This window comes from Coregonus lavaretus (genome assembly GCF_964263955.1).
Source record: "Coregonus lavaretus genome assembly, chromosome: 1".
In the NCBI taxonomy this organism is placed as follows: domain Eukaryota; kingdom Metazoa; phylum Chordata; class Actinopteri; order Salmoniformes; family Salmonidae; genus Coregonus; species Coregonus lavaretus.
Genome location: NC_139988.1, coordinates 17,486,268 through 17,608,163, shown reverse-complemented (window position 1 = coordinate 17,608,163; position 121,896 = coordinate 17,486,268). Strand labels below are relative to the sequence as shown.

General features: G+C 44.7%; 2 protein-coding genes across 2 annotated transcripts; one reads left to right on the top strand and one right to left on the bottom strand.

Moving 5' to 3' along the window:
• Positions 1-16,253: 16,253 nt before the first annotated feature.
• On the bottom strand, positions 16,254-20,451 carry tha1 (threonine aldolase 1). Its single transcript, XM_084161323.1, has 7 exons — positions 19,568-20,451; positions 19,172-19,255; positions 18,587-18,675; positions 18,321-18,506; positions 17,596-17,733; positions 16,954-17,146; positions 16,254-16,831 (listed from the first exon to the last, which is right to left on the bottom strand). The coding sequence occupies exons 1-7, from the start codon at positions 19,857-19,859 to the stop codon at positions 16,527-16,529; spliced, it is 1,287 nt and encodes a 428-aa protein (XP_084017449.1). The 5' UTR covers positions 19,860-20,451; the 3' UTR covers positions 16,254-16,526.
• On the top strand, positions 20,127-62,089 carry LOC311129050 (myocardin-related transcription factor A-like). The gene is made up of 17 exons (XM_084161310.1): positions 20,127-20,214; positions 21,069-21,136; positions 27,808-27,993; positions 48,169-48,234; positions 50,083-50,138; positions 50,447-50,522; positions 51,091-51,258; positions 52,343-52,500; positions 52,655-52,786; positions 52,918-53,165; positions 54,965-55,133; positions 55,697-57,277; positions 57,553-57,765; positions 57,927-58,043; positions 59,109-59,258; positions 60,774-60,834; positions 60,965-62,089. The coding sequence occupies exons 3-17, from the start codon at positions 27,870-27,872 to the stop codon at positions 61,474-61,476; spliced, it is 3,831 nt and encodes a 1,276-aa protein (XP_084017436.1). The 5' UTR covers positions 20,127-20,214; positions 21,069-21,136; positions 27,808-27,869; the 3' UTR covers positions 61,477-62,089.
• The last annotated feature ends 59,807 nt before the right edge of the window (positions 62,090-121,896 follow it).

Sequence of the window (121,896 nt, the reverse complement as noted above, 5' to 3'; positions counted from 1 at the left end):
GCTATTGCGCCATCCAGTGGACGCAATTGGAACAGCAGTTTATTTTATTGAAAAATTGCAGCGCATTTTCATACCTTACAAATGTTTTTTTTTTTTTTTTTTTTTTTTTTTAAATCATCTCGCGGGCCGGATTAAACCCGTTTGCGGGCCTGATCCGGCCCGCGGGCCGTACGTTTGACACCCCTGTTTTAGATTGTCTGACATTTGAGGAAGCATATGGCGTCTCAAAATGGACAAACAGTACTATTAACGCTTTTTTCTTCTTCTGCTTCTTCTTCTTCTTCTTCTTCTATGATATAATGGTGGTCCGCAAACCAACGTTAAAGGTGCATGCCGCCACCTACTGTGCTGGAGTGTGTGGTCAATCACGGTTTACAAAATGTTCGTTCTAACTCAGTACTTCTGAGAAAATAAAAAGAGCCTTACTAACTTCTAATAGACCCTCCCCCATCCCCCAAATCCCTTCCAAACCCCCCCCCAACCCCGTCCAACCTCAATGACCCTACACTTACATTTACGTTTACATTTTCGTCATTTAGCAGACGCTCTTATCCAGAGCGACTTACAAATTGGTGCATTCACCTTATGATAGCCAGTGGGACAACCACTTTACAATTTGTTGACTGGGCTGAGCGGGAACTGTGCTTCCGCAGAGGTAGGGGAGCCAGCAGGCCAGAGGTGGATGAACGCAATGCCCTCGTTTGGGTGTAGGGACTGATCAGAGCCTGAAGGTAGGCAGGTGCCGTTCCCCTCACAGCTCCGTAGGCAAGCACCATGGTCTTGTAGCAGATGCGAGCTTCAACTGGAAGCCAGTGGAGTGTGCGGAGGAGCGGGGTGACGTGAGAGTACTTGTGAAGGTTGAACACCAGTAATCCAGACGGGAGATGACAAGTGCCTGGATTAGGACCTGTGCCGCTTCCTGTTTAAGGCAGGGTCGTACTCTGCGAATGTTGTAGAGCATGAACCTACAGGATCGGGTCACCGCCTTGATGTTAGCGGAGAACGACAGGGTGTTGTCCAGGGTCACGCCAAGGCTCTTTGCACTCTGGGAGGAGGACACAACAGAGTTGTCAATGATGGCGAGATCCGTGATGGCGAGATCATGGAACGGGCAGTCCTTCCCCGGGAGGAAGAGCAGCTCCGTCTTGCCGAGGTTCAGCTTGAGGTGGTGATCCGTCATCCACACTGATATGTCTGCCAGACATGCAGAGATGCGATTCGCCACCTGGTTATCAGAAGGGGGAAAGGAGAAGATTAATTGTGTGTCGTCTGCGTAGCAATGATAGGAGAGGACATGTGAGGATATGACAGAGCCAAGTGACTTGGTGTATAGCGAGAATAGGAGAGGGCCTAGAACTGAGCCCTGGGGGACACCAGTGGTGAGAGCACGTGGTGCGGAGACAGATTCTCGCCACGCCACCTGGTAGGAGCGACCTGTCAGGTAGGATGCAATCCAAGAGTGAGCCGCACCGGAGATGCCCAACTCAGAGAGGGTGGAGAGGAGGATCTGATGGTTCACAGTATCAAAGGCAGCAGATAGGTCTAGAAGGACGAGAGCAGAGGAGAGAGAGTTAGCTTTAGCAGTGCGGAGAGCCTCCATGACACAGAGAAGAGCAGTCTCAGTTGAATGACCAGTCTTGAAACCTGACTGGTTTGGATCAAGAAGGTCATTCTGAGAGAGATAGCAAGAGAGTTGGCTAAAGACGGCGCGCTCAAGAGTTTTGGAGAGAAAAGAAAGAAGGGATACTGGTCTGTAGTTGTTGACATCGGAGTGTAGGTTTTTTGAGAAGGGGTGCTACTCTCGCTCTCTTGAAGACGGAAGGGACATAGCCAGCGGTCAAGGAAGAGTTGATGAGCGAGGTGAGGTAAGGGAGAAGGTCTCTGGAAATGGTCTGGAGAAGAGAGGAGGGGATAGGGTCAAGCGGGCAGGTTGTTGGGCGGCCGGCCGTCACAAGTCGCAAGATTTCATCTGGAGAGAGAGGGGAGAAAGAAGTCAAAGCATAGGGTAGGGCAGTGTGAGCAGGACCAGCGGTGTCATTTGACTTAACAAACGAGGATCGGATGTCGTCAACCTTCTTTTCAAAATGGTTAACGAAGTCATCCACAGAGAGGGAGGGGGGGGGGGGGGGGGGGGGGAGGAGGATTCAGCAGGGAGGAGAAGGTGGCAAAGAGCTTCCTAGGGTTAGAGGCAGATGCTTGGAATTTAGAGTGGTAGAAAGTGGCTTTAGCAGCAGAAACAGAGGAAGAAAATGTAGAGAGGAGGGAGTGAAAAGATGCCAGGTCCGCAGGGAGTCTAGTTTTCCTCCATTTCCGCTCGGCTGCCCGGAGCCCTGTTCTGTGAGCTCGCAATGAGTCGTGAAGCCACGGAGCAGGAGGGGAGGACCGAGCCGACCGGGAGGATAGGGGACATAGAGGGATGTAGCTCAGTTGGTAGAGCATGGCGTTTGCAACGCCAGGGTTGTGGGTTTGATTCCCACGGGGGGCCAGTATAAAAAAAACAAAAAAACAATTGTAAGTCGCTCTGGATAAGAGTGTCTGCTAAATGACTAAAATGTAAATGTAAAATGTAGAGTCAAAGGATGCAGAAAGGGAGGAGAGGAGGGTTGAGAAGGCAGAATCAGGAGATTGGAGGGAGAAGGATTGAGCAGAGGGAAGAGATGATAGGATGGAAGAGGAGAGAGTAGCGGGAGAGAGAGAGCGAATGTTGCGACGGTGCATTACCATCTGAGTAGGGGCAGAGTGAGTAGTGTTGGAGGAGAGCGAGAGAGAAAAGGATACAAAGTAGTGGTCGGAGACATGGAGGGGAGTTGCAGTGAGATTAGTAGAAGAACAGCATCTAGTAAAGATGAGGTCAAGCGTATTGCCTGCCTTGTGAGTAGGGGGGGACGGTGAGAGGGTGAGGTCAAAAGAGGAGAGGAGTGGAAAGAAGGAGGCAGAGAGAAATGAGTCAAAGGTAGACGTAGGGAGGTTAAAGTCACCCAGAACTGTGAGGGGTGAGCCATCCTCAGGAAAGGAACTTATCAAGGCATCAAGCTCATTGATGATCTCTCCAAGGGAACCTGGAGGGCGATAAATGATAAGTATGTTAAGCTTGAATGGGCTAGTGACTGTGACAGCATGGAATTCAAATGAGGAGATAGACAGATGGGTCAGGGGAGAAAGAGAGAATGTCCACTTGGGAGAGATGAGGATTCCTGTGCCACCACCCCGCTGACCAGATGCTCTCGGGGTGTGCGAGAACACATGGTCAGACGAGGAGAGAGCAGTAGGAGTAGCAGTGTTTTCTGTGGTAATCCATGTTTCCGTCAGCGCCAAGAAGTCGAAGGACTGGAGGGTAGCATAGGCTGAGATGAACTCTGCCTTGTTGGCCGCAGAACGGCAGTTCCAGAGGCTGCCGGAGACCTGGAACTCCACGTGGGTCGTGCGTGCAGGGACCACCAGGTTAGAGTGGCAGCAGCCACACGGTGTGAGGCGTTTGTATAGCCTGTGCGGAGAGGAGAGAACAGGGATAGACAGACACATAGTTGACAGGCTACAGAAAATGGCTACAATAATGCAAAGGAGATCAGAATGAAATGAACTAAACATCTGGGAAAGCGAGAGAGCGGGGCCTCCCTCACTTACGTTTCACTGAAACACCCAAATATAACTCTCCCGACTTCCACCTCAGAAACTATAATTGTTGTAAACTACAGTGGTTCAATGTTTTCTAGGAATAGACTAACTTAGTTTATTCAGCTAGCTAACTTGGTACAGTATTCTTCCGTGAAAAAAGTCCAGGGCACTGAATCCTATGACGCCACAGCCAATTAGCATGCCTGCCTCCAACAACACGGTTTAGCACCAATACTCGGCCACAACAAGCCACCAGTGTGTCAACACGCCAAGCAGATCATTCCCTCTCTTCAACATACTTACAACAATATAACAACACATGCTCCACCGTTTCATCGACCATTCACTCCAGACACAAACCATTCACATGCTTGCCAACCAGATGTAATGACGAGTTCAATGTACAATGTCCTAAGCGCAATCGAGCAAACACCACCTCTTCCTTCCTAATCTGACCTTTGAATCTTGGTCCACTGACCTTTCTTTGGAGGGCATATAAATGCCGGCCCTTGTGCTCAGAGTCCCATCTCTGCTGCCACACATCTTTCAAAATGGCTCTGATCTTACATTTGGCCTCACCTCTACCCAGTCGAACATTAATATCAAGTATATCTCGTTTCAAAGCTCTTTTGGTTAACTGGTCTACAATTTCATTCCCTTCCACACCCGAATGTGCTGGGACCCAGCAGAATCTCACTACTACACCCATTCTCTCAATTCTCCATAATAACATTAATACCTCCAATAGCAAGTCACTCCTATTAGAATTACCAGATGATAAACTATTCAATACAGACAGAGAATCTGAGCATACTATAATTCTAACAGGTTGTACGTCCTCAACCCACTGGAGGGCAACTATTATCGGCAACAGTTCATCTGTTAGTCTTCTACATATCTGCACATTAAATTCAGGAACGTAAATGCCTGCTCCTGTGCATCCACTATCTGGGTCCTTGGATCCATCTGTGAAAAGCGGTTAAAAAAAACAACATAAACACTTCTACAAATGTAATTGTCAACCAGTTTCCCTATATCACTGACTTCTGACCAATCTTTATTTTTCTCTACCAAGGTTAGATCAACAACAGGATCTGGGAGTAAACATGGAGGAACATCCCCTATCACCACAGAAGGGCCAACCTCTAACTCCCTCAAACCACTCTCATCAGCAAGCTTACCAACTGTCCAACCAAAACCACTGCCTTGTCTACTAGTATATTCCCAACAGTCATCTAGAACAGTAGCAGTGGGATGCTCAACCTCACAGCTTTTCAACCTACAATAAGCGAATGATATTTTTTTACGCCGTATATCCAAAGGCATCTCACCTGCCTCCACTAGTAAGGCACATACATATGTTAATTTAAATGCACCATTCAATACATATCCTTAAAGCTACATACTGGATTCTGTCCAGCTTCTGAAGCCAGGTCTTCGGCGCTGTTCCATAAACTATACACCCGTAATCAATTGTCGTCCTGATCAGAGCTCTATAAATATCCATCAATGATTGTCTGTCAGCACCCCATTCATAACCAGAGACGGAGCGCATAAGATTCACCACCTTCTTACACTTTGTTTCAACATTTATGACATTATCTTTCCATGTATATCGCTCATTGAACCATAGACCCACATTTTTGTACTTAGAAACCCTCCCCATAGGCTGTCCATACAGAAACAACTGTATTTTATCAGCAACTTTCTTCTTCGAGAAGAACATACAACAAGACTTCGCCACTGACAATTTAAAACCCCAGTCAATTGACCATCTTTCAACATCCACTATAGCTTGTTGAATAGATTTGATCACATTAGAGACATTCCTTCCCCTCTTCCAAATACAGTTGAAGTCGGAAGTTTACATACACTTAGGTTGGGGTCAATAAAACTTGTTTTTCAACCACTCCACACATTTCTTGTTAACAAACTATAGTTTTGGCAAGTCGGTTAGGACATCTACTTTGTGCATGACACAAGTAATTTTTCCAACAGTTGTTTACACAGATTATTTCACTTATAATTCACTGTATCACAATTCCAGTGGGTCAGAAGTTTACATACACTAAGTTCACTGTGCCTTTAAACAGCTTGGAAATTCCAGAAAATGATTGTCAATTGGAGGTGTACCTGTGGATGTATCTCAAGCAGGGACGGCATGTTCAATAGGGCGATATGGGCGACGCACTGCCAAACGGGAAAAGGAAGGGATTTTTTTTCTAATCAATTATATCACGGCAACAGTAGTTATCAGTGTTGTAATCTGATCTGACTGCCACTAAATGTCAAATCAGGCTAAAGTCGTGCTTCAAATGGCCCCGCCCGTTTTTGGGCGATTTCAGTCAGGTTGAAAATCGCCCAGAAGTCTCTCATAGCCTGTCATGTAAAATCTATTTTTTTCAAATTTCAAAGCTTTCAATACATTCTCTATGGGTGTCTGTGGGCTTGCACTTACGCGCTTTCGTCATACGTGACGTAACCATGAACGTAACTAAGCAAATAGCGGCTAGCAGCGTCTCTTTGCGACCTGCAGTGTGGCGTTATTTTATGTTTTTAATTTGTACACTTAGTGGCGTTATTTTATGTTTTTAATTTGTACACTTAGTTTACAAACATTCTGCCAACCATGGATTTCGAGTGGTGGGTTTTGGACTGATCTTGTTGATCGTGTACATACCCGCTACGAACGGACTAAATAATGAAAACGTTGCTGGCAGCGGAATCCAATACAGCTGGGAGACTTGGCTGGATGACAGAGTCCCGGACAGAGAAGTGGAGCCGGCCGGCTTCACCCTGGTCGGAGCGGACCTCGATCTGACAGTCACAGGGAAAATCGATCCTGGTAAGAGAGCGACTCTGTACCCCCGAGCCCCGACATTGAACTGCTTTCTGTGTCACTGTGACCTTACTATCTGCCCCGTGAGTTCCCCCAATTGTTTGTTACCGTTGTGTACTGTTGATAATCACAAGTTTACTGGAGAACTGAGACCAAGTAGAGACTTTGGACAGGGTGGATATGCACAAGATTTTAGTCAGACCAAGCTATAACATTATATATTTACTACGACAGTACATTCAACCAAAAGCTAATATAACAAAGGCATCAGAGATTATTTATAATCTGTCACAGAAACTGGAATCCATCTCCCCAGATCAGTCAATAAATGCTTCTGGTATTGACTTATATGCTGCCCCTGTCTTCATGTTGTTGCTGGACATATCTTTTTTAAAATGTGTGTAGGTCACCTAAATCATCAGAAAAATTGCCCCTCCTGAGAATTTTTTCAGGAGCCGCCACTGATCTCAAGGCCTACCTTCAAACTCAGTGCCTCTTTGCTTGACATAATGGGAAAATCAAAAGAAATCAGCCAAAACCTCAGAAAAATAATTGTAGACCTCCACAATTCTGGTTCATCCTTGGGAGCAATTTCCAAACGCCTGAACGTACCATGTTCTTCTGTACAAACAATAGTATGCAAGTATAAACACCATGGGACCACGCAGCCGTGGTCCTCTGTAGCTCAATCGGTAGAGCATGGCGCTTGTAACGCCAGGGTAGTGGGTTCGATCCCCGGGACCACCCATACACAAAAATGTATGCACGCATGACTGTAAGTCGCTTTGGATAAAAGCGTTTGCTAAATGGCATATTATTATTATATTATTATACCGCTCAGGAAGGAGACGCGTTGTGTCTCCTAGAGATGAACGTACTTTGGTGCGAAAAGTGCAAATCAATCCCAGAACAACAGCAAAGGACCTTGTGAAGATGCTGGAGGAAACAGGTACAAAAGTATCTATATCCACAGTAAAATGAGTCCTATATCGACATAACCTGAAAGGCCGCTCAGCAAGGAAGAAGCCACTGCTCCAAAACCGTGAGGAAGGAAAATTATGTGGATATATTGAAGCAACATCTCAAGACATCAGTCAGGAAGTTAAAGCTTGGTCGCAAATTGTTCTTCCAAATGGACAATGACCCCAAGCATACATCCAAAGTTGTGGCAAAATGGCTTAAGGACAACAAAGTCAAGGTATTGGAGTGGCCATCACAAAGCCCTGACCTCAATTCAATAGAAAATGTGTGGGCAGAACTGAAAAAGCGTGTGCGAGCAAAGAGTCCTACAAACCTGACTCAGTTACACCAGCTCTGTCAGGAGGAACGAGCCAAAATTCACCCAACTTATTGTGGGAAGCTTGTGGAAGGCTACCCGAAACATTTGACCCAAGTTAAACAATTTAAAGGCAATGCTACCAAATACTAATTGAGTGTATGTAAACTTCTGACCCACTGGGAATGTGATGAAAGAAATAAAAGCTGAAATAAATCATTCTCTCCACTATTATTCTGACATTTCACATTCTTAAAATAAAGTGGTGATCCTAACTGACCTAAGACAGGGAATGTTTACTAGGATTAAATGACAGGAATTGTGAATAACTTAGTTTAAATGTATTTGGCTAAGGTGTATGTAAACTTCCGACTTCAACTGTAGCTCCATCATCAGCATATAGGGAAGCCCCAATACCCCTACCTACATTTGAAAACACATCGTTAATCATAATGTTGAACAAAATAGGACTGATAGCACTGCCTTGAGGAATACTATTGTCAACTCCATAGGCATCAGATAAAATGGATCCTATTTTAACTCGAAAAGAGCGATTTAAATAAGAAGGTCAAAACCCAGTTATATAATCTCCCACCAATACCAAGTCTTTCCATCTTAATCAGTAGGCCTTCTCTCTACATAGTGTCATAAGCCTTTTCAATGTAAAAAAAAAAAAAAGACAGTAGCCATTCCTTCTTTCATGACCAGAGTTTTTTTAACTTCATTGCTCACCTTAACTAATGCATCCAAAGTAGATCTACCTTTAAGGAATCCACTTTGACATTGACTCAATAAACCTCTATGTTCCAGGAAATATGACAAACTATTGACTATAATATTTTCCATCAGTTTACACAAGTTAGAGGTCAGTGCTATTGGTCTATAACTATCAGCACATGAAGGGTCCTTACCAGGCTTTACAAAGGGTAATATTACTGCACGTTTCCAACCAGAAGGTATAACCCCCTCACTCCAAATCGTATTAAATAATCCCAGGAGAACATGTATGACCTCATCAGTTAGATGCTTAAACATTACATAGCACAACTGATCATGACCTGGGGCTGTATATCCACAGCCTATTAAGACTGAATGCATCTCATATATGGTCAAATCAGCATCCATAGAAGAGTCAACAGTATCCCTTTTCTTATACACATTAACATGAGCATTTAAAATCTCACACCTGCTTTGCTTATATACTTAATCCAAAGTAACCCCACTATGTACCGTAGCAAATGTCTTCCCCAACAAGTCAGCTTTTTCTTTATCAGTTACGGCCATTTTTTGACCCACAACCAAAACTGGAATTCGAGTAGACTTGCTTCTTCCAGTAATCTTCTTCAACATAGACCATACATCCCCCAGCTCAGTACCCCTGCCTATTGTAGAGCAGAACTGTCTCCATGCATTTCTCTTGACAGACTTAATGACCCTACATACTAAAGCTCTCTTCCTTTGGAAATCAACTAGATTCTCAGGAGTCATATTCCTACGCAACACTCTGTAAGCCCTATTTCTTTCTCGCATAGGCCGCAGTGCACTCTTCAGTCCACCAAGGAACCACCTTCCTTTTCTCACCCACTTCGCTCATTGGTATACATTCAAAGCACTCAAAATCAGATAGGTTACAGAGGCAGCACATACATCAACCGGCCTCTCTAAAGACAACTGTCCACCAGACTTTGAGCAATGATCACCAAACTTTTCCCAGTCTGCTTTATGAAAGCACCATCTTCTGAAGGGTACCCTATCTGGAATAGTAACATCAAAGTTCATGGTACATGAAATCGGGAAATGATCACTTCCAACAGTTAAATCATTCATTACATTACATTCACACATAGATGCAATAGCGATAGAAGCCATTGTGAGGTCCAGGCCGGATGTAACCCCTCTAACAACATCCACTCATGTACCACATCCATCGTTAAGACATACTAATGCTCTTCCTTCCATCATATCTTCCACAATAGTACCATTAGCATCTGTATGTGTGCTTCCCCATAAACTATTATGTGTATTAAAGTCGCCGCACCATATCTCTCTAGAGACCAATTCTCCTGATATTTCATCAAACATAGCTACAGATTGTTGACGACAAGGGTTGTAAAAATAGTGTAACTTAAAATTACTACCTGCACTGTAGATTTCCACCATCACACATTCATATTCAGATGGGCCAGTTATATTACAATGGTAATATATATATACAGTGAGGGAAAAAAGTATTTGATCCCCTGCTGATTTTGTACGTTTGCCCACTGACAAAGAAATGATCAGTCTATAATTCTAATGGTAGGTTTATTTGAACAGTGAGAGACAGAATAACAACAAAAAAATCCAGAAAAACGCATGTCAAAAATGTTATAAATTGATTTGCATTTTAATGAGGGAAATAAGTATTTGACCCCCTCTCAATCAGAAAGATTTCTGGCTCCCAGGTGTATTTTATACAGGTAACGAGCTGAGATTAGGAGCACACTCTTAAAGGGAGTGCTCCTAATCTCCGTTTGTTACCTGTATAAAAGACACCTGTCCACAGAAGCAATCAATCAATCATATTCCAAACTCTCCACCATGGCCAAGACCAAAGAGCTCTCCAAGGATGTCAGGGACAAGATTGTAGACCTACACAAGGCTGGAATGGGCTACAAGACCATCGCCAAGCAGCTTGGTGAGAAGGTGACAACAGTTGGTGCGATTATTCGCAAATGGAAGAAACACAAAAGACCTGTCAATCTCCCTCGGCCTGGGACTCCATGCAAGATCTCACCTCGTGGAGTTGCAATGATCATGAGAACGGTGAGGAATCAGCCCAGAACTAAACGGGAGGATCTTGTCAATGATCTCAAGGCAGCTGGGACCATAGTCACCAAGAAAACAATTGGTAACACACTACACCGTGAAGGACTGAAATCCTGCAGCGCCCGCAAGGTCCACCTGCTCAAGAAAGCACATATACAGGGCCGTCTGAAGTTTGCCAATGAACATCTGAATGATTCAGAGGAGAACTGGGTGAAAGTGTTGTGGTCAGATGAGACCAAAATGGAGCTCTTTGGCATCAACTCAACTCGCCGTGTTTGGAGGAGGAGGAATGCTGCCTATGACCCCAAGAACACCATCCCCACCGTCAAACATGGAGGTGGAAACATTATGCTTTGGGGGTGTTTTTCTGCTAAGGGGACAGGACAACTTCACCGCATCAAAGGGACGATGGACGGGGCCATGTACCGTCAGGTGGCTCAAGAAGAAGCACATTAAGGTCCTGGAGTGGCCTAGCCAATCTCCAGACCTTAATCCCATAGAAAATCTGTGGAGGGAGCTGAAGGTTCGAGTTGCCAAACGTCAGCCTCGAAACCTTAAAGACTTGGAGAAGATCTGCAAAGAGGAGTGGAACAAAATCCCTCCTGAGATGAGTGCAAACCTGGTGGCCAACTACAAGAAATGTCTGACCTCTGTGATTGCCAACAAGGGTTTTGCCACCAAGTACGAAGTCATGATTTGCAGAGGGGTCAAATACTTATTTCCCTCATTAAAATGCAAATCAATTTATAACATTTTTTACATGCGTTGTTCTGGATTTTTCTGTTGTTATTCTGTCTCTCACTGTTCAAATAAACCTACCATTAAAATTATAGACTGATCATGTCTTTGTCAGTGGGCAAACATACAAAATCAGCAGGGGATCAAATACTTTTTACCCTCACTGTAAGTATATAATACTTACCTTATGAATGTAGCCCAACCACCATCCTGTGCAATTGATCCATCAGATCTGATTGAACAATAACCAGGAATAATAAAATCAAGATGTGGTCTAGGCCATGTTTGATCTCTAAATCTATTACATATTTCTTAAACTCCTGACCGTTAGCAATAAAGCTTCTGGCCTTCCACTGAAGGATAACAAAAAACATAACTCTATTTATCATCATACTGAGACATTCCATCATTAGTATTATTAGGAGTCAACATATCAACAATCATGGCGGCAGTAACATCTGTTACTTCTAAAAACTATGTTGCTGCTTCCACAATGATCTTCAACTTGGCAGTTCTTCTTTCCACAAACGCAGTCATGTTGATAACCTTTCCAATGAAGGCTATAAAGTCAATCTGATTAACTATTAAGGTATCCTTTGAAATGACACATTTGTGAGAGCAAGATTACTGAGCAGGTCTCGTATCCATGTCTGGACCAACTTAAGCAACATTTCCTACAGTAGGTATACTTACTCCAGGAGTAACCCTATTAACTCCATCATTCTGCCTAATAGTTCCACCAATCTGCATTGCAGCCTCTGCATAAGAGACATTATGAGTGATTTTATATCTTTGGGCCTCTCTAGCCTCTTTCTGCACCTGGCATCCACCAAATGCTGCACTGTGTTCCCCCCCACAATTACAACATTTAACTTTGACATTGCTTCCACATAATAATCATGTTCCTCTCCACACTTGGCACATCTTTTCTTTCCTTTGCATAGAGCCGCTACATGTCCCATTCTTTGGCATTTAAAACACCTTAATGGAGGTGGGACAAACTCTCTAACAGTGAAAGGCAGGAAGCCCATCTGTAATTTCTTAGGTACAACCTTCTCACACATTAATAATAAAAACAGGCTTTCACTTCTCTGCCCCTCTCTCTTACTGAACAGCCTTTTGGCTTCAACCACTATGCCCCCTCTACATTTTATTTTATATCATCTATGGACATAGATAGTGGAACCCCAAATATTACCCCCCTCAGCCTAGCCGAAGCTCCAGGGACATGACTTGTGATTTTCTTCCCCATGAGAGTTTTCATTTTCAGCATCTTCCCTTGCTGAACATGGTCAGCACAGAATATTAATAGTCTACCATTACCAATGAACCGGGATAATGTGACTTCCCCTATCTCTTTCTTAACAGCATTGGTTAATCGAATAGGGTGTAGATGAGACCACGTGGTCGCATCAAAGATGATTACAACTTTCCACTCCGACACGTCATTACTTTTGTTTTTCACCACCTTCACGGTCTCAACACTAGAAGTGCAACTGCTGTCAGCAGCGCTTAGGCGCTAGGACTGCGTCCATGCACTTTGTGAATGTACGCAGCGCCAGTGAGAGGCCGAACGGGAGGACTTTGAATTCGTAAACCACTCCTTTAAAGGCAAACCGGAGGTACTTACAGTGATCTCGATGAACAGGAACGTGGAAGTACGCATCCTTCAGGTCGAGCGTGGTGAACCATTGGCTGCTCGAAACTGCCTGCAACACCCGCGCTGGTGAGAGCATCTTGAACTTGAGCTCTTTTAAACATTTGTTGAGGCCACACAGGTCCAGGATCGGCCGAAATCTGCCGTCCTTTTTCAGAACTATGAAATATGTGGAGTAGAACCTACTTAGCCGTTCTAGCGGCTCTACCTTCCTGATTGTGTCCTTGCTCAGGAGCGAGGCTATCTCCAACCAGAGCGCCTCCTTCTTTCCCCCATCTGCCACCGAGGTAACCCAGATTCCCCTGTAGGACGGCGGTCTGCATCGGAACTGGAGTTTGTATCCTTCCAGGACTGTGTCCAGTACCCAAGGAGACTCCACCTGCCTCTCCCAGTTTGCCCTTTGGTCCTGGGAGAGACAGCCGAGGCCAACTGCCAGCTCCTCAGGAGGACTGCCGGGCTTCATCCTTCTTAGCCGCGTGCCGCTGCTTGTAAGGGTGATCACGTCACCTGTCCTTCTGCTGTCGGGGTGTAAAACGCTGTTCCCATTTCCCTGCCCCTGCTGTCTCGGCGGGGGAGGAGGGGGGCCAATATGTTGCTTGAGCTCCCTCGAGACATCCTGCCCTGCCTTCCAGCTCCTCCGAGGGGCGGCGGTAGGGCACGCAGTTGCCAAGAACTCCTGCAAAGTCTCTCTGTCTTTGCGCAATGTTGTAGTCTGCTGTATGATGTTGTCGATCCCTGGCCCAAAGGTGGAACCTGTCGTGAAGGGGAGCTCCAATAATATTTTCTGAACTGGCGGTGGCAGTTTAGACTGTGCCAGCAAAATATGGCAGCGTGATGTCACCACTGAAGCCAAAGCCTTGCCGTTGGCACGTGCCATGTCCATCTGGAGCATAGTGAGCAGCCTTGACACCTTTGTGGCCTCCTTAAGAAGCTTGTCACCGCCCCCTGGGAGGCGAGGGATCAGCAGGGCGAGGTAGGATTGCAGCATCGTAGCCGCGTTTACGAGGCGCGCCATGATGGAGAGGGTCCCAAAAGTGCTTTTCAGCCGTTCATCGCTTACTCTTTCAGGTCCTGGTTTGAGGCGAGGCACCTTGCCAACGATCTCCTTGTCAGGGAGGATCATGGCAGCCACCATGTCACCCATCAACGGATAGTGTTCTAGCCCAAGAACTCTGCATCCATTAGGAGAGTCCACGGCCTGGTCTGATTGTTCCATCTTGCTCCAGTATTTGTGGAGCGCCAAAGTGAACTTGGGGCAGATGGGAATAAGGAGCTGCTCAGATGGTGCTTCTTCCAGCTTGATATCAAGGGTGGTTGCCACTCTCGCTAAAAGCTCCCGTGTTGCTTCCATCACCACTGGGTGTGCCTCCGTAGTGGTGCTCCCAGTTACATATGGCGCTGTGGACTGGGTCGATCCCAGACGTGCTTGGAACATTGAAGCACTGTCACCCAACTCCAACTCGTCTCCAGCGTGGAGAGAGACGGCGTCGTCGCCATCATCATCACCCCGTAAAGTGTCCACTTCCTCCCGCAAGCTTTCCGCCTGACGTTCGAGGCGGATCAACTCCTCAGCTGTACTGAGTTTGGAGGGGTGGCCCTCAAAGCGGCCGAAGGGGTGCTGCTGCGACGATGCATCACCCCAGAGGGGAGAATACGGTCATCAGACTGGGAGGACAGTACTGTGGCCCTCATCCCCTCCAGGTGTGCTAAGCGCATGCATTCTCCAAACTGCCTGATCGTGGGGGAGGGGCAGAGCACACAAACTCACACATGAGAGAAATAAGCTTTTTGTGCGTATGGAAAATTTCTGGGATCTTTTATTTCAGCTCATGAAACATGGGGCCAACATTTTACATGTTGTGTTTATATTTTTGTTCAGCATAGTTGCAAAGTAGCTCAAATGTAGTAAGTAGTTTCAAAATTGCTAATTAGCTAAAATTGTCTGTGATGAGATTCGAACACGCAACTTTTGGTTGCTAGACGTTTACGCCCATCCTGACTAACCACCTTACTTTCGTTTTTTTCCTTAAAGTTGCACCGAAGATTTTTATAGCTAACCCAAGATAGACCACAGCCTGTCGTTTCCAATGGGAGCCAATTAATTTATAGTTGTTAGAACAAGCAATGAGGTGGACAGAGCCATGCACGAGCTAGCGAGAACCTGTTGGCGCGTTCTAGCATGTATTTAAATAATACCGTTACCATAATGTCAGCCAAAATCCATCTCGCTCTATCTTCTCCCACTGCCGGCCACTGGGCTTCCTCTCACCACCATATTTGGTAGTGAGTGGAAACGCCAAACAGATGCTTCACATTTATACATCCAGTGAAATATTTATCTCATTGCTCTATCTGTGGTTGCACTATGCAGAAATCGCTCCACCATTTCCTGGTTGCTAAAACTATAATAGTTCTAGTATAGTGTAGATAATCATTTTACCATCTAAACCGCTGTGAAATATATTTTCCATAACCAAAAATATTGTTGTTTCAGCTGTTTGAAGCTGGTGTACAAAACCGAAAGTAAAAGAGGCAAAAACGAAACTTAAGAACGGATAACATACTATTAAGTGTACCAGATTTACATTTACTATGTTACGTTTAGTCTATGAGACCAGGCTGCAACATCTTCCAGAAGCAACATAGCCAGCTAGCTAGTAAACCTAGCTACCGCCACAGGGGTATGTTTATTTATTGCGCCGATTCTGTTGCAAAACGTTTCTTAAACGGAAGGAAACGGGGAGGGACCTGCCTGAATTTGTCCAATAGAAACTGTCGTTTATTGTTTTGCCTTTGGACTAATGATTAGGGACTGCTTATCGTTATATTTCCGCCTTATTCTCGCCGCGTGGACATATTTAGACGGGAATGGACTTTCTCGCTTCGCTTCTTTCTCTCGGTAACAACCAGAAACGTTTTAAGTTTAGAGCCCCCTATAAAGACGTTATTGTATTGAAATTCACTTCTATTTGCAAAGATAAGTGTGACGGTAGCGTGGCCGAGTGGTCTAAGGCGCTGGATTTAGGCTCCAGTCATTTCGATGGCGTGGGTTCGAATCCCACCGCTGCCAGAATGTTTTGATGTTATTTTTTCTTTCTCAATCTGGTCGAACAATGTATTACGAGTTATATGTCTTTGGTAAACTACAAAATATGTGACATGTAGAAAAAAACGTGTCTGGACTGTTGCATAGACTGGTGATTACTAGTAGTACATGACGTACCCATTTCGTGGTAGCAAGGCCATGACAAAGACCTGTAGTGCCGTCTTGTGGCGTTTCATAGTCATTACATTTCAATGAGAGTCCACTCGAGGGCAGCTGCTTGTTGACAATCACATAATTTATTAGTTTGTTAGTTAGAACAGCTTACCTCTAAGAAATACGTCTGTATAAGAAACATATTCTGAAATGAAGTACAGTACCTGTATTTAAATTAATTAAAAGCTGTTATAATGATTAATATACATTTAATTAATCAAATAATCAACTCTTCGCAAAGTGCTTCAAGTGAATCCCTCTAAATGAGAGATCCATGATCAGGGGGCCCAACCAGCAGCTTGCCATGTTGGGGTTAGATCTATGTGAGGCTTTACTAGGCCCTGAGCCTTTGCTGATAGTGTTGCCTGGCCACAAATTGCAGCTTTTGGATGGCCAGCTGAGTGTCCTCCAGTGAGATGCCCAGATGCCAGACGGCCCTGACAGAGCCTCCAATGTGGGGGAACATGAGTACCCGTACACCCTGCCCCATAGCGGCCTGCTCGCCTTCCCCCACCCCGGCCATCAGGGCACAGAACTCGGTTGGGGTCAATGAGGTGTCCCGCAGACGGAACCGCAGGATGTTGGTTTCCACAGCAGCCATGTCGACCTCGTAGAGAGGCGGGTCGCACTCCAACAGAGCTACACACACACACACACACACACACACAGGTTATGTGACAGATTGGTTAAGAAAATATTATGAAATAGAAACGTCCACGTGTGTGTCTTGCAAGTGCACATTTGTATATTTGTGTGCCCACCCTGTGCGAAGGTCCTGGCATGACGGTGGTCTTCCTCCAGCCTGTTGATCATGTCCCCCAATGCCAGCTTGCCAGCGGCTGCCAGTATGCCCGCCTGGCGCAGCCCTCCGCCCAGGGCTTTACGACAACGCACCGCCCTGGAGATGAAGTCCTGAGGGCCAGCCAGCATGGTGCCCACTGGAGCACCCAGACCCTGCAACACACAGACACACAGGATCATACACAGGATCACACACAGGATCACACACAGGATCACACACAGGATCACACACAAGATCACACACAGGATCACACACACAGCAGGTAACACACAGTGTCCGTCTCACAAATACATGACTCCAGCTGATGGTGTGTGTTCTGACCTTGGACAGGCAGATGCTGACGGTGTGTGTGTGTTCTGACCTTGAACAGGCAGATGCTGACGGTGTGTGTGTGTTCTGACCTTGAACAGGCAGATGCTGACGGTGTGTGTGTGTTCTGACCTTGAACAGGCAGATGCTGACGGTGTGTGTGTGTTCTGACCTTGGACAGGCAGACGCTGACGGTGTGTGTGTGTTCTGACCTTGAACAGGCAGATGCTGACGGTGTGTGTGTGTTCTGACCTTGAACAGGCAGATGCTGACGGTGTGTGTGTGTTCTGACCTTGGACAGGCAGACGCTGACGGTGTGTGTGTTTTGTAGGATTGTAGATGGGGCGACTTTCTGGGCAATGGCTGCATTCATAATTCTTGCTCCGTCCATGTGTACAGCCAGACCATACCTGTCTGCTAATGCCTTTACCTGAGGGAGAGACACACACCAAAACAAAACAGAGTTACAACACCATACCTTTCTGCAAGACTCTCGAGCACTCACCTGAGGGATAATTCAACAACTAATTCAACAACAATCCCATATTCAAGGACAATATCATTTAAACACCAGAAAACACACGCTTTACCATTTGTCACAACACAAACAAGAACAGCACAGGTGGAGAACTGAAGTACCGGTACACAGATCAAAGCCAACAGAGCAGTGTTGTATTAACAATACTTCTGACTGCCAGAGGTGTCCCAGCAACACAGTTGCTATAGCTCACACTGGGACAGAGAAAAGGCTGCTGGATCTGGAGATGCACTGCTGATGAGATACAATCAGTCACAACAGCTGCTCAATCTGAACCAAACAAACACGAGTATACTGATTGTACAAATGTGGAAATTAATTATGATTTGTGCTCTAAAGGGGTCATTTGTTGAACTTTTTCCTCACTGTTAATGTGTTTATAGCAGCTGAGAGACTATGGTATAATCCCTAGATCGGGAGAAATAGATCACCTTCAAGGATGATTACTTTCAAAGATTACAAAGAACACACACACACACCTCCTGCAGGAAGGGTAGGGGCAGCACGCGGCCTCCCTGTATGTTGTGTGTGTCCTCCACACACACCAGGCGTGAGCGGGGGTAGTGGGCGTCGGGGTAACCATGGCGAATCTTGGACTCCAGCTGATCCAGGTCAAAGGTCCCGTCAGGTAGATTGGTCACCGTGGTGGAGTGGACACCAGCCAGCTGACGCACACATTACAATCACATGTGTTTTTAGTGTGCACTTTGTGTGTGCAGTAGCTGTGTGTGTGTGTTCACTGTACCTGTGCACTCCCTCCCTGCTCGTAGATGTGGAGGTGTGACAGATCTCCAACAATCATCTCGTCTCCTCTCTCCCTGCAGTGCACCATTACTGGACAACACATAAACACACCCAAAAAAGTATTACATAATTACTACTATGGTGCCACAGTGGTCTCCCGAGTGGCACAGTGGTCTAAGGCACTGCATCGCAGTGCTAGCTGTGCCACTAGTGATCCTGGTTCGAATCCAGGCTCTGTCGTAGCCGGCCGTGACCGGGAGACCCATGGGGAGGCGCACAATTGGCCCAGCGTCGTCCAGGGTAGGGTAAGTAATGGCCGGCAGGGATGTAGCTCAGTTGGTAGAGCATGGCGTTTGCAATGCTGGGATTGTGGGTTCAATTCCCACGGGGGCCAGTGTGAAAAAAAATTATAATAATGTATGCACTCACTAACTGTAAGTCGCTCTGGATAAGAGCGTCTGCTAAATGACTAAAATGTGATCCACCTTCTGCACAGCAGTGTAGAGAGATCAGCTGTAAACCCATTGCAGATCCAGCCTTCTCTCAACTGGACAACAACACACACACAGCTGGTTCTTTCCCTCACCTGCTATGAGGTTTGCCATGGTTCCAGAGGGGACATAGAGAGCCGCCTCCATCCCAAACACCTCTGCGGCCATCTTCTGGAGCTCTGTACACACCCACCCGTTAAATCAGGTTAATGGAAAGGATGCATCTTAAAGGATTCAAACAGGGCCATGTCAGTGCAATCTGATTACAGTACCACACTACTGAATTATGCAGTGTGTGCGCCCCATGCACTTCACTGCATTATGTTTATTACACGGGTTTATAGACTTTTATTCATCGGCCAGAACTTTGATCAGTGTAAAATAATCAGATCATGATGATGATGCATGAGTTTTGGCAAGCATATGGAGTTGCATAACAATCACTTGTGAAGATCTGATTTGTAAGAAAGTGCTCATCTAATTTATCTGACCGTTTACTGTCGGATCCTCCCCGAAAACATCGTCCCCAACCTCGGCCTCTGCCATGGCCTGACGCATGGCCGCTCCAGGCTTGGTCACCGTGTCGCTGCGGAGGTCCACTGTCCGGACAGAGGATGCCCCGGCCAGGGAAGGGTCCACTGGTTTAGCGGTCTCGTAGTAGAGACGAGAGGGTCCTCGTCCAAGCCCCACGGGGCACACATGGCGATGTTTTGGTGAGATGACACCCCGGTTTACACACTGCAAGAAGGCACGGGCAGGAACCGTTAACGTTTTTAAAGACATGTTTGCTGTCGATTTGAGCACCGCAGAAAAAACGTTCACTCATCCATTGTTTTGGCTGTGAACTTTGGATCATTGAATTCGACAATCATTGATTCGAACTCCCATGGCTGTCAGGCCAGAGTAATGGAAAAGGATCAGAAATATACCAGCAGGTGGCGCCACAGAACATGTATTTTACTCCATCAGCACACACCACAAAAATAGTTCATTGCCATGATCCAACCCTGGGTTGAATGTCTATGGATTCAACTTCTCTTCATGCAAAGTAATGCAACAAAGCAAATACATTTAAGCCATACATTAATCTATATTATTCCCCAAGCAGTTGACATCTCATCCAGTCGTGTGGTTAGATGTGAGTATATCTTTGATACTTCAAGTTGTTGCTTGCTATAATGAAGGACGGATGTGCCTTTCTAGCTGAGAGCAGAGGGTTTTTCCGGTCAAAGTTTATTTTGTGACTAAAGCCAAAGGCGTTTACTCTAGTTAACAACAATCATTTATAAAATGATAAGTAGCTAACATGCATGAATTTAAATCATAACGTCACAACACAGAGAAAGACACCTCGCTATTAGTTTTTATAGCTACAGGCTCCACCGCGTGACTAGACTGACAGGTAGCTGCTAGCATCAGATGCTAAGCTAACTATTTATTGTCGCTAACTGTCTGAAGCGGGTTGGGTGGACTTGTCTAGTTAGCTTTACTGTCGATAATTCGCATAAAACCCTTTTCTGTTTGCTTTTGTGGAAGTATTGGATTTCGTTATTCAATAGTTCTGCGTTGGACCATTCAGGTGAGCTCCCACTGCGTAACTAGCTAGTTTGCTAGATAGCTTACGTTAGCTATTGTATTGTTGTCAAAGGGTATTGTGTAACATTAGCTACGTTAGCTGCTAGCTAGCTGCCATATGAGCCTATGACAGCTGTCGTGACATCTGTGGTTAGCGCAATAGCTAACTGTGGATTTGGTTATCTAATCATACACATTACCCTGGATACCGACGTTTTAACAAAGTTATCAGGCCATCATGTTGCAGCTACATACATACATAGCTAGATAGCTGTCCATGTACCTATAGTTTGTATTCATGTCATGAATGATGATCTGCATCAAGATGAGGATGGAACAAATGATTGATGAAGAGTAGGCCTAATTGTAGCAATGCGCTTGGACTAAAGACAATCTCTTTCCCTTCCTCTCCTTCAGCACTCATCCCAACTGTGTGCTGCAATGGAAAAACCCTCCCATTTGTTTTCAAGTATTTAGAGGAACAGGTAAGCTCACATTTCCTGTTCAACATCTAGTCCCGTCACTAATTTCCTGTTGTCATAAGAGCTTAGCTAGATCTCCGTTTACCTTCCAGTGATAACAGTAACTTATAGATATAGCTATCATACATCATCACTGTGCATTTCTCCTCAGAGACACGCTGGTGACAGAGGAAGGTTGCTAACAGTCAGTTTACCAAATCATTAGTAGCTGTTTTGCACTGCTAAGATGCAAAACCCACATTCCAGCCAGGTGGGAGGCGTGTCTGCTGTGTTACTTTGCGAACGTGATGAGCGCAGATCTGAACAGAAGAGTGTAGGCCTGCAGTTGGAGGAATGCCAGAGAACTGTCCCTTCCCTATGCCATTATGTCAGCACAATGCACTACATGTTTCAACAATAACCCTCATACAGGAGAGGTGCTGGGAAGGAAAAAACAACCGTCAGAGATCCATTTTTGTGATAATATATAATATGAAACCTGATATTGATGTTTGGGTGTAATACAAGATCTGTGTTGCTGTGAGAACTTGTGTGCTCAAAGATTGTGATCAACTACAATGTGACATCGCATTCACCTCCAAAACTTGACTGTGTTCTGATAATGCATTGCTATTATGACATTACGCAACCTACTACATTGATTGTGATGTGTTCTATTGTGACTCTACCATATCTTGCATTGCATTGTGACATTATTCAAGTTCTACTGCTGTACTATGACCTCATCCACACTCAAGAATGTCAAGTTCTTGACTTGCATTGTGATGCATTGCATTATGACATCATCTACCAAATGTGTAGTTCTTAGTTTACATTGTGAAGTATTGCTTTTTTACACACAGTCTTAGCCTAATTGAGTTCTACTGCATAGGGCTGGGAATTGCCAGGGACCTCACAATACAATATTATCATGATACTTAGGTGCTGATGCGATATGTATTGCGATTCTCAGGATTCTATATGCATTGCAATTAAATACTGTGATTTTATTGCGATTCTATGGTCCAAACATATTGCTCACCACATGTCTACTGCAGAGGGATGAGAGAGCAATGAGAAAATGAGTTTTGATCAGTCATGGAAATAACTGCTGAAAGCAAATTGGCTCCCTATTTAAAAAGAAGATGGAGAACAAGCTGTGAAGGAAAAGTACTGGAGTTTTAATGCAGGGACAGACAACTAGCGCATAAATAATATCGTGATATTGTCAAAACTATACAATATATCTTCAAAAATAATATCCCGATATGTAACTGTATTGATTCCCCCCCCCCCCCCCCATCACTACTACTGCATTGTGACATCACTCCATGCTCGAAAACGTGGCCTACAATATGAGTCTTTCAATGGTCTGTCTTGTTCTCCCTTATATCACTAAAGGGTTTAACTTAATTCTCTCTAAGTTGACCTGTTTCACTGACTTTTTGAAACTGTTTCTGCTAGTCAAAGATCTCTTTCATGATAGCCTCAATTAGATCAGTGAGGGAGCCACGGGGTGAGGCGGCCGCTGATGAGATGAGGTCATTGGTGGTGTTGGGATTGGGGGGAGGGTCTACAGTTATGCAACAGGAGATTGGATGATTCGATCAGACTCAATGTGCTGTAATAAACCATAATAAAAAAACAAATGTTTAGTGCGCCGCTGCAAAATGAATGAATATAGTCGTTCCATGTCATTTCAGCCATCACAGATTGTTCTGAAATGGTTTCTGTAGTTAGAAACAGATAAGATGAACATTCCTGCAACATTATTTTGTTAAAATAAAATTTGATCTGTGAGAAATTAAGCTTCTTCATCCTTTGTAATGTATTCCCTGTAAATCTGGTGATGTTTTATTCCCCTGTTCAGAGAAATTAGCCATGTCGCTTGCATTATTTACCATTAACTAGTATGATATTACCAGGTTTTGACCACTAGATGGCGCTGTTCCTGCTACTGCCACACCCTTTAATATATTTTTCTGGTCCCTTATTTTTATTAAATGGATCACAACATGTTTGCAACTTTGGGTAAAAAAACCAATGGCTTTTGCTCATGATGAAAATACATTGTGTGGTCATCCTCACAAGTCAAGGCAGTCCTCCATGAAAGCAAATCGTTTTTTCCTTACATTTACGTCATTTAGCAGACGCTCTTATCCAGAGCGACTTACAGTTAGTGAGTGCATACATTATTATTATTATTATTATTATTTTTATTTTTTATTTTTTTTATCATACTGGCCCCCCGTGTCTCTTAGCAACATAATGCTTCAACCCAACTCTCCTTAAATAGTCCAGCAAATTGCAGCTCTCTGAGAGGGCTATCCCTATGGTGCAATTCTCATATTAAGACTTTTCCGACAAGCCCAAAACGTTGATGGGCTAGTGCCAAAAATGTTGTGACAACCAATACAATTATAAACCATTGCATGCCAGTCATGTGGCCAGTTCTCTTCTGGCTGTGCCGGGTGGAAATTATAAGAGTACATGGGCATTAAGGCCAGATCATTCTTCAAGATGTTCAAACGTTCATAGATGACCAGCAGGGTCAAATAATAATCACAGTGGTTGTAGAGGGTGCAACAGGTCAGTACCTCAGGAGTAAATGTCAGTTGGCTTTTTGATAGCCGAGCATTGAGGTCGAGAGAGGTCGAAACAAAACAGCAGAAACTGGAGCAGCAGCATGACCAGGTGGACTGGGGACAGCCAGGAGCCATCAATACCATTACAAAACACTAAAGTATGTGTTTTGAAGACCATTTCGAGACCATGACATTGAAACCATTAGAACTGCTGTAGCCTAATGGTTTGCTTGCTCACCAGGAATGGTCTTACTAATCCAGACCTTTTTTGAAGGGAATAAACCACACAGAGAGGGGCCGTTTCCTGGATGCAGTTTTAGTCTAAGAGAAGGACGAACTGAATTGCTTTCATGGAGGACTGGCTTGAATTGTGAGGATGATCACTCAATTTATTTTATCATAAGCGAAAGCTATTGGTTTTCAACCCAAAGTTGCGAAGAACATTTTGTGATCCATTTAATAAACATGAGACTAGCTAAATGGATAAAAGGGTGTGGCAGTAGTAGGAACAGCGACCATCTAGTGGGCAAAACCTGGTACTGTCACACTAGTTTATGGTAAATAATGCAAGCGACTTAAATTACGAATTTCTCTGAACAGGGTAAAAACATCACCAGATTCACAGGGAATAAACTACATAGGATGAAGAAGCAATACTCTAAGATGCAGCTCCAAACTACTTGTCAAACATAGATCATTGATACAGCGTACTGATGATTGATACATACATACCATTAAACTCCTACAACTCATCCAGAATGCCGCAGCCCGTCTGGTGTTCAACCTTCCCAAGTTCTCTCATGTCACCCCGCTCCTCTGCACACTCCACTGGCTTCCAGTTGAAGCTCGCATCTGCTACAAGACCATGGTGCTTGCCTACAGAGCTGTGAGGGGAACGGAACCTCCGTACCTTCAGGCTCTGATCAGTCCCTACACCTAAACGAGGGCATTGCGTTCATCCACCTCTGGCCTGCTGGCCCCCCTACCTCTGCGGAAGCACAGTTCCCGCTCAGCCCAGTCAAAACTGTTCGCTCTGGCACCCCAATGGTGGAACAAGCTCCCTCACGACGCCAGGACGGCGGAGTCACTCACCACCTTCCGGAGACACTTGAAACCCCACCTCTTTAAGGAATACCTGGGATAGGATAAAGTAATCCTTCTACCCCCCCCCCCCCCCCCTTACCCCACCCCCAAAAAAAACATATTGTAAAGTGGTTATCCCACTGGCTATAAGGTGAATGCACCAATTTGTAAGTTGCTCTGGATAAGAGCGTCTGCTAAATACATTTTACATTTTAGTCATTTAGCAGACGCTCTTATCCAGAGCGACTTACAGTTAGTGAGTGCATACATCATTTTTTATTTTTCATACCCCCATGGGAATCGAACCCACAACCCTGGCGTTGCAAACGCCATGCTCTACCAACTGAGCTACATCCCTGCCGGCCATTCCCTCCCCTACCCTGGACGACGCTGGGCCAATTGTGCGCCGCCCCATGGGTCTCCCAGTCACGGCCGGCTACGACAGAGCCTGGATTCGAACCAGGATCTCTAGTGGCACAGCTAGCACTGCGATGCAGTGCCTTAGACCACTGCGCCACTCGGGAGTTCAATGACGTAAATGTAAATGTAAATGCTGTTAAGGGGGGATTGGTGTGGGGGGTCTGTGGGTGGCTTTTGGCCATTTTATTGGATTCCTCATGTCTTACTCATTGTAAGGAAGAATTATGGTCAAAATCGGATGTTCGGTACTATATTTATTTAATATTACAGTACCAGTCAAAAGTTTGGACACACCTACTCATTCCAGGGTTTTTCTTTATTTTTACTATTTTCTACATTGTAGAATAATAGTGAAGACATCAAAACTATGAAATAACACATGGAATCATGTAGTAACCAAAAAAGTGTTAAATATCAAAATATATTTGAGATTCTTCAAATAGCCACCCTTTGCCTTGATGACAGCTTTGCACACTCTTGGCATTCTCTCAACCAGCTTCATGAGGTAGTCACCTGGAATGCATTTCAATTAACAGGTGTGCCTTCTTCAAAGTTAATTTGTGGAATTTATTTCCTTCTTAATGCGTTTGAGCCAATCAGTTGTGTTGTGACAAGGTAGGGGGGGTATACAGAAGATAGCCCTATTTGGTAAAAGACCAAGTCCATATTATGGCAAGAACAGCTCAAATAAGCAAAGAGAAACGACAGTCCATCATTACTTTAAGATATGAAGGTCAGTCAGTACGGAACATTTCAAGAACTTTGAAAGTTTCTTCAAGTGCAGTCGCAAAAACCATCAAGCTCTATGATGAAACTGGCTCTCATGAGGACCACCACAGCAATGGAAGACCCAGAGTTCTCTCTGCTGCAGAGGATAAGATCATTAGAGTTACCAGCCTCAGAAATTGCAGCCCAAATAAATGCTTCATAGAGTTCAAGTCACAGACACATCTCAACATCAACTGTTCAGAGGGGACTGTGTGAATCAGGCCTTCATGGTCGAATTGCTGCAAAGAAACCACTACTAAAGGACACCAATAATAAGAAGAGACCTGCTTGGGCCAAGAAACATGAGCAATGGATATTAGAGCTGTGGAAATGTGTCCTTTGGTCTGATGAGTCCAAATTTGAGATTTTTGGTTCCAACCTCAGTGTCTTTGTGAGACGCGGTGTGGGTGAACGGTTGATCTCCACATGTGTATTTCCCACTGTAAAGCATGGAGGAGGAGGTGTTATGGTGTGTGGGTGCTTTGCTGGTGACACTGTCTGTGATTTATTTAGAATTCAAGGCACACTTAACCAGCATGGCTACCACAGCATTCTACAGCGATACACCATACCATCTGGTTTGGGCTTAGTGGGACAATCATTTGTTTTTCTACAGGACAATGACCCAAGACACCTCCAGGCTGTGTAAGGGCTATTTGACCAAGAAGGAGAGTGATGGAGTGCTGCATCAGATGACCTGGCCTCCACAATCCCCCGACCTCAACCCAATTGAGATGGTTTGGGATGAGTCGGACCGCAGAGTGAAGGAAAAGCAGCCAACAAGTGCTCAGCATATGTGGGAACTCTTTCAAGACTGTTTGAAAAGCATTCCAGGTGAAGCTGGTTGAGAGAATGCCAAGAGTGTGCAAAGCTGTCATCAAGGCAAAAGGTGGCTATTCGAAGAATCCCAAATATAAAATATATTTTGATTTGTTTAACATTTGTTTGTTTACTACATGATTCCATATGTGTTATTTCATAGTTTTGTCTTCACCATTATTCTACAATGTAAAAAATAGTCAAAATAAAGAAAAACCCTTGAATGAGTAGGTGTGTCCAAACTTTTGACTGGTAGTGTATATGAATCCTATAAATGAAAATGCAAATTTTGGCGCAATAAATTAGCTTAATAAAAAATAAAAAAATAAAATAAAAACATGTTTTTAGGAATCCTAATCTTATCTCTTTTTAACTACAGAAACAAATTTGGCACAATCTGAGATGGTGGGTGGAAATCCTCTTTCTTGTGCTTTTTGAGGTGGAACGACCCTATAGGAGAAACACTGCGCTGAAGTCAACCATAACTTCAACAAGTGTCAGAGGTCAAGGGAAACACAAAATGCTAATTCCTCCAGATGGTTGACTTTATAATCCTTAGCCTGCGGCCATGCATTCTGAAGTTGGGTGTTCTTTCTGCGTCTGAGAGTTCCATAATTGCACAAGAGGTGCTTAGTGTTCCGTTGGTGTGTTCCGGGTTCTACCTCTCAGCCCTGAGCAACAGATAGGGAGAGCAGGCTACATCTATCTCCCCTAACCCTTCGCCATAGTTTCTACAGATCTGGTCATGATGGGGGAGGTTGGGCAAAATTGGACTTGGACAGCCAAAGATTTTAGTCCTAGCCCAGGTCAAATACACACCTCATAAAACTAAGTGGTCTAAATGTAAATCCATTATTAAGCTGATAAGCTGAATCAAGTGTTTTAGTGCCACGGGTGGAACAAAATCCTGCATACCCTGCAGTCTTTTGGACCAGAGTTCCCCACCTTGTTGAAACAATATTTTCTGCATAGGACCATTTCCAAATCTAACCTACCTATTTTTTTTTTTATATCTCACAGGTTTCTCTGTCAACCTGGCAACGCTGGAGCCACAGGATGGGGCGGAGCCAAGTCCCGGCATCATGGTTGTTGGCGTGTCACCTGGCTCCGCACCTAGCCCGCGGAGTGAAGCAGTGACTAATGAGCTTCAGGAGCTGACTCTGCAGCCCGCCTCCAACGACATGCCTGTGCGGGACAGGAAGAATGGTGAGTTGGTGTCCCAGGGAAAACGTTCCCTATTCCCCGATACGATTCTCTTCTTTCATCAACTATCAGACATACCGTATCATGCGTACCATCAAATAAATTAGGAACTTAATCCAATGTTTGCCTTAGTTCACTGTCCTATGTGTTACAGCCAATGCAATTCCCTTCTGTTTAAATTTCCATTAATTACATTTCCATTCAGAGGTGGGGGAAAGAAAATTGCACTTTTCAACGTAAACACAACAGTAAATTTAATTGAATCATGCAACATATGTAAAAGGAACAGATTACATACAGGTAGCTGCCAAAATAAAGGAAACACCAACAAAGTGTCTTAATAGGGCGTTGGGCCACCACGAGCCGCCAGAACAGCTTCAATGCGCCTTGGAATAGATTCTACAAGTGTCTGGAACTCTATTGGAGGGATGCGACACTATTCTTCCACGAGAAATTCCATAATTTGGTGTTTTGTTGATGTTGGTGGAAAACGCTGTCTCAGGCGCCGCTCTAGAATCTCCCATAAGTGTTCAATTGGGTTGGGATCTGGTGACTGAGACACACACCCTTTAAACCCCCTATGCACCTTTGAGACCCCTCTTTCAAAGTCACTGAGATCTCTTCTTCTTGCCATGGTAGCCAAAATCATAGGCAACTGGGCATTTCTATACATGACCCTAAGCATGATGGGATGTTAATTGCTTAATTAACTCCGGAACCACACCTGTGTGGAAGCCCCTGCTTTTAATATACTTTGTATCCCTCATTTACTCAAGTGTTTCCTTTATTTTGGCAGTTACCTGTAAGTGTTGAGGTGGGGGAAAATACTGTTTGCATGAAAAGCAGGAGTTCAGTATGAGGCGTGCCTGTACAGCTCTCCCAGCCATATACCAGTGGACAGCTTCCATCTATCTCCACAGCAGAGGGTTTAGAGAGATGGAGATTAGCTGGTCAGATGAGGATGAAGGAGGTGGTATGTATGATGTCATAGGGCAGTAGGGAGTAAAGGATCATTGCTGAGACTGTGATAATGATGGAGTTGATGTATTGGTTCGTTATGTGCTACTGCTGTTATATTGACCAGGTCCCTCTTGTAAAATATGCCTAGATTGTATCTCAATGAGACATGTCCAGCTAATTGTAAGGGGAGTGAAATTGTCTTAAGTTGCAACGAGTTTGCTTAACAAGATTTGCTTAAGAACCAGATGGGAGTCTCAGTCAAGGCCAGGATAGACCCTCCCTGCAAAGTGAATTACAATGCTAAAAGGTGGATCTTTAGAGTTTAACCCCCACTCCCCACTCGCTCCCCCAGCCCAAGGGCAACACTCCCCGTTTTAAGCATCCCCTACCTGGGCTAATAACTCTTCATACAGGGCATGCTGGCTGGCTGCTGGCTGCAGACAGGTTGTAGCAGGACCTTTCCAGAGAAACGGAGGAATGTTAGCGAGGCTATCAGTCCATTACATCTACCTAGTCTACCATCTTATGCTCTCTGAACGGCAGCTGTGGCCCGCCACATAAATGGCACCCTATTTACCCTATGGGCCCTGGTCGAAAGTAGTACACAACATAGAATGGGATGCAACCTCCTATCTAGTCTATGACAATCTTGATGCCCTGTGCACGGCAGCTATGATGTTGTCGCTCTCTCTCTTCCAAGTAGAGTTATGCAATCTCTCGTTCCACCTAGTACCTCGCTTTAGAGAGGAGAGGAGGGCTGAGGAAGATTTATTGTTGTGAATATTTACACGCTTTCATGTCAAGGTTTTGAGTGGGGTCAGCACTCGGCACACTGTGGGTGTGTGTGTGTGTGTGGGGGCGTGGGCCTAGATCTCAGAGAAAGAAAGGAGGAAAGACTGAAAGAAAAGGACATGTTGATTTACTTTAGCGCTTTTCTTTTTGATAGTATGGCCCTGAAGGAGAAAAGTAATACAAATGTTTTCTGCTCGCATTTGTTGCTCTGTTTAGAACGGCGTTTTCCTGCGAATTGCATTTTGCCGCGTTTGAAAATGACTTTTTATTAGTGGCTTCATTACAGGAGTTGCATGTTAAATAATAGGCTATAGCCTTTTGTCTGTAAGACGATAGGCTTGCTATTGTTGAATGTTCCATTAAGCTCTTAATGAAACGTGCGGTCCTTGTATGCATGCTTACAGAGAGGAAGAGGCGACCCTGTCCAAAAGAATCCCAATACGTTTCTATGGGCTTATTTTGGGCGTAAACTGCCTTCCCGCCTTGGGACGACTCCCATTGTCGGAAACATAAGCATCTCGTCATTATATACAGATATCTGATAGTATTTTCTGTTGGGCACGTCATTTTACTGTTTGGAGAAAATGTAACCATTTGTTGACCGGTTAAGGAGGGTCAGTTAGTCAGCAGCAAAATGGACCAACATGTGCATCCCTATTTCTAACGCACTAGAACTTGTTGGAGAGAGTGGGAGAACAGGGTGTAGTAAAGGAGAGTAGGGCTGTCCCCGACCAATTGATTGGACCAAATGTTTAACCTTATTTCCCCATATATTGACAGACCACCCTATGTGTTTGAATAAAATCAACTACATATGCGCTGAGCTTGTCTGATGCTTTAAGCACACTGTTTGATTAAATAATTAAGACACACAAACGACTCCAGAAAGAGCCTGATGGTCACGCTGTGTTAAAAACATGACAGGGAGTGCCTGTGTGACTGGCGCACGTTGTCTCTCTCTCCTCCCTACTGCAGTGAAACCGCACCACAGCACAGCAAGTGATTATTGCGCTCTCCGTGCTGAAGCTGCAACATAATTTCAGCCATTTAGTTCAGCTCTGCAGAGAAGAATGGGATAAACTCCCCAAATACAGGTGTGCCAAGCTTATATTGTCATACCCAAGAAAACTCGAGGCTGTAAATGCTGCCAAAGGTGCTTCAACAAAGTACTGAGGAAAGGGTCTTAATACTTATGTAAATGTGATATTTCAGCTTTGTTTTTTTTTAAATAAATTTGCACACACAAAAAAAGAAAAAAACACTTTTTGCTTTGTCATAATGGGGTATTATGTGTAGATTGATGAGGAAAAAAACAATTTAATCCATTTTAGAATAAGGCTGTAACATAACAAAATTTGGAAAAATCAAGGGGTCTGAATACTTTCCGAATGCACTGTATATGGATGATTTATAAAGCCAGGCACATTTAACAGTTAGGCTATTAATTATAGACCTATTTAAGTTGGTTTCCTCTCTCCTCAATTTCCTTAGACAATTAGGCTAAGGCAAGGGCTGTTTCCTCATCTCTGCTGCTGCTGCCTTCACCGCATTGTTCTCAATCCCAATATGCTGATTAACTTTGCTGTTATGCACATAGAAACATAGGGAAAGGCGCCAATTCTACCATGCACTGAAGATTGTTTCAGAACCGCGGACAGCGACCGTATCCAACGTGGGAGAAAGCGCATTTGTTATAAAATAATATTAGATTTATTAGTGTTGCACCATTATTTGTACATAATATAACCATATACAGTTTCGGGATCACATATCTTAGAATGATGGACTGTGCCGTCCCCGTGGCCTCCGCAATGGATTAGTCCACTGAGACAGGAGCCAATCAGACGGGTGTCTTTTGCACCGTGAAAAAATAAAATAAAAATTGTGACTGCTCGACTAAAGATATCTCGGTCGACCAACAGCCTGTCAACCAAACAATTGACCAGTTGACTAAATAGGGTCAGCCCTAATGGAGAGAGTGGGAGAACAGGGTGTAATAATGCCTTTTGAGATCATTTAGAACTTGGAGGCGTAGGGGAAAGAGGGGGAGTGGGGAATGAAAAAGAGGAGTCGTCCAAAAGACGGAATTGCATAACTCTGCAGAATAGAGAGAAGGAAAGAGGGGGAGATAGGAAAACACAAAGAGCTAGAGACTGGAGGGGAGTAGTGTTAATACTTGAGGCCAAAAGGGGACCTGTGATGCAGATCAGATCGGCAGGCACCAGTGTTTTCCCTTGTTTTCTGCCTGAGCAACAACAACAGCAGGGAGTGACCTTCTGCCTGCAGCCTGCCTTTCTAAAGAAAAAAACTGTCACAGAACGTGAAAAAGTAGGAGTCGCCCCAGCGAGGTTAACAACTCAGGGCTGGACTTGGATGGAATCCAAGGAGCAATAAGAAAGAAAAACTAATTGCCTCAAACACACACACACACACACACACAGACAGACCTACACACACCCTTTCTGTAAGGGCGTGCAGACAGGCACAGCAGGCTGGTGTACACACACACACACACACACACTCTCACAAACACGCTGTGTTGTTTGTGGATGTTGTGGAGTGGGGCGGCGTCAAACTTTCTTGTTCTTGGAAACGCAACTCTGCCGGCAGCCTCTCTTTCCAGCTGTTCTCTTAGGAGAATGGATCGCTGAACCTGGAGAGAGGTTGTACTTTATCCTTCTAGTGAAGAGGGACATGGCTATACAGTCAGGTAAAGAACTCTCTCTTTGTTGAGTATTTGTTTATATCAGATTTTGTGTGCGTGTGCGCAGATGTGTCATAGCGGCAGTGCAACTTAAATGGCGTGTTGTATATTAATGGCCCTCCATTGTGTGAAGTATGTATTCCTCTGTTACAGCTTCCTGTTAAAGTTTCACAGCCGCTCTGTAATCTCAAGGCCAATTGAACAGAGGAAAATAACTGTAATCATACTGAATCACACTGCCATAGCCAGACAGCATTATTTTGGTTTTGCACCATAATTTGAAGCTAATATACAATTATAAAATGTATTTTCATTAGATTGCCATTACATTTATTTCTGCTTCTGTTGGAAAGGTTTTCCATCTGAATGAATGGACTGTGACTGAATAAATGAATGCGATTCTGGCATGTGTGCCTATAAGCTTCGGTGCTTACTGTAGTAAAGTTACTTAACAACTATCCTACTTGGTTGAAAGAGGAAAGATCACGCTGTAACAGTAGCCCAGATGTGGCTCTTCTTTCACGCCCAGCTCAGTGGCAGATATATGGGCAGGCAGGGGAGCCTGGAGCTGGGGTGCCCTGGAGGGAGTCCCCTGCTAAGAGGGGGGCTGGGATGGATGGATGGAGGGTGGGTGGATGGGCAAGCCAGTGAGGATGATGGATTTGACTGTTCTCTCTGAGACGACAGCCCCTCATTGAAAGCAGCTGGCCTGGCTATGACTGCCCACTCCCGCAGGATTGATCTGGGACACTGATCCATGTCCCAGCTTTTCTGACTGTTGTGAAATTTGGGTTGGGACTGCAGAGCGCAGATGAGCTAGACCTGCAACCCCCAGAGAGGTTGACTGACTGGCTGGCTCCTGGGTGTTGTGGAGCCAAGCCCAGCTGGCTCCAGGGTTGTTTAGGGTGTGATTGACTGGGACTGTCTGGCCAGTCTGGCAGGGCAGGTTATCAGTCTTGTCCTGTCTGTCAACAATGAATAGTATCACTGCTGATGATACTCCCCAGACCACCACCAACCCCCACACCTGGCAACAGAGCAAGGTGTGGTATGTTAATGCGTGACTAAAGGTGTGTGGCTCAATGGTCTAAACTACTAGAGCAATGACGGAGAGCCTGGAGCGAATGTGGGGAATAGTCATTTGGTTCTTTCAGAATAAAATCTGTCCATTCAACACGTCTTCTCCCCGTGCAGTGCAAGCCTAGTGATTTTTCATGGTTAGAGGAACGTCATTTATTTGGGGATATAAATTCTTAGAGCCTGCCTGCGGTTAGAACATTCCATTAATGTCATCCATGTCAAAAGTCACGTTTCCATTAGTAGGCTTCAGGTGACATAAATAATTACATAAATGTACACAAAAACACACATTGTATGGAAACTTGGAAAGTACCCTAGAGATGTCCCACTCCCACATCCTGTCCCCCTCTCTCATTGCCCTCTGTGTGGGTACAGTGTGAGCGGAGGCAGCCTGGAGGCTGTGAACATTTCTAGCAGCAGTGTTAGGCTGTGGAGGAGCTGTGTGGTTGAGTTTATGTAACGGGGAGGGAAGAGTGCAATGCAATGAAGCCTGGTTTTACAGTCACCCAGCCTCTCTATTAATGTCTCTCAGGAGGGAAGAGTGTCAGCAGCCTGGCTGGAAAAGGGGAAAGGAGGAGGAGAGGAGTGGGGGATGAAACAAGGAGAGGAGAGGGGAGAGATGGACAGGGAGGTAAGAGGGAGAGGGAGATTAAACAAAGAAAGGAGAGGGGAGAGATGGACAGTGAGGTAAGAGGGAAGAGGGGGATGAAACAAGGAGAGGAGAGGGGAGAGATGGACAGGGAGGGGAGAGGGAGAGGGGGATGAAACAAGGAGAGGAGAGGGGAGAGATGGACAGGGAAGGAAGAGGGAGATGAAACAAGGAGAGGGGAGAGATGGACAGGGAGGTGAGAGGGAGATGAAACAAGGAGAGGGGAGAGATGGACAGGGAGGTAAGAGGGAGATGAAACAAGGAGAGGAGAGGGGAGAGATGGACAGGGAGGGGAGAGGGAGAGGGGGATGAAACAAGGAGAGGAGAGGGGAGAGATGGACAGGGAGGGGAGAGGGAGAGGGGGATGAAACAAGGAGAGGAGAGGGGAGAGATGGACAGGGAAGGAAGAGGGAGATGAAACAAGGAGAGGGGAGAGATGGACAGGGAGGTGAGAGGGAGAGGGAGATGAAACAAGGAGGGGGAGAGATGGACAGGGAGGTGAGAGGGAGAGGGGGATGAAACGAGGAGAGGGGAGAGATGGACAGGGAGGGGAGAGGGAGAGGGGGATGAAACAAGGAGAGGAGAGGGTAGAGATGGACAGGGAAGGAAGAGGGAGATGAAACAAGGAGAGGGGAGAGATGGACAGGGAGGTGAGAGGGAGAGGGAGAGGGAGATGAAACAAGGAGGGGGAGAGATGGACAGGGAGGTGAGAGGGAGAGGGAGATGAAACAAGGAGAGGGGAGAGATGGACAGGGAGGTAAGAGGGAGATGAAACAAGGAGAGGAGAGGGGAGAGCTGGACAGGGAGGGGAGAGGGAGAGGGGGATGAAACAAGGAGAGGAGAGGGGAGAGATGGACAGGGAGGGGAGAGGGAGAGGGGGATGAAACAAGGAGAGGAGAGGGGAGAGATGGACAGGGAGGGGAGAGGGGGATGAAACAAGGAGAGGAGAGGGGAGAGATGGACAGGGAGGTGAGGGGGAAAGGGTTGAGGAAAGAGGAGCTAGAGGGGTCTTCGCTTAGCTAATGCAGGTGAGACACACATATGTCTCTGTCATCCATAGAGTTTCAAGCAGATTTAAGTCAAAACTGTAACTCGGCCACTCAGGAACATTTGTCTTCTTGATAAACAACTCCAGTGTAGATTTGGCCTTTTGTTTTAGGTTGTTGTCCTGCTGAAAGGTGAATTTGTCTCCCAGTGTCTGTCAGAAAGCAGACTGAACCAGTTTTTCCTTTAGGATTCTGCCTGTGCTTAGCTTTATTCCATTTATTTGTATCCTATAAAACTCTCTAGTCCTTGCCGATGACAAGCTTACCCATAACATGATGCAGCCACCACCATGCTTGAAACTATGAAGAGTGGTACTCAGTGATGTGTTGTTGGATTTGCCCAAAACATAACACTTTGTATTCAGGACATAAAGTTAATTTCTTTGCCACATTTTTTGCAGTTTTACTTTAGTGCCTTATTGCAAACAGGATGCATGTTTTGGAATATATTTATACTGTACAGGCTTCCTTCTTTTCACTCTGTCAATTAGGTTATGTGACTTGTTAAGCACATTTTTACTCCTGAATTTATTTAGGAGTGCCATAACAAAGGGGTTGAATACTCATTGATCCAGACATTTCAGCTTTACATTTTTTATTCATTTGTAAACATTTCAAAAAACATAATTCCACTTTGACATTATGGGGTATTGTGTGTAGGCCAGTGACAGAATCTCAATTGAATCTATTTTAAATTCAGGCTGTAACACAACACAATGTGGAAAAAGTAAAGGGGTGTGAATACTTTCTGAAGGCACTGTACATAGTCTTAACCTATTTCTAACTTTAATTCTAATTGTAACCCTAAACCTATCCCCTAAGCCTAAAATAGCCTTTGTCCTCATGGGGAATTGTCCTGTTTTTACTGTCCTTGTGGGGACTTTGGGGGATTTCCAGTACCCACGAGCATAGTCACACACACTCACACACACACACACACACACAACACACCACACACAAGCCAACAAGGCTTGTTACTGTTGCACTCACAGGCAGACTTCAGCACATATCACAGTGCTACATCAGATACAGCTTTGATTTGTTATCCAATAAAGTCCTTGAGTAATAAAAACTCTGAGCACAACTAAACAGTCTCCTGGGATAGGTTGTCCCCTTAAGCTATAGTAGCTGCTCTATCAGCCAACCACAGCCTGTTGCTCTTGGCAACTGCTGCTATGTATACAGTGGACAGACGTACATCCACACAAACGCATAGCATGAACAATGTACACTCGCATAGATAAACTTTCAACATACACATTCATAAATATTCACACACGTGTATAGGCATATCACACATACAGGGCAGGATCCATTTTCACTGGGAAACTCCTTGATTTCTCCAGCTCTTGTTGTCCATCCACACACTGTGTCTGTCTCTATACAGTAGACTTTACCTAGTGAATCAACACTGTCCTAAACATTATAGTTGATTAATCTGACTGAGAGGTCATTGTGGACTTTGTTATTATGAGTCATCCTGAAAGAGATGAATTGTGTTGATAACGGAGAGGTGTAAACCGTGCTTGGCTAGGGCCTCTCCTCCTCACTCTACTAAAATGTAATTGTATCTTATCAGTTAGTCTACCAATGCCTTCACATGATGATCAATGTTCACAATTTTTTTTGCTGCACCAACTCAGCGAGGCCTCTGTTAAGAAGGAAGAGAGAAACACAGAGATGAAGGGAAGATTGAGGAAAACACTGGCAGAGAAACACATGACTAAAAAGAGACATTATTATTTTTTTAAAAAATTTTTTCACCTTTATTTAACCAGTTAAGCCAGTTGAGAACAAGTTCTCATTTACAACTGCGACCTGGCCAAGATAAAGCAAAGCAGTGCGATAAAAACAACAACACAGAGTTACATATGGGGTAAAAAAAACATAAAGTCAGAAAATACAACAGAAAATATATATACAGTGTGTGCAAATGTAGCAAGTTATGGAGGTAAGGCAATAAATAGGCTATAGTGCAAAATAATTACAATTAGTATTAACACTGGAATGCTAGATGTGCAAGAGATTATGTGCAAATAGAGATACTGGGGTGCAAAAGAGCAAAATAAATAACAATATAGGGATGAGGTAGTTGGGTGGGCTAATTTCAGATGGGCTGTGTACAGGTGCAGTGATCGGTAAGGTGCTCTGACAACTGATGCTTAAAGTTAGTGTTAGTGAGGGAGATAAGAGTCTCCAGCTTCAGAGATTTTGCAATTCGTTCCAGTCATTGGCAGCAGAGAACTGGAAGGAATGGCGGCCAAAGGAGGTGTTGGCTTTGGGGATGACCAGATAAGGCGGGGATTTGCCTAGCATTGATTTATAGATGGCCTGGAGCCAGTGGGTTTGACGACGAACATGTTGTGAGGACCAGCCAACAAGAGCGTACAGGTCACAGTGGTGGGTAGTGTATGGGGCTTTGGAGACAAAACGGATGGTACTGTGATAGACTACATCCAATTTGCTGAGTAGAGTGTTGGAGGCTATTTTGTAAATGACATCGCCGAAGTAAAGGATCGGTAGGATAGTCAGTTTTACGAGGGCATGTTTGGCAGCATGAGTGAAGGAGGCTTTGTTGCGAAATAGGAAGCCGATTCTAGATGCAACTTTGGATTGGAGATTCTTAATGTAAGTCTGGAAGGAGAGTTTACAGTCTAACCAGACACCTAGGTATTTGTAGTTGTCCACATACTCTAGGTCAGACCCGTCGAGAGTAGTGATTCTAGTCGGGTGGGCGGGTGCCAGCAGCGTTCGATTGAAGAGCATGCATTTAGTTTTACTAGTGTTTAAGAGCAGTTGGAGGCTACTGAAGGGGTGTTGTATGGCATTGAAGCTCGTTTGGAGGTTTGTTAACACAGTGTCCAATGAAGGGCCAGATGTATACAAAATGGTGTCGTCTGCGTAGAGGTGGATCTGAGAGTCACCAGCAGCAAGAGCGACATCATATATATACACGGAGAAAAGAGTCGGCCCAAGAATTGAACCCTGTGGCACCCCCATAGAGACTGCCATAGGTCCAGACAACAGGCCCTCCGATTTGACACATTGAACTCTATCTGAGAAGTAGTTGGTGAACCAGGCGAGACAGTCATTTGAGAAACCAAGGCTATTTAGTCTGCCAATAAGAATGCGGTGGTTGACAGAGTCGAAAGCCTTGGCCAGGTCGATGAAGACGGCTGCACAGTACTGTCTATTATCGATCGCGGTTATAATATAGTTTAGGACCTTGAGCGTGGCTGAGGTGCACCCATGACCAGCTCGGAAACCGGATTGCATAGCGGAGAAGGAACGGTGGGATTCGAAATGGTCGGTGATCTGTTTGTTAACTTGGCTTTCAAATACTTTCGAAAGGCAGGGCAGGATGGATATAGGTCTGTAACAGTTTGGATCTAGAGTGTCACCCCCTTTGAAGAGGGGGATGACCGCGGCAGCTTTCCAATCTCTGGGGATCTCAGACGTTACGAAAGAGAGGTTGAACAGGCTAGTAATAGGGGTTGCGACAATTTCGGCGGCTAGTTTTAGAAAGAAAGGGTCCAGATTGTCTAGCCCAGCTGATTTGTAGGGGTCCAGATTTTGCAGCTCTTTCAGAACATCAGCTGTCTGAATTTGTGTGAAGGAGAAGCGGGGGGGGCATGGGCAAGTTGCAGCGGAGGGTGCAGAGTTGGTGGCCGGGGTAGTGGTAGCCAGGTGGAAAGCATGGCCAGCCGTAGCAAAATGCTTGTTGAAATTCTCGATTATTGTAGATTTATCGGTAATAACTCTTGTAATTTGATAAATAACCATCACAAAATGAATCAGACTTTGCTGCTCTCTGTTCTCTTTTAAATTGTTAGCCTATACGACAGAACGACATGAATCATCCTCTTCTTTCCGAATGAATCAATCTGTTATTTTCTCTTCACCACAAGTAACCCGAACCATGTTCCAGACTGCATGCCTGCTGGTGCGTTAGGGGTGGAACTGTAACTGTAAGGGGAATGATATGGAATCTGTTTCTGTGTATTAGGCTAGAGGGTTATGTGGTGCAGAATGAAGTGATCTCAGATGTCTGTTATGTAACAGAACTATGACCAAAACAGAGCGCCTGGAAAAGGAACCCTCTTTCTCTCCCCCTTTCCCTCGCTCTTTCTTTCTTTCTCTCTCACTGACCAAAACTCAGCCTCAACCCATTCCCTTGCTCTCTCCCTCCCTCTCCCTCCCTCCCTCCCTCCCTCCCTCGCTCCCTCGCGCTCCCTCCCTCCCTCCATCTCTCCCCCCCTCCCTCCCTCGCCCTCCTCCTCCCTCCCACCCTCACCCTCCCTCCCTCTCCTTCCCTCTTTGTCCTTTGCTCTCTCTTACTCACTCTGTTTGCTGAATAGTGAGGCATGTTGTGTTGAGGAGTCACAGTGTTGACACTGATCACATCTGCTTGCTATCGCTCACAATCAAACCCTTCTATGTACTCTGCATGGTGCTGCCTTGCAGACGGACTTCTAGTTAGCCTATATCTGGTTCCTTTAGGTTTCTTATCATCCTTGCTTTGATTATCTTGTAAAACAACACACCACTTAGGTGAACAGACTTCCTCAGATAATATCCCACCTTACCCCTCTAACAGGTAATGAACCCACAACCAGGGTCTTTGTTGGAGTCTGTCAGTCCTGCCTTACCACATACAACCCCCTCCTCTGTTGGGAGAGGCATCAATGGCAATAGTCGTGCCTGGGTGTCTAAGGCATTCTGTGGCTGGCTACTACCCTATTTAAGATTTGTGTTGGTGTTTATTATTTTATTAAATTATTATTATTGTTCCCAACACTGCTCATATTATGCGACTGGATTTTTACTACACACATCTGTTAGATATTGGTTCCAGTGCTGCAGCCACAGGGTGTTGTTATTGATATCCAGTCTGTTCAGAAATGGGTACAGAGACTGACTGAACAGAGAGGTACTAGGCCTATAGTTTGTTGTGAAGGAAGGGAAGGGCATCCCAGAATCACAGAATGTAAACATACTTGTTATGCAGTGAATTGCAAGCGTGGGAGAAACAGGAAGGGCAGAAAAAAACCACCTGTTTTCACTGGAGGAATTTTAATGACTGCGTTTACGTTCTCTTGTCACTCCCTTGTTTTGGGGGATGTTTTCTGGATGAACTGTCCTTACCGCCCGACATGGTTGTAGCAGTCCCACCCTTAACAGAGCTGGTACAGACGCGCACGCACGTACGTACGCACATACGTGTATGGAGGGAAAGGAGGCTGGGTTGTGGAAGGTTATCGGTGTGGCTGTGTGTCTCCAGGCGTTCCAGCCTCTCCCTCCTCTTCCTCCTCCCCAGGACTGGGGCAGGGCGACCCAGCAAGGTGACCTTGGTATGGGGGAGTCAGTGGCAGTGCCCAACCGACCGTTCCTTCACACTTCTCCTGGATGTTTGAGTCAATGAATTACTCAGAACTCCATAGAAATACTATATCCTGCTGAAACAACATAGAAGAGGGTTTCACTGAGGGTGCTGTGTGGTTGTTTCCTTAGCTGAATGCACCCTGGGTAAGATCGCCTTCTTAATGACTGAAATGTCAAAACAACAATTGGCTTGGCAGGGGCCCTGCCCTGCCTAATACAATGGTAGGGGTAGGTGGGAAACACTAGGCCTAAGGTAGTCTCTTCAATCAGACCAAGAGCGAGGCTTCGCGAGACTATGCCTGAGGGGTCCTATAATGCAGTGGTTCCCAAATTGGTCAGCAGGGGGGGCATGGGGTCCCCCCCCCCCATAAACAAAAAATATATATTATTGTTATTATATATTTATTTATTTAGGAACTCAGTCCGGCTTTCAACTTACCCTTGAAAGTTGTAATAGTAGAATGCACAAGGTACAATTTCGAAATTGGGTAGTGCATCATCAGTCTTGATCTGGACATTCCTGACAAGTTATAAACAGCTGTCTAAGGTCTGCAATGACTGACATGACAAGAGGAACTGATGATGCACTACCCAATTTTGAAATTGCACCTTGTGCATTCTACTATTACAACTATCAAGAGTAAGTTGAAAGCTGGACTGAGTTCCTGAAAAAAGAAGAAGAAAATGTCCGCTAACTTTTTTTAGCTAGGTTTTTTAGCCTATAGATTTTGCTGTAATGTTTGAGTCACTCAAATAAATACACATTAGACATGGCAAAATGTATAGAATTGCAAGAAAACAAGCTTTAAAACTGCAAAAAGAGGGGTGAGAGCAGTTTGTGTCATGAACAGTTCTTGTGGCCATAGAAATAGACATGGCGCATGATGTTCCCCAATGCTGGTTGAACTGAATGATAGTTGATGACAGTGTGACTGTGAACGCCTCAGATAGACGATCTAACACTCCAATCCAGGTACCATAAAGCCATGGGAAACAGCCCTGCTGTAACCTCCCACACATTAGGCTGGGCCGCTCATAAACACATCAACCTTCCTCTCTCCTCTGAGGATCACAGTAAAGTGGCGATGATGGTCAAGACAGTCAATGTGTTACTCTGTGTCTGGAGTGGTCCGACAGTCTTCTTTCCTCCTGACCGGGACTCAGTTGAAGAAGTGGTACACTAAAGCTAGGTGGACTTAGGTCCTGTTTTTGGTCAAGGTGGAGCTCTGTTCTCTACGGGCAGTCTGTCCACCATGGCCGGATCATGAGAAGTCCAGTGCAACTACCTACACACACACACGTTTGCAGCCTAAAAATGAAGCCGAGTCAATTAGTCGGCGAGCGGCGAACCTATGGGGACGCGCTGGAAAAACGCACCGGCAGGTGAAAGTTGAAATGAGTATGTGTGCACGAGTGTTCACGCCGGGGCGCACCAATGTGTGTGTGAGTCACGATGTTTGGATCTGTAAGTAACCATACCCAGACCCCGGACAGATGAAACCGAGCTGAATATAGCCCCCTTTTGGCCAGCTGTCCCTACTATTTAAAACACAGAGAGCAAGGGGGTGCTGGATGGGGTGATGGGGGGGACCTCCGCAGCATTCTGGAGGAGCCACAGACAGGAGAGAAAGGCTTTGCATTCAATCAGGTCGTGGACGGGGCCCCTCAAATGCAATAGCTTTGACTGTAACCTAAATTGGCAAGGTTGAATGGTAGATTCTGCGATCATCTCTGTCGCTGTATTCTAGCATGTGATGTAGGAGTTGCTTGAGGTATTCCTTTGCAGTTGTTCTACTACATGAAGTTTGCACATCACACGAATAGCCATAGATACTCAATGTATCAGTATGTTCCATCATAGAGTAAAACATACAGTACTGAGAGAAATAGAAAGCTGGTTGTACTTCAGTCATTGTTATTGTCGTCACTGATTGGATAAAGTCTCCTGCATTTGAACTATGAATGATGACTCATCAAAACCATTAACATGCGTTCTGAATGTTTCAAGTAGGTCATCAGAATAACGCTAACAGGGGTTAAGTGTTTTTTGTTGTTTATCAACAACCCTTTTCTCTGGCGGGAGGCTGGGTCTGTAGGTTGAGCTGGGAATGGGAGGGGGGGAGGTATGTGGGCAGAGACTCAGATTGTAACAGTAACAGGAGCAGGAGAACTCTATCGCTAACTGTGTGTGTCGTGACTGAGGAGCCGCAAGCAGAGTGGTCTCTCTCTCTCTGGGCTCTCCTCTCTCTCTCTCTCTCTCTCTCTCTCTCTCTCTCTGGGCTCTCTCTCTCGCTCTCTCTCTCTCTGGGCTCTCTCTCTCGCTCTCTCTCTCTCTCTCTCGCTCTCTCTCTCTCGCTCTCTCTCTGGGCTCTCCTCTCTCTCTCTCTCTCTCTCTCTCTCTCTCTCTCTCTCTCTCTGGGCTCTCCTCTCTCTCTCTCTCTCTCTCTCTGGGCTCTCCTCTCTCTCTCTCTCTCTCTCTCTCTGGGCTCTCCTCTCTCTCTCTCTCTCTCTCTCTGGGCTCTCCACTCTGCTGCTAACCTCTTTTTCTCTCCTCCCTCATGCTTTCTCTTTTTCACCCTGTCGATTTCCACCGTCTCATTGGACACCTTAGTAGAGCAGCTCCATCGTTCCTAGCTGACTGTCACGACAAGAGAAAACGAGGGAAGGACGGAGAGAAAGAGAAGAAAATAGTGGTTCTTTCTGACCCGGAAGACAGAAGACGACACAAGCTTTCTTGAATCAAATCACATCCCCTCTTTCGATAGAATTTTCAAGCTACTTTTTCTTAATCAATCTTTGACAAGCACAGTCATAATTTATCTGGACTAACGTCTTCTCCCTGCCTCGATGTTAGTGAGAGGAAAGCCAATACGATCTTGATTTTGTCTATTGCAGACGAGATCTCTTTTTAGAGACCCGTCTGCCTCTCGCTCCATATCATTGTCCACCGCTATACCAGCGTCCATTCAAGACTTGAACGATGACACCTCTGTATGAAAATTAAATGTTTACAAAGATAATTAATAGAAAGTCTAAATGATAATGCTGGACACCAACCACTTCCTGTCCTTTGAGCCCGCCCCCTTGGACTCTGTTCTAATGGGGGAAGAGTTGGACAAGCAGAATTTGAGGATGGATTACGAGAGACAAACCTATCACAGCCTAAAAGAAGGTGGGTGGGGTTAAAGACTGAAATATTGTGGGTGGGGTTAGAAGACTAAAAGAAGGTGGCTGGGGTTAGAAGACTAAAAGAAGGTGGCTGGGGTTAGAAGACTAAAAGAAGGTGGCTGGGGTTAGAAGACTAAAAGAAGGTGGCTGGGGTTAGAAGACTAAAAGAAGGTGGCTGGGGTTAGAAGACTAAAAGAAGGTGGGTGGGGTTAGAAGACACTCTGGAGAGGGGAGATCTGATTTGTGTGTTTGTCATTTTAGATGTAGCCTAGCCATAGATGTTATAATTCACAAGTTTATGGTCTAGCACAAGCTTTGGGTTTGGTTCTGTATGGTGACCAGACTTCTGTCAAGCTTCATATGACCCCTTCTTGCTCCTTATTGATGCGTGCCGTGAATCATAATAAAGGCATTCGCTTTGGTCATTCCTCATATATTCTTCTCCGTAACTCCCTGGTTGTGGTGTGTAATGATCAAGCTAATGTCCAAATGGTGAGGTCATTGGATGATTACTGCGCTTTGCAAATATAACTGTTCTAATGGCCATGCCAAGTGTGTGCACATGTGAGTTTACAAGGGACACTTCTAGGTTGGTGTGTGGGAAAGGGGAAGGGATACCTAGTCAGTTGCAGAAATGAATGCATTTAACCGAAATGTGTCTTCTGCATTAAACCCAACCCCTCTGAATTAGAGAGGTGCGGGGGGGCTGCCTTATTCAACGTCATCGGCACTCGGGGGAACAGTTGTTGTTGGGGGTTAATTGCCTTGCTCAAGGGCAGAATGGCAGATTTGGGGATTTGAACCAGCGACATTTTGGTTACTGGCCCAATGCTCTTAACCGCTTGTGTGTGTGTGTGCGCATGCACACACAGTAGGTGTGGGCTATGCTGTGCAAGGTCTGGGCCCTTTGGGGACGGTGGCAGACATATATTTAATTAGACCTAATGACACATGAGCACACTGGGATTAGATCATGTTGGCCCTCCTCCCTGTTATTTTCTCTCTTTCTCTCTCTGCATTCTCTCTCTCTCTCTCTGCATTCTCTCTCTCTCTCTCTCTGCATTCTCTCTTTCTCTCTCTGCATTCTCTCTCTCTCTCTCTGCATTCTCTCTCTCTCTCTCTGCATTCTCTATCTCTCTCTCTCTGCATTCTCTCTCTCTCTGCATTCTCTCTCTCTCTGCATTCTCTCTCTCTCTCTCTCTCTCTCTGCATTCTCTCTCTCTGCAATCTCTCTCTGCAATCTCTCTCTGCAATCTCTCTCTCTCTCTCTCTCTCTGCAATCTCTCTCTCTCTCTCTCTCTCTCTCTCTCTCTCGCTCTCTCTCTCTCTCTCTCTCTCTCTCTCTCTCTCTCTCTCTCTCTCTGCATTCTCTCTAACTTTGGAGGCCTGGGGCCAGAGTTGGGCTTTGTCCCAGTATTCTAATAAATAGCCCTCTCCTTGTCCTACTTCCTCCATGACTGCAGCAGATCCAGAGGGATCTTCATGGTGGAACTTAGAACTGTGTCCCTTGATTTCAGATGTCAGTAGTCATGAAGGAATGACGCCATGGATGGAAAGGAGAGGTGTGGAAGAGTATTTAGATGTAGGTCTGGACTGAAGGGAAGCAGGACACTCACTTAGCCTGGGTCCTTTCAAGAGATGTGTATCTAGTGTGATTCAAACACACACAGTAGTTTAGGTGGTTAGGGGTCAGCAGTGGTGGAATAAGTACCCATACTTACTCATACTTGAGTAAAAGTAAAGATACCTTTTTAATAGAAAATTACTCAAGTAAAAGTGAAAGTCACCCAGTAAAATACTACTTGAGTAAAAGTCTAAAAGTATTTGGTTTTAAATATACTTAAGTATCAAAAGGAAATGTAATTACTAAAATATACTTAAGTATCAAAAGTAAAAGTATAAATCATTTCAAATTCCCTATATTAAGCAAACCAGATGGCACCATTTTCTTGTTTTTTTAATTTACGGATAGCAAGCACTAGTTCCTGGTGTATCCTTTAGGGGTTCTTCAAATTGAAACTGTTGGGGAACCCCTATAAGTTATTTGAAGAACCCCTTTTAAAAGTGTTCTTGAAAGAACCCCTTTTAATGGATCCTCAAAGAACCTTTTGAATAACCTTTTGGGGTACATTTTTGAACTACCCCCCCTCCCTATTTTTATAAATAATAATGCGCATAACAAGAACACAATATTTTAGTTTTCAGTGTTTATTATGATTTTAGTGGCAAAGCAGAATAAAGAAATCTAAATATGAGGTGAACTCCCAGCAAAGCCCCAAGTCCAATGGGTATATCCTCTGGCATGTTGATGTTAATGTTCTTCGTATCCATAGCCAGAATGATTTTGCAGTGCATGGTGATCGAACAGGTTTTCTGTTATATTAATAGGGGAGGGTGAAGTCAGTGAATCCAAAACGTTTTAATTATACAGATTTTTAACAAAACATGCACACGACAGTATTCATACCTTGGTTTTTGTGGTAAATGTTAATGGAAAAACTGTTTTGATAATGGTTTTCATACACATACCTTGTACCTTGTCCATAATGTAGAGGCCTATGGGATTTTCATTGAAGAGGTAAGGGTGGAGGATGGTACATGTAATCTGAATAACATATCAATACCAATTGACATGCCTTTGTATGCCTCCTTGTCTGTATACCTGCAGACAGACACAAAAGTGAGCAGTTCAGTCATCTGTGCCCAATACAGCTAGCCTTCAACATATTCTCATAGCCAACATATTCTTACCTTTGTTGATTGATAGCCATTGAAATGTGTCCATTTTCTGTTTTAGAAAGATTTGCCCGAATATGAAAAGATGGTATCATCATAAAACAGTATCAATGTAGATCGGTTCAGGACGAACCTTACCTTAAATTGAGGAGATCTTTACATTTTTCAGTTAAGTGCCTGCACCTGCTGTCCTTTCAAATTCAAATCCAAGTGTTTCAGTCTGGCAGTTAGGTTTCTGCAAGAACCCCCACCAACTAAGGAGGTTCCTTGATGAACCCCACCTCCTATGGGGTTCTTGGAAGTACCTTTTAGGGGCCATTTTCAGTGCCAAGAACCCTAAGGATCTTAGAAGAACCCTTGTTGAACCACTAATTTTTAGAGTGAGGGGCACGCTCCGTCACTCAGACATCATTTACAAACGAAGAATTTGTGTTTAGTGAGTCCGCCAGATCAGATGCAGTAGGGATGACCAGGGATGTTCTCTTGATGAGTGTGAATTGGACCATTTTCCTGACCTGCTAAGCATTCAAAATGTAACGAGTACTTTTGGTTGTCAGGGGAAATGTATGGAGTAAAAAGTACATTATATTCTTTAGGAATGTAGTGAAGTAAAAGTAAATGTTTTTTTACTTAAGTACTTTATCCACTGGGGGTCAGGTCAGTTGTTCTGACTGGAAGACTTATAAGGACCTGCTTACTTCCCTTAATTGTTGCAAGATTTGCAGTACCAACAATTCATTCTGCATTCTTCACATTGATGCATTGCATACCATAGCTCGGCTTGATAATACAGGCTACTGTGAAGAATGCATAGTAAAAGGTCGACCTAAGAATGGCAGTGGTAAAACAGTGAGAAAACAGTCTGCTGACTGACAAGGCTGACTATTGCCGCCTGCATCGCTCTGTCATGACGATGTGTCAGGTGCAACAATTAGTCTCTCTCTATCTCCCCCTCTATCTTTCTCTTTCGCTCTCTCTATCTCCCCCTCATCTCTCTCTTTCGCTCTCTCTATCTCCCCCTCTATCTCTCTTTCGCTTTCTATCTCTCTCTTTCGCTCTCTCTATCACCCCCTCATCTCTCTCTTTCGCTCTCTCTATCTCCCCCTCTATCTCTCTCTTTTGCTCTCTCTCTCTCTTTCGCTCTCTCTATCTCCCCCTCTATCTCTCTCTTTCGCTCTCTCTCTCTCTTTCGCTCTCTCTATCTCCCCCTCTATCTCTCTCTTTCGCTCTCTCTATCTCCCCCTCTATCTCTCTCTTTCGCTCTCTCACAGACACACATACATTATTTCTTCTCTGTGTGTTTTTATAAGCGTACTGCGGACACAACAACCATTTGAGTTTAGAAACAGGAAGTGTGTAATAAATGCCACCGTACTCTGCCCTCCCTTTGCCCATTGCAACAGCTTTTTTTTTTTTTTTTTTTTTAAGAGTGAGGGAGGAAATGAAAGAGAATGAAAGCGAGCGGGAGCTGGTTCTGTCCATTGAGTCCTGCTCCAGCTGTCTGCTCCAGTGTTCGTTGACACAAGGATAAGGATCTCTGCCATGTGGATGGACTGTTCAGTGTAGGATGGCAGTCTGGGCCTGAAACTCTGGTTTTGAAGAGGTGGTTGTTGTTTCCATGCTGGCAGTTGCTGACTCTACCTCTCTCTGTCGTCATGCAGTGCTCCAGCTCAAACTACAGCAGAGACGCACCCGGGAGGAGCTGGTCAGCCAAGGGATCATGCCACGTAAGTAGTGCCCAAACTCTCTATCCTTATCTCTAGAGTCTAGACCAGCAAATATAATAGAATGTCACCCTCTGCATGCTTGACCAGCACAGTGTCTGTTCCTGGTCCCCTTGGACTGACAGGCCTGTTGTGTTGTTATAATTTGCAATGGGTTGTTGTAATTTGCATTGTGTTGTTGTAATTTGCATTGTGTTATTGTAATTTGCATTGTGTTGTTTTAATTTGCATTGTGTTGTTGTATTTTGCATTGTGTTGTAATTTGCATTGTGTTATTTTAATTTGCATTGTGTTGTTTTAATTTGCATTGTGTTGTAATTTGCATTGTGTTATTTTAATTTGCATTGTGTTGTTTTAATTTGCATTGTGTTGAAATTTGTGTTGTGTTGTAATTTGTGTTGTGTTATGCTCTGAGGTATTATCAAGTGGGCCAGCCAGCTTCCCCTTCTGTGTCCACTTCCTGTTCTGTTCTGTTCAGCAGCTGAAGAGACTGAGGATACTCAGTGTTCAGCTGTCGATAGGAGGAAGTGCATGGGCTACTTCTTACAGGAGAGAGGCACTGATTGCCAATATACCACAGCTAAGGGCTGTATCCATGCACGCTGCATTGCGTCGTGCCTAAGAACAGCCCTTAGCTGTGGTATATTTGCCATATAGAACACCCCCTCGGGCCTTATTGTTTAAGTGTCTAACCTGGCCATAAGATGGACCTCTCTCTCTCTCTCCCCTGTGCTCCCATTCTTATTGCACAACAACAACAGGCCAGGAGAACTATGTTTCTCCACTGTGGCCTGGCTCAGACATACAGGTCTTTATTACAGATTAGGCCAGATTACTGAGGATCAGGTTGTCGTCTTGTGGAGGACGAGGCATTACAAACCAGCCTTTAAAAGGGACTTCTTATGACCATGGCCCAAAGCTATACCAGAAAACTGCTTTACCGTCAAGGTTCTGTAGAGTTAGTAGACAGTAATGTGCTCATGCCATGGATTTACAGTCACAGAGCAGTTGGCGCTATAAAGCAGACTGAATTACAGAGGAGGCTGGATCCTCCATGATCCATTTGCATGTATTTGTAGGCAAATGTTGACTTGATGTGATTGGTTACATCACAGGAATCCCAGGCCGGTATTTAGGCATGCTAGTCTGCGACCCTCCTGACCTCCGGCTTGACTCCTTCCCGTAAGCCAGCGTTGCGTCCCTCAATAAACATGCACACACACACAGCAGGCCCAGACGTCACTGTTTGACAGTTGAGCTGATTTAAGGCCTCACATTGTGCAAAAGGTGATGAGATCTCCAGTGTCCCTCCAACATCCTCTTCAACCATCCAGTGTGCGTGTGTGTGTGTGTTTGTGTGTCCACATTTATTAATGTGTCTGTGTTTTCCAACTTCTGAATGATGTGACACACACACACCCACACCCACACCCACACCCACAGGGGCATGCTGAAGACCGATACAGTTGAAGAGAGTGATGAATGTAGAAAGTCCCTCTCTCAGAAAGTCGTTCCATCACTGCTCTCTCATCTCAAAGCTCCTGGCTGCACTGTAATTCAGATCTTTTTTGATTGTTCTATGGGTTCTCATGCGTACACTTCTCGTATGCTATAGCAGGCTGTTCCTCCTTCACTGTTGTGCTGAAACAGGTCACTCACTAGTTCTATTTTCTCCTCTTACTGTTTGGTGGATAGAACTCCAGTGACCTTTTCATATAGAGAGTTCTGTTTTGAGCATCTGTTCCTCAATATCAGCTCTCACACTGTCAGTCTCCAGTGGTGATGTACTCTGTACTCATTTGTTGGAGTTTTCGTTCACGGCCGTTCCTTTATTCTTTTCTCTCACCACAGCACTGAAGAGTCCGGCGGCCTTCCACGAGCAGCGGAGGAGTCTGGAGAGAGCCAGGGTAAGTCTAGTAGTCTCTCCAGCTCTCTTTCTCTCTTTAGTTCAACAAGTGCAGTCTTTGTTGAAGTGCACCTCTCCCTCGCTTCTTTCTCCATCTCCTGTTCCTTTCTCTGTTCATCTTTTCCACCTTTCCCCTCTCCCTTACAACTTTGTCTCTTTCATCTCTCCTCTCACTCCCCCATCTCCCCCCCTCCCCTATCTCTCCCTCTCCCCCCATCTCTCCCTCTCCCCTCTCCATCTCTCCCTCTCCCCTCTCCCTTTGTATCTCTCCTCTCTCCTCTCATCTATCTCTCCTCTCCTCCCTTCCAGACTGAGGACTATCTGAAGAGGAAGATCAGGAGTCGTCCTGAGCGCTCAGAGCTGGTCAGGATGCACATACTGGAGGGTGAGTCACAGCACCCCCTCTCTGATCACCACAGAACTACACCCTCACACACACTACTTCTCTAGAGGCAGTGAGCCACTGGACAAAAATATAAACGCAACATGTAAAGTGTTGGTCCCATGTTTCATGAGCTGAAATAAAAGATCCCAGAAATGTTCCATACGCACAGAAAACGTATTTCTCTTAAATGTTGTGCACACATTTGTTTACATTCCTGTTAGTGAGCATTTCTCCATTCCCAAGATAATCCATCCACCTGACAGGTGTGGCATATCAAGAAGTTGATTAAACAACATGATCATTACACAGGTGCACCTTGTGCTGGGGACAAAAGGCCACTCTAAAATGTGCAGTTTTGTCACACAACACAATGCCATAGATGTCTCAAGTTTTGAGGGTGCATGCAATTGGTGTGCTGACTGCAGGAATGTCCACCAGAGCTGTTGCCAGAGAATTTAATGTTAATTTCTCTACCATAAGCTGCCTCAACGTCGTTTTAGAGAATTTAGCATTACGTCTAACCGGCCAAATACAGTGTTTTTTTTTCTTCTCTTCTCTCTTAACACAGAGACATCAGCGGAGCCGTCTCTGCAGGCCAAGCAGCTGCAGCTGAAGAGGGCCAGGCTGGCTGATGACCTTAATGATAAGATCTCCCACAGACCTGGTCCTATAGAGCTCATCCACAAGAACATCCTGCCTGTAGACCTGGACTGTCCTCTGCAGCACTCACTACTGGGTATGCACACACACTGTCCACTGCAACACACACACACACACTGTCCACTGCAACATGCACACACACACTGTCCACTGCAACACACACACACACTGTCCACTGCAACACACACACACACTGTCCACTGCAACACACACACACACACACTATCCACTGCAACACACACACACACTGTCCACTGCAACACACACACACACACTGTCCACTGCAACACACACACACACTGTCCACTGCAACACACACACACACTGTCCACTGCAACACACACACACACTGTCCACTGCAACACACACACACACTCTCCACTGCAACACACACACACACTCTCCACTGCAACACACACACACACTGTCCACTGCAACACACACACACACTCTCCACTGCAACACACACACACATCGGCCCCTGCCACACTCACTACTGGGTACGTACACACAAACACACACACACAGAATGTCCACTGAAACACTCACTTCTGTTCTAGGTATCTACCCATTTTTATTGTCCAGTGTAACATATATTACAGATCAAGTATACAACACTACTACTCATTGCAACACTTTACTGGGTATATAGTGGAACTTCTATTGCGTATGTGCACAACAACACATTAGTCAACTGGGTAGGAGCGTCCTTCCTGAGCACAGTCCACTGCAATACGTTTACTGGCCAGGAGAATTAGTCCCTCACTCAGACAAATGTACCCAACCATTCCCAAACTCCCTACAGTGTTTTTTCAATTCTTGGCCTCTTTATCTTCAATTAATAACTGTTCATGGTTCACGTTCAAATGTTCCTCAAATGTTATCATTGCAATACATCAATTTCACAATTCTGGACTGGTGTGAGGACATTGTTATTGCTAAATCCTTGTGCTGGAGAGACTGTGACCACTTCCATCATTAGTCATTATTGTTTGGAAATCGCCTCTTTTTGTATTGGCAATTACTATTCCCTCTGTTTGAAATACAGATATTTGTTGTAGTGCTACTCAACCTCACAACAAATCAACTTGTTATTGTAGACAATCATTTGTTTGGCGAGAAGAACGGTGAAATAGAGGTTTAATAAATGTCTCTCTCAGATTCTCCAAAGGCTGCAGGAGAATCCTCATTGGATGAGGACAGCAGTGATGCATTTTCTCCGGATACGCTAGCCAATCACGACTCTCCACTGGGTCCTCTCTCCCAGCTGTCCCCCTCTGACATGCTCACTCAGAACAGAGACATGTCCCCCTCACAGGTAGTTGGTTGAAGTCTTTTTTGTACAGTACGTATAGCCACAGAATGGAGACAGACATGTAGCCACTGGTATTCCTGCATGCTTACATAGACAAGTAATCACAGGAGTTGTCCCATTATTGACGCTTAAACTGACCAATCAGATGTTTTCTCAGTTCCTTACCCAGGTCCCACCTCCTCCTCCTCCTCCGCTGTTGGTGAATGGCCAAGACTCATTGCCACCACAGAGGCTGACCAATGGGACAGCGATGTCGGTAGCTTCCCGCCCTGCTACTGGTCAGACCAAGGTGAGAGACATCCCCTGTCGTTTGTCTATCAGAGTATCATGGAATGTAATACTTTCTGTATACAAGCAATCATATCTTACTTACTGTTTCTCACTCCCTCTCCCAATCTGCCTGTCTTCCACCACTCCCAGTCGAAGCCCAGCTCGGAGCGGCCCCTCCTGAGGCCTAAGAAGGCCAAAGACAACAAGCCCAAGGTGAAGAAGCTCAAGTACCACCAGTACATCCCTCCGGACCAGAAGGCTGACCGGGAGCCTCCCCCTCAGCTGGACTCCACCTACGCCAAGATCCTCCACCAGCAGCAGCTTTTCCTCCAGCTGCAGATCCTCCACCAGCAGCAGCAGCACTACAACTACCACACCATTCTTCCTGCACCACCCAAGTGAGTGTGGGGGGGGAGAGTTTTGTGTGTGTGTGTGGGGAATGAGGTGTGTGTGTGTGTGTGGGGGTGGGGGAGAGAGGTGTGTGGGGGGGGGGGAGAGGTGTGTGTGGGGGGGAGAGAGGTGTGTGTGTGTGGGGGGGGAGAGAGGTGTGTGTGTGGGGGGAGGGGGGGAGAGGTGTGTGTGTGTGTGGGGGGAGGGGGGGAGAGGTGTGTGTGTGTGTGTGGGGAGAGAGGTGTGTGTGTGTGGGGGGAGAGAGGTGTGTGTGTGTGGGGGGAGAGAGGTGTGTGTGTGTGGGGGGAGAGAGGTGTGTGTGTGGGGGGGGAGAGGTATGTGTGTGGGGGGAGAAGAGGTGTGTTTGTGTGTGTGGGGGGGGGATGTGGTGTGTGTGTGTGTGGGGGGGAAGAGGTGTGTGTGTGTGTGTTGGGGGGAAGAGGTGTGTGTGGGGGGGGGGAGAGGTGTGTGTGTGTGGGGGGAAAGAGGTGTGTGTGTGTGTGGGGGGGGGAAGAGGTGTGTGTGTGTGTGGGGGGGGGGGGAAGAGGTGTGTGTGGGGGAAGAGGTGTGTGTGTGTGTGGGGGAAGAGGTGTGTGGGGGAAAGGGGTGTGTGTGGGGTGGGGGGGGGGGGAAGAGGTGTGGGGGGGGGGGGGGGGGAGAGGTGGGGTAAAGAGGTGTGTGTGTGTGGGGGGAGAGAGAATATTTGTGGGCGTGGGTGTGTGTTGTGGGATTGGCGGTGTGGATGACAGATCACCACCTCAAGCTGAACCTTGGCAAGACGGAGCTGCTCTTCCTCCCGGGGAAGGACTGCCTGTTCCATGATCTCGCCATCAAGGTTGACAACTCCGTTGTGTCCTCCTCCCAGAGTGCGAAGAGCCTTGGCGTGACCCTGGACAACACCCTGTCGTTCTCCGCTAACATCAAGGCGGTGACCCGATCCTGTAGGTTCATGCTCTACAACATTCGGAGAGTAGGACCCTGCCTTACACAGGAAGCGGCACAGGTCCTAATACAGGCACTTGTCATCTCCCGTCTGGATTACTGCAACTCGCTGTTGGCTGGGCTCCCTGCCTGTGCCATTAAACCCCTACAACTCATCCAGAATGCCGCAGCCCGTCTGGTGTTCAACCTTCCCAAGTTCTCTCACGTCACCCCGCTCCTCCGCACACTCCACTGGCTTCCAGTTGAAGCTCGCATCTGCTACAAAACCATGGTGCTTGCCTACGGAGCTGTGAGGGGAACGGCACCTCCGTACCTTCAGGCTCTGATCAGTCCCTACACCCAAACGAGGGCACTGCGTTCATCCACCTCTGGCCTGCTGGCTCCCCTACCTCTGCGGAAGCATAGTTCCCGCTCAGCCCAGTCAAAACTGTTCGCTGCCCTGGCACCCCAATGGTGGAACAAGCTCCCTCACGACGCCAGGACAGCGGAGTCACTCACCACCTTCCGGAGACATTTGAAACCCCACCTCTTTAAGGAATACCTGGGATAGGATAAAGTAATCCTTCTACCCCCCCCCCCCCCCCCAAAATTTTTTTTTTTCTATAAAATAAAAAAGAAACAATAAAAAATTAATAAAAAATTTGTAAAGTGGTGATCCCACTGGCTATAAGGTGAATGCACCTATTTGTAAGTCGCTCTGGATAAGAGCGTCTGCTAAATGACGTAAATGTAAATGTAAATGTGTGCATTTTGAAAACAGGCATCACATCATTCACTCTCTGCTGTCTAATGGTTTGTGTGTAAGTAAGGGTGACAGCACCAACCTGTGTGTGGACTGACTCATCTCTGTTGTTTCTCTCCTCAGACCACCTGCAGAGCAGCCACCTTCAACCAACCCCGGCCCCTCCCTTTTGCGCAGTGTTCCCCCGACGACCCCTGCCCCTTCCAATCAGAATGGGTCAAGTCGTCAGAGCCAAACCCCTGTGGGAGGGGCCAAACCGTTGACGCTACCAGCCAACCTGGATGACTTCAAAGTGAGTAGATGTTTATAGAAATACACTAATATTTTCTATCGGTATTGATCTGAAACACACCATAGATTAAATCAACAAGGTGAATACATAGAAATAGAATTCTACTTATGTGTGTAGACACTACCTACTGGGAATTTATAATAGAATTCTACTTCTGTGTGTAGACACAATAATTACTGGGAATTTATTTTTCACCTGTCCATTTATTCCAGATCAGTGCAGATAAAGAAAGGGACATTAGAAGAGAACAACTTTAGACTATTGCTATGCACCTATAGATAGACAGACAGACAGACAGAGAGACAGACACAGAGAGGGAGAGATGGACAGACGGACAGAGGGAGAGACGGACAGAGGGAGAGAGGGAGAGACGGAAGGACAGACAGACAGACAGACAGACAGAGGGACGGACGGACAGACAGACAGCGGGAGAGACAGACGGACAGACAGAGAGGGAGAGACAGAGAGGGACAGACAGACAGATAGAGAGACAGACAGACAGACAGACAGACAGAACGGATCAGAATCATAACTGTGCTTTTACATCTTCTTCTTCCCTCCAGGTTGCTGAGCTGAAACAGGAGCTGAAACTGCGGTGTCTGACCGTGTCTGGCACCAAGATGGACCTGATCGAGAGGCTGAGGAACTACCAGGAGCAGAACAGTGGAGGTCGAACTGGTGTTACTGCTACTGTATCCCCTAAACCCAGCCTACCAACCCCATCGCACGCCTCAACCCAACCTGCTGGCTCCACCAGTCCTGCCCCCCCCCAGGCCGGGACCAATCCCCACACCCACCAATCAGAAGAGGCAGCAGGGAAGATACCCGCTTTCTCATTGGCTCAGAGTGCCACTCCGGCCTGTATTATGAGGTTTGGCAGTACAAGCTCCTCCCCTCCAGTCTCCCCCACCCCGTCAGAATGGTCGCTGGTGGTGATGAGCCCCGACGAGACCAGCTGTAATGGAGACGTGTTTGGCGAGATGGTGAGCTCTCCCCTGACCCAGCTCAGCCTGCACCCCTCCCCAGCCTCCATCAAAGAGGAGAACCAGGGTCACTTATCCACCTGCAGCCTCTCCCAGTCCCGGCCTTCTCCCACCGCGCATCAGCCTGCCGCCCCACCTCAGGAGCCCCTGGCTGGGGCAACCATGGAGGCCTCCCCCTTGGACAAGGACCAGATGCTTCAGGAGAAGGACAAGCAGATTGAGGAGCTGACACGCATGCTGAGGCAGAAACAGAGGCTGGTGGAGACCCTGCGCTCCCAACTGGAGCAGGGGAAACATACTGGAGCAGTGAGAGAGATGGAGGGAGTACAGGACTTGGTGGTGAACGGTTATGCCCAGGAGGCCCAAACCTCTACCATCCTCCATCCCTCTGTCACCAGGGTTAAGGAGGAGGTAGAGACAGAAGAAGGGCTGGAGGGAGTGGGCAAGGCTCAGCCGACACAGTGCTCTCAGCAGAGCCTGCTCAAACTGCAGCAGATCCACCGGATACAGGTTGAACAACAGACACAACCACAGACACAACCACAGACACAACAACAACCACATACACAACTACTACAGACACAACAACAACAACAACAGACACAACTGCTACAGACACAACAACAACAACTACTACATACACAACAACAGACACAACTGCCACAGACACAACAACAACAACTTCTACAGACACAACAACAACAACAACTACTACAGACACAACAACAACAACAACAGACACAACTGCTACAGACACAACAACAACAACTACTACATACACAACAACAGACACAACTGCCACAGACACAACAACAACAACAACTTCTACAGACACAACAACAACAACTTCTACAGACACAACAACAGCAGTCCAAACAGCTCCAGCAACATCAGACACAGCAGATGCAGCAGCAGAAGACTTCGGCCCAGTTGTTACTCCAGCAGCAGCTGATCATCCAGCAGACCCAGCAGAAACCGCTCCAGCTGCAGGACAAACAGCTGCAGGACGAACAGCTGCAGGACGAACAGCTGCAGGACAAACAGCTGCAGGACAAACAGCTGCAGGACAAACAGCTGCAGGCCCAGCAGAGGAGGCAGCAGAGACATGCCCAGAGACAGCTGCAGGACAAACAACCGAGGCAGACAGTCACCCCACAACAGGTACATTCAGTCATTACAGCTCTCTATCGTACAGTCTGTAGATCTTCAGTATAGGTATACACACCGCTGACAGTCGCCACACATCAGGTCCATATTTCATATTTAACGGAATAAACTTGTCTGAAACCTGAAGACTTTAGCTCAACAGGCTAACAGTCTGGCACGTGGGAGACATGGGTTTCTAACCTCTTCCCCTTCTCTGTTGGGTCATTATCATTGGCTCATGTCTGGGCCCTGTGTTTGAATATGCTTCTGCCCTACTCCTTTCTCTTCAGGTCACTCCAGTCTTCATCAGCCAACAGAATGGCACCCAGGTCCCCGCCCAGACCTTCTCATTGGACCTCCTCAAGTCGGGCGCCACGCCCACCCTGGTCACCGACGGCAATGGCAACCACTACCTGATAGCACTGACCAATAACAGTGCAGAGGGCCAACACGGCGTGACCTCATTGGGCAAAACCAGTGGATCACAACGCATCACACTGCAGGTACAGTACAGTTACACTGGAAATCTGCTAATAAGTGTTACAGGTCTCTATGTTGGAGGTGAAATGATTGTGTAAGATGGTAGGACAGTGCAGTAAAATAGCTCGGAGCTGATTTGTCCTGTTAACTCAATGGTAAATAAAATCTGCCCTTTTTACTCTAGCGATTGCAGTCAACTCCAAGCAAGCTCCCCAGTCAATTGCCAGCTGAGATACTCAGCCCTGATACCCAATCAAAACAACAGTTACAACCAGGCCCCGTCAACCAGCCTATCAAAAAGGTATTAAAATTACAAAAAATCGTGACAGAAACAAGATTTTCTCTCTCTTACACACACACAATATTAGCGGTCACTGTCTACCAATACTGTCTGTAAAACAAGGATAGGGTGTAAACCTGTCCCTCTGAGGACTAAAGTAGTTTGCTGGGTTGGATGCTGAATCGCCACAAGGCTGCCGGCTAGAGCAGTATTGATGCTGTCTTGACTGACTTGTCACACACATCACCATCAACCAACACACTGGAGATCTTTAGGGTTCTTTAATGGGTAACTGTAGGTAATGGTTCTACAAGGTAGAAAAGATAACCTATTATAAGTACACAATAATATGTAAAAGGGGTATGTATGGCTATACACAGATAGACCTGAAATATGCATACAATATAATCTAACTAAGATATATATTACTATACAGAATACAATACTAAAATGACTAACTTAACTGAATGATAAATATTCCAGAATAGCATAAATAGCTGCAGTCTATACACTGCTACCATAATATAACTCTAATAAGATGCCACAGTTACAAGTAGGCTGTACAATGTAACAAACTGCATAAAGTAAATGCAATAATAACAGGTTTGGGGTCACTTAGAAATGTCCTTGTTTTCGAAATAACATCAAATTGATCAGAAATACAGTGTAGACATTGAGAGCTAGAGAGCAGAACTGACTTTAGATCAGAGGCAGTGTGAGAAAGGGAATACTCTGGAGTTTGGTCACGCTCTGACACACCCTTCTGGTGACAAAGGGTAACACATGTGAAAGGCAGCCCCAATGTGTCAGTGGTGCCTCTAACTTTTCACTTATTATTGCTGATAATGGGCCTCTGTACGCCTATGTAGATTTACAATTAGCAGGCTAAAGAGAATGTCTCTGATTGGATAGAAAGTTAGGGGTGATTGACTGATGAGATGTTGGGCATTCTAACTAAAGGGACTAGGGGTGCGTAGGGAATGACTAAATCTGAATGCGTGGCCGTGTTAACACCGTCTTAAAATGATAACAAAAATCATGACTGTCCTTATTTAATTTCCGCTTCCCCCTCTCGTTCTGGAACAGAAGGTGGGTCTACATCTAGAGACCAATGGCATGACCAATGGGGTGCCAGAGACAAGTCAGTCTGTCTCCGCCCCGCCCAATCTCCATCCTTTCTTTGACGAGGTGTCCAACTTGTCTGAAAGCCAAAGCACCCCTCCCCCCTCCCTCAAGGTAAGACACATTCTGCAATGATCATTCATGGCATGTCAACATCTCGTATTTGACTTTTCATTAATTTATTATTTCTCTGTAGCCTATTTCCTTCACCCTTCCCTCATCCTTCTTTATTCTCTCGTTCCACCCTTTCAGAGAGAAGTGTGTCCGACTTTTGACCGGCACACTTTGTTCACCCCTCCCTCTCCAAAACAGACCTCTTTCTCCTCCACTCAACTCCCCAAAGTATGTCCTTCACTCCTGCCATCTCCGTCTATCCCTGTCTATCCCTGTCTATCCCTGTCTATCTCTGTCTATCCCTGTCTATCCCTGTCTATCCCTGTCTATCCCTGTCTATCTCTGTCTATCCCTGTCTATCCCTGTCTATCTCTGTCTATCCCTGTCTATCTCTGTCTATCTCTGTCTATCCCTGTCTATCTCTGTCTATCCCTGTCTATCCCTGTCTATCCCTGTCTATCTCTGTCTATCCCTGTCTATCTCTGTCTATCCCTGTCTATCCCTGTCTATCTCTGTCTATCCCTGTCTATCTCTGTCTATCCCTGTCTATCCCTGTCTATCTCTGTCTATCCCTGTCTATCTCTGTCTATCCCTGTCTATCCCTGTCTATCTCTGTCTATCCCTGTCTATCCCTGTCTATCTCTGTCTATCTCTGTCTATCCCTGTCTATCTCTGTCTATCTCTGTCTATCCCTGTCTATCCCTGTCTATCCCTGTCTATCCCTGTCTATCCCTGTCTATCTCTGTCTATCCCTGTCTATCTCTGTCTATCCCTGTCTATCCCTGTCTATCTCTGTCTATCCCTGTCTATCCCTGTCTATCTCTGTCTATCCCTGTCTATCTCTGTCTATCCCTGTCTATCTCTGTCTATCCCTGTCTATCTCTGTCTATCCCTGTCTATCCCTGTCTATCCCTGTCTATCTCTGTCTATCTTCTTCTCTCTTCTGTCCATTATTTTTTATCTTCTCTGGTTTTCTCAGTCCATCTGTTAGCGTCGGTCTCAGTCCATCTGTTAGCGTCGGTCTCAGTCCGCCTGTTAGCGTCGGTCTCAGTCCGCCTGTTGGCGTCGGTCTCAGTCCATCTGTTAGCGTCGGTCTCAGTCCATCTGTTAGCGTCGGTCTCAGTCCGCCTGTTAGCGTCGGTCTCAGTCCATCTGTTAGCGTCGGTCTCAGTCCATCTGTTAGCGTCGGTCTCAGTCCATCTGTTAGCGTCGGTCTCAGTCCATCTGTTAGCGTCGGTCTCAGTCCATCTGTTAGCGTCGGTCTCAGTCCGCGTGTTAGCGTCGTTCTCAGTCCGCCTGTTGGCGTCGGTCTCAGTCCGCCTGTTGGCGTCGGTCTCAGTCCGCCTGTTGGCGTCGGTCTCAGTCCGCCTGTTGGCGTCGGTCTCAGTCCGCCTGTTGGCGTCGGTCTCATCTCAAATTTGCTCAAAGTATCTATAGTACTGTACATGTTTGCCGATTTTGTTAAACAGCCATGAGTACTGTAAACTGTACTAAATATAAGTCCTCTTCTCCCAGGAGAACGGGCTGAGCAGTCAACAGATGGACGATCTGTTTGACATCCTCTTGAAGAGTGGAGGTAAGAGAACAGAGCAGTACACAAAACGTAACACTCACATATATATCTTCATGTCTCATTGCCAATACATGAGCAAACCCATTTTTTTAATCGTTAATATTTATGCTTTTTCTTTCTCTTCCCCAACCAGAAATCTCTGGATTCCGAGCCAACCCAGACCCTTCCCTGGCCCAAATCCACTCCAACCCCCCCACCCCTCCCTCGTCCCCTCTCCACATCTCGCCCCCCACCCCCCCTCCGGAGCCCTCCCTGCCCGCCTTGCCTTCCGAGCAGCCCTCGCCATCGCCCTGCACAGGAAGTGATCGTCTGGAGGACTTCCTGGAGAGCACCACGGGCACTGATGGAGGCCTAACTTTGATTGACGACCTCCACAGCCAAATGTTGAGCACCTCCAGCATCCTGGACCATCCCCCCTCCCCGGTGGACATGGACACCAGCGACCTGGGCTTCTCCCCCCACCCGGCAGGGCTTGACTTCGGGGACCCAGCCCTGGACAGCATGGACTGGCTGGACATCTCTATGGGTGGTGGAGGAGGGGGGACGAGTCTCGCCCCTCTGGGCCCCCACACGCCTCCCAGTGTGTTCTCAGCAGACTTTCTGGACAGCTCGGACCTCACGCTGCACTGGGACTCTTGTTTGTAGCTCCTACGGTCCTATGGAGTGAGTGCTAAAAGCTCACGCATACTGTGTACAGGCTCTCTCTGTCTTACTCGCTAAGCAGGTCCACCACTCTGAAGGTTCACTGAGACGGGGAGCCCTGTCCTGCGTTCACTCTGCCCTCTCATCATGTTTGGACAGGCTAGAGAGCAAAACTGACTTTAGATCAGAGGCAGTGTGTGAAAGGGAATACTCTGGAGTTTGGTCACGCTCTGACACACCCTTCTGGTGACAAAGGGTAACACGTGAAAGGCTTGTTTTACGATTTGAAATGGTCACACCCACCAAACGAGAGCAAACCGAAGTCAAAGGCTGTTGAAGAACGGTACACACGTGTCATTCAGGACAAACCGTCACGCAACGGAGCAAACGTTGAATTGAACTGAACAGACCTCAATTGATGAAATTAACCTCATTGGAGGAGGCAGTTACTGGAGGTGTTTGCTAGACCACTATGCATTTCTCTATATGGGGTGTATATTATCGATTATCCATATTTTTCTTCCCAGTTGCTTAGAATAGCAGGTAGGGAGTAAAGGGGTCTCAGCTTCCAAACAACTTGGACCTTGTCATTTTATATGAAAAAAATATATAAAAATAAAAATGCAATAAACTTGAATGCGTCTTAGTTTTCTTTTTGTAAACCTTTTACATTCTAAATTATTTGGTGACGTTATTTTAGCAGGGAGTCCCATTGAGACAAAGGCCTCTTTTTCAAGGGAGCTGTGCTTGAACACAATGTATAACTCTTCAGAGGGTGATACGTGCAGCCAAACGCACCATTGGGTACACACTGCCTGCCCAACTGGACACCTACAACTCCAGGTGTTGCAGGAAGGCTAAGAAGATCATCAGGGATCCCAGCCTCTCAAGCCATGCCCTGTTCTCCCTGCTTCAATCACTCAGACATGGGCAGTACAGGAGCATCATGGCAAAAACGGAAAGACTGGCCAATAGTTTCTACCCTCAGACCATCAGGCTGCTGAATAGCCACCACTAGTCAGCTAGCCCCCACCACAGACTTTCTCTGCCCCCACCCCAATGACATTCATCACTGTTGCAGTTAATATGTATATTATTTTTTGTTTCACTTGGTCCCCTCACCCCTTCAATGGTCATGCTGCTCCCCGTATGCCCCCCCCACCCCCTCAACAGTCTTTACTCTGCCTCCACCCCAATGGACATTTATTCATCACTGCCACAGTTATGTTTATAGCACTATTTCTATTTTAAAAAATTTACCATTTTCATTCTTTTATTTCACTTAGTCCTGCTTGTTGGAGCTTGAAGCCTAAGATTTCCACTGTACCCTGCAATCACACATGCAACCCTGTACATGTAACTATTACAGTTTTTCTCAGTCGCTTTGGTGCATTTTTCACATCATCCCTAACGTGCAAAATAATAAGTGCATTTCTCAGAACAATTTGTACAAACTGCAATATACAATAGATATGTTTCTAAAGCTAGTCAGTCACTAAAAATCCTTAGTACATCTCTCAAAAGTAAATATTCATGCCAATGATCATGTCAGTGTCATCAGAATGATAAGTCATTGAGTCATTGTTCACGAACAAGGTTGTCAAAATGTTTAGGCATGTTGTCAATGGAACTGTGTACTTTGACAGTATTACCTGATGTAAACTTAGGCTACAGTTTGGATGACAGTTACTGTATTGAAAATGCACAAGGCTGCACTTCTATGGCATATATCAATTTCAACAGTACTATTTACATATTACTGTATGTGGGTTATTGATTGAAAGAGACTGGACAACCCAAGGGGCACAAAGGAAAAAAAACTAAATTAGAAAGAAACACAGGAAACCACCCCTAAGGCACAACTTTGCCCACAGCACTGTTCTAGTGCTGTCTCTACACATCCAGACGTTCCTGTCTGTCAGCCCACATATTCTCATCCACATCACACCGGATATTTTCCCTTCCAATGCAACGTGGAAAGAATCTTTTGGAATGCCTTATCCATCCTCTGCAGGCGTCTACTGTGGTGTCCTCACATGCTGCATCCATTGCAGCCAGCAGGGTCATCTGTGTGTGTGGCTGACGATCGTACACCTTCCACCTCCATGCTGAAAAGAACTCCTCAATTGGGTTAAGGAATGGTGAATAAGGTGGGAGGAATTCTATGAGCATCCTCGGGTGGGTCACAAACCATTGCCTTATGATGTTTGATCGATGGAAACTCACATTATCACAAATGACCACATACTTTGGCAAATCCTCTCTAAACAGACCCCTCTCATCATCAGGGATGAGAGCCCTGTAGAGAGTCTCTAAAAAGTTGAGTAGATGCTGGGTGTTGTATGGCCCTAAAAGGGGGATATGGGTTAGGACACCATGCTCCGAAATAGCAGCACACATGGTGATATTTCCTCCCCGTTGTCCTGGCAAATCCACAGTAGCTCTGTGACCGATGATATTCCGACCCCGCCTTCTGCATTTGGTCAGGTTGAAGCCAGCCTCATCCACGTATACAAAGTTGTGAGAGGGTTCACTTGATTCCAACTCCATTATACGCTATATCCCAGAACACACAGTTGAATTTGTTTTGGTAAGGAAGAGTGACATAAAATGTACATATATTGCATGTTCCTTCCACAGCAATGGAAATGTGTGCAGTTTATGCTTACTGTACTATGTAACACTATAAAATGTTGCTGTAAAGTAGTTACATAGATATATGTTTTACCTGTACATACTGGTACCGTAGCTCCTTAACTCTGTCCTCATTCCTTTGGAATGGTACACGGTACAGCTGTTTCATACTCATCTGGTTTCTATGCAGCACCCTGTCGATGGTTGAGATGCTAACCGTATGGATGTTTTCAAAGACATCGTTGTCTTCTTCTATAATGGTCCTTTGTATTTCCCTGAGTCTCATGGCATTGTTTGCTCGGACCATGGTGCAAATAGCCTCCTCCTGTTGAGGTGTGAAAAGGCGTCCTCTGCCACCGGTTTGAGGTAATCTTGCAGTCCTATGTGTGGAAAAATGCAGTGATGCATCGCACACTTTCACATAGACAAAAACTATGCGAACACACATTTTACTGTAAAACATACAGGTGGGTGCATGTAAGGTGCAGTATGTATCTGTATAGAGTATATTTCTGTATGCTGTGAAATACAAGTGGACTACTGTAATATGAAGCATTGTAGGAAGTATACAGTATACTGCTTATATACAGTAACAGTGCACTGTACATTGGTGGACATACCTGTTCTCTCTTCGAAACGTTTGTACTATTGAGGACACGGTTGATCTCCCAATATTCGGCTGCACCCTTCGACCCGCCTCAGCCATTGTAAGGCCATGATTGACAACATGGTCTACAATAGTGGCCCTTATGTCATCAGATATGCGCCTATGTCCTCTTCTGCCTCTTCCTCTGTTTTGCCTTCCACCACGCATCCTTGCTCCTCTTCTTCCTCCTCTTGGCTGTTGACCCTGTTCGTTTCCTGGTCCATCCATTATTGGAAAATTGCAACTCTGTGTTGTGGTCTGTCTATATATGCTTGCCAATTGATTCTTCATGAGATGCACCTTTGAGCAATTTAGACAACTGGTTGATTGTTGGTTGAACTAACACTTTACATTCCTTCATGAGTGAGGGTTAATTTCACCTGCACGATTCAGCAATTTACGTTTTTGTACAAAAGGTCTAATAGAAATGTGTAAAACTATGCTTGACAGTTTATGACAAATAGTTCAACAATTTTGCATGTAATGGCTTATGCAAGGAACTAATGCCTAGATGTTTTGAGGGGTAAGACTATTCAACAGAGAACCATCTACTATATTTTGATCAACATGACATGAGCAATTGAAAATGTGGAAAAAAGCTGACACTTGTACATTATCAATTGCAATATGTACAAAAGCAATTGCAATTTGTTCAAAGGAATAAGAAATTGCTTTAATGATGTGCACAAGTGACTAGATGATTTGGAATTTGTACAAGTAGTATCAAGAATTGCACTTTTGATCTAAGAAATGCACCAAAGCGACTGAGAAAAACTGTAAACACCATCTGAATCTAACTTGGTACAATATCTGTGGTACTGGATATAGCCACTGGAGTGCGACATTATCCTTGAAAAAAATACCACTAGTTCAAATAAAATAATTGTATTTGCCACATGCGGCAAATACAACAGGTGTAAATTATAAATATACTATAAAAATTAAGAATTAACAAATTTGTAAAATATATATATTTTTAAATAATTGTAAAGTGGCTGTCCCACTGGCTATCATAAGGTGAATGCACCAATTTGTAAGTCGCTTTGGATAAGAGCGTCTGCTAAATGACGTAAATGTGTAGACATTACAGTGAAATGCTTACTTACAAGCCCTTAACCAACAATGCAGTTTAAAAAAAGTTAAGTAAAAAATTGATAAGTCTTGGTGTGTTTGGACCATGATAGTTTGTTGGTGATGTGGACACCAAGGAACTTGAAGCTCTCAACCTGGTCCACTACAGCCCCGTCTATGAGAATGGGGGTGTGCTCGGTCCTCTTCTTTTTCCTGTAGTCTACAATCATCTTCTTTGTCTTGATCACTTTGAGGGAGAGGTTGTTATCCTGGCACCACACGGCCAGGTCTCTGACCTCCTCCCTATAGGCTGTCTCATCGTTGTTGGTGATCAGGCCTACCACTGTTGTGTCGTCTGCAAACTTAATGATGGTGTTGGAGTCGTGCCTGGCCATGCAGTCATGGGTGAACAGGGAGTACAGGAGGGGACTGAGCACACACCCCTGAGGGGCCCCCTGTGTTGAGGATCAGCGTGGCAGATGTGTTGTTACCTACCCATTCTAGCCTAAAATAGCAGGGTTCATTAGAAATGTAATCATGGGTTCAGGGTAGAGAGGAGGAACAGGAATGGGGTGGGAGGCTCCTAAATCAGTCTGGTCTGATGGTGTGCGTCCCAAATAGCACCCTATTCTCGTTAGGCCCGGGCCAGAAGTAGTGTTCTATATAGGTCTCACCACTGTCCTTACCTTGACTCCTTCCAAATGAAATACATCTCCCTCTAATTCCTTCAATTAGTTTAGGTGGACGTCATCCCGTTGTCATTTCACAGTTTTTCCTCGTTCTTACAGGGTTTCAGTGTGCATTCTAGACCCTCCCTCTCTACACAGGCATGCTGCAGACTTGCTAATAAATTGCATCACTCTGTTTCAGTACACGCACGCAATTTGCAATGATGGTAGGTTTTAACAATGATCTTAAGATGCTTTTGGGAGGCCCATAACGATACCCACATGTAAAAATTATTTATACAAAGACACCCTTTTAGAACAGCAGACATTTTATTGAAAGTGTCCATTGACAGTTTTTTATATTCATGTTTTTGTTGGCAGTATCAGTTCTGGAAATAGAAGTACAATTATTATCAATTTATTTAACAAGGGGAGTACGTATCATACATAACAATTACAATCAAAATACCCCCCCCCCCCCAACAAACAAAACCCAACATACCAAATAATATTCAAATAAAACCCAGTATTCCCTGTTAGTTTGACATAAATACAGTGCATTTGGAAAGTATTCTGACCCTTTGACTTTTTCCACATTTTGTTACCTTACAGCCTTATTCTAAAATGGATTAAATTGTTCCCCCCCCCCCCCATCAATCTACACACAATACCCCATAATGACAAAGCACAAACTCGTTTTTAGAATTTTTTTTATGAATAAAAAATTAAACACTGAAAACATTTACATAAGTATTCAGACCCTTTACTCAGTACTTTGTTGAAGCTCCTTTGGCAGTGATTACAGCCTCGAGTCTTCTTGGTTATGACGCTACAAGCTTGGCACACCTGTATTTGGAGAGTTTCTCCCATTCTTCTCTGCAGATCATCTCAAGTTCTGTCAGGTTGGATGGGGAGCGTCGCTGCTCAGCTATTTTCAGGTCTCTCCAGAGATGTTCGATCGGGTTCAAGTCCGGGCTCTGGCTGGGCCACTCAAGGACATTCAGAGATTTGTCCCGAAGCCACTCCTGCGTTGTCTTGGATGTGTGCTTAGGGTCGTTGTCCTGTTGGAAGGTGAACCATCACCCCAGTCTGAGGTCCTGAGCAGGCTTTCGTCAAGGATCGCTCCGTTCATCTTTTCCTCAAACCTGACTGGTCTCCCAGTCCCTGCCACTGAAAAACATCCCCACAGCATGATGCTGCCACCACCATGCTTCACCGTAGGGATGGTGCCAGGTTTCCTCCAGACGTGACGCTTGGCATTCAGGCCAAAGAGTTCAATCTTGGTTTCATCAGACCAGAGAATCTTGTTTCTCATGGTCTGAGAGTCCATTAGGTGCCTTTTGGCAAACTCCAAGCGAGCTGTCATGTGCCTTTTACTGAGGAGTAGCTTCCATCTGGCCACTCTACTATAAAGGCTTGATTGGTGGAGTGCTGCAGAGATGGTTGTCCTTCTGGAAGGTTCTCCTATCTCCACAGAGGAACTCTGGAGCTCTGTCATTGACCATCGGGTTCTTGGTCACCTCCCTGACCAAGGCCCTTCTCCCCCAATTGCTCAGTTTGGCCGGGTGGCCAGCTCTAGGAAGAGTCTTGGTGGTTCCAAACTTCTTCCATTCAAGAATGATGGAGGCCATTGTGTTCTTGGTACCCTTCCCCAGATCTGTGCCTCGATACAATCCTGTCTCGGAGTTCTATGGACAATTTCTTCGACCTCATGGCTTGGTTTTTGCTCTGACATGCACTGCCAACTGTGGGACCTTGATCCCCTGCTGATTTTGTACATTTGCCCACTGACAAAGACATGATCAGTCTATAATTTTAATGATAGATTTATTTGAACAGTGAGAGACAGAATAACAAAAAAATCCAGAAAAATGCATGTCAAAAATGTTATAAATTGATTAGCATTTTAATGAGGGAAATAAGTATTTGACCCCTCTGCAAAACATGACTTAGTACTTGGTGGCAAAACCCTTGTTGGCAATCACAGAGGTCAGACGTTTCTTGTAGTTGGCCACCAGGTTTTCACACATCTCAGGAGGGATTTTGTCCCACTCCTTTTTGCAGATCTTCTCCAAGTCATTAAGGTTTCGAGGCTGACGTTTGGCAACTCGAACCTTCAGCTCCCTCCACAGATTTTCTATGGGATTAAGGTCTGGAGACTGGCTAGGCCACTCCAGGACCTTAATATGCTTCTTCTTGAGCCACTCCTTTGTTGCCTTGGCCGTGTGTTTTGGGTCATTGTCATGCTGGAATACCCATCCACTACCCATTTTCAATGCCCTGGCTGAGGGAAGGAGGTTCTCACCCAAGATTTGACGGTACATGGCCCCGTCCATCGTCCCTTTGATGCAGTGAAGTTGTCCTGTCCCCTTAGCAGAAAAACACCCCCAAAGCATAATGTTTCCACCTCCATGTTTGACAGTGGGGATGGTGTTCTTGGGGTCATAGGCAGCATTCCTCCTCCTCCAAACACGGCGAGTTGAGTTGATGACAAAGAGCTCCGTTTTGGTCTCATCTGACCACAACAATTTCACCCAGTTCTCCTCTGAATCATTCAGATGTTCATTGGCAAACTTCAGATGGGCCTGTATATGTGCTTTCTTGAGCAGGGGGACCTTGCGGGCGCTGCAGGATTTCAGTCCTTCACGGCGTAGTGTGTTACCAATTGTTTTCTTGGTGACTATGGTCCCAGCTGCCTTGAGATCATTGACAAGATCCACCCGTGGGCTGATTCCTCACCGTTCTCATGATCATAGCAACTCCACGAGGTGAGATCTTGCATGGAGCCCCAGGCCGAGGGAGATTGACAGGACCTTTGTGTTTCTTCCATTTGCGAATAATTGCACCAACTGTTGTCATCTTCTCACCAAGCTGCTTGGCGATGGTCTTGTATCCCATTCCAGCCTTGTGTAGGTCTACAATCTTGTCCCAAACATCCTTGGAGAGCTCTTTGGTCTTGGCCATGTTTGGAATCTGATTGATTGATTGCTTCTGTGGACAGGTGTCTTTTATACAGGTAACAAGCTGAGATTAGGAGCACTCCCTTTAAGAGTGTGCTCCTAATCTCAGCTCGTTACCTGTATAAAAGACACCTGGGAGCCAGAAATCCTTCTGATTGAGAGGGGGTCAAATACTTATTTCCCTCATTAAAATGCAAATCAATTTATAACATTTTTGACATGCGTTTTTCTGGATTTTTTTGTTGTTATTCTGTCTCACTGTTCAGATAAACCTACCATTAAAATTATAGACTGATAATTTCTTTGTCAGTGGGCAAACGTACAAAATCAGCAGGGGATCAAATACTTTTTTCCCTCAATGTATAGACAGGTGTGTGCCTTTCCAAATCATGTCCAATCAATTGAATTTACCACAGGTGGACTAAAATCAAGTTGTAGAAACATCTCAAGGATGATCAAATAATGCACCGGAGCTCAATTTCGAGTCTCATAGCAAAGGGTCTGAATACTTATTTCTGTGTTTTATTTTAAATACATTTGCTAAAACCCTGTTTTCACTTTGTCATTATGGGCTATTGTGTGTAGATTGATGAGGAAAATAATTAATTTAATCCATTTTAGAATAAGGCTGTAATGTAATTTTTTTTGGAAAAAGCGAAGTGGTCTGAATACTTTCCGAATGCAATGTATGTATGTATGTATGTATGTATATTCGTTTTTAACCATTATTTAATCAAATAGAGTCAGAACATATTTAAACGAGAAGAACAAATGCTTATCTACAATGACAGCCTGAAGTCCCATACATAAAATACCAATGATTACATACAATGACTACAAAGGCACGAGAAAGAAAAAGAAAACATTTAGCCAAACAATTTCTGTTCTGTATCTCTTGGGATATTCTATACAGATTGAGAGCCAGAAGACCACTATCAGATCAATGAAAAGTGAAATACTCAGAGTCCCTCTCCCTAACCAAGACGCACACACTGCCCCCAGTGTTGCCCCCACTCTCCCTGCCTTCCCATAGGTACTACTGCTCCATGTTAGCGCAGCAGACAGAGCCATCCCTGCAGCCGCTGCTGGACCCAACCGAGCCCCCACGGTTGTTCCAGTTCCCCAGTACTGACTGGTGCTTCAGTAAGACTGATAATAATCCCCCTACTCCAGCAGCTGCTGCTCCTGGTTTCACTGCTCCCATACCAAACTGAGCCGTTACGAGTAAAGCCACAGTAAGTGCTGCTATAAGAAATGCACATTTTACAAGCCCATCTACAGTATATTTGTACACAATTAGAAGTTCAGACAATCTTCTAAAGATGGTTTCCATGAGGTGTCCCAAACCTCCACCTGCAACAGTGGTCCCTATCAGAACTGCAGTCACATCTGTAGCGTTCAGCTCAGTCTCCCCAACCCTCCTAATTCTCCTAGAGGCAGCTTTGGCCAGTTGTCCTCCTACTATTATGGTCAGAAACAACATCAGAGGAAATCCTATCAGTAGAGTCATTGACATGTAATGCTCATGATAGGCCCTTAATTCTTCAATTTTAATGTCTCCTGGTGGAGGCCTAAACCGGTCACCTGCTGCCACTGTGGAGGATAGCAGGTAGCTTCCAGGTACTCCAGACGCAAATCCCAGCACTGCTGCAATTACGGCGTCCAGGAAAGCTGTGGGGGGAATTAATGAAACTTATTAATAACTACTAGGTGTCCTAACCAAAAGCTACCCAAAACAACCCAGAACTGCTACCACAAACTACCCAAAACTAACCCTAAACTACTAAAAACCACTACCACAAACTACACAAAACAACCCCTGAACTATCGAAGACAGCCTCAAACTACCAAAAAAAACGCTACTACAAACTACACAAAACAGCTCCCTTAAACTATCCTAAACTAGTACCCCAAACAACCCCTAAACTACCAAAAACTACCAAAAACAACTACCACAAACTACACAAAACAGCTACCACAAACTACACAAAACAGCTACAACAAACTACACAAAACAGCTACAACAAACTACACAAAACAGCTACAATGCAAATAGTCTGGGTAGCCATGATTAGCTGTTCAGGAGTCTTATAGCTTGGGGGTAGAAGCTGTTAAGAAGCCTTTTGGACCTAGACTTGGCGCTCCGGTACTGCTTGCCTTGCGGTAGCAGAGAGAACAGTCTATGACTAGGGTGGCTGGAGTCTTAGACCATTTTTAGGGCCTTCCTCTGACACCGCCTGGTATAGAGGTCCTGGATGGCAGGAAGCTTGGCCCCAATTATGTACTGGGCCGTACGCACTACCCTCTGTAGTGCCTTGCGGTCGAAGGCAGAGCAGTTGCCATACCAGGCGGTGATTCAACCAGTCAGGATGCTCTCGATGGTGCAGCTGTAAAACTTTTTAAGATCTTTTCAGTCTCCTGATGGGGAATAGGCTTTGTTGTGCCCTCTTCACATCTGTCTTGGTGTGTTTGGACCATGATAGTTTGTTGGTGATGTGGACACCAAGGAACTTGAAGCTCTCAACCTGTTCCACTACAGCCCCGTCGATGAGAATGTGGGCGTGCTCAGTCCTCCTTTTTTCCCTGTAGTCCACAATCATCTCCTTTGTCTTGATCACGTAGTTGTTCCGCTTGTCCAGGTGGGAAAGGGCAGTGTGGAGTGCAATAGAGATTGCATCATCTGTGGATCTGTTGGGCCGGTATGCAAATTGGAGTGGGTCTGGGGTTTCTGGGATAATGGTGTTGATGTGAGCCATGACCAGCCTTTCAAAGCACTTCATGGCTACAGACGTCAGTGCTACGGGTCGGTAGTCATTTAGGCAGGTTATCTTAGTGTTCTTGGGCACAGGGACTATGGTGGTCTACTTGAAACATGTTGGTATTACAGACTCAGTCAGGGACATGTTGAAAATGTCTGTGAAGACACTTGCCAGTTGGTCAGCGCATGCTTGGAGTACACGTCCTGGTAATCTGTCTGAATGTTGACCTGCTTAAAGTCTTACTCACATTGGCTACAGAGAGCGTGATCACATAGTCATCCGGAACAGCTGATGCTCTCATGCATGCTTCAGTGTTGCTTGCCTCGAAGCGAGCATAGAAGTGATTTAGCTTGTCTGGTAGGCTTGTGTCACTGGGCAGCCTGCGGCTGTGCTTCCCTTTGTAGTGTGTAGTAGTTTTCAAACGATTCAATCTTAGTCCTGTATTGACTCTTTGCCTGTTTGATGGTTCATCAGAGGGCATAGCGGGATTTCTTATAAGTGTCCGGGTTAGAGTCCCGCTCCTTGAAAGCGGCAGCTCTACCCTTTAGCTCAGTGCGGATGTTGCCTGTAATCCATGGCTTCTGGTTGGGGTATGTATGTACGGTCACTGTGGGGACGACGTCATCGATGCACTTATTGATGAAGCCAGTGACTGATGTGGTGTACTCCTCAATGCTATCAGAAGAATCCCAGAACATATTCCAGCCTGTACAGTGATAACTGTTTGGGGTAACTGATGTTGTTTTGGATAATCTGTAGGACCCACAACGCTAAACAGTTAACTAATGTTACTAAAAGCATCAGCATCAAGTCTCCTGTTAGTCTAGCTCAACAGTTGAGTATCTTTAACTCAGTCCTAGATCAGTAGACACGAGCCAATGTTAATGACCTAAAATATTCCAGGAACTGTCTTATCACCATGGGGTGTTGTCAACCAGCCAGCAGTCAGCATTTGGCTGAACATGTGTCATGAGAATTTATATCTTTAATAGTTAAACTCCTGTTACTCAAGCTTTGAATAATTCCCAGAGGTTAATAATGAATTAAACAAAGTCCCATTTCTGCAATGAATCAGTTTCTTTATTCATGAGAGCTCTCCCGCTAAAAACACACACAGCCTTTTTATATGCGTTCACACAAAGGAACTTGCTCCGCCCACCTTTAGGCGGCCTGTGACTTTCCACAGTATAGAATGTTTAAGTTTAACAGTTTCTAGGTCTCCTTTCCCATGGAATGTTTGTCTCCAGCAGTTTCTACCCCTCTTCTCTGTTAGTGGTTTTATTGTCTTATAACTCCAACACAGTTTACACAGTTATACAGTATCGGGGTGGAATACTTTAGTCATTTACTTTAAACATACAAATCCTTCTATCAATCCACCCTTTGACTAAATGTATTTACAAGCATGATTAACCTCAGAGATTAGTTCTATTAACTATTTCCAATCATAGGTCTTCTTTTTGAGATTTTCCCTATGACCTTCACACGTCAGAACCAATAAAAGTTGTATCTAATTGCAGGTTATCAGGGTCAAAGTCCTCGTTATCCACGAAGCCTGGAGGATCGTATTTCACATTCCACTGGTCAGTCTGGAGTCAGTCCATATCTCACCATCTGTTGAGACACTGCATTCTCCAACGCCTTACTCACCAACCATCGGACACAGGGAATAAGACAACAACCACATAATACAAGCATACCCAAACAAGCGATGGCAGCCCCCAAGATGGTGGCTGCTATGGTTTTCCATTTACCAAACATTTCATCAAACCACTATCAAAGATGTATTAACTCCTGAGTTCTCAGCCCATTCTTCACTTAGAGCAGTCAATCCTGCAAGAGCTCTGGTTCCCGTACCATCCGGTGCGGTGTTGTTAGGTATAAATGTGCAACAATGGCCCCCCACCATTCTACAGACACCGCCCTTTTCTGCCAGCAACATATCTAGAGCCAACCTATTTTGCCAAGTTATGAGCGAGGTGGCAGATAATTGATCTGAGATTCCCCTCACTGCATCTCTAGTCTGGTTCACAAATCGTTGTTTGCTGTAATATATATATTTAATCCAATCCACATTTTTATTGATTGTTACCCACCAAAAGAACATTGTATTAAATCCTTCCCCTACTTGATTCATAGCTTTGTATTCATCCGGTAACCCCTTTGGTATCCCAATTGTATCCATCCAAATAGGGCTATTCTCCTTCTGGTCAAAACTCCTCCTATGTCTGTTTAACCCTTTCCTTGGTTTCTGGTGACTAATTCTAACTGGCTGAACCAGTAGAACCGGGGCGCAGGTACCTACCCACCCTTTTGGCATTGTCTGCCTTATACAGCCTTTACTGGTACACGCCCACCACACATCGGTTACAGGGGCTGTAAGGTTCAGAATTCTCTCCTGTGCTTCCGAACCTAAGTCAGTCACATTACTACTATTTCCAATTGAGAATTTGTGATGTCGTTGTTTCTTTTTACCCCCCATCTGGATGTCCAGTCCCGCCCGGTCTCATATCCCCATCCCCAAGTGTGTTTAAACACTTGAGTCCAGGAACAATCCGCTGTGGTGTCCGAACACAAATATGATGGGGTATTATTCCATTCTGTTGCTTGTTGACATGTACCCCACCCGTTGGCCACGTCCCTAACCCTTATTTTGAATTCTACAGTCTGCCCTTCTCTGACTCCTATTTTGTAGGTCACTCGTCCTTGACGGTCGGTATGTCGGGTTGTTTCTCTTTTACTTCTTAACAATGGTGGGGGCATAGTATAATTGGTACCGGGAGGTGGTGGATCTTGATGCATCAGGAAGATTGTTAGGACTATGATGCAGCTCAGGGTCCCCCATATTCCCAAGAACTGCCACCCCTCTCCTGCCCTTAGTCTTTCTGCTTGGTACCTCACACCCCTAAGAACACACTACAGTGATGATAGGTCAGGGTAGGAGATCTTCATTATCAGAGGTGATCCCCGGACCCTATTGCTCCAGTTCTTCTCTCTAACTCTGCGTGTGTTCAGTGGTGCTTGTATGTGTTCTTACCTTTTTGCAGTGGGTAACGTGGACCCAGGTTGCTCTTTTGCTATTCTAATGGCAAAGGCGGTGACTAACAGAACCTGATATGGGCCTTCCCAACGGGGCTGCTTCCAGTCTTTCTTCTTTAGGGATTGGATCCATACCCAGTCACCTGGTTGGATAGAGTGGGTCACCTTCTCCTTTAGTTCACCTGTGGGGCACAAAACTTTTGACATACGGGTGTGGTTAATAAACAACCTTCTCATGTGTTCGGCTAGGGTGTTCTCAGTTTCTATCTCCGCCTGCTCTGGTCCTCCTAACTCGGGCATTCTGTATGGTCTACCAAATACTTTCTCAAATGGCAATAACCCTTCTTTATCTGGAGTTATCCTGATCATCATTAATACTATCGGTAGACATTGTACCCAATTTCTTCCTGCGCTCCTGTGTGTTTTCCTTAACCATTCTCTAATCATACCGTTCATATTAGTATTTTCTTTCTAGACTGTATCCCCCCAAAAAAAATATTTAAGTATTTAGTCCTCTCCTCCGTCTAGTTATCTTTAATCCTACCATCTACCATCATCCCCCCTGTTGACACATGGCTCTGCCCATGTGTCAATATTGCCGCATCTCTAAACAATGACTTAGGTAAGATTGGTAAATTATCCTTATGCCATATCCCTTCTTTTGAGACTGCCCCTTGCTTCTTTATCGCTCCGCCCACTTTCTTTGTCTATGATGGCGGCTAAATTCGACTTTCATTCAGTTCAGAATCAATAGTAATATAATCAATCAATCCCTTATCTTGTAAAAACACTCATGTTTAGTTTAAACTCTGTTCAACCCCGGCTCTCCCGGGCTTGACCTGAAGACTGATTGTTGGACATGACAGGTCCATACTTAAGTTTCCTTTTGCTAACTTTGTGTCCCTGTTCTGCCATAAAGGATAACAATTGGAGTGTATCTTTCTTACATCCCTCTTGAGTGGGATTAGTCAATAGAATATAATCTACATAAATTACAATTTGGCTTCCTTCCTGAGGTTCAAACTTTCCCAAATTCCTGATTATAGCCTGGCTCTCCCTCCCCGCTCACTACCATGTTATCCCGTACCACATATGCCTTCATACCCCTCTCAGTCGGTGTTTCAGCTACGTTCAACTGAGTCATAGCGTCTCTTCCTAGCAGATTAACTGGACATAGGCTTGATATCAGTACGGGTATGCATGCTGAATTTTCATGTTTTAAAGTCACAGGAGCTGATAATCGCTCTATAAATTGATGGCCTGAGGCAGAGCGTACTAGGATTTTTTCCCCCCATTAATCCTAATCCCTTCGGGCCTGTCGACTGCACAGATCACTGTGCGACAGGCCCCTGTGTCACACAATAATTTAATCTCTTTTCCCAATACTGTTAAGGTGAGGTATGGTTTCTGTTCTTGCTGCAGCGCTAATTCAATTGTTGCCAATTCAAAAACCTCACACGTTTCGTTCTGTAATTCGTCTCTGCATTTATTCCTTAACTCATCCTTTTTTGTCTATATCTGGACAGCTAGTCCCTATCCTAAATTCTTCTACCTAGATTTCTATTATTACTATCATCCTGGTCTCATTACTGAATCAATGACATAGGTATTAGCTGTTTCGCATTAGATTGTGCCTTTTTCTGATAATGTTATTACTGGAGCCCCTTGCATTAATTTAGTTTCAAATACCAACTTGCTGTTTAACAAATCTAGAACCTATATAAAGTTGGTGCTATCCCATCAGCATAATATTTAAAACTACCTACACTCCACTGGTCAACGTAACGAAAACTAATTATCGTTTACTTGATCAACAACATAGGAAATATCTGTTTCCCCTTCTATTGTTCATGTCCCCCCTTTAAATGTCATATTTCATTCATTAGCCAATATAATCCCTTACTCCGCATAAGTAAGCCTTGCATTTTATCCCATGCATCTATTAAAAACATTTGTTTGAGTCTCCTACTCTCCCCTTAACATAATACTATAGGAGACTTCCATCAATCCTGGAAAAAAGAAATCTCCCACTCAGAAGACACTAGATAATACCACGTTTCATTAAGTTCACTACACCTTCTACTATAAACCTATAACCCCTTTCTAGTAATTTAATCATCACAACCTGTTGCATTGATGTTTTAAAATATAAACCTATTGTTTAATAAATCCAGAACTTACAAAAAATGTTTACTTAATCCATCAGCCTAATAGTAACAACTATCTCCCATTGTTCAACGTACCATAAACAGATTATCATTTTTAGAAGTAATGAACTGTCTGCATATTTATATATATATATATACTCATTGTTGTTTAAACAAACTATAGAATTTAATAATAATAATACAAATTATCAAAGAACGTTCCATATTCAACTCTCTAGATATGTGTTTCATATTATCCCAATACGTCCTACATATTTTTTTTTTTTTTACATATTTTTTACATATTTTTTTCTACATATCTCAATATAGCCCAACCATCACTACTTTCTTTCACCCTCTTACAAAATCTATTATTCTCTATCGCTAACTTTCCATATAACGGTACTTTAACAGATGACAAATTATTTTTTAATTGTAGTCAAAACAAACAAAACATATATTCACATCGATGCAACTTTAATTACTATGTTATACTATCCGCTATGTGTTGGTAAGAAAATCTCTCCCGTATAATGTTATCAATTCACCTAGTGATCTAGGTCAATAGCATCAATGTAAAAGTTTTGCTTTCTGTCCCTACCTGGGTTTGATCCAGGGACCCTCTACACACATCCACAACATTCACCATTGAAATACTGTTACCCGTTGCTCCACAAAATCTGCGATCCTTGCAAAGCAAGGTAAACAACTACTTCCATGTCGCTTAGCAAGTTACGTCACCACTCTAAACGTCACTAGTTCGCAACACTAACTAGCTAGCCCTTTCATACCAAACATTCAACCCCCTATGACTTCCTTTTCCACAGCAACCATTGATCCTTGTACACCTAACGTAACCCATAATATCCCTTACAGCGCTCTCACGTTTCAGCGAACTCCAATGGCTAACACCCGCAGACAAAAACATGGAAACTCTTCAATTATTTACTAGTAGACAAAATAAAATACATTCTCAAACAGCGTTCTGCATTTACCTCTATCGTAGGGTTCAAAAACTAACGTAACAACTTCAACCATCCTAAATTGCTGTAGTAACGTCATGTCCATAATACTTCTGTACCAAAAGGTTGCCATAGTCCTCAGTTAATTTTATTTTTAATACAATGCTTCCTTCCAACAATGCTACATTATCCCTATTGTTTGTTTAATATTCCTATTATTCTCTGAGTTCCCTTGCTTCACTTCCCATAAATATAAGACATTTGCTTCTCTATGCGTCGTAAACTACATCCTATTTCCCCTGTTATCAACTAAGATCATAGCCACAGCACTTATCGCAATTGCTAGTCCGCTATTACATTTGTAACTGTCCTTTCTGATTAGGCTCTAATTAATAAATTAATAAATAAATAAATACTTGCTATAGTTGACAAGCATACATTTAATTCATATCCATATTCAATTCAATAGTCCACATTACAACTCGGATCAATGGGTTCCTCGGACTCCTCTTCACTAGAGTCTACTACCCCTTCCTCTAGATCTAGTCACGCCTCATCTTCCTCTTCCTCATTACCAGAACCGGGTGGTGGGCGTTTGTAGGTCTTTTCTCCCTTTCCACCCCGATTATCCCGCTTGCCCTTTCCTTTATATCTGCAGTCGCGATGGTTATGGCCTGTTTTGTTACAGTATTTACACGGGGCCTCACACTCTCTGGCAAAGTGCCTTCCCTTTTTACAGTTAAAGCACTTCTTCCCTCCCCCATAGCCCTCACTCTTCCCTGCCCTATCTCCTCTCTCTCCTGGGTTTCTACCCCTACCAGCTATTTTGCCTAGTGTGGCTATTAAATACTCCGCTCCCTTCTGTTATTTTCTTGCTCGGTCCTGTCTATTATTCTCCCTACTTTCTCTAAGTTTTCTGAGTTCCCTTCCTAACACTTCCCCCTCTTTCTTATCTTTACTGGTCTCTCCCCTCCCCCCTGCTCCTTCCTCCTCCAACATTCCGGCTTGGCCATCATATGGCGGGGGATGTGCGGGGACCTGTCCTACCCTTCTTCTACACACAACAACCTCATCATCTGGGTTCTCTTTCCAAGCCTGTTCTGCCAGGACTAGATATAACCTTTCTGCCCTCTGCTCTGGGGGAGGCACTGAGATCTCAACCTTCACTTTTCTATCCCTCTGCATAACTTCCTTTTTACTTCTCTGACCTTCCTCTCTCTTCCGAGCCTCAGAGAGCCACACCCTAGCAGTGTCTAGCCCCTCTACTCGCGGTTTCTTTAGATCAGTTCCACAGTTTACATGCATCTGTATAATCATAGACTCTAACTTGTCTACATCGAGATGCCCAATAAACCCATACTTCTTCCCCCAAATGGGTCCATAGTATACATTCCTTTTATCCTTTAACACCATATACCTCTCATCTCCGGTTAATTCCAGGACCTCCTTTGAGGATTTACCTCCCATGCTGTCTTAGTATGTTCAGGATATACTATGCCTTCAGGAGTCCTCCTGCTATTGTATAGTTTAGATATTTCTAGAAAGTATCATACAGGAAAGGGTTCTTTCCTCTTTGTGACAATTCCAGAAATCTCATACACAAAAGGGTTGGACTCCTGATGTGTCAATAGTAACGGGAAATAACTTCTATTTCCTCTGGATTACTACCGCCTGTATGTGGATTTCCATTCTGCTAGATTGATTAAATGTACATGTACATTAATTATCCAACAAGTTATTATCCTCCCTGGTATCTTTTAATTGTCCTTTTTCATACTATTTCACTACAGGGTAGTTTCTATTGGTAATGGCCTCTACTACCTTGAGTCTTTGCGGACCCACACTCACACTTCTCCTTTTGATCTTACACCCTTGAGCGGATGGTCGGGGGGCCGGAACATAATTACAATTTTTTTTAGATTGCAAATTGACTGCAAGAAGCCCAAACAGATATGTTTGACTAAAACATAATAATTTAAAGTCTTGCTTACATTTGTATACGGTCACGTGTCTCTCTATTATGCGTGGGAATACTTGGGAACAGATTTCTTAAATTAAAAATCACTTGGCACTGATTTCCTGGTGTTTTTACAGTCTTTTATGTCCAACAATGACATTATTATTTATTTTTAAACATACTTTTTTTTTTTTGCTCTGAAAACTTGGGGGGCCAAATAAAATCACCCACGCATAATAGAGATACACTTGATCATATACTAATGTAAGCAAGGTTTGAAATTATTATGCTTTAGTCAGAGAAAGTAGAATCATGTTTATTAACAACTAGGGGTCCCACTAATTACCCAAACTACTCAAAACAGCACCACAAACTACTCAAAACAGCCTCTAAACTACCCAAAACTGTAAGAATAATTAGGTGAGACACCATAGTGTTAGCTTTAGGAACGTTTTTAGTAAGATAAAAACGGATATAGTTACCGAGCATTATGTAGTACATCATGCTACAAAAACTACCCAAAACAGCTACCACAGACTACCACAAACTACCCAAAATAGCCCTAAACCTCCCAAAACAACTACAAAAAAGATCCATACAACCCCAAACTATCCAAAACAGCCCCTAAACTACTACAAAACAACTCCAAACAACCCCAAACTACCCAAAACAGCTGCCACAGACTACCACAAACTATCCCAAACTACCCAAAATAGCCCAAACTACCCAAAATAGCCAATAACAACTTATATTTCGTAACAACTGAACCAAAAACCCCAACTGAACAAATACTTATTTTGTCAAATAAACTGAAATCAGGCGCACATTTTAGAAGTTTAGAAACCAGGAAATGACGAAACTACATATTGTAGTTTAGAAAACGAATGAAGGCGTCCTGAGTGGGTGACTACTAACAACTAGTTGTCTGTATGGAAAACAGAACGTTATCGGAACTTATCTGAATGTCATTGTGGCTCGTCTTACCCTGATTGTTCGAAGTTTCCATTGTTGATACGGAGAGTCACAGAATCCACCTGCCTCTGGTGCTGTTTTCCTGTTATTGAAATGAACTGTACCTCTCTGACGGTGACAGATACTTAGTCACTCATTTTTGGCAGGAAGCCATTCTTCTTCTACTTCAGTGAGGTTTAACGGCAGTTGGCATCCAATTTGTTGCATTACCGCCACCTTCTAGACTGGAGTACAACTCCCTTATATTTTGCTTGAAAAATAAAATAAAGAAATACCCTACCATCTAACACTACACTCACAAATTCAAAATTATTATTAATAATTAACCCCACCCTTCTCCACTATTTAAATATATTCATTTCTACCTCATGCCCTCAACCTGAAATGATGGGACATCACCACTTAACACTCCCTGTAACTCTTCTGATGTCAAGTCTCGCACACCCAAATACCTCTCTGCAGCTGCCACCACCACCTCAATTTTCTTCGACTTACGTTCCATCCCTGCAGTACAATGAATAACCATTGCTATAAACGCTAAAAATCCAATCTTACTGAAACATATATCACTTGTTGGCCTATCCCTCTGTACTGGTACATATCTACTACTCTCACCACATATCCTAACTTCACTTTGTCAGGCAAAGACTCAACTTCAAAACTCAAAAGAACAGACAATGACTCTTCTGTTTCCCTACTCTCGCCACCCTGTTTGCGTCGCACCAAACGACGAGCATCACAAACACCGGAAATCTTCCCCTTCATTTGGTCCATTTTTACATTTACTGCTACCCCAGTAATCACTCCTTACAATGGCGTCCTTTTCTTGAGAGCGAAACAATTCACAATTCTTTCCCCCATTTGTTTAACTCTGAGCGCCTTCTCCCTCTGCCCAACAGAAACACAAACAATTATCACTAGACCACTTCTGGTTACCCTCACCGATTCCACTATACCCAACGCTTTTTTCACCCATCTTGAAACCACAAATGGATCAGCCAAAAGGCAAGAGTCCACTTTTTCCAAAAAATTCACTCCTACTGTCACAGACTCATCTTTATCCTCACCCTCTGTGCAAGCCTCTGGCTCCGAGCACTTCACCACACCTACCACCTCCGAGACTTCACCCTCATTCACTTCCATTTCTCCTCCTGTCTTCAGCTCACTTTGCTTACATTTCCTACCATTCTTCTTTACCAAACCTTCTCCCTTTTTCCCGCCATTTTTTCCAGACTCAAGCTCACAATCTTCCTCCCTCCCTTTCTTAGACCTCCTCTGCCTCTCTTTTTCCTTCCATTCGTCCTCCGCCATCCAAGTAAACATCTCCTTATCCCACAGCTGTCTGTTAGACATCATTTTTCCTTCACCGCCCCACATCCATTTCCGTAATCTTCCCTCACGAATTCAGGAAGCAATTTTACCACACTTTCCCTTAACTACCCTTTGGAATCAGCACATGCACGCACGTACAAACACTTTCTACACTGCTCAAAAAAATAAAGGGAACACTTAAACAACACAATGTAACTCCAAGTCAATCACACTTCTGTGAAATCAAACTGTCCACTTAGGAAGCAACACTGATTGACAATAAATTTCACATGCTGTTGTGCAAATGGAATAGACAACAGGTGGAAATTATAGGCAATTAGCAAGACACCCCCAATAAAGGACTGGTTTTGCAGGTGGTGACCACAGACCACTTGTCAGTTCCTATGCTTCCTGGCTGATGTTTTGGTCACTTTTGAATGCTGGCGGTGCTTTCACTCTAGTGGTAGCATGAGACGGAGTCTACAACCCACACAAGTGGCTCAGGTAGTGCAGCTCATCCAGGATGGCACATCAATGCGAGCTGTGGCAAGAAGGTTTGCTGTGTCTGTCAGCGTAGTGTCCAGAGCATGGAGGCACTACCAGGAGACAGGCCAGTACATCAGGAGACGTGGAGGAGGCCGTAGGAGGGCAACAACCCAGCAGGACTGCTACCTTCGGCTTTGTGCAAGGAGGAGCAGGAGGAGCACTGCCAGAGCCCTGCAAAATGACCTCCAGCAGGCCACAAATGTGCATGTGTCTGCTCAAACGGTCAGAAACAGACTCCATGAGGGTGGTATGAGGGCCCGACGTCCACAGGTGGGGGTTGCGCTTACAGCCCAACACCGTGCAGGACGTTTGGCATTTGCCAGAGAACACCAAGATTGGCAAATTCGCCACTAGCGCCCTGTGCTCTTCACAGATGAAAGCAGGTTCACACTGAGCACATGTGACAGACGTGACAGAGTCTAGAGACGCTGCCTGCAACATCCTCCAGCATGACCGGTTTGGCGGTGGGTCAGTCATGGTGTGGGGTGGCATTTCTTTGGGGGGCCGCACAGCCCTTCATGTGCTCGCCAGAGGTAGCCTGACTGTCATTAGGTACCGAGATGAGATCCTCAGACCCCTTGTAGGACCATGTGCTGGTGCGGTTGGCCCTGGGTTCCTCCTAATGCAAGACAATGCTAGACCTCATGTGGCTGGAGCAGTTCCTGCAAGAGGAAGGCATTGATATTATGGACTGGCCCGCCCGTTCCCCAGACCTGAATCCAATTGAGCACATCTGGGACATCATGTCTCGCTCCATCCACCAACGCCACGTTGCACCACAGACTGTCCAGGAGTTGGCGGATGCTTTAGTCCAGGTCTGGGAGGAGATCCCTCAGGAGACCATCCGCCACCTCATCAGGAGCATGCTCAGGCATTGTAGGGAGGTCATACAGGCACGTGGAGGCCACACACACTACTGAGCATCATTTTGACTTGTTTTAAGGACATTACATCAAAGTTGGATCAGCCTTTAATTTTGAGGGTGACTCCAAATCCAGACCTCCATGGGTTGATAAATTTGATTTCCATTGATAATTTTTGTGTGATTTTGTTGTCAGCACATTCAACTATGTAAAGAAAAAAGTATTTAATAAGATTATTTCATTCATTCAGATCTAGGATGTGTTATTTTAGTGTTCCCTTTATTTTTTTGAGCAGTGTATTTGATGAAAAATACGATTCTTCTTCTGTGGGATTTATCGGCGGTTGGCATCCAACGTTATGGTGCATTACCACCACCTACTGTACTGGAGTGTGGGCCAGAGACTGGGAGAAACTCATCCTACCTGCCAGCCCGTTGCTCTTAAAAAATATAACAAAATATTTGAGACTATATCTAATGACATTCTACTCAATATACTCTTTAAACTAATCTCCTGTATCCCCCTTCTCCCTCATACTAGATCTCAGCCTCTCTCTTTCCCTCTGATACTGCCCACACCGTAGCAATACATGCTCCATGGTCTCTGTTTCCTGGCAATAATCACACTTTCCTGTTGGATGCTTTCCGATCACATTTAAGGTCTTATTCAACCGGCTGTGTCCTACCCTTAACCTTGTAAAAAATAACCTCTATAACCTAATGCAAATTAATTACTTAAAAATCATACAATGTGATTTTCTGGATTTTTGTTTTAGATTCCGTCTCTCACAGTTGAAGTGTACCTATGATAAAAAATTACAGACCTCTACATGCTTTGTAAGTAGGAAAACCTGCAAAATCGGCAGTGTATCAAATACTTGTTCTCCCCACTGTATATATATATATATATATATATATATATATATATATATATATATATTAGATGGTGTAATGAAAAAACACAGTTGTGCCCAAGTTTAGTGGGTAGACTCTGCAACAATTGACCAGTTACGCAAGTATTTCTTTATTAACGTAGCCTCTGGACAGCTAATCTGTATGAGTTACGCTCTGTGATGATAACCAGCTTTAGTTTTTTAAATCTCTCTTCCGAGAGAAAGAGAGAGGGGAGGATGTGGGGAGGGAGGGGGGTGGGGATCCGCTTGCGCATACATACGCATAAAAAATATATATATATTGTGGAAAAAGTAGCATGCTTGGTGAAAAGGCAAAATGGGGATTCTGGGCTGCTGTGAGGGTATAGGTGTATTGCATACAGCTGACATACTGCACAACGACTGCAGAGCTAAAAGAAAATAAAAAATAAAAATAAGATAGTGTAGCATCATCATTGTACATTAGGGTTGGAAATTGCCAAGGGACCTCAGGATACGATATCACGATAGGTGCCGATATGCATTGCGATTCTCACGATTCTATATGGATTGCGATTCAATACTGTCAATGCTGAGGTGTATGCAGCGGTGAAGTCAGGCGCAGGACACAGAGGATCAGTAACGACTACTTTACTTTCCAAAGTAAAATACGCACAAAACAAAAGCCTCCAAACACAAGAGGAGAAATGTACGCGGAGTGCGTAATAAACAAGATGGTCAATGCCGAACATACATACAAGAGACGCGGACAATAACACACAAAGGCAAACATAAAACAAGGGAACTTATATGGTACATAATCAATACAGAATACGAAACAGGTGTACCAACTAGACAATACAAGACAAACATCGAAACATCGAGCGACAGTAGCTAGTACTCCGGGGACGACGAACGCCGAAGCCTGCCCGAGCAAGGAGGAGGAGCAGCCTCGGCGGCATCCGTGACAAATACTGTGATTTTATTGTGATTCTATGTTACAAACATATTGCTCACCATATTTCTACTGCAGAGGGACAAGCGCGAGCCATGAGAAAATACGTTTTTATCAGTCATGGAAATTAAAGTGCTGAAAACAAATTGGCTCCCTATTTAAAAAGAAGATGGAGAACAAGCTATGAAGGAAAAGTACTGGAGTTTTGGTGCAGGTACAGAAAACTAGCGGCAAAATTATATTGCGATATTGTCAAAATCATCCAAAATAATATCCGGCTATGTATGTTGAATTAACGTAATAATGAATTCCCTCTTATGGTGAATTTACCTAGAATCAATGCATCATTTGGAACCTTCATTTAGAATGGCCATGGTGAGAGTTGGGTTGATAGGGAGGGTGTCACAATTATAATATCAATTAATTGACTCTTGTGTCATTGTCATAATGGCCCTGGGCTCCAGCCCTAACACAATGGGACGAAGTGGAGATGTAATCGGGAAGATTTTGTGAACCAATTACAGGAATTGCTAATCATTAATTGATTGGGATCCTACAGGATCACAATGATGTCCGTGGGCTTTAACCAGGAGAGAAATCATCTGTGGTAAAACAATGTGTAGGGTTGAACCGTTGCCAATAAACACATTTTACATTTACATTTTAGTCATTTAGCAGACGCTCTTATCCAGAGCGACTTACAGGAGCAATTAGGGTTAAGTGCCTTGCTCAAGGGCACATTAACGTCATTTAGCAGACGCTCTTAGCCAGAGAGACTCACAAATTGGTGCGTTCACCCTATAGCCAGTGGGATAACCACTGTAGAAGGATTCCTTTATCCTATCCCAGGTATTCCTTAAAGAGGTGGGGTTTCAAATGTCTCCGGAAGGTGGTGAGTGACTCCGCTGTCCTGGCGTCGTGAGGGAGCTTGTTCCACCATTGGGGTGCCAGAGCAGCGAACAGTTTTGACTGGGCTGAGCGGGAACTATGCTTCCGCAGAGGAAGGGGAGCCAGCAGGCCAGAGGTGGATGAGCGCAATGCCCTCGTTTGGGTGTAGGGACTGATCAGAGCCTGAAGGTACAGAGGTGCCGTTCCCCTCACTGCTCCATAGGCAAGCACCATGGTCTTGTAGCGGATGCGAGCTTCAACTGGAAGCCAGTGGAGTGTGCGGAGGAGGGGGGTGACGTGAGAGAACTTGGGAAGGTTGAACACCAGACGGGCTGCGGCATTCTGGATGAGTTGTAGGGGTTTAATGGCACAGGCAGGGAGGCCAGCCAACAGCGAGTTGCAGTAGTCCAGACGGGAGATGACAAGTGCCTGGATTAGGACCTGTGCCGCTTCCTGTGTAAGGCAGGGTCGTACTCTCCGAATGTTGTAGAGCATGAACCTGCAGGAGCGGGTCACCGCCTTGATGTTGGCGGAGAACGACAGGGTGTTGTCCAGGGTCACGCCTAGGCTCTTCGCACTCTGGGAGGAGGACACAGCGGAGTTGTCAACCGTGATGGCGAGATCATGGAACGGGCAGTCCTTCCCCGGGAGGAAGAGCAGCTCCGTCTTGCCAGGGTTCAGCTTGAGGTGGTGATCCGTCATCCATACTGATATGTCTGCCAGACATGCAGAGATGCGATTCGCCACCTGGTTATCAGAAGGGGGAAAGGAGAAGATTAGTTGTGTATCGTCAGCGTAGCAATGATAGGAGAGACCATGTGAGGATATGACAGAGCCAAGTGACTTGGTGTATAGGGAGAAAAGGAGAGGGCCTAGAACTGAGCCTTGGGGGACACCAGTGGTGAGAGCACGTGGTGCGGAGACAGCTTCTCGCCACGCCACTTGGTAGGAGCGACCGGTCAGGTAGGATGCAATCCAGGAGTGAGCCGCGCCGGAGATGCCCAGCTCGGAGAGGGTGGAGAGGAGGATCTGATGGTTCACAGTATCAAAGGCAGCAGACAGGTCTAGAAGGACAAGAGCAGAGGAGAGAGAGTTAGCTTTAGCAGTGCGGAGAGTCTCCGTGACACAGAGAAGAGCAGTCTCAGTTGAATGACCAGTCCTGAAACCTGATTGGTTTGGATCAAGAAGGTCATTCTGAGAGAGATAGCAAGAGAGTTGGCTAAAGACGGCACGCTCAATAGTTTTGGAAAGAAAAGAAAGAAGGGATACTGGTCTGTAGTTGTTGACATCAGTGGGGTCGAGTGTTGGTTTTTTGAGAAGGGGAGCAACTCTCGCTCTCTTGAAGACGGAAGGGACATGGCCAGCGGTCAAGGATGAGTTGATCAGCGAGGTGAGGTAGGGGAGAAGGTCACCGGAGATGGTCTGGAGAAGGGAGGAGGGGATGGGGTCAAGCGGGCAGGTTGTTGGGCGGCCTGCAGTCACAAGTCGCAGGATTTTATCTGGAGAGAGAGGGGAGAAAGAAGTCAAAGCATAGGGTAGGGCAGTGTGAGCAGGACCAGCAGTGTCATTAGACTTAACAAACGAGGATCGGATGTCGTCAACCTTCTTTTCAAAGTGGTTGACGAAGTCATCCACAGAGAGAGAGGAGGGGGGGGGGGGGGGATTCAGGAGGGAGGAAAATGTGGCAAAGAGCTTCCTAGGGTTAGAGGCAGATGCTTGGAATTTAGAGTGGTAGAAGGTGGCCTTAGCAGCAGAAACAGATGAAGAAAATGTAGAGAGGAGGGAGTGAAAAGATGCCAGGTCGGCAGGGAGTTTAGTTTTCTTCCATTTCCGCTCCGCTGCCCGGAGCTCTGTTCTGTGAGCTCGCAGTGAGTCATCAAGCCACGGAGCTGGAGGGGAGGACCGAGCCGGCCGGGAGGATAGGGGACACAGAGAGTCAAAGGATGCAGAAAGGGAGGAGAGGAGGGTTGAGGAGGCAGAATCAGGAGATTGGAGGGAGAAGGAGTGAGCAGAGGGAAGAGATGATAGGATGGAAGAGGAGAGAGTAGTGGGAGAGAGAGAGCGAAGGTTGCGGCGGCGCATTACCATCTGTGTAGGGGCAGAGTGAGTAGTGTGGGAGGAGAGCGAGAGAGAAAAGGAAACAAAGTAGTGGTCGGAGACATGGAGGGGAGTTGCAGTGAGATTAGTAGAGGAGCAGCATCTAGTGAAGATGAGGTCAAGCGTATTGCCTGCCTTGTGAGTAGGGGGGGACGGTGAGAGGGTGAGGTCAAAAGAGGAGAGGAGTGGAAAGAAGGAGGCAGAGAGAAATGAGTCAAATGTGGACATAGGGAGGTTGAAATCCCCCAAAACTGTGAGGGGTGAGCCATCCTCAGGAAAGGAACTTATCAAGGCGTCAAGCTCATTGATGAACTCTCCAAGGGAACCTGGAGGGCGATAGATGACAAGGATATTAAGCTTAAATGGGCTAGTGACTGTGACAGCATGGAATTCAAATGAGGAGATAGACATATGGGTTAGGGGAAAAATTGAGAATGTCCACTTGGGAGAGATGAGGATTCCTGTACCACCACCCCTCTGACCAGATGCTCTCGGGGTATGCGAGAACACATGGTCAGACGAGGAGAGAGCAGTAGGAGTAGCAGTGTTTTCAGTGGTGATCCATGTTTCCGTCAGCGCCAGGAAGTCGAGGGACTGGAGGTTGGCATAGGCTGGGATGAAGTCAGCTTTGTTGGCAGCAGAACGGCAGTTCCAGAGGCTGCCTGAAACCTGGAACTCCAGGTGTGGGCTGCGTGCAGGGACCACCAGGTTAGAGAGGCAGCAGCCACGCGGTGTGGTGCGTTTGTGTAGCCTGTGCAGAGAGGAGAGAACAGGGATAGGCAGAGGCATAGTTGACAGGCTGTAGCAAATGGCTACAATAATGCAGAGGAGATCGGAATGAAATGAACTAAACATCTGGGAGAGAAACTTGTACCTCAGAAACTATAATTGTTTCACTGAACCACCCGAGCAAAAACTCTACCAACTTCCACCTTAGAAATCAGAATTGTTGTGAACCACAGCGGTTCAATGTTTAAAGGAATAGACTCAACCCACTTTATTCAGCTAGCTAACTATGACACCATAGCTAACTAGCATGCTAGCATCCAAAAAAAACACCGTTTAGCACCAACACTTGGTCACAACAAACCACCAATAGTGGTTTGTTGTTTTTAACGTTGGCTAGCTTTAACTCCCAAATATAACTCTCCCAACTTCCACCTCAGAAGCTATAATTGTTGTAAACTACAGCGGTTCAATGTTTCTAGGAATAGACTAACTCAGTTTATTCAGCTAGCTAACTAGGTGCAGTATTATTCCGTGAAAAACGTCCGGGCACCTAGTCATAAGACGCCACAGCCAGCTAGCATGCCGGGCTCCAACTACACGGTTTAACGCCAATACTCTGCCACAACAAACCACCAGTGTATCAACGCGCAAGCAGATCGTTCGTGTCCGTGTCGAACGTTGTGGGTTAGTCCCGACAGCTTGAGCGAGTCCGTCGTCAACTTATTCAGCCAGTTAGTTAGCTAGAATAGTTAGCAAACTAGCTAGCCATTGCTTTCAGACAAAGAAGAACCCCTCCTTTCACGGCACGAACACACATAGAGAGCCAAACGAACGTTAACTAGTCACCCATGTCCCAAATTCCTTGAACGACTCGGGCTATCAATATGTAAAAAGCAAAACAAATGTAGGTTATGACTTACCCCTATCAGCTACTGTTAGCTAGCCAAGTGCAAAGCTAGCCACTGAATTGACTCAGCCAGTTCGCGTCTGTTCACACGGTCGTTCCAGCTATTGTTTACTAGTAGCCAACCAGGTAGCAACAAGCTAGCTAATATTTCAAGCACAGTAGCCACTTGCTACCTAACGTTAACGGTTCAGACAATGAGGTTAGGAAAGAGCTGAATGGTAGGCAATTATTGTATGTAATTATTGTAGGCAGCCAGCTGGCGTAATTACAGGCACTCTCTCTACAGGCACTCTCTCTCACCTACCTCTCCCGGAGTGTAAACACACTTGGGGCTGTAGATTGCAGTAGTCTTCTTTACATTTTGCTGATTATATTAATTGATCTCCGACACCTGAATGTATTTCCCCCCTATAAGTACAGTACTTCCCATCCCCAACACCCCCACTACCAACTACTAACTCCATCACCATAACCTCAGCACAGAGAACCAGAGCACTGAGTCTCTGCTCTGCTCCAAGGTTTGGACTTTTTTTTCAAAGCTGTGATCGTTCGTTAATGAACAAGTTATTAACGTCCTCATTATCAACGTCCGCATGGTGGGGTTGAGGGAGGTGAGGGGTTGGGGGGTCGAAGATTGGATGGGGGAAGCTCGAGGGGACGCTCTTGGTGGTGTTTTGGGATGTTTTATGGCTCCTCTCTCCCAACACCCACTCATTGTGTTGAACTGACAGGACAGACCACCCTCCCTCGCCGTCCCCCCCACCACATACACACTCATTTTGTTCCGTTCACACACGCTCACCCGTATCTCCCAGTCCTTCCTACTACTCCCTGCAGTTAGCACAGTCAGTTCACACACATATAAAGACATCATATGAAATCTCCACCATCACCACCTTGCCCCACCCTGTGTCCCGTGGAGTCAAAGTGAAGTCAGACTCCCATATTCGCTCTCCTCCTCCTTTTTAGATGAGGATAGATCTGTTCTTCCTGCTCCTCCAGGTCACCTCCTCACTGCTCTCTTGCCAACTCTCTCTCTCTCTCTCTCGCTCTCTCTCTCTCAGTGGAGTTCTCCTTCTATCTCACTGCGGCTGGCTGGTATTAAACTAACTTTCCCTCAGAGAGAGAGAGAAGTCAAAAAGGTTCAATGCTCAGTGCTCATTCCGGCATTCCTACTTCAGCTCAATGTTTAACTGGGAGGGAGCAGAGATGTGTGTGTGTGTGCTGACAGGGCATCCTGCTGGCACAGACTACCCTCCCTCAGCTTCCCAGTCACCCCGGTGTGTGTGTTTTATAGACTTCGGCACATCACCAATCACTTGTCAAAAGCCCAAGAGAGAGGAGATAGACAAAGAGATGATTACTGTGTAGCAGAGAGAGAGGAGAGAGAGAGAGAGAGAGACCGAGACAGAGAAAGAGAGAGAGACAGAGAGAAAGAGAGAGAGAGACAAAAAGAGAGAGAGAGAGAAAGAGGTTTGGGATGTGAATATTGGACATTACCATATAGTGGCAGCTAATGACATTCAAACAGCGTTCCTCAGAGACTGAAGATTATTAACAGGAGAAAGATGGGGAAGACGAGTGAAACGAAAGAAAAGGTAGAGTCAAGAGACCCTAGAGAAGCATGAGAAGAGGAGCATTGTAGATAATAGTGGGAATCTACACTTTACAGTGATTATTTCTGAGGAAACAGGATTGCTTCAGGACTTACGGAAATAGATGCCTGGATCCCTATTAATACCAACTAGTCCAACTGTCAGTCTTCTACTTCTGATTACCATTGCAGATTTAGGAGACCTTCAGTGCAGTACAGTACATAACGTCCTGTATGGGCTGAGTATTATAAGAGTGGAGGTGCAGTAGTGTTTGATTAAGGCTTTGTCCCAAATGACACCCTAACCCTTATGTACTTGATGAGTCAGTTAGGTGAGAACTCAATGTATCTTTGGTCAAAAGTAGTGCTGTAAACTAATATTTAACCATTCATAAATTACTTTTAAACCCAAGATGGCGAAGTAGTGCAGTCCTGTTTCTGTCGTGTGTCTGTAAATAGCCTGTAAATACCCTGTTTTTTTGTATTTTTCGTACATATTTCCCTATCAGACTTTTCATCCTTCTACAAAATATACTTTCCTGCAACCCGCCTCACTCAATGTGGAACGGATTCTATTATTGACTTACCTTTTATCTATAATCTAGAATCTCCAGTTGAAACTAGCTAGCCAGCTAACTAGCTACTTGCTATTAGCCACAGCTAGCGGTGTTTCACCCAGATCATTGGATTTTTTCCGCGGGATTAATTTTAATCACTGGACATTGATCACCGGATATTCGGCCAGTCTGCACAGCGCGTTATCGACCCAGAACATATCAGTTTTTCTGCCGGAATCACTGATTCACTGGACCTTTAACTCCGGATTCATCGCTACCAGCTGGCTACAACAACAACAAAATGGACGCTGTGGTCTGGCTAATCATCCCGAGCTAGGCCCATCTCCCGGCTATCTACCTCTCTATCAACCAGACGGGACCACCTAGTGTTGACACGGAGCCCCGCCGATCCTACACGACTGGTCTGCCGACGAAATCGTCTGATGTGGTTACGACGTTAACCACGAAGATTCCATCCATCTGCTAGCCCTGGCCCGTTAGCACACGTTATCCGTGGCCTCTTACTCACTAAACTGAACTAGCTACTGAACTAGCTACTTGCTATTAGCCACAGCTAGCGGTGTTGCACCCAGAATATTGGATTTTTTTCCGCGGGATTAATTTTTAATCACTGGACATTGATCACCGGATATTCGGCCAGTCTGCACAGCGCGTTATCGACCCAGAACATATCAGTTTTTCCGCCGGAATCACTGAATCACTGGACCTTTAACTCCGGATTCATCGCTACCAGCTGGCTACAACAAAACGGACGTAGCACACGCTAGCCGTGGCCTCTTACTCACTAGTGCTTCACCACCGGACCTTATGATAACTCAGCTATACAGCTGATATCTGCTGGACTGTTCCTTTTTACGGTACTACATCCTGTTTATGTTTAGCCTCAGCCCAAACATGGTTAGTTTATTGTTGTTTCGGTTATTTCTAATTGTACTATATCACTGTAGACCCCCCAGCCTAGCTAAACCTGCCTTAGTTAGCTCCTTTGTCCCTCCGCCCATACACTCAGAGACCGACTCAATTGATGCCTCTAGAGATACTATCTCTTTCATTGTTACCCAACGCTTAGGTTTACCTCCACTTTACTCATATCCTTCCATATCCTTGTCTGTACATAATGCCCTGAATCTTTTCTATAACACCCGGAAATCTGCCCCCTTTATTCTATGTACCCAACGCACTAGAAGACCAGTTCTTAAAGCCTTTAGCCGTATCCTTATTCTAGTCCTCCTCTGTTCCTCTGGTGATGTAGAGGCTAACCCAGGCCCTGTAGCCCCCAGTATCACTCCTACTCCCCAGGAGCTATCATTTGATGACTTCTGTAATCGCAAAAGTCTTGGTTTCTTGCACATAAATATCAGAAGTCTACTTCCTAAGTTTGAGTTATTCACTGCGTTAGCACACTCTGCCAACCCTGATGTTCTAGCAGTGTCTGAATCCTGGCTCAGGAAGGCCACCAAAAATTCTGAAATTTCCATCCCCAACTATAACATTTTCCGTCTAGATAGAACTGCCAAAGGGGGTGGAGTTGCAATCTACTGTAGAGATAGCCTGCAGAGCTCTATCATACTATCCAGGTCTGTGCCCAAACAGTTTGAGCTTCTACTTCTAAAAATCCACCTTTCCAGAAATAAGTCTCTCACTGTTGCCGCTTGCTACAGACCCCCCTCAGCCCCCAGCTGTGCCCTGGACACCATATGTGAATTGATTGCCCCCCATTTATCCTCTGAGTTTGTACTGCTTGGGGACCTAAATTGGGATATGCTTAATACCCCAGCCATCCTACAATCCAAGCTAGATGCCCTCAACCTCACGCAAATTATCAACGAACCTACCAGGTACAACCCTAAATCCTTAAACATGGGTACCCTCATAGATATCATCCTGACTAACATACCCTCTAAATACACCTCAGCTGTCTTCAACCAGGATCTCAGCGATCACTGCCTTATTGCCTGCGTCCGTAACGGGTCTGCGGTCAAACGACCACCCCTCATCACTGTCAAACGCTCCCTAAAACACTTTAGCGAGGAGGCCTTCCTAATTGACCTGGCCCAGGTATCCTGGATGGATATAGATCTCATTCCGTCAGTAGAGGATGCCTGGTTGTTCCTTAAAAGTAATTTCCTCTCAATCTTAAATAAACATGCCCCATTCAAAAAATACAGAACTAAGAACCGATATAGCCCCTGGTTCTCCTCAGACTTGACTGCCCTTGACCAGCACAAAAACATCCTGTGGCGTACAGCATTAGCATCAAATAGCCCCCGCGATATGCAACTTTTCAGGGAAGTTAGGAACCAATATACACAAGCAGTCAGGAAAGCAAAGGCTAACTTTTTCAAACAGAAATTTGCATCCTGTAGCACTAACTCCAAAAAGTTTTGGGACACTGTAAAGTCCATGGAGAATAAGAGCACTTCCTCCCAGCTGCCCACTGCACTGAGGCTAGGAAACACTATCACCACCGATAAATCTACAATAATCGAGAATTTCAACAAGCATTTTGCTACAGCTGGCCATGCTTTCCATCTGGCTACCACTAACCCGGCCACCAACTCTGCACCCTCTGCTGCAACTTGCCCATGCCCCCCCCGCTTCTCCTTCACACAAATTCAGACAGCTGATGTTTTGAAAGCGCTGCAAAATCTGGACCCCTACAAATCAGCTGGGCTAGACAATCTGGACCCTTTCTTTCTAAAACTAGCCGCCGAAATTGTCGCAACCCCTATTACTAGTCTGTTCAACCTCTCTTTCATAACGTCTGAGATCCCCAGAGATTGGAAAGCTGCCGCGGTCATCCCCCTCTTCAAAGGGGGTGACACTCTAGATCCAAACTGCTACAGACCTATATCCATCCTGCCCTGCCTTTCGAAAGTATTCGAAAGCCAAGTTAACAAACAGATCATCGACCATTTCGAATACCACCGTACCTTCTCCGCTATGCAATCCGGTTTCCGAGCTGGTCACGGGTGCACTTCAGCCACACTCAAGGTCCTAAACGATATTATAACCACGATTGATAATAGACAGTACTGTGCAGCCGTCTTCATCGACCTGGCCAAGGCTTTCGACTCTGTCAACCACCGCATTCTTATTGGCAGACTAAATAGCCTTGGTTTCTCAAATGACTGCCTCGCCTGGTTCACCAACTACTTCTCAGATAGAGTTCAGTGTGTCAAATCGGAGGGCCTGTTGTCTGGACCTATGGCAGTCTCTATGGGGGTGCCACAGGGTTCAATCTTGGGCCGACACTTTTCTCCGTGTATATCAATGATGTCGCTCTTGCTGCTGGTGACTCTCAGATCCACCTCTACGCAGACGACACCATTTTGTATACATCTGGCCTTTCATTGGACACTGTGTTAACAAACCTCCAAACGAGCTTCAATGCCATACAACAATCCTTCAGTAGCCTTCAACTGCTCTTAAACACTAGTAAAACTAAATGCATGCTTTTCAATCGAACGCTGCTAGCACCCGCCCACCCGACTAGAATCACCACTCTCGACGGGTCTGACCTAGAGTATGTGGACAACTACAAATATCTAGGTGTCTGGTTAGACTGTAAACTCAACTTCCAGACTCACATAAAGAATCTCCAATCCAAAGTTAAATCTAGAATCGGCTTCCTATTTCGCAACAAAGCCTCCTTCACTCATGCTGCCAAACATGCCCTCGTAAAACTGACTATCCTACCGATCCTTGACTTCGGCGATGTCATTTACAAAATAGCCTCCAACACTCTACTCAGCAAATTGGATGTAGTCTATCACAGTGCCATCCGTTTTGTCTCCAAAGCCCCATACACTACCCACCACTGTGACCTGTACGCTCTTGTTGGCTGGTCCTCACTACATGTTCGTCGTCAAACCCACTGGCTCCAGGCCATCTATAAATCACTGCTAGGCAAATCCCCGCCTTATCTTAGCTCATTGGTCACCATAGCAGCACCCACCCGTAGTCTGCGCTCCAGCAGGTATATCTCACTGGTCATTCCCAAAGCCAACACCTCCTTTGGCCGCCATTCCTTCCAGTTCTCTGCTGCCAATGACTGGAACGAATTGCAAAAATCTCTGAAGCTGGAGACTCTTATCTCCCTCAATAACTTTAAGCATCAGTTGTCAGAGCACCTTACCGATCACTGCACCTGTACACAGCCCATCTGAAATTAGCCCACCCAACTACCTCATCCCTATATTGTTATTTATTTTGCTCTTTTGCACCCCAGTATCTCTATTTGCACATCATCTCTTGCACATCTAGCATTCCAGTGTTAATACTATTGTAATTATTCTGCACTATAGCCTATTTATTGCCTTACCTCCATAACTTGCTACATTTGCACACACTGTATATATATTTTCTGTTGTATTTCTGACTTTATGTTTTTTTTACCCCATATGTAACTCTGTGTTGTTTTTATTGCACTACTTTGCTTTATCTTGGCCAGGTCGCAGTTGTAAATGAGAACCTGTTCTCAACTGGCTTACCTGGTTAAATAAAGGTGAAATAAAATAAAATAAATATGAAGTAAACTATAATGTAAAGTGTTACACAACACTTGCAGATCAGCAGTGTTGAGTTACAGTGTTGATTATTTGCTCTGTGACGTTTGCCACAAATTGAGATGAACAGCAACCCAAACATATCACACTAAGCCTGCCCACCGCCTGAGACCAACTGACCTTTACACACACACACACACACACACTTAATAATCTTATTTGTTTGTGTGTTTTAAAAGAGACAGAGTGCTAGAGACAGAGCGCTAGAGACAGAGAGCTAGCGAGAGAGCTAGAGACAGAGAGCTAGAGACAGAGAGCTAGAGACAGAGCGCTAGAGACAGAGACAGAGAGTTAGAGACAGAGCGCTAGAGACAGAGAGCTAGAGATGGAGCGCTAGAGACAGAGACAGAAAGCTAGAGACAGAGCGCTAGAGACAGAGAGCTAGATACAGAGAGCTAGAGACAGAGTGCTAGAGACAGAGACAGAAAGCTAGAGACAGAGAGCTAGAGACAGAGAGCTAGAGACAGAGTGTTAGAGACAGCGAGCTAGAGATGAAGAGTTAGAGACAGAGAGCTAGAGACAGAGAGCTAGAGACAGAGATAGAGCGCTAGAGACAGCGAGCTAGAGACAGCGAGCTAGAGACAGAGACAGAAAGCTAGAGACAGAGAGCTAGAGACAAAGCGCTAGAGACAGAGAGCTAGAGACAGAGAGCTAGCTCAGTGCCCCCTGCTCTTCCCTCTCTCTACCTCCTGAATACATGAAGACTCCATAATGACGACAGAGCTCTTAACCAGTATACCAGTACACCAGTCAAATTATTGGTGGTCAATGACTCCATACTGTATCTGAATAATCTTCCTCTCCTTTCAACATCTCACTTTTTTTTCTGTCATCCTCCCCGCTGTGTTATCACCTCCCCCTCCCTCCCCTCCCTTCCCCTCCCCTCCTCACCCCCCCCTCCCCAACCCTCTTCTTTCTTCCCCCTGTTTTCTCTCGTTCACTGGTTCTCATTAAACTTCCTGTTTACAAGAGCTGCTGTTGCTGGGAGGCACTCCAAATCCCTTCTTGTGATTGTCACAGCAGGCGGAGTGTGTGTGTGTGTGTGTGTGTGTGTCTGTGTGTGTGTGTGTGTGTGTGTGTGTGTGTGTGTGTGTGTGTGTGTGTGTGTGTGTGTGTGTGTGTGTGTGTGTGTGTGTGTGTGTGTGTGTGTGTGTGTGTGTGTGTGTGTGTGTGTGTGTGTGTGTGTGTGTGTGTGTGTGTGTGTGTGCGCACGTATGCTTGCGTATTTGTGTAAAGCTTGACATCAGTGACAGGACTGTATAAATCCTCTACACTGATTCTATGAGTTAGAGGTGACCATAGTAATTTTACCTTATGCATCTCATGTGGTGGATATGTCTATATATTTATACTTAAGCGTATTGAGGTGAAAGATGCAGAAAAGAGGAATGAGGAGAGAAAGAGAGGGAGTGTGTGTGTCAATTTTGGTCGTCTTGGTAAACAACTCCAGTGTATAAGACGATTTAAGTCAAAACTGTAACTCAGCCACTCAGGAACATTCAATGTTGTCTTGGTAAGCAACTCCAGTGTATATTTGTCCTTGTGATTTAGGTTATTGTCCTGCTGAAAGGTGAATTTCTCTCCCAGTGTCTGTTGGAAAGCAGACTGAAACAGGTTTTCCTCTAGGATTTTGCCTCTGCTTAGCTCTATTCCGTTTTTTTTTTAATCCTAAAAAACTCCCTTGTCCTTGCCTATGACAAGCATACCCATAACATGATGCAGCCACCACCATGCTTGAAAATATAAAGAGTGGTACTCAATGATGTGTTGTGTTGGATTTGCCCCAAACATAACGCTTTGTAATCAGGACATAAAGTTAATTTCTTTGCCACATTTTTTGCAGTTTTACTTTAGTGTCTTATTGCAAACAGGATGCATGTTTTGGAATATTTTAATTTTGTACAGACTTCCTTTATTTCACTCTGTAACTAAAATGTTGTTGATCCATCCTCCGTTTTCTCCTATCACAGCCATTCAACTCTAACTGTTTTAAAGTCACCATTGGCCTCATGGTGAAATCCCTGAGCGTTTTCCTTCCTAGATAATGGTATGTGTGGGGTACAGAGATGAGATAGTCATTCACCAGTATCCCAACAGTCTGGTTTCACACGGCTACATTTCTCTTGGTGCAGGGAGGTGACACACAGAGATACCTTATGATTGGTTGGTAGAAAAGCCAGGAAGCTATATAATTGGTTGGTTTAATGAAGTCCTGGAAGCTGATATATTGACATTTACCTGAAAGGCTTCCGGTCGAACAAAAAAACAAGTTGAGCAGAGATCGATGTTATGACTGGAAACTGATTTTATGCCTTGTAATTGTGTCTTCTGAATTATTTTCCATTCTAAGTCATGCTCAATTTGAACCCATGAAACTCCACAAGTCACCTCCCTGGTCTTTGTGGTTAAATCTGTGTTTGAAATTCACTGCTCGACTGAGGGACCTTACAGATAATTGTATGTGTGGGGTACAGAGATGAGGTAGTCATTCAAAAATCATGTTAAACACTATTATTACACACAGAGTGAGTCCATGCAACTTATTATGTGACTTGTAAATGTATTATTTAGGCTTGCTGTAACAAAGGGGTTGAATATTTATTGCCTCAAGATATTTCAGCTTTTCATTTTTAATAAATTTGTAAACAAATTCTAAAAACATAATTCACACAATAATTTGTGTGTGTGTGTGTGAACTGAGGGTACAAAACATTTCCATGACAGACTGACCAGGTGAATCCAGGTGAAAGCTATGATGCACAATTGAGAGCATCCTGTCGGGCTGTATCACCACCTGGTACGGCAACTGCACCGCTCGCAACCGCAGGGCTCTCCAGAGGGTGGTGCGGTCTGACGAACGCATTATCGGGGGCAAACTACCCGCACTCCAAGACACATACAGCACCCGATGTCACAGGAAGGCCAAAAAGATCATCAAGGACATCAACCACCCGAGCCACTGCCTGTTCACCCCGCTACCATCCAGAAGGCGAAGTCAGTACAGGTGCATCAAAGCTGGGACAGAGAGAATGAAAAACAGCTTCTATCTCAAGGCCATCAGACTGTTAAATAGCCTTCATTAGCACATTAGAGGCTGCTGCTGCCTATTGAAATCACTGGCCACTTTAAGAAATGGAACACTAGTCACTTTAATAATGTTTACATATCTTGCACTACTCATCTCATATGTATATACTGTATTCTATTCTATAATATTCTACTATATCTTAGTCCATGCCGCTCTGTCATTGCTTGGCCATATATGTATATATTCTTAAATTCTATTCCTTACTAGATTTGTGTGTATTGGGTATATGTTGTGACATTTTTAGATATTACTTGTTAGATATTACTGCACTGTCGGAGCTAGAAGCACAAGCATTTCGCTACACCCGAAATAACATCTGCTAAACACATGTATGTGACAATTACATTTAGATTTGATTTGATTTGATCCCTTATTGATGTCACTTGTTAAATCCACAAAAACCAGTGTAGATGAAGGGGAGGAGACAGGTTAAAGAAGGATTTGTAAGTCTTGAGACAATTGAGACATGGATTATGCATGTGTGCCATTCAGAGGGTGAATGTGCAAGACAACAGATTTAAGTGCCTTTGAACGAGGTATGGTAGTAGGTACCAGGCTCGCTGGTTTGAGTGTGTCAAGAACTGCAAACCTGCTGGGTTTTTCACACTCAACAGTTTCCCGTGTGTATCAACAATGGTCCACCACCCAAATGGCATCGAGCCAACTTGACACATCTTTGGGATGCATTGGAGTCAACATTGGCCAGCATCTCTGTGGAACGCTTTTGACACCTTGTACAGTCCATGACCCAATGAATTGAGGCTGTTCTGAAGGCAAAAGGGGATGCAACTCAATATTAGGAAGGTGTTCCTAATGTTTTGTAAACTCAGTGTATATTCTTGTGAGCGTGCATAGAGTCAGTGCAAGATAGTATCAATGCAGATAGTCCAGGTAGCCATTACAATCTGTCGTTGTGCTCTTGAGCAAGGCACTTAACCCTAATTGCTCCTGTAAGTCGCTCTGGATAAGAGCATCTGCAAAATGACAAAAATCGAAACATTTATATTTGGATTTAACAGTCTTATGGCTTGGGGGTAGAAGCTGTCTCAGAGCCTGTTGGTCCGAGAGCTGACGCTCCGGTACCGTTTGCCGGTAAAGTCTATGGTTTGGGTGGCTGAAGTCTTTGGCAATTTTTCGGGCCTTCCTCAGACACCGCCTGATATAGAGGTCCTGGATGGCAAGGAGCTCGGTCCCAGTGATGTACTGAGCTGTCCGCACCACCCTCTGTAGCGCTTTGCGGTCGAGGGCGATATATTTGCCATACCAAGCGGTGATGCAGCCAGTCAAGATGCCCTCGATGGTGCAGCTGTAGAACTTTTTGAGGATCCGAGGGCCCATGCCAAATCTTTTCAGCCTCCTGAGGGGGAAGAGGTGCTGACGTGCCTTCTTCACGACTGTGCGGGTGTGTGTTGACTATGTTAGGTTCTTAGTGATGTGGTAGCCAAGGAATTTGAAGCTCTCGACCAGCTCCACTACATCCCTTTCAATGTGGAGGGGGCGTACTCTCCCCTCTTTCTCCTGTACTTCATCCCAAACACTGGTGTGAAAGAGAAAAGGGGGTGGGGGGAGTAGGAAAGAAGGAAAGACATGAAAGGGGGAGTGAGATAAAGAGCAGCAGAAAGAAAAAAGAAGAGGAAATATATGAGGAAACACTCTACATTTAGAAACAGACAAATCTATTTGATCAATTCTGGGAAAATACACCTCATTGTCCACCTTAGCATTCTCCCAACAGTCTGGTTTCACACGGCTAGATTTCTCTTGGTGCAGGGAGGTTGCACACAGAGATACTGTATGATTGGTAGGTAGAAAAGCCAGGAAGAGATATAATTGGTTGGTTTAATGATGTCCTGGAAGCTGACATATTGCCATTTAACCGAAAGGCTCCAGGTCAATGAAAAAAACAAGTTGAGCAGAGATCGAATTTATGACTGTGGAAATTGATTTTATGCCTTGTAATGGTGTCTTCTGAATTATTTTCCAGTCTGTCTGTCTGTCTGTCTGTCTGTCTGTCTGTCTGTCTGTCTGTCTGTCTGTCTGTGAGTGACTGATACCGTAGCATCATAATCACCACATAAAGGTCAGCATTAACAGCTCCAACATTGATCTGATGTTTGTTGATGTTGGGTCCCGTCCACACTAGCTCAGGCCAGGCATAATTTCCTGTTGGTCTGAACCATTACATAATGACTGCAGTAGGTCCTACGGTTTAGGTCACAGTCCCTTTATACCACCATGTTTACCCATCAGGCTACAGATCAATCCCTGAAACAACATTACCCAGCTGGAAACCAGCCAACTGCTTTCACACCTAGGGGTAGGGTAGAAAGAGAGAGAGAATGAGCGAGAGAGAGAGAGAGAGAGAGAGAGAGAGAGAGAGAGAGAGGTGGAAGAGAGATAGGGGAGGGAGAATCATCATATCTATCATCAGGATATCTTCCAAAAAATTAAACGCATCATGGTTGATTTGTATCTGTTCCGTTGATTCAGGAAGGGCGGAGGGCGGCTAGATAAATTGCTAATCAAACCCGGCTAAGGAGAGTGACGGGTATTCTCAGTGGACCTTGGGGAAGCTCATTCACTTCTATAAATCATTCTGTCCAGTTAAATGGAGGAATATGAGCTGGTTATTTGCATCTCCTTTCATTTAAAAAAGGTCAGGTCTGACAGGAGGTCCGCAGAGTAACTAGGCACGCAGTGTAACGTGTGTGTGTGTTAGCCACACTGAAAGCCTATCTTTGGTCTTTCTTCTAATCATAGGAGGAACTGAAGGCTTTGATAATCAGCTCTTTATTTTGACACTCTTCTTTCTTTGTACCTTTTATTCCTGTATTTATGTTCTGCTTTCTCTCACTCTTTTATTCCCACGAGTCTGTCAGTCACACACTAACTGTTTTTTTGTGAGTCCTCCTTTCCTTAGTGTCACGCCCTGGCTCTGGGGACACTGTTATGTTGAGCCAGGGTGTGTAGATTTGTCTTTTAGTAGTTGCATTTCTATGTTGGCCAGATTGGTTCCCAATCAGAGGCAACGAGTGTCAGCTGTTGCTGGTTGTCTCTGATTGGGAACCATATTTATACAGGCTGTTTTCCCACAGTAGTTGTGGGATCTTGTTCTAGTTGGTTTTGTGGTAGACCGTGAGCTGTCATGTTATCGGTTTGTTAATCACTAAATAAAGAGTATGTTCGTCTTCAACGCTGCGCCTTGGTCCTCCTCTGTTCCCGACGATCGTGACATGAAGGTGTTGTTGTTAATGTGGATATGACTTTGGCTTTTCAGACTTTTTCATGACAGTTATGGGTATCCACGACATGGTAAGTGGTTTATGTTATACCAGGCGGTGTCAGAGGAAGGCCCCAGCCACCCAAGCCATAGACTGTTCACTCTGCTACCGCACAGCAAGCAGTACCAGAGCACCAAGTCTGGGACCAAAAGGCTCCTGAACAGATTCTACCCCCCAAGCCATAAGACTGCTGAACAGTTAATGAAATGGCTACCTGGACTACCTGCATTGACCCATTTTTCACTGACTCTATGCACACTCACTGGACTCTACCCACACACTCACACACACTTACACTGACACTCCAACACACACACATACACACACATACTACATACGCTTAAACACATAAAACACACACACATGCATATTGTCTGTGTAGTAGGTTTCAATCTTAGTCCTGTATTTATGCTTTGCCTGTTTGATGGTTCGTCTGAGGGCATAGCAGGATTTCTTATAAGCGTCCGGGTTAGAGTCCCGCTCCTTGAAAGCGGCAGCTCTACCCTTTAGCTCAGTACGGATGTTGCCTGTAATCCATGTCTTCTGGTTGGGGTATGTACGTACGGTCACTGTGGGGACAACGTCATCGATGCACTTATTGATGAAGCCGATGACTGAAGTGGTATACTCCTCAATGCCATTGGAGGAGTCCTGGAACAAATTCCAGTCTGTGCTAGAAAAACAGTCCTGTAGCTTAGCATCTGCGTCATCTGACCACTTCCGTATTGAGCGAGTCACTGGTACTTCCTGCTTTAGTTTTTGCTTGTAAGCAGGAATCAGGAGGATAGAATTGTGGTCAGATTTGCCAAATGGAGGGCGAGGGAGAGCTTTGTACGTGTCTCTATGTGTGGAGTAAAGGTGGTCTAGAGTTTTTTTTCCTCTGGTTGTTTTTTCCCCTCTGTTTGCTTATGGCTTTATACAGCTCGTTGAGTGCGGTCTTAGTGCCATCAATTATGGTGGTAAATAGACAGCTACGAAAAATATAGATGAAAAGATTAGGGGACAGGAACACACAATATGGAGGAAGAGAATTATGAAGAGATGCCATGAGAGAGGAGGAGAGGAAACAAGGAAATACAGACTAAGTGTCACACCCTGGCTCTGGGGACACTGTTATGTTGAGCCAGGGTGTGTAGATTTGTCTTCTAGTAGTTGCATTTCTATGTTGGCCAGAGTGGTTCCCAATCAGAGGCAACGAGTGTCAGCTGTTGCTGGTTGTCTCTGATTGGGAACCATATTTAAACAGTCTGTTTTCCCTTAGTGTTTGTGGGATCTTGTTTCCGTTTGGTTTGTTCCGTGTTGGTTGTGTTAACCGTAGGACTGCACGTATCGTTTGTTGTTTTGTTCGAGTGTTTATTCTCTTTAAATAAATATGTTTGCTCATCACGCTGCGCCTTGGTCTACTCCGTCTAACGATCGTGACACTTCAAGCCTAATGTATTGTGTGCTAACCTCTACCTTTAAACAACATCCTTCATATTATCTTTATTGGGCAGAGGCAACGGGCATAACTGGGTAATAATAATTCACTTAAATCATCCCTCTCTCTCTACCTCTTTATCGCTCATCATCGGGATTTCTCACTCTCTTTCTCTCTCTTCTTTTCACACTCTATCTTCTTCTGTCTCTTTCTCCTTTCTCTCTCTGCCTCTCTTTGTCCTTACCTTCCCTCGTTGCACTTTCTTCTACCTCCACTCCATACAAGTACTGTATATGACCATACATCTATGACCCCTGAGTCCATACATCTATGACCCCTGAGTCCATACATCTATGACCCCTGAGTCCATACATCTATGGCGCTACGGTGTAGGATCGGCCCTGATCTATGTGCTCTCTGTCACCTCCAGCCACATGGCAAATGGTCCAAGACAATGCCCAAGGACCAGCCAGACCTTCCCCCTCTGAGGGGCCAAAATGTATCTCTCTTTTACAGTATCCCGAGGACTGACTATTGAATGTGTGATAGAATAATCCTACAGCAGCCATGTTTGGTATCTAAAACGTTTCCTCTGAATAGATCTTTGATGCCATCTATATGTATAATCTCTGTGGTAACTTGTATCTGTACAGGGTGAACCCTAAATTATTCACAGCTAGGAGTTTCATTGGTTTTGACTGAGACATCAACAGAGGTTTCACAGCTAGGAGGTTTTATTGTCCTCTCAGGAATTCTGTCTTATTTACATTGGTCTCATCCCTCACACAAGCCTTTAGATGCTGTGACACCCTGTGGAGATTGGGCCTGGGTGATCAGGTTACCGTAAACTTGGTATCGTTTGGTCAATGGTGGTTGGTTTTACACCTTCAGATGTTATAAATGAAATGAAGGTCTATTGTTCGCTCTCTTATCCTGTATCCTGTTTATTGGAGGAAGATTGTATGACATTTTCCCGTTGGCCTAGTAGGCATCTCCTTGTTCATGCTTTGTCTTGTAAGTTAACCTTATATTCCTGGAATTATGCTTTGTTAATGTCAGCATTGCCTTGTAACTTAAGTTGTATGCCTTGTATGTGAATCCATTCATTTTACAAAGTAATTAAATAATACTTGCTTTGATATTCGCTTTTCATGACCATTCCTTGATCTTAGTCAGCTAAATGCATAATACTTGATTGCACATGGTTTTGCTATAATGTTAAATGGAGTCAGATATTCAGTTTAATAGACTGATCATATACATTTTATAGTCTTAAATTTGGGTCGTATGTGATGTGTAAATAATATGAATATATACAGCGGCGATTTTAGCATATAAATCAACAAATGTGGGATGCATGCCAGCAAAGCCACAACATAACACTCAACAATAAATTAATTGCACTATAACGGTGACAAACGGTGCTCACAAACTGTTAGGGCCTACATAAAGCTGTCCCAACAGCAGAGTCCCAACAGCAGTCCCAACACCTTACCACTGCTCCTGAGTGGTGCAGCATCTCAGCGCTTGAGGCATCACTACAGACCTCCTGGTTTGATTCCAGGCTGTATCACAAACGGCCGTGATTGGGAGTCCCATAGGGCGGCGCACAATTGGCCCAGCGTCATCCGGGTTTGGCCGGTGTAGGCCGTCATTGTAAATAATAATTTGTTCTTAACTGACTTGCCTAGTTAAATAAAGGTAAAATAAAATAACAATAAAATACACCTGGCTATCAGCGGAGCTTTGTCTGGCAGTGAAACAGTTCATTCAGCCTCATTTACTGCCTTAAAAAAAAACATAGCTGATATGGCTGACTTGCTTAAACAAATGTGGTTTCTACTGACAATTGAGATGTACAAACTATGGCATAAGGGGACGACAAGTGGATTAGAGGCAATCCGTAATTTCGATTAAGACATTAATGAGCGAGCTAGGATGGACTTAGTAAATATAACTATTTGTTTAGCACTTTGAGTGTACAGCGACAGAATTCGGAACATTGGCCGTTCTTACAGTGTTCTCCCTGTACACCAAGTCAGAACCGTAGGATAAATAAAGGGGGCATATAAGCAGACAATGAAAGCTCTTACAATATTCAAAACAGGTTATAGGAGACATGTGCACAACCAAGTCAGAACAGTAGGCGAAATTAAGAGGGGAAAATAGACAAAATTATCAGGGTCAGGCACATGGGCTACTAAAAGCTTAAAACACAACATACACTTAGTATTACTTTCTTAGCTACAGTACACATATCTCCATGGCATATTACATCATTTATGCAGCAGCATACAAGACAGTTTTGGACTCACCTTGTTGTGCTGTGCTCACTTGAACAGGAAGGTGGCGCGGCAGTCCTTCATTGGCAAATGTTGCCATCAAAGTCTGGCATTCTCTGGATTTATGGTGCTTTCAAGACAACTGGGAACTTGGGGAAAAGAACAAGGTTGAATCATGATAACGTCAATGATCTTCAGGTCGTAGCTCTAGAAAGAGGCCCGAGTTCCGGATTTACGATTCCGAGTTGGATGACCATTCAAAACGTATTTTCCCAGTCAGAGCTCGTTTTTTCCCGAGTTCCCAGTTGTCTTGAACTCACTGAAGTGAAGTTTTCGCAGTTCCGAGTTAACAGTTGTTTTGAGTGCGGCACAAATCATGCTTAATTGACAGCATGGCCAATGTTGAATGTTTCTCATTTTAAACTTGGAAAAGAAACCCTTAATCCCAGATTTGGGACCACACAGTCACTCCACTGAAGAGCAGGCTAGTGATTGCTTTGCAATGCTTGCAGTTAGCCATTAAAACTATAGTTTGTTAACAAGAAAATTGTGGAGTGTTTGAAAAACTAGTTTTAAAGACTCCAACCTAAGTGTATGTAAACTTCCGACTTCAACTGTATTTCTTTAGCTAAAATTTGGGGCTCAAAAAAGGTTGGAACTACAACAGGTGGGGCAGTGCCCTGAATGACGGGTCGCCACTGCATATATATCAAATATTACTTCACTACAACGGCACTCAACTACTCTTTGACAACCATAGAGATTCACTAAATTATAGCATCTCTATGGTGACAATCATTAATGACAGAGTGACAGACGGGCTGGCTGGGTCCCAAAATGTTTTGCTTGTCAGCAACCATGTTTTCAAGATATGTAAATGTCAAAATACAGAAATCATCCCCAATTTCTGAAGGGGATGGACTCTACAAGGTGTCGAAAGCGTTCCACAGGGATGCTGGCCCATGTTGACTCCAACGCTTCCCACAGTTGTGTCAAGTTGGCTGGATGTCTTTTGGGTGGTGGAGCATTCTTGATACACATGGAAAACTGTTGAGTGTGAAACACCCAGCAGCGTTGCAGTTCTTGACACACTCAAACCGATGTGCCTGGCACCACGTACTACCATACCCCGTTGAAAGGCACTTAAATGTCTCAATTTTGTCAAGGCTTAAAAATCCTTCTTAACCTGTCTCCTCCCCTTCATCTACACTGATTTAAAGTGGATTTAACAAGTGACATCAATAATTGATCATAGCTTTCACCTGGATTCACCTGGTCAGATTGTCATGGAAAGAGCAGGTGTTCCTAATGTTTTGAACACTCAGTGGATATCTGCTACAAATTCTACAAGATTCCTCAGAATTCTACTACAACCTGTGAAACCTATATTGATGTCTCAGCCAAAACCAATGAAACTCCTAACTGTGAAACCTCTGTTGATGTCTCAGTCAAAACCAATGAAACTCCTAGCTGTGAAACCTCTGTTGATGTCTCAGTCAAAACCAATGAAACTACTAGCTGTGAAACTTCTGTTGATGTCTCAGTCAAAAACCAATGAAACTGATAGAAGTAAAAAAAAAACTCTGATGTCTCAGTCGAAACCAATGAAACTCCTAGTTGTGAAAGCTCTATTGATGTCTCAGTCAAAACCAATGAAACTCCTAGTTGTGAAAGCTCTATTGATGTCTCAGTCAAAACCAATGAAACTCCTAGCTGTGAAACATATGTTGATGTCTCAGCCAAAACCAATGAAACTCCTAGTTGTGAAACCTCTGTTGATGTCTCAGTCAAAAGCAATGAAAATCCTAGCTGTGAAACCTCTGATGTCTCAGTCAAAACCAATGAAACTCCTAGCTGTGAAACCTTTGTTGATGTCTCAGTCAAAACCAATGAAACCCCTAGCTGTGAAACTTCTGTTGATGTCTCAGTCAAACCAATGAAACTCCTAGCTGTGAAACTTCTGTTGATGTCTCAGTCAAAACCAATGAAACTCCTAGCTGAGAAACCTCTGTTGATGTCTCAGTCAAACCAATGAAACTCTTAGCAGTAAAAAAAAAAGAAACTCTGTTGATGTCTCAGTCAAAACCAATGAAACCCTAGATGTGAAACTTCTGTTGATGGCTCAGTCAAACCAATGAAACTCATAGCTGTGAAACCTCTGTTGGTGTCTAAGTAAAAACCAATGAAACTCATAGAAGTAAAAAAATAACTATGTTGATGTCTCAGTCAAAACAAATGAAACTCCTAGCTGTGAAACATCTGTTGATGTCTCAGTAATAACCAATTATTCTCTTAGCTGTGAAATCACTGTTGATGTCTCAGTCAAACCAATGAAACTCCTAGCTGTGAAACCTCTGATGTCTCAGCCAAAACCAATGAAACCACTAGCTGTGAAACCTCTGTTGATGTCTCAGTCAAACCAATGAAACTCATAGCTGTGAAACCTCTGTTGATGTCTCAGTCCAACCAATGAAAATCCTAGCTGTGAAACCTCTGTTGATGTCTCAGTCAAAACCAATGAAACTCCTAGCTGAGAAACCTCTGTTGATGTCTCAGCCAAAACAAATATAAATGCTAGCTGTGAAACTTCTGTTGATGTCTCAGTCAACACCAATGAAACTCCTAGCTGTGAAACCCCTGTTGATGTCTTAGCCAAAACCAATGAAACTGCTAGCTGTGAAACATCTGTTGATGTCTCAGTCAAAACCAATGAAACTCCTAGCTGTGAAAGCTCTATTGATGTCTCAGTCAAAAACCAATGAAACTCCTATCTGTGAAACCTCTGTTGATGTCTCAGTCAAAACCAATGAAACTCCTAGCTGTGAAACCTCTGTTGATGTCTCAGCCAAAACCAATGAAACTGCTAGCTGTGAAACGTCTGTAGATGTCTCAGTCAAAACCAATGAATATCTTAGCTGTGAAACCTCTGTTGATGTCTCAGTCAAAACCAATGAAACTCATAGAAGTTAAAAAAAAAAGCCATGTTGATGTCTCAGTCAAAACCAATGAATATCTTAGCTCTGAAACCTCTGTTGATGTCTCAGTCAAAACCAATGAAACTCCTAGCTGTGAAACGTCTGTTGATGTCTCAGTGAAAACCAATGAAACTCCTAGCTGTGAAACCTATGTTGATGTCTCAGTCAACACCAATGAATATCTTAGCTCTGAAACCTCTGTTGATGTCTCAGTCAAAACCAATGAAACTCCTAGCTGTGAAACCCCTGTTGATGTCTTAGCCAAAACCAATGAAACCGCTAGCTGTGAAACTTCTGTTGATGTCTCAGTCAAAACCAATGAAACTCCTAGCTGAGAAACCTCTGTTGATGTCTCAGCCAAAACCAATATAAATGCTAGCTGTGAAACTTCTGTTGATGTCTCAGTCAACACCAATGAAACTCCTGGCTGTGAAACCCCTGTTGATGTCTTAGCCAAAACCAATGAAACTGCTAGCTGTGAAACATCTGTTGATGTCTCAGTCAAAACCAATGAAACTCCTAGCTGTGAAAGCTCTATTGATGTCTCAGTCAAAAACCAATGAAACTCCTATCTGTGAAACCTCTGTTTATGTCTCAGTCAAAACCAATGAATATCTTAGCTGTGAAACCTCTGTTGATGTCTTAGCCAAAACCAATTAAACTCCTAGCTGTGAAACCTTTGTTGATGTCTCAGTCAAAACCAATGAAACTGCTAGCTGTGAAACCTCTGTTGTTGTCTCAGTCAAAACCAATGAAACTCATAGAAGTAAAAAAAAAAAGCCCTGTTGTTGTCTCAGTCAAAACCAATGAAACTCCTAGCTGTGAAACCTCTGTTGATGTCTCAGTCAAAACCAATGAAACTCCTAGCTGTGAAACGTCTGTTGATGTCTCAGTCAAAACCAATGAAACTGCTAGCTGTGAAACTTCTGTTGATGTCTCAGTCAAAACCAATGAATATCTTAGCTGTGAAACCTCTGTTGATGTCTCAGTCAAAACCAATGAAACTCCTAGCTGTGAAACCTCTGTTGATGTCTCAGTCAAAACCAATGAATATCTTAGCTGTGAAACCTCTGTTGATGTCTCAGTCAAAAACAATGAAACTCCTAGCTGTGAAACCTCTGTTGATGTCTTAGCCAAAACCAAATAAACTCCTAGCTGTGAAACCTTTATTGATGTCTCAGTCAAAACCAATGAAACTCATAGAAGTAAAAAAAAAAGCCATGTTGATGTCTCAGTCAAAACCAATGAAACTCCTAGCTGTGAAACGTCTGTTGATGTCTCAGTCAAAACCAATGAAACTCCTAGCTGTGAAAGCTCTATTGATGTCTCAGTCAAAATCAATGAAACTCCTAGCTGTGAAACCTATGTTGATGTCTCAGTCAACACCAATGAATATCTTAGCTCTGAAACCTCTGTTGATGTCTCAGTCAAAACCAATGAAACTCCTAGCTGTGAAACCCCTGTTGATGTCTTAGCCAAAACCAATGAAACCGCTAGCTGTGAAACCTCTGTTGATGTCTCAGTCAAAACCAATGAAACTCCTAGCTGAGAAACCTCTGTTGATGTCTCAGCCAAAACCAATATAAATGCTAGCTGTGAAACTTCTGTTGATGTCTCAGTCAACACAAATGAAACTCCTAGCTGTGAAACCCCTGTTGATGTCTTAGCCAAAACCAATGAAACTGCTAGCTGTGAAACATCTGTTGATGTCTCAGTCAAAACCAATGAAACTCCTAGCTGTGAAAGCTCTATTGATGTCTCAGTCAAAAACCAATGAAACTCCTATCTGTGAAACCTCTGTTGATGTCTCAGCCAAAACCAATGAAACCGCTAGCTGTGAAACCTCTGTTGTTGTCTCAGTCAAAACCAATGAAACTGCTAGCTGTGAAACTTCTGTTGATGTCTCAGTCAAAACCAATGAATATCTTAGCTGTGAAACCTCTGTTGATGTCTCAGTCAAAACCAATGAAACTCCTAGCTGTGAAACTTCTGTTTATGTCTCAGTCAAAACCAATGAATATCTTAGCTGTGAAACCTCTGTTGATGTCTCAGTCAAAAACAATGAAACTCCTAGCTGTGAAACCTCTGTTGATGTCTTAGCCAAAACCAATTAAACTCCTAGCTGTGAAACCTTTGTTGATTTCTCAGTCAAAACCAATGAAACTGCTAGCTGTGAAACCTCTGTTGTTGTCTCAGTCAAAACCAATGAAACTCATAGAAGTAAAAAAAAAAAGCCCTGTTGTTGTCTCAGTAAAAACCAATGAAACTCCTAGCTGTGAAACCTCTGTTGATGTCTCAGTCAAAACCAATGAAACTCCTAGCTGTGAAACGTCTGTTGATGTCTCAGTCAAAACCAATGAAACTCCTAGCTGTGAAAACTTTCTTGATGTCTCAGTCAAAATCAATGAAAGTCCTAGCTGTGAAACTTCTGTTGATGTCTCAGTCAAAACCAATGAAACTCCTAGAAGTAAAAAAAAAAAAAAACTGTTGATGTCTCAGTCCAACCAATGAAAATCCTAGCTGTGAAACCTCTGTTGATGTCTCAGTCAAAACCAATGAAACTCCTAGCTGAGAAACCTCTGATGTCTCAGCCAAAACAAATATAAATGCTAGCTGTGAAACTTCTGTTGATGTCTCAGTCAACACCAATGAAACTCCTAGCTGTGAAACCCCTGTTGATGTCTTAGCCAAAACCAATGAAACTGCTAGCTGTGAAACATCTGTTGATGTCTCAGTCAAAACCAATGAAACTCCTAGCTGTGAAAGCTCTATTGATGTCTCAGTCAAAAACCAATGAAACTCCTATCTGTGAAACCTCTGTTGATGTCTCAGTCAAAACCAATGAAACTCCTAGCTGTGAAACCTCTGTTGATGTCTCAGCCAAAACCAATGAAACTGCTAGCTGTGAAACTTCTGTTGATGTCTCAGTCAAAACCAATGAATATCTTAGCTGTGAAACCTCTGTTGATGTCTCAGTCAAAACCAATGAATATCTTAGCTGTGAAACCTCTGTTGATGTCTCAGTCAAAAACAATGAAACTCCTAGCTGTGAAACCTCTGTTGATGTCTTAGCCAAAACCAAATAAACTCCTAGCTGTGAAACCTTTATTGATGTCTCAGTCAAAACCAATGAAACTCATAGAAGTAAAAAAAAAAGCCATGTTGATGTCTCAGTCAAAACCAATGAAACTCCTAGCTGTGAAACGTCTGTTGATGTCTCAGTGAAAACCAATGAAACTCCTAGCTGTGAAAGCTCTATTGATGTCTCAGTCAAAATCAATGAAACTCCTAGCTGTGAAACCTATGTTGATGTCTCAGTCAACACCAATGAATATCTTAGCTCTGAAACCTCTGTTGATGTCTCAGTCAAAACCAATGAAACTCCTAGCTGTGAAACCCCTGTTGATGTCTTAGCCAAAACCAATGAAACCGCTAGCTGTGAAACTTCTGTTGATGTCTCAGTCAAAACCAATGAAACTCCTAGCTGAGAAACCTCTGTTGATGTCTCAGCCAAAACCAATATAAATGCTAGCTGTGAAACTTCTGTTGATGTCTCAGTCAACACCAATGAAACTCCTAGCTGTGAAACCCCTGTTGATGTCTTAGCCAAAACCAATGAAACTGCTAGCTGTGAAACATCTGTTGATGTCTCAGTCAAAACCAATGAAACTCCTAGCTGTGAAAGCTCTATTGATGTCTCAGTCAAAAACCAATGAAACTCCTATCTGTGAAACCTCTGTTGATGTCTCAGCCAAAACCAATGAAACCGCTAGCTGTGAAACCTCTGTTGTTGTCTCAGTCAAAACCAATGAAACTACTAGCTGTGAAACTTCTGTTGATGTCTCAGTCAAAACCAATGAATATCTTAGCTGTGAAACCTCTGTTGATGTCTCAGTCAAAACCAATGAAACTCCTAGCTGTGAAACTTCTGTTTATGTCTCAGTCAAAACCAATGAATATCTTAGCTGTGAAACCTCTGTTGATGTCTCAGTCAAAAACAATGAAACTCCTAGCTGTGAAACCTCTGTTGATGTCTTAGCCAAAACAAATTAAACTCCTAGCTGTGAAACCTTTGTTGATGTCTCAGTCAAAACCAATGAAACTGCTAGCTGTGAAACCTCTGTTGTTGTCTCAGTCAAAACCAATGAAACTCATAGAAGTAAAAAAAAAAAAGCCCTGTTGTTGTCTCAGTCAAAACCAATGAAACTCCTAGCTGTGAAACCTCTGTTGATGTCTCAGTCAAAACCAATGAAACTCCTAGCTGTGAAACGTCTGTTGATGTCTCAGTCAAAACCAATGAAACTGCTAGCTGTGAAACTTCTGTTGATGTCTCAGTCAAAACCAATGAATATCTTAGCTGTGAAACCTCTGTTGATGTCTCAGTCAAAACCAATGAAACTCCTAGCTGTGAAACCTCTGTTGATGTCTCAGTCAAAACCAATGAATATCTTAGCTGTGAAACCTCTGTTGATGTCTCAGTCAAAAACAATGAAACTCCTAGCTGTGAAACCTCTGTTGATGTCTTAGCCAAAACCAAATAAACTCCTAGCTGTGAAACCTTTATTGATGTCTCAGTCAAAACCAATGAAACTCATAGAAGTAAAAAAAAAAGCCATGTTGATGTCTCAGTCAAAACCAATGAAACTCCTAGCTGTGAAACGTCTGTTGATGTCTCAGTCAAAACCAATGAAACTCCTAGCTGTGAAAGCTCTATTGATGTCTCAGTCAAAATCAATGAAACTCCTAGCTGTGAAACCTATGTTGATGTCTGTCAACACCAATGAATATCTTAGCTCTGAAACCTCTGTTGATGTCTCAGTCAAAACCAATGAAACTCCTAGCTGTGAAACCCCTGTTGATGTCTTAGCCAAAACCAATGAAACCGCTAGCTGTGAAACCTCTGTTGATGTCTCAGTCAAAACCAATGAAACTCCTAGCTGAGAAACCTCTGTTGATGTCTCAGCCAAAACCAATATAAATTCTAGCTGTGAAACTTCTGTTGATGTCTCAGTCAACACCAATGAAACTCCTAGCTGTGAAACCCCTGTTGATGTCTTAGCCAAAACCAATGAAACTGCTAGCTGTGAAACATCTGTTGATGTCTCAGTCAAAACCAATGAAACTCCTAGCTGTGAAAGCTCTATTGATGTCTCAGTCAAAAACCAATGAAACTCCTATCTGTGAAACCTCTGTTGATGTCTCAGCCAAAACCAATGAAACCGCTAGCTGTGAAACCTCTGTTGTTGTCTCAGTCAAAACCAATGAAACTGCTAGCTGTGAAACTTCTGTTGATGTCTCAGTCAAAACCAATGAATATCTTAGCTGTGAAACCTCTGTTGATGTCTCAGTCAAAACCAATGAAACTCCTAGCTGTGAAACTTCTGTTTATGTCTCAGTCAAAACCAATGAATATCTTAGCTGTGAAACCTCTGTTGATGTCTCAGTCAAAAACAATGAAACTCCTAGCTGTGAAACCTCTGTTGATGTCTTAGCCAAAACCAATTAAACTCCTAGCTGTGAAACCTTTGTTGATGTCTCAGTCAAAACCAATGAAACTGCTAGCTGTGAAACCTCTGTTGTTGTCTCAGTCAAAACCAATGAAACTCATAGAAGTAAAAAAAAAAAGCCCTGTTGTTGTCTCAGTCAAAACCAATGAAACTCCTAGCTGTGAAACCTCTGTTGATGTCTCAGTCAAAACCAATGAAACTCCTAGCTGTGAAACGTCTGTTGATGTCTCAGTCAAAGGGGGGGGGGGGGGGGGGGGTAGAAGGATTACTTTATCCTATCCCAGGTATTCCTTAAAGAGGTGGGGTTTCAAATGTCTCCGGAAGGTGGTGAGTGACTCCGCTGTCCTGGCGTCGTGAGGGAGCTTGTTCCACCATTGGGGTGCCAGAGCAGCGAACAGTTTTGACTGGGCTGAGCGGGAACTATGCTTCCGCAGAGGAAGGGGAGCCAGCAGGCCAGAGGTGGATGAACACAATGCCCTCGTTTGGGTGTAGGGACTGATCAGAGCCCGAAGGTACAGAGGTGCCATTCCCCTCACTGCTCCATAGGCAAGCACCATGGTCTTGTAACGGATGCGAGCTTCAACTGGAAGCCAGTGGAGTGTGCGGAGGAGGGGGGTGACGTGAGAGAACTTGGGAAGGTTGAACACCAGACGGGCTGCGGCATTCTGGATGAGTTGTAGGGGTTTAATGGCACAGGCAGGGAGGCCAGCCAACAGCGAGTTGCAGTAATCCAGATGGGAGATGACAAGTGCCTGGATTAGGACCTGTGCCGCTTCCTGTGTAAGGCAGGGTCGTACTCTCCGAATGTTGTAGAGCATGAACCTGCAGGAGCGGGTCACCGCCTTGATGTTAGCGGAGAACGACAGGGTGTTGTCCAGGGTCACGCCAAGGCTCTTCGCACTCTGGGAGGAGGACACAACGGAGTTGTCAACCGTGATGGCGAGATCATGGAACGGGCAGTCCTTCCCCGGGAGGAAGAGCAGCTCCGTCTTGCCAGGGTTCAGCTTGAGGTGGTGATCCGTCATCCATACTGATATGTCTGCCAGACATGCAGAGATGCGATTCGCCACCTGGTTATCAGAAGGGGGAAAGGAGAAGATTAGTTGTGTATCGTCAGCGTAGCAATGATAGGAGAGGCCATGTGAGGATATGACAGAGCCAAGTGACTTGGTGTATAGGGAGAAAAGGAGAGGGCCTAGAACTGAGCCCTGGGGGACACCAGTGGTGAGAGCACGTGGTGCGGAGACAGCTTCTCGCCACGCCACTTGGTAGGAGCGACCGGTCAGGTAGGACGCAATCCAGGAGTGAGCCGCGCCGGAGATGCCCAGCTCGGAGAGGGTGGAGAGGAGGATCTGATGGTTCACAGTATCAAAGGCAGCAGACAGGTCTAGAAGGACAAGAGCAGAGGAGAGAGAGTTAGCTTTAGCAGTGCGGAGAGCCTCCGTGACACAGAGAAGAGCAGTCTCAGTTGAATGACCAGTCCTGAAACCTGACTGGTTTGGATCAAGAAGGTCATTCTGAGAGAGATAGCAAGAGAGTTGGCTAAAGACGGCACGCTCAATAGTTTTGGAAAGAAAAGAAAGAAGGGATACTGGTCTGTAGTTGTTGACATCAGTGGGATCGAGTGTTGGTTTTTTGAGAAGGGGAGCAACTCTCGCTCTCTTGAAGACGGAAGGGACATGGCCAGCGGTCAAGGATGAGTTGATCAGCGAGGTGAGGTAGGGGAGAAGGTCAGGAGGGAGGAAAATGTGGCAAAGAGCTTCCTAGGGTTAGAGGCAGATGCTTGGAATTTAGAGTGGTAGAAAGTGGCCTTAGCAGCAGAAACAGATGAAGAAAATGTAGAGAGGAGGGAGTGAAAAGATGCCAGGTCGGCAGGGAGTTTAGTTTTCTTCCATTTCCGCTCCGCTGCCCGGAGCTCTGTTCTGTGAGCTCGCAATGAGTCATCAAGCCACGGAGCTGGAGGGGAGGACCGAGCCGGCCGGGAGGATAGGGGACACAGAGAGTCAAAGGATGCAGAAAGGGAGGAGAGGAGGGTTGAGGAGGCAGAATCAGGAGATTGGAGGGAGAAGGATTGAGCAGAGGGAAGAGATGATAGGATGGAAGAGGAGAGAGTAGTGGGAGAGAGAGAGCGAAGGTTGCGGCGGCGCATTACCATCTGTGTAGGGGCAGAGTGAGTAGTGTTGGAGGAGAGCGAGAGAGAAAAGGAAACAAAGTAGTGGTCGGAGACATGGAGGGGAGTTGCAGTGAGATTAGTAGAAGAGCAGCATCTAGTAAAGATGAGGTCAAGCGTATTGCCTGCCTTGTGAGTAGGGGGGGACGGTGAGAGGGTGAGGTCAAAAGAGGAGAGGAGTGGAAAGAAGGAGGCAGAGAGAAATGAGTCAAATGTGGACATAGGGAGGTTGAAATCCCCCAAAACTGTGAGGGGTGAGCCATCCTCAGGAAAGGAATTTATCAAGGCGTCAAGCTCATTGATGAACTCTCCAAGGGAACCTGGAGGGCGATAGATGACAAGGATATTAAGCTTAAATGGGCTAGTGACTGTGACAGCATGGAATTCAAATGAGGAGATAGACAGGTGGGTTAGGGGAAAAATTGAGAATGTCCACTTGGGAGAGATGAGGATTCCTGTGCCACCACCCCTCTGACCAGATGCTCTCGGGGTATGCGAGAACACATGGTCAGACGAGGAGAGAGCAGTAGGAGTAGCAGTGTTTTCAGTGGTAATCCATGTTTCCGTCAGCGCCAGGAAGTCGAGGGACTGGAGGTTAGCATAGGCAGGGATGAAGTCAGCTTTGTTGGCAGCAGAACGGCAGTTCCAGAGGCTGCCTGAGACCTGGAACTCCAGGTGTGGGGTGCGTGCAGGGACCACCAGGTTAGAGAGGCAGCAGCCACGCGGTGTGAGGCGTTTGTGTAGCCTGTGCAGAGAGGAGAGAACAGGGATAGGCAGAGGCATAGTTGACAGGCTGTAGCAAATGGCTACAATAATGCAGAGGAGATCGGAATGAAATGAACTAAACATCTGGGAGAGGAGAGAGCAGGGCCTCCCTCACCAAAACTTCCACCTCAGAAACTATAATTGTTTCACTGAACCACCCAAACAAAAACTCTCCCAACTTCCACCTTTAGAAATCAGAATTGTTGTGAACCACAGCGGTTCAATGTTTAAAGGAATAGACTCAACCCACTTTATTCAGCTAGCTAACTATGACACCATAGCTAACTAGCATGCTAGCATCCAATAACACACAGTTTAGCACCAACACTTGGTCACAACAAACCACCAATAGTGTGTTAACACACTAAGCAGATAATTCGTGTCCGTGTCTAGTTCCTTTCATAACGCAGCAATAATTAAACGTTGGCTAGCTTAGCACAAATATATTGTATTTAGCTGCCACAGTACAGCACACAATGGCTACTGTGTTGACTCTGTTCGAAAAACGGCTAGCTAGCTAGCTTCGTGCTACACCCGGCACCGCCGAAGACAATGCCAACCTACAGTAACTACCCACAACAGCCCACGATGCCTAACTATGACACCATAGCTAACTAGCATGCTAGCATCCAATAACACACAGTTTAGCACCAATACTTGGTTACAACAAACTACCAATAGTGTGTTAACACACTAAACAGATCATTCGTGTCCGTGTCTAGTTCCTTTCATAACGCAGCAATAATTAGACGTTGGCTAGCTAGCACAAGTATATTGTATTTAGATACTACAGTACAGTTAGCTGGTCGTGTTGGCTAGCTAGCAATGGCTACTGTGTTGACTTTGTTTGAAGAACGGCTAGCTAGCTAGCTTCGTGCTACACCCGGCACCGCCGAAAAACAATGCTAACCTACAGTAACTACCCACAACAGCCCACGATGCCTAACTATGACGCCATAGCTAACTAGCATGCTAGCATCCAATAACACACAGTTTAGCACCAATACTTGGTTACAACAAACTACCAGTAGTGTGTTAACACACTAAACAGATAATTCGTGCCCGTGTCTAGTTCCTTTCATAACGCAGCAAAAATTAAACGTTGGCTAGCTGGCACATTAACATTGGAAACAACTCTCCACCGTTGCTAAACGTTACCAGTAGCTACCCGCTAGCTAGCTAGCCTCGTGCTTCGCCGGGCTCCGCCGTAAACAATACTTACCTACAATAATTACCTACGGAAACCTACAATAACTACCTAAATAACTACCTAAATAAACTACCTACAATACCTAACTACAACTACCTACCTACGATCTAAATACATGGTTTAAGCTTTACTCAACACCATAAACCTCTGATGTCTCAGCCAAAACCAATGAAACTGCTAGCTGTGAAACTTCTGTTGATGTCTCAGTCAAAACCAATGAATATCTTAGCTGTGAAACCTCTGTTGATGTCTCAGTCAAAACCAATGAAACTCCTAGCTGTGAAACTTCTGTTGATGTCTCAGTCAAAACCAATGAATATCTTAGCTGTGAAACCTCTGTTGATGTCTCAGTCAAAAACAATGAAACTCCTAGCTGTGAAACCTCTGTTGATGTCTTAGCCAAAACCAATTAAACTCCTAGCTGTGAAACCTTTGTTGATGTCTCAGTCAAAACCAATGAAACTGCTAGCTGTGAAACCTCTGTTGTTGTCTCAGTCAAAACCAATTAAACTCATAGAAGTAAAAAAAAAAAGCCCTGTTATTGTCTCAGTCAAAACCAATGAAACTCCTAGCTGTGAAACCTCTGTTGTTGTCTCAGTCAAAACCAATGAAACTCCTAGCTGTGAAACATCTGTTGATGTCTCAGCCAAAACCAATGAAACTCCTAGCTGTGAAACCTCTGTTGATGTCTCAGTCAAAACCAATGAATATCTTAGCTGTGAAACCTCTGTTGATGTCTCAGTCAAAACCAATGAAACTCCTAGCTGTGAAACCTCTGTTGATGTCTCAGTCAAAACCAATGAAACTCCTAGCTGTGAAACTTCTGTTGATGTCTCAGTCAAAACCAATGAATATCTTAGCTGTGAAACCTCTGTTGATGTCTCAGTCAAAAACAATGAAACTCCTAGCTGTGAAACCTCTGTTGATGTCTTAGCCAAAACCAAATAAACTCCTAGCTGTGAAACCTTTATTGATGTCTCAGTCAAAACCAATGAAACTCATAGAAGTAAAAAAAAAGCCCTGTTGATGTCTCAGTCAAAACCAATGAAACTCCTAGCTGTGAAACGTCTGTTGATGTCTCAGTCAAAACCAATGAAACTCCTAGCTGTGAAAGCCCTGTTGATGTCTTAGCCAAAACCAATGAAACCGCTAGCTGTGAAACCTCTGTTGATGTCTCAGTCAAAACCAATGAAACTCCTAGCTGAGAAACCTCTGTTGATGTCTCAGCCAAAACCAATATAAATGCTAGCTGTGAAACTTCTGTTGATGTCTCAGTCAACACCAATGAATATCTTAGCTGTGAAACCTCTGTTGATGTCTCAGTCAAAAACAATGAAACTCCTAGCTGTGAAACCTCTGTTGATGTCTTAGCCAAAACCAAATAAACTCCTAGCTGTGAAACCTTTATTGATGTCTCAGTCAAAACCAATGAAACTCATAGAAGTAAAAAAAAAGCCCTGTTGATGTCTCAGTCAAAACCAATGAAACTCCTAGCTGTGAAACGTCTGTTGATGTCTCAGTCAAAACCAATGAAACTCCTAGCTGTGAAACCTATGTTGATGTCTCAGTCAACACCAATTAATATCTTAGCTCTGAAACCTCTGTTGATGTCTCAGTCAAACCAATGAAACTCCTAGCTGTGAAACCCCTGTTGATGTCTTAGCCAAAACCAATGAAACCGCTAGCTGTGAAACCTCTGTTGATGTCTCAGTCAAAACCAATGAAACTCCTAGCTGAGAAACCTCTGTTGATGTCTCAGCCAAAACCAATATAAATGCTAGCTGTGAAACTTCTGTTGATGTCTCAGTCAACACCAATGAAACTCCTAGCTGTGAAACCACTGTTGATGTCTTAGCCAAAACCAATGAAACTGCTAGCTGTGAAACATCTGTTGATGTCTCAGTCAAAACCAATGAAACTCCTAGCTGTGAAAGCTCTATTGATGTCTCAGTCAAAAACCAATGAAACTCCTATCTGTGAAACCTCTGTTGATGTCTCAGCCA

Excerpts from the sequence above, each read along its gene's own strand:
- tha1 (XM_084161323.1), bottom strand. The coding sequence starts at position 19,859 with ATGTCTTTAAAAACGTTAACGGTTCCTGCCCGTGCCTTCTTGCAGTGT. Across the intron at positions 17,734-18,320 it reads CCCTACCCTTCCTGCAGGAG|GTAAAGGCATTAGCAGACAG; the intron begins GTGTGTGTGTGT and ends TCTCTCCCTCAG. Across the intron at positions 16,832-16,953 it reads TGCCAGGACCTTCGCACAGG|CTCTGTTGGAGTGCGACCCG; the intron begins GTGGGCACACAA and ends GTGTGTGTGTAG.
- LOC311129050 (XM_084161310.1), top strand. The coding sequence starts at position 27,870 with ATGGTTGTTGGCGTGTCACCTGGCTCCGCACCTAGCCCGCGGAGTGAA. Across the intron at positions 52,787-52,917 it reads CTGCTACTGGTCAGACCAAG|TCGAAGCCCAGCTCGGAGCG; the intron begins GTGAGAGACATC and ends CACCACTCCCAG. Across the intron at positions 57,766-57,926 it reads CACAACGCATCACACTGCAG|CGATTGCAGTCAACTCCAAG; the intron begins GTACAGTACAGT and ends TTTTTACTCTAG.